This window comes from Ceratotherium simum, chromosome 29 (genome assembly GCF_057802395.1).
Source record: "Ceratotherium simum simum isolate JZ-2026a chromosome 29, ASM5780239v1, whole genome shotgun sequence".
In the NCBI taxonomy this organism is placed as follows: domain Eukaryota; kingdom Metazoa; phylum Chordata; class Mammalia; order Perissodactyla; family Rhinocerotidae; genus Ceratotherium; species Ceratotherium simum.
In genome coordinates, this window is record NC_141928.1 from 3,846,755 (window position 1) to 3,981,500 (window position 134,746).

General features: G+C 57.2%; 3 protein-coding genes across 5 annotated transcripts in view; 2 read left to right on the top strand and 1 right to left on the bottom strand.

Moving 5' to 3' along the window:
* The window catches only part of VAV2 (vav guanine nucleotide exchange factor 2), a 192,774-nt gene extending 186,381 nt beyond the window's left edge, over nucleotides 1-6,393 (top strand). For both annotated transcript variants that reach the window (XM_087418837.1, XM_014782305.2), the window contains 2 exons: nucleotides 668-822; nucleotides 4,868-6,393. In XM_087418837.1, the coding sequence (XP_087274963.1) occupies nucleotides 668-822; nucleotides 4,868-4,915 (203 nt within the window). In that variant the 3' untranslated portion in view covers nucleotides 4,916-6,393. The remainder of the gene's footprint in view (nucleotides 1-667; nucleotides 823-4,867) is intronic.
* A 14,079-nt stretch (nucleotides 6,394-20,472) lies between these two features.
* Nucleotides 20,473-90,699, top strand: SARDH (sarcosine dehydrogenase). 2 transcript variants are annotated; one of them, XM_087418838.1, is made up of 22 exons: nucleotides 20,473-20,554; nucleotides 21,148-21,201; nucleotides 23,439-23,799; nucleotides 24,969-25,147; nucleotides 26,627-26,806; nucleotides 27,552-27,675; nucleotides 27,874-27,974; nucleotides 36,338-36,442; nucleotides 37,657-37,786; nucleotides 42,238-42,324; nucleotides 42,579-42,669; nucleotides 46,206-46,347; nucleotides 49,174-49,257; nucleotides 52,503-52,616; nucleotides 58,575-58,713; nucleotides 60,284-60,397; nucleotides 64,048-64,195; nucleotides 68,322-68,415; nucleotides 83,312-83,474; nucleotides 83,976-84,144; nucleotides 86,684-86,819; nucleotides 89,409-90,699. In XM_087418838.1, exons 3-22 carry the CDS (start codon nucleotides 23,454-23,456, stop codon nucleotides 89,532-89,534), a joined length of 2,772 nt encoding a protein of 923 aa, XP_087274964.1. In that variant the 5' UTR covers nucleotides 20,473-20,554; nucleotides 21,148-21,201; nucleotides 23,439-23,453; the 3' UTR covers nucleotides 89,535-90,699. The 2 variants fall into 2 exon arrangements, with proteins under 2 accessions (XP_087274964.1, XP_014637789.2); XM_014782303.2 differs by having other exon boundaries at nucleotides 20,493-20,554; nucleotides 21,151-21,201.
* Nucleotides 90,700-97,650: 6,951 nt separating this feature from the next.
* On the bottom strand, nucleotides 97,651-118,338 carry DBH (dopamine beta-hydroxylase). Its single transcript, XM_004423630.3, has 12 exons — nucleotides 117,988-118,338; nucleotides 115,399-115,545; nucleotides 113,541-113,798; nucleotides 112,409-112,585; nucleotides 111,660-111,762; nucleotides 107,289-107,455; nucleotides 103,851-103,994; nucleotides 103,384-103,422; nucleotides 102,782-102,841; nucleotides 98,944-99,071; nucleotides 98,302-98,461; nucleotides 97,651-97,782 (listed from the first exon to the last, which is right to left on the bottom strand). Exons 1-12 carry the CDS (start codon nucleotides 118,336-118,338, stop codon nucleotides 97,651-97,653), a joined length of 1,866 nt encoding a protein of 621 aa, XP_004423687.2.
* Between the last annotated feature and the right edge of the window lie 16,408 nt (nucleotides 118,339-134,746).

A 134,746-nucleotide genomic window follows, 5' to 3' on the forward strand; every position in this document is an offset into this window, starting at 1 on the left:
TGGGACCTGGGCACAGGGTTCGGGGTCTCCGTCGGCCCCGTCCGCACGGCCCTCTGCTCCCAGTCAAAGCCCGCCCCAGCAGCTGTGCGTGTGACTCCACCGGTCGTTGTCACCTGTCCGTCAGGACTCCTGGGTTCCGGACCGAGCTGGTCCAGCTGGGTTTCCAGTTTGGTTTGGGGCTCTGGAACTGGGGACATGAGGGAAGTCAGGCACTGGTGCTCTAGCGTCCGGTCCGAGGTGCTCTATCAGAGTGAGGACTGGGAGTGGGGCAGTGGTCCCTCAGCTGTCCACTGGCCACGTGACACCTGTGCACTGGGCACACAGGGATAGGCCCTGCAGGAGCTGTGACGGGCAGGGTGTGGGCATCTGCTCTCATCCCCACAAGCGCGCTCATTGCGATGGCCCCCAGTGTGGGTGGTGGCCGCTCTGACCCCCTTGATGGGGGGACCTGGATAGGCCACGGGCCCACAGGTTTGGGCACCCGCAGGGAAGTGAGGGGCCCTGAGGTTGGAGCCCGGTCTGACCCTCCAGGGCCTTTCTGCTTGACGGCCCTCCTCTGTGTGCCTAGGGCCAGGCACTGGGGGAGAGACCAGCTCGGCCTGAGGGCCCGCAGCCCTGGCTGGGCCCTGGCCGGCGGCTGTGTGATGCTGCCCATCTCCCCCAACAGTGTTCACACCCCGCGTCATTGGCACAGCCGTGGCCAGGTACAACTTTGCCGCCCGGGACATGCGGGAGCTCTCACTGCGGGAAGGCGACGTTGTGAAGATCTACAGCCGCATTGGTGGGGACCAGGGCTGGTGGAAGGGCGAGACGAATGGACGGGTGAGTGCAGCCGGCCCCTGTCCCCAGGCCCCCATGCAGAGGGCGCCCAGCCTCACTGCAGTACTCAGGGAGGTGGGCCTTCCTGCTTGAACCTGGCTGGGCCTGGGCAGGCTGGCACCACGGCATGACCCTGCGCCAGCTCCCTCGGTGCCCAGGAGTCTGGGTGTCCTCAGGCTCCAGACACTGGCCATGACCCAAGGTCACACAGCAAGGGAGCAGCTTGCCAGGTCTGATCTGGATCCAGCCCTGCCCAACCCTGTATCTGTGCTTGGTCCTAGTCTGTGGTCCTTTGTGGTCACTGCAGGGAGACAAGTTTCTTGTACGGTCTTCAAGTCACTTGCATGTGCCCAAGGCCCCTTTGCAGGCAGGGAGGCCACAGGACTGAGTAGGGCCCGTGAGTCCTCGCTGGGCTCCTGCCACTTTGTAAGGCCCCCTCAGCACCCACCCAATGGTACTGGGGCTCCATGAGTGGATCAGGAAACATCAGCTTTCCTTGGGGCTGCAGCTGCCTGCAGGCAGGCACACTGGGCTGCAGAGGGTCAGCCAGCCTTGGCTGCCTTCGCTTGCCATTACATTGCCAGGTGGCGGGAACTGGTCTGCCTCCACCTAGCATGTTGTCTGCCCCTTTGAGGCCCTCAAGGCTGATCCATTTGCCACCCAACAGCCCTTCAGAAGTGTGAGGCCACTGAGTCCTAGACGGCCACCTAGAGGACTGGGACCACTAGCTCCCAGGTGCCTCTTGAGGCTGTGATTTAGTAAGCACATACCTGGGTGCTCGCCCTAGTTGGGAAGCCAACTGGTTTCCCAGGTGATTTCCATGTGGAGTTAAGTTTTAGAACCACTTGTTTAGAGTGTTACTAGATGTTTCTGTTGCCTTGACCCTGTTATGAAATGTCTCTTTTTATCTCTGGCAGTTTTTCTTGCTGTAAAGCCTACTTTATCTGCTGTTACAGAGACACCAGCTTTTTGCGGGGAGTAGTGTTTTACATGGCATACTTTTTTCTCTCTTGTATTACTTTCAGCTTTTCCGTGTTCTTATATTTAAGATAGGTATAAGGTAAAACTTATTATATTCAGATTTTTTAAAGCCACTCTGATCTGATAGTCTTTGCCTTTTAATAGGTATATGTAGTCCGTTTACATTTAATGTAATTACTGAGATATTTAGACTTAAATCCATTGTCTTTCTGTTTATTTTCTATTTGTCACATCTAGTCCTTCCTTTTTTCTCCTTTCTTTTCTACTTTTGGATTAATCGATATTTTTTCTATTTCACTTCCTGTCCCCTTGATTGCTTTGTTAGTTACGCATTCTTTTCCTATTACTAAAGTGGTTACTGTAGAGATCACGGTGTGCACTTTGACTTCTGAGAGATGCCATCTTAAATCAGTACTTTTACTGCTTCCCAGACAATGCAAGGACCCTACAACCTTTGACTATATTCATTTTCCTCCCAACTTTGGTGCAGGCCTTGTCATGATCTTAGTTCTACATATTTTTTAACCCTGTAAGATGTTATTTTTATTGTAAGCGGCTAGTGTTCATTTATATTTACTACCTATTCACCTTTCCCAGGGCTCCTCGTTTCTTCCTGCCTTGTTGTATTTCCACCCAAGACCATGTTCCTGCTGCCTGAAGTTCCTTCTTCTTAGTATGAGTTTTTAGTGTGAATCTGCTAATAAATTATCAGTTTTTGTTAGGTTTGAACACATCTTTATTTCACTTCCTTTTTTTCATGTTCTCATTGTAAAATGTTTGTAGTTTATTTTGATATAATTTCAAACTTAAAGAAAAGTTGCCATGGCACAAAGAACTCCCGTAGGCCCAGATTTGCCGGTGAAGAATGGTTTGTCCACTTGCTTTATCATTTGCGTTCCCTCTCTTTCTGTGAGTGTGTGTGCTTATTTTTCTCCAAACCATTTGACAGTCAGTTGCAGGAATCATATCCCTTTCGCCCTAAAGACTCCAGTGTGTGTCCCTTTGAGATAGTATGATTATCTGATCAACAGTCCATAGCGAATTCCACCAGTTGTCCCCAGAGTGTCTTCTCTGGCTGTTTTCCCCTGGCGTGGGTCCAATCCAGGACCATGAATTGCACTTACTTGCCGTGACCCTCAATTCCCTTTCATCTGGGACAATTCTTCTGCGTTTCTCTGTGTTACGTGACTTTGACATTTTTGAAGAGCATATGCCAGTTATTTTTGTAGACAATCCCTCAATTTAGGTTTGTTTGATATTTCTTCATGATTAAATAGAGGTTGTATATTTTCGGTGGGAACAACACCACAATGGGGATGTTGGATCTTTTTCAGTGCCATAATGTCCTATCAGGAGATATATGGTGTCAGTTTGTCCTTTATTGTGACATTAACCTCAATCACGAGGTTAAGGTGGTATCTGCCAGCTTTCTCCACTGTGAAGTTACTGTAATTAATAAGTAATTTGCAGGGTAATACTTTGAAATCAGATAAATATATCGTTTCTCCTTAAACTTTCACCTACTAGTTTTAGCATTCATTGAGGAGTTTTGCCTATTCAATTATTTCTATCATGGCTGTAAAAATAGTGATTTTCTAACTATCGTTTCTCCTACTGTTCCAAGTGGCCATTCTATGTAAGGAAAAGCTTTCTCTTCTCCCCTTGTTATTCTCCCCCAGGAACCAGTGATCTCTCCGTGAGACCTGCTTGCATTTTGTGAGCAGTTGTATTGAGTTCATTTTTGAAGTTATTTTCACTGGGTGTAGAATTCTGGGCTGGCAGGTATTTCATTTCAGTACTTTGATGATGCCACTCCATTGTCACCTGGCTTCCATCATTTCTGTAGAAAAGCCAGGCCGTGTTCTTTTTTTTTTTTTCTTTTTACTGAGGAAGACCGGCCCTGAGCTAACATCTATTGCCAGTCCTCCTCCTTTTTTTTTTTTTTCCCCAAAGCCCCAGTAGATAGTTGTATGTTATAGCTGCACATCCTTCTAGTTGCTGTATGTGGGACGCGGCCTCAGCATGGCCGGAGAAGCGGTGCGTCGGTGTGTGCCCGGATCCGAACCCGGGCCGCCAGCAGCAGAGCGCACACACTTAACCGCTAAGCCATGGGGCCGGCCCCAGGCTGTGTTCTTAATGTTGCTCCTTTGCAGGAAAGGTCTGCACTGCTCCCCTCTGGGCTAAAGGTAGAAAAATGCCTTTGTTTTTTGTCAGGGTTATTACAATGTGCCGAGGTATGGTTTTCCCTTATTCATTCTGAGATTCGTAGAGATTTTTGAATCTGTGGCTTGATGTCCTTCATCAGTTTTGGAAATTTCTTCAGGTAGAGTGTCTGCTCCATTTCCTTGCTTTTCTCTTTCCAGGGCTCTATTCACATGGATGTTAGATCTTTTCACCACAGCCCAGATATTATTTACACTGTGTTATGTGTTTTTCACCCATTCTCTGGTTTTCCATCTAGTTACTTGCCATTGACCCATCTTCCAGTTTATTAGTCTTCTCGTCTGCTTTGTCTAGTCTGCTGTTAAATCCTTCTTTTGGATTCTTAATTGCAGTCATTGCATATTTTTCAGTTCTAGGATTTCTATTTGATTTCCGATTTCAGTTTTCTGTGAAATTTTCTGCCCTTTTGTCAGTTTTCTGAAACATACAAATCAGAGTTATTTACATTTCCTGACGGGTGACTCTGATCTCTGGATGACCTGTAGGTTGGTCTCTGTTGTCTGCATTTTCTCTTAGTTTCTGTCACTGGGTGCTGATTGAATGCTGAGCTTGTGTATTCAACACTGTTGAGATTCTGGATGACGTTATTTTCCTCCGGAGAGGGTTTCATTTCTTCTGGCTGGCGGCTAGAGGGTGGGCAGGTCATCGTAAACTGCTCAGGGCTAGTGCCAGCACCAGGCTCTTAGCCTCTTTGCCAGGGCCTCTCTTGGGGCAGGTCTGGCTTAGAGCTCCAGCCTTTTGAAGGGTCCTCCATCTCCACAAACTCTACTCACCTTCATCCTCAACACGTGTGCACACAGGCATGCGCGCACACACACTTACGTGACCTTGCCATCTTTTTCAGATCGGCTGGTTTCCTTCAACGTATGTAGAAGAGGAGGGCATCCAGTGACAGCAAGAACGTGCACAGGACTCGCCAATTTTCTTGGAAGAGTCGCTCCAACTCTGAAGTCCATCTCTAGGTCTGCGACTCAGAGGGGAAATGCCCGCCAACCTTCCAGTCTTCAACAGCCCATAGGGATGGGGAGGGTGTTCAGAATCCTAAACGTGAACCGTCCTACCACCAGTCTGCCCTCGGTGGCCTGTCCTGGGTACACTACTTGTACATAGAGGAAATTGGGGCCAGCCCTGCTGTGGCCGCCACCATCGGAATGCTGAGGGGAGGGAGCGCCAGTGGCCTTCCGAGCCAGGCTCTGGGTGACAGCTGAGGCCAGAGCTCATCCTGCCCCTGTCTTGTTGAGAAGGCATTCAGGAACCTGGGTTTGAACAGCAGATGCTGTCCCAGGGAGGGCTGGGGACAGCAGAGGGGAACCTTCCCCCGCCCCTTCTGCTCAGCCCTGGACTCTTAGCTCGCCTGTTTCCTGCTACTCCCAGGGGGCGGCTTCCAGCCTTGAGAGGCAGACGGGACCAGAGCAGGCTGTTTGCTGCAGCCCCTGCTCAGCCCAGCTGTGCTTGGGTGTAAGAGAAGAGGGCATTGCAGGAGGGCCTGTGCAGTCCCCCTTGACTTCCTCGTGTCCCTCTGCACCAGGGGCATGCAGAGACCCCCCAGGGCAGGTCCCTCTCTTGGGAGGACCCTTAGGAACGATGAAGTGGCCAACCCTACTCCCAGTCAATGGTACTGTTCTTTGCCCCGAATCCTAGGTGTGTGTCTGTCCTGTCCTGCTGCCAGGTAGATGCATCTTCTGTAAACCCTGATATGGGTGGGAAGAAAGCAGGGTGTTCCCTCACTCGGTCCCTGCTGCTCACATTCCTCCCCAGGAGGAGGACCCCCTGCTTCTGTGCAGGTGGCCCCGTCTGGGTCTCCTGTGTTCTGTGGTCCTTGGGGTTCCTCCCAGCCTTTGCACAGGATGTTGGTTCCACGCCTTGGCAGGTCTTCCTTCCAAGGGCTCCTGCAGCCCATGAACTGGGGCTGTGACCAGCCCAAAAGAAGTGCTCTTGGGGGTGGCTCTAGCCCCTAATTCCCGCTCCTGACTCCTGGCCCTTGACCTCTGGCTGGTTTGGCCAGACCTTGTCTCCTCTGCCCGGTTGTTGCATGAGACCTGGTGACACTCTCCCTCTGACCTCCGTGCCAAAGCTACTGGGGAAACCTGGGCCACGTTGGCTACACAGCCCTGTGCAAGGAGCAGGGACCAGGCCAAGGCTGGGCTTGGGGAAGGCTGGCCCCTGCTGGGGTGGGTGCTTGTTGCCACGCTGCACCCGAGGTTCCTCTTGAGGTCAGCCTTGTAGCTTGCAGGCTCAGCTCACACACCCAGCATCCTGGCGTGGTGAGGAGGGGGAAAGGTCAGAGATGGTGAGTGGCAAGGAGAAAAGAGAAGGCAGCCTGCAAAGGCTTGAGAAGTGAGCGTGAACAGGATCACATCTGGGGGGCGGTGGGGCAGGTGGGCGGGGAGAAGAATTGGCCTCGGGGAGAGCGGACCCGAATCCCCATCATCGGGGTGCACCCAGCACTTTGCGCACGACCCCCAGCTCGGCTGGCCCAGCGCGAGCCCAGGCCGGGCGGGGAGAAAACCAGCTGGCCCCTTTCGTGTTTACTGTTGTCAGAAAGGTTTTGTTTTGTTTTGTTATGTGTCTGGTTTGGCTTGTTTGCTTTTTAAGGGGAAAAAAGTTTGTAATTATTTCATCCGAAGTTCCCGTTACATATCTGTGAATAATAAGGAAGAGATTTTATAATAATAAGCAAAGAAATGATGTATATTTGAGCTCCTCATGAAACAAGTCATCGTGATAACAGGACATCGAGAAAACATAACGTAGAACCTGGTTTTTGTGAATGTTTTGTTTTGTTTTCGTTTATTTTGAATCTTGTACCTGGTTTGGTCTGTCTTTGCACTGCACAGAGCAGGAGGGGGCGCAGGCTGGGATATGGGGGGTTCGGAGGAGACGGGACGCCCTGTGGGGGGCTTCCGACCTGGGGCCTGAGATTAGCTGTGAACACTTAGGAGCCCGGTGCATGCGGGTCAGGGGTCTGGGGGTCCCGCAGCTGGTGGCGACCCCAAATGGAACACAAGCTGTACATCTGCCAATAGGTTTTTTCAGACCACGGTTTTTACTGCAAATAAACCTAAGTTCTTTTCTGCAGGAGCAGCGGGCCTTTCCTGGCGGGGAGAAGGGAGTGGCTGGATTCTGCTGTCTGTGTCCAGCAGGGTCTGCCCCATTGGGATCGTGCTGGCCCAGGGGACAGTGGCCTGGGTCAGACACGGGCCTTGGGGGTGGCCCAGCCTCGGGCAGAGGCTGTGCGTCTGGAGGAAAAAATGATGCCAGGCCACCAACCCAGCATCTCCTCTGGGCTGGCACAGTGCTGGGTTCCCACACAGCCTCCTGCGGATTCCTCCAGCTGCTATCAGAGGCGGGCGCCACTGTCTTCCTATCTGGATGGGATTCAAACCCAGCCCTGCCACGTGGGCTTCACCCCATAAGCCCCTGCTTCTCTGTGTATACAAGTTGGAGATAAAAATAGTACTCTCTCTAGAGGGCAGGTCTATGACCTATGGTAGAGAAAATCAGAACAGTAAGGTAGAGATTTATTTCTCTCTTGTGGAGCAGTAGTCCAGAGGCAGCAGTCCAGAGGTAGTTTGCTGCCCTGCCCCCTGAACCCAGGCTCCTCTCATCCTCAGCATGTGCTTCTCTCCTCATGGTTGCCTCGTGGTCCAATGTGGCTGCTGGAGCTCCTGCCATCAAGACCATGGGCAGAGGCAGAGGTTGGCACGGTGCTTCTCCTTACCCTCCTTACTCAGAGCTCGGGCACATGGCCATTCGTGGCGTCAAGGAGGCTGAAAATACAGGACCTGAGCTGAGTGCATGGCCTGGAGAATGTTTGGGTCCTGTTACTGAGGAGATGGGAGCATGTCCGTTGTGGTGGGCAACCAGCCACAGGGCCCACCTCGGGGCTGTGAGGCTCAGGCGAGACTTGAAGCCTGGCGCACATCTGGCGCTCAGTAAATGTCCATTTTTGTTATAGACGAGGGAGGCGAGTTCAGGTGTTTGAGGCAGCACAGCTAGAGAGTGTGGGAGCCTCCCTGGCCCCGCTCTGCAGGACCCAGCGCCCCGGAGCCTGGCTCAAGCCGGTGCCCCCGAGAACCTGATGAGAGGCCCACCTGCTCTGGGGCAGCCCCCTCTCTGAGAGAATTTCAGAGGCCTGGTTGTCCCACCACCACCTCCACCGAGAGCCAGCCTGCAGGTCTGTGTTCTCACGTCCACACATGGGGGTCGGAAAGGCCCGGACCCTCACTCTCTGGCCCTGGGCTGGCCCCCGCCACTGCCCCGAGCGAGCTTGGGCAGTCCTGGAGAAAGTCCCCAGCTGGGACAGGGAGCTGTGGTGGCTCGAGGGGAAGCTGCTGGTGTCCACAGGAGCTGCGGGCGAACTTGGGGGGAATGGGGGGCTTTCGGGGAGGGCATGAACAGCATCTGCTGCGGGGTCCAGACAGAAAGGGTGGGAAGCCCCAGACCTGTGTGTGGACGGGGGTGGAGGCCCGGCAGGGAGGAGGGCCTGCTGAGGTTACCCCGGGACACTGGGCAGCAGATCGGAGCCGAGTGCTCCTGGTCCCTGAGGGCTGGCTGCCTGCGGGTCGCGCAAGGGACACCGAGGCATCACGGCCCTTAGTTCTGACAACTTCGGATGCCCCTCGGGCAGGCCAATATGGAGGTCACCGTGTGCTCCCTGGATGAAGGATGGAAACAACCCACTTTCTGTAGGTGGAAACTGAGGCGTAGACATGGCACATGACTTCTCCAAGGTCACACCTGAGCCTTGTCCAGCTTGGCCTGACCCCAAAGCCTCAGCAGGCTGCAGCCCGTCTTGGGTCACTCCTGGGTCTCCCACACTGCCCCCCACAGACTGGACCTTGACCTGGGCCTCTTCCGCATTCTGACTGCCAGGAGGGAGACCCGATGGGCCACGCCCCTCTTTCAGGAGCTTCCAGCCCTGGGCTCGCTCCCCAGGCTGAACTTCCAGGTCTTCCTGATGTCCAGGCTGGACTCCGCTGGCCTGCAAAGGTGGTCTCCCCTACATTGTGGGCACCACAACCCAGTCCGGGGAAGGGACCCCTTCACAAAGGCCGACACAGCCCTCCTCACTCAACCCTCCCTGCTCCACCCCGGCCTGTGCCCGTCCAAAAGTCAAAGCACACACGTGTCCCTCAGCCCCCAGAGAGGGTTGTAGGCGCAGGTGGAGGGCCGCCCTGGATAGCTGCCCAGCATCTCTGCACTGGCCCCAGGCTCCCTGCCCCTCTGCCTCCTCCGGGGTCACTTCTCTTCTGTGGCCTGGGTGGACGGTTGCCTGGACGACACTTGGTGTGAGCTGGTGGCCAGTGGGGATGGACGGCAGGTGTGGGGAAGCTCCTCCCTCGTCCCCTCCAGCGCATTCTAGGCCATTCCCTCACAGCCTGCATTGGCTTGCTTGTGCTGCCATAACATCATACCACACACCGGGTGGCTTAAACTACGGAAATCTATTTTCCCACGGTTCTGGAGGCCAGAAGTGCAAGATGCAGGTGTCTCCCAAGGCCTCTCCTGGCTTGCAGACGGCCGCCTTCTTGCCATGTCCTCACGTGGGTTTCCTCTGTGCACGCATCCCTGGTGTCCCTCTTTTCAAGAAGACACCAGTCCTATTGGATTGGGGCCCCCTGTGACCTCACCTAACCTCGCTCATCTCTGTAAAGGCCGTCTCCAAATACAGTCACATTCTGGAGATGAGGATGTGGACATCTGTGAGGGGCCATTGTTCTGCCTACAGCAGTAGGTTAGATACTCTGACCAGTCCTCCTGATAAAAATAACAAAGGCAGTGAAAAAATATTTCTAATTTCGTCAATGAGCTGGTAATCAAGAAGAAACCCATAGATTCCAGAAGATCAGTGAAGGCGGGAGTCCAGAGAGAGAGGCTGGTTCTCTCCTTAGGGGCATTTGCCCAACTGAGTGAGCTGGAGCGCCAGTCTGTACAGCCTGGCTGGCCATGGGGGATGAAGACAAGGCCCAGGCATCCCCGCCACCCCGCCAGAGTCTCACATCTAATAGGCAAGCCCCTCTTTAAGACTGGGACCCCAAAGGATCTCACCCTAAATGTCAGGATGACTAGAAACACACCCCACCTCCAGCCACCATAACCACCACGGAAGGTTCTTTTACTGGTACCTTGACAATGGGTGGAAATTAAATGAAAACCTTCCCTGAGAATGCGTGTTATGGACTGCATTGTGCCCCTTCCAAAAGATAGGCTGAAGTCCTGACCCCCGGTACCTGTGAATGTGACTTCATTTGGAAACAAGGTCTTTGCAGATGTGGTCACCTTAAGATGTGGTCATTAGGGTAGGCCCTAATCCAATATGACTGGTGTCCTTATGAAAGGGGAAATTTGACACAGAGACAGAGAGAGAGAACGCCATGTGAAGAGGGAGGCAGAGACCAAGGTGATGAGTCCACAAGCCAAGGACACCAAAGATGGCCAGCAGACCCCTAGAAGGTGGGGGAGAGTTGTGAACAGATTCTCCTCACAGCCCTTAGAAGGAACCAACCCTGCCGACACCTTGACCTTAGACTTCTGGCCTCCAGAGCTGTGAGAGAATAAATTCCTGTGGTTCGTGGTACTTTGTTACAGCGGCCCTGGGGAACTACTACCACGTGTAACTCTAATTTGGCACTTAAGAAGGTTGCAGCCGGAATTTACACTTCCTGTGGGTCTGAAAGACTGGGAGCTGAGAATTTAAAGTAAGATCCCGGGTTGTTGATACTCCTGGGTGCCCAGAAAAAGGAGATGCAAATCATCTCTGGGAGAATCCTCGTTCAATTTCAGCCTCAGATACTCCCCTGAGGGAGAGTTCCAAGAAATACACACTCACTGTCCAAAAGCACAGATCACACAGGCAACAAAATGCTTCTGCACAGAGGCGACAAAAACCACGGGCTGCAGAATCAGATCCACAAAAATAGTACAAAATAAGTACACTTAAAGATAGACTGAAAGGGATTAGAAATGTGTGTAATGAGAAAGAAACTATGAAGAATAACCGAGCCAGTTAGACACAGCATCAAACAGAAGTTTTGGAACTGCAAGACGTGAGTTGGAATGCCAGACAGCTGGGCTCAGGCTGGACGCCACAGCCTCACAGGGCGTGGGTCAAGGAGGAAGCACAGTAGGGGATGTTTGCAAGGCCAGCATGGAGGCCAGAGCTGCTGCAGGACACTCAGTGTGTTTGCATTCCAGAGAATGACACTGTCACCCACAGCCCACGACTCCACTTTCTCATAGTGTGAGCATGGGGAAACAGCCTTGTCAGGGGGAGGAGCACAAGATTACTTGGGCTCCAGTTCCTTATGGGAGTTGTCTGGGAATGCCTACCGCCCTGCCCTTGGAGGTCTCGTGGTGCAGGGGAAGCTGTAGCCCCTTCTGCTGAACAGAGTGGAGTTACCAGTCCCATGGAAAGCTGCATTTTGGTGCAATCTCTCTGTCTGAGAGAAAGGAGAAGCCCCCTGGTGTTTCATTGTCCGTGCAACCCACAGTGGGCTCTCTGGGCCATTTTCAAACAGTCCTTTTCACCAAAGAAATGTAAATCACAATGGGTGGGTTTAATGTCATATTAGACACCGTCAGAGAAAGAATTAGCGAACTGGGAAATAGTTCTGATAATATCACTGACAATGCAGAGATTAAATGAAGATGGAGAGGGAACAAGAAGGTCCAACATACATCTAATCCAGACAAATTCCAGAAGGAGAGGAAATAGCGAATGGAGGAGAGGCAGTATTTGAAGGGATACTGGCTGGCCATCTTCCAGAGCTGGTAAAAGTCACCAGTGCAGAGATTCAAGAACCCAAAGAATCCAAAGAAGGGTAAATAAAAGGGAACACAAGTCCGGAACCATCACAGTGAGGCTGCAGGACAAAACTGAAGACAGAAAGGTCTTAGAAACAGAAGAGAGAACAGAAAGGTTAGGTCTAATAAAACGGCAACTGTACAGTGACCTTACAGCAGCAGTGATGGGATCCAGAAGACAGTGGAATAACATCTTCTAAGTGTCAACCTAGAATTCCACCCCCCAAATGTATGTTTCAAAAACAAGGACAATATAAAGGCATTTTAAGGCAAAAACAAAAATAAACAAAATGGAAAGTTTAACTTCACAAACCCTCGCTGAAGGATTTTCTATAGGAAGTTCTAAAGGTACTTCAGACCAAGGGAAAATGGTAAACGTGTGGATGTATCAAAACAAACACTGACAGTAAAAAATAATAGTAGGATACTATCTGATTGAAAACAAGATGGGATTCATATACATGACAGCAATATCCTAAATGTCGGGGAAGGAGTGATCTGCATTGAAGTGTTCCAGGGCCCACACACTTAGTTGTTTGGAGGGAAGGGAAAGATATACCTTTGATAACTGTATTAGCTTTCTATGCTGGTAACAAGTCACCATTAAAACAACACACATTTATTACCTCACAGTTTCTATAGGTCAGAGCACAGCTTAGCCGGCTCCTCTGCTCAGGGTCTCCCAAGGCTGCAGTCAAGCTGTCAGTGGGCTGTGTTCTCATCTGGAGACTTAATGAGGGAAGGGTCCACTCCCACACTCATTTAGGGTGTTGGCAGGATTTATTTCCTTGCAGTTGTTTGACTGAGGGCCCTGGCTTCTTGAGAGCAAGGGCTGCTCTCAGCTCCCTTCCACCCACAGTTCCTTGGACATGGTCCTCACACAGTGTGGCAGCTCACTTCTTCATGGCCCACGGGAGAATCTCTCTCTTCAGTCCACTGGGATGAAGTCTTATATAACAAAACGTGATCCAGGGAGAGATGTCCATCACCTTTGTCATAGGTCTTGTCTGCCCTCCAGAGGAGGGGCTATACATGGCTCCATCCCCCATGGTAACTTAAGTATCCCTATTAAAATTCCTAGGGTAACATTAAAAGATTAGAAAAAGAATATATAACTAATAAACTAGTAGAAGAAAAAAGTGGAATGAGAATATGGAAGAAGGAAAGAAAAGAAAAAAGAAATAGAAAGGATAGGACAAATGGAGAATACAAAATAATATGGTATAAATAAATATAACTATATCAGTAATTTCAATAAATGTAAATAGACTGAATATGGCAATCAAAAGAAATAAATTTTTAAAAATAAAGCAATTAAAAGACGAGATTTTTAAAATCAAACTCTGTGTATATGTGTGTTTTACAAAAGATACCTCTAAAATATAAGGTATAAAAAAGTTGAAAGTGAAAGGATGGAAAATGATATTCCAAAAGAAAACTGATGAGGCTGTATTAATTTCACACCAAATGGTTTTTGAAGAAAAAAAAAAAAATCAAAGCATCACCAGTTAAAAAGACTTACTACATAATAAAGTTTTTATTTATTAGAAAGCCGTCACAGTTTTAAACTTGTATGCTCTTTATAACATAAACTCAAAATACATAAAGCAAAATTGATGGAAGTATAATAGCTAGACAGACCCACCATCACAGGTGAGAGGTTTTAACACAACTCTCTGTCTTATAATCAAAGGGTCAAGCAGACCAAAAAAATAAATAAAAAAATAAAGATAGAGAGTAGAGTAACATAAGTAGCAACTGTGTGTGCAGAACACTGTGACCTCTTGCGGGAATACACATCCTCTCCATGGAAATTTACCTCATGCTGGGCCACAAAGCCGGTCTCAATGAATTTCAAATCATTTAAATCATATAGACTAAGTTCTCTCATCACAATGAGTTAAGTTAGAAATAAATAATAAAAAATACACAAGAAACTTCCGTATGTTTGTACGTTAAGAAACATAGTTCTAGATAATTAATAATCAAAAAATAAATTATAATAGAATTGTAAAATATTTCAAATTTATTTTGAAATTGTAAATAGTAAAAATGCTCTGGGGATGGCCCCGTGGCCTACTGGTGAAGTTCGGTGTGCTGCGCTTTGGTGGCCCGGGTTCTCGGGTTCGGACCCCTGGCTCAGACCTACACCACTCGTCAGCCGTGCTGTGGTGGTGACCCACATACGACATAGAGGAAGATTGGCAACAGATGTTAGCTCAGGGCTAATCTTCCTCAACAGAGAAGGAAAAGAAATGCTTCATAACAAAACCTGTAGAATACTGCTAAAACTGAACTTGAGCCAAAATTGGCGACCTGGAGAGCTTGCATTACAAAAGCAAAGGACTGGAGGTGGGCTTGCCTTTCAGACTAGACCTCCTTTCCCGCGGGAACAAAACACCGATTCCTTGAACAAAAGTTTTATGTCTCTATTAAGCGTTTTCAAATTATCTACTTAAAATGTAAAGTTTCCAAGTAGAAATTAAAACTGTATTAAATGTGCACAAATTACAGGGTTTTTAAATTGCAGCGCCCATTCAGACGGCTCTGTCCTGCTGTGGCTCCTTCCCACCGCGGCGGGTGGCGGTGGGGAGCTCATTGACCCCAGTCTCCCTCTCACGATAAGACTTTACGTTTGTGGGTTAAACTCAGACTTTGTTCTTTAGTCCCGGGTTGATGTATTTATTTTCCTTAATGGTTTAGTTTTGATCCTTTCCTTTCCCTAGAGAAAGAAAGCCCGCACGTGCTCATGTGGGCCTGCATGTGATCTGTGTGGCAGCTTGCTTCATCTGGATTCCCTCTGGATGATTATTACACATCCTGACGCCTACGTGCTGTCAGGGCCATAATGCAGATGGATGTGCCAAGACCCCCGACCCTAGTTCTTGGAGGTCCACAAGAATGCCTGACAGGCAGCCTGTAAGGCAAGAGATGGTTATTTCTCACTCACCTAACAGTCTGGGGAGTGACCCAGGGCTAGGACTGGGCTCACAGTGTCAGGGACCTAGGTCTTCCTGGGTTTTGGGTCTCCTGTGTGTGGCTTCCCAAGTTCGCCTCATGGTCCAAGATGGGGCTTCAGCTCCAGCCCCTGAATCCACATTCCAGCCAACAGGAAGGTGAAGGCAGGGAAGGGGCATGACCCCTCTCTTTAAGGATACCTTCTGGAAGTTTCAGTCACCACCTCCATTGACCATAACTTGGTTATATGGCCACACCTGGCCGCAAAGGAGGCTGGGAAACGTAGTCTTTATTCTGGGTCGATTACCATAGCAGATGGAGGAAAGGATGCGGTGGGGGTGGGGAGGTGAATGGCACCCACTGCCACACAGACCAGATGGATTCAAGGGGTCTGCCGGCAAAGAGAGGCGGCCAGTCCCCCTCAAGGTGTGTCTCGGTGAGGGATAACCTCGATTCACGTGAGGAATGCGTGGAACAGTGAGCTTTCTAGAACTTCACGTCCCAGCCTGCTTCTAACCTGAAGAGCACTCTGCTTGGATAATCCCCAGTTCATTCACACGAGCAGGCTGCCCCTTCATCTGATTAGATCCCAGCTCACACGGGGGAACGTCCACGCTAGGGGAGGGAGCAGGTTTGTACTGCAACTCCCCAAGGACGTTTTGGTTATTTTATTTCTTAGAAGGAACAACCTCTCGCTGACACCACTTGTAAACCTGAGTCTTACCCACACACGCGCCTGCGTGCGTTTCCCTTCCCTCTTCAGCGGGTTCAGCACGTTCAGCAGGATGGAGACGGGCAGCCCAGCCGGTGAAAGGCTCTGGTTTGCTGAGCCCCGCTCTGCTCTGCAGCTCTGCTGAGAAGCTGTCATCGCCAGCTGTGAAAGGTCACAGCTCCGTGTCACACTCTTCACCAGGAATGTGCTGGACACGACTGAGACGCCATGTCACAAGGATATTGATAGCAGAGCGATGGAAAAAGATACGCCAGGGAAACTGTCAGAGAAAGCGCCTAGAAGCTTATCCAGACCAGACAGGACACATGGGAGGTGGAAAGCACTGTCACATGTGGAGACACTGGCGCACTCCGACCAGCTGGCGCCAGCTCACAAGAGCCAACTGTGTGCGCCTCTTCCCACCTCCGTGCTCTGTGACGTCCCTCACGCTGGGGCTTGAAATTGGCCCTGGTGGGAGTATTTACACCACAGAAATGGGCCAACACTCCGAACAAAGTATCCTCCCCACCTCTCAAGCTCCCCACTGGATAAAGAGGTTCGTTATTTCATGATAAAAAGGGACAAGTAAACAATAAGCTGTAACAATCCCAGAGCTTAATCCACTTCACAGCACAGCCTCAAATATATATAAAATAAAAACAGACAGAATTATGGGGAGAAATGGACACATTCCCAGTCTAGAGGGGGCGTCCCACACTCCTCTCTCAGAGACCAAGACAGAGCCGACAGCAGTCTCTAAGGAAGCTCCCTGCTGGGGGGTGTTCCGTGTGGTCTGTGGAACAGCGGGAGAGCCAGGCTGAACCCAGACTGTCAGTGCCCATGGGCGTCCACCTCCCTGCAAGTCCCCTCTGGGGACAGGCTCTGTTCCCCCAGGGTGTAGTGCTCATATGTGGCCACCAGGGGGCGATGTGTCCTGCAGAGGCCCAGGCTCCTGGGGGCCGACTGCCTGGGGGTGACCAGCCCGGCACCCACCATGGGCTGCTGCCCTCACCTAAGCATTCAGAGCCCGGGCCACAGACAGCCCTGCATAGTAGTAACCTGCGTTCACTGCAAGCCCCACAGCCCCCTGGCTGCCCGGTCACACTAGGGGTCTGGTTGGGGGGCAGCTCCTGCCCCTGGAGCCGAAGAGAGGGCAGCCCTGGGGGTCCCTGTCAGGGGTCAGAAAAGCAACCTCCCAGAGGCCAGCTGGGAATGTGAAGGGCAAAGTGGCGGGTTGAGGACTGTGACCAGCTGGACGCAACTGGCCCCTCTCAGTGCGTCTGGCAGGGGTGTGGGCCCAGAGGGCCAGCGTGCCCCGGCTTTTCAAGAGAAGCTTGGGAATCTGGGTTTTTAAGGAAACCTGTAGAGCACAGCCTGGATCACGTGGGGTGTCTCTCCCCCACCCCCCACCCCAGGCGGCCGGCGTGGGACCTGGAGGGTTTGGCTGACTGGGCCAGGGTCTGGCTGGTATTTGTGGGGTCTTAGCCCCAGGCCCAGCCCCAGCCACCAGCTTTTCTCCATGCTTCCTCCCGACACCGTCAATGAGGAGAGGGGACCTGAGCCTTGAGCTGCCTCCACGAGAGGAAGTTCTTCCGAAGCCCCGTCTGTCTCCCGGCTGGACGGTGGCGGAGCCTGCAGCTGTGGGCGAGGTGCCCAGGATGGCTGCACACGGCACCGGGCCGGCCCCGCACGGGCTCAGCCATGGGGAGCAGCCAGTTCCGTCCCCCACGTTTGTTTCACTTACAAATAATGTTGGGAACACCACGGAGTGAGGTGGGAGCTCCCGGACCTGGGTTTCTGCATTCTGGGCCTGAGGGGCCTGGCACGGATCTGCCCACACGCGCTGTGTGTGTGCCGGGGTGCAGGGCACTTCAGCTCCCTAATCCTGGGAACGCCTTGCCGGGGTGCCACAGCCCCCAGCCCTGTCCGCCTGCCCTTGCTGTGTGGGCTCAGGGGAGGGCGTGCCTACCCGCCTCTCGGGAAGAGCCACCACTTACCCAGGAGAAAACACTCTGTCTTCATGAAAGCATGGGGGTAGTTGATGTATTTTAGGGCTTTTTTTATGGGTCTTATTGGAAAAATAAAATCTTGGCAGTGTAAATCCTGCCTTCAAAAGTTATTCTGGAAACTTCCCCAGTCCGTGAATTGCTCAGGCCTGGCACCCCTTGGCTGTGTCCTGCCTCAGTTTTCTCATCTCTACAATGGACAGCAGTGTTTCTCTCTCCTCTGAGACGACTTACATGAGTGCTCAGCACACTGCCTGCCCCCCGCCCCACCCTGTAGGTGCTCCAGGCCCCGCTGAGAGGCGACTGGGGCCAGGTCCTGGGGGTGGCTGGGCCCACCTTCCTCTGGGTCAGGTGTCGGCAGGTGTTGTGTGTTACTTAGTGTCCCTCTTCCACGGGCCACAAGCAGAGCTCCATGGAGGGGCCTCGTCCCCCAGCCCCGTCACCCTGTTCCACCCTGGACTTCTGCCCAGTCGCAGGGCCCCCTGCCAAAGCCTCCCTCTGTCCTGGAAGCCTGGCCAGCAGGTGGGGGCGGAGGGCTGGCCGGGGCCTGTGGAGAGGGCCAGCCCAGGCAAGAAGGAGGCATCTCAGTGCTGGCCCGGGTGCATCCAGGCCATGCGGGCTGGGGACAAGTCTGGCAGTGGAGGCCTGGAGGCAGGGGGAGGGTTCCAGGCCTGGGGGCAGCCCCTCGCCCCAGTGAGTCGACTGTGACTTCCATTTGCACCGCGGTTTTCTTCAAAGTGCGCTAAAGGTAGACAGTAATGATACACAGGGAAATTTACAAACGTCCCTGGAACTGACACAGCAGGGGGTATAGTCCCTGCTTCCCAGATGGGGAAACCGAGGCTGGGCAGAGGAGACGAGCCCAAGATGGTACAGCAGGTCGGCAGCAGGACCCTGTCTCAGCATCCCTGGCTGTGCCGTCTGGCCCACGGGGGAGACAGGGTGGCCCATCCACCTCTCCTGGACCCAAGACGCTGACCCTCTGCCAGGCCCGGCCCTCCAGCCACCACCCCTTGTCCAAAGTCCAGGGTGACGGCACTGCCTGCTTGGCTTTAGTGCAGGGTCAGGAGGGGTCTGGGCTGCAGTGACGCTGTGCCCCTCGCCCGGGGCACTCCACGTCTAGGGCTCTCAGGAGGATGTGGCCATGCTCCTTCCTTGCCGTCTCTGACCCGTCCTTCACCCTGCCAAGCGAGTGCAGCCCTGCCTCAGGCTGCAGGGCCAGGCCCACCATCCACTGAGTGACCGGGCGGGTGTCCTCTCTGCCCTAGACTCCCACACTGCTCCAGGGAAACCTTGTACTGGCGGGGCCAGCCTTCCTCCAGGGGACCCCGGGGAGTGAGTGATGGTCTCTGTCCCCTGGTGGGAACTGAGAATGGAGGCAGCACATGGCAGGCCAGTGCCCAGGCCACCTCCTCTGAGAAGCCCTCCTGGATTCCTGCTGGAAGGAAGGCCAGCTTGGTCAGGAGCGCCCCATCACAGCCAGCCTTGTGGCCACCTCGCCCCTCCCTTCTTCCTGGACCCTGAGCCCCTCGAGGGCAGGGACTGGGTCTTAGTTGTCTCTGGGTCTCCCAGCAGTGCTTTGCATACAGTAGGTGCTCAGTCAATGTAAAGGACAGACAAACTGGCAGCAAGACAGTCGGACAGCCTCAGAGCAACAAGAACACAATTGTTTGATCAGTATTAATCACGTCAGTATTGCTGCTATGATTCCTCCATTTCAGCAGCATTGCTGTATTCTTGGCTAATTTATTTATTTATTTATTTTTGTGAGGAAGATCAGCCCTGAGCTAACATCCACACCAATCCTCCTCTTTTTGCTGAGGAAGACCGGCCCTGAGCTAACATCTATTGCCAATCCTCCTCCTTTTTTTCCTCTTTTTCTTCCCAAAGCCCCACTAGATAGTTCTATGTCATAGCTCCACATCCTTCTAGTTGCTGTATGTGGGACGCCGCCTCAGTGTGGCTGGACAAGTGGTGTCAGTGCGCACCCGGGATCCGAACCCGGGCCGCCAGTAGGGGAGCGCGCGTACGCAACCACTAAGCCACGGGGCCGGCCCTTCTTGGCTAATTTAAACGCACTTCCTTTGATCCCGCGGGACAAGGTCCTGTTCTATGTGAGCACCTATCCCGATTCTTTTTGCATCCAGAGGTATATGCACTTCTTTCCGGGTCTCCTCTGGACGTCTCCTCTGGGCCTCTTCTTCTGCCTGGCTGTGGACAAAATGCCCTAGACCCAGGGTCACACTCAGCCTTCCGGTCTGGCCCCCACACTGGCTTGCTGTGTGGCCCAAGGCAAGCTGGCTCCCCTCTCTGGGCCCGGTGCCCCCAACAGTCAAATCGAGGCAGGCATCCCTGCCCCGGGGAGCTGGATGGGGGCAGTGGGAAAGCCAGGAGGCTCAGGGGCGTCACGCCAGGTGACAGAGGGATCCGGGAGTTCTGGAGGGCCGGACGCAGACGGCTCGGGACCACGGACCCTGGGGGCCCACCCAGACGTTCTGACCTGCCTCCTAGGGGAGTGAGCACCCCTCCCCGGGGGTAAGCAAGCTGAGGCTGCTCAGGCAGGTCCGTGCTGAGGCCCTGGATCACCTCACCGGGCAGCGCAGAAGGCGGCGGGTCCTGGCACAACGCTGCTGCTTAGCCAGCACTTTCTGCCCGCCGGCCTGTGCCAAGCTGCTTTGGGCATGCAGAGCGCCCACGGGCACGGGCAGGCAGCCTATAACCTCTGTTTAGAGATAATGAAGGGAGGTCATTGCCCTGTCACCCAGGGTTAACGGGCTTCAGGGCTCACAGCCCGCTCTGCTGCCCTCAGAGCTGCCCGCTGGGCTGCTGCCTGGGCCTGGCGCCCAGAGGCCGGCGGCGGTGGGCGGTGCACCCTGCCCGGGTGGTGGGCGGCGACTGGGGCTGGCCCAGCGGCCAGGGGCGGGGGCAGGGGCGGCCCAGGTTCCAGCTCAGCCACTGCTGGGGAAGGAAGGAGGTGACGGCAGGGCCGCAGCCAGGGGCCCAGGCGCTGGCAGGCCTCTAGGGCCGAGGGGTGCTGTGGCCGCTGGAGGTACACCCCTGGGGAGGGGCAGGGCCCGGGCCCTCCCCTGGGGGCGGGGTTGGGACTGGCCGGAGCTGCAGCAACGGTTGGGCTGGGTGGGTGGGACTGCGGGTCCCTGTGTGGGTGGCGGGGGCCTGGGCACCCTCCCTGCCGTCCTCACCTGGTGAAGGCTCTGCCCAGAGCTTTCCTGGATCAACCCCCCTTCACCCTACAGCCTGTGGGGGGGCTCCTCTGGGCTCCCCGCTTTACAGCTCAGTGTCTGTTGCTGCTCCAGCCCCCACTTCTCTGTCGGACCCCAAGCCCTGGGCTGTCCTGCGCCCTCACCCCTGGCCACGAACGGGCCCCCTGCTGATTTGGGGGTGGGACAGGGCGGGAGGGGGCGGGAGAGCAGGTTAATGTTGAAGCAGCTGCTTCTGGCGGGCGGGCGGGAGGGGGCACGTGGCAGCTTCCCGAGCCAGCGGCGTTGGCGTTGGCGCAGCAGGAGGAGGAAGGAGGCCGGGCCAGAGGCGGAGCAGGTGTGCTGGGCAGCACAGCACAGGGCAAGGGGCAGATGCCCGGCCTTGACCGTGTCCGGCAACCACGTGATGCCGACTTTCCACCAGTAGGACGCCACTCTTGGGGGCTCCAGGAAGATTAAGGAACTTCAAGGACGGAAGGTAAGTACAGACACGAGCTGGGGGTGCGCCTCCCCGTGCCCAGGGCCAGCTCTGTGGGCAGAAGGCAGATGGGCTGTCAGCCCGCGGGGCAACGGGCGACGGAGGGGACTGAGACGCCCTGCCCCTACCTCCAGCCCCCCACTCCCGAAGCCTCTGAAGTCACGGCTCCCTGCTCCCTCTCTGCACCCACTCCCTAGGAGGGGCGCCGTGGTGGGCCGGGCAGCCCTGACCAGCCTGAGAGCGGGGGCCCTCACGCCACCCCCCGCAGGTATGGCAGTGGGTCCCCTGCCACCTCCTCTCCCCAAACCAGGCCCTGGGTCGTCTGCGGACCAACCCGAGTGGGCAGGAGGGGCAGGAGACCTGCAGGCTGCGGCTACGCACAGGCCTCGCCTTGAGCCCTAGCTCAGCCACGTAGTGGCCCTGTGGCCTTGGTCTCCTTAGCTGGGCTCTGCAGGCCTCAATCTCCTCCCTGTGAAGTGGGGACCGCAGTCACCCTGACTTCCATGCATTTCAAGATTGTGGAATGGGTGTGTGTGCCACGAGCTGGGTGTGTGGTGCACACTTGGACATGGAGGCTGACTTTCCTAATTAGTTAGTTAATTGATTATCAATCATGACTCTTAGTGTAGATGGCACTGCCCACCTCAGGTCACAGCCAGAGCCCTCTCACTCCCTGCTGATCCCAGGAGGGGGCCCAGGAGGGTCCCCTGAAGCGTCCTTTCCTTCTCATGTTCCTCCCACCCCCAGGGAGATGCCTCTCTGGCACCTTCTCTCCTTAAAAGGCTGGCTCCCCGTCACGTTCTGATTATAATTATGATTTTCTGCTGGGGAGGTCTGGGAGGGCTTCCTGAAGGAGGAGGGATGAGAGGTGAGCCCTGAAGGCCACTGGGAGGAGGCTAAGGAGGAGGAGGCAGAGGGAAGGGAGGTGGTTCTCCAGCCTCTAAGCCCCTACCCTGGATCCTGAGACGGCCGAGGGAGGGCGAGGCCTGGACCACACGGCACCGCTGTTCTCACCTGGTGCCTTGGGGCCAACGAGGCAGAAACAACTTCTGTCTGGGGTCCAGACAGGAGTTCCCCAGGGAGGGTTGGTGTCCCTGTCTCAGGGCTGCCTGCCAGCCGTCCTATGGCACCTGCTCTGCCTGCACACCACCTGCCCCTCCTCCCCTCCACTGTCTGTGTCCAGTGACTCCATCCCCTCACCACAGCCACCGCCCCCGTGCTGCCTGGGGGCTGCCGCCTCCCTCCGTCTCCCCTTCCCCCGGGTCCCATCACCACCCAGACCTGCAGGACACGGGGACCCCCACCCTCGGGAAGTGTCTTGAGCCCTGATGGGGCTCTCAAGGCCGCAGGACAGGCCCCTCCCTGTTCCAGCCTCCCCTCATCCTCTCAGGTCGTCTCTCTGGGTCCCGTATTCCCGTGAGACCCAAGCTCCTTCCTGTCCTCGGTTCTCAGGTCTCTCCCAGGGGCTCTCCCCCTCTCCCGCACTGGGTAACCCCGCTTTCCCCCGTCTCATTTCAGCCCCACCTCCCCTTGTGGCCCGACACCCCCCGTAGAGCTCCCGTGCTCTGTCACAGCCCCGTTCTCTGTCCGTGTTGGTTCACACACTGGGCCCCGTACACGGAGGGCAGGGAGAGACGGAAGAAAGAGGCAGAGCCCTCCAGATGGGTCCGTGCAGGTGTAATAAGCAAGGGAACTTACACAATGTGGCTGGTCTTGGGCGCTGCAAGACGAGTAGATCTCCACACTCGCCCGCCAGAACCTTAAAGTTTATACAGAGACCTTACCTGGGTTCAGCCACGTCCATCGTCCAGATGGTCTCAACAACACTTTACTCTCTTGAGCCTGCGTCCTTGGAACAGCTCCCACTGTGGGAACGGTGGGCAGAGCGTACATTCCATGGATGGGGAGGGGGTGAGGAGCCTCTGATTGCCGGGCTCCAACTCCTGGATCAGCTGGTGGTCTCGTCCTCCCGATGACCCCCTCCAACAGCCCGCTCCCTGGGCTGGCCCGACCTCCTGCCTCCCACATGGTCTCCCCGGGCCCAGCCAGGGCCTGACATGTGCGAGGCCCTCAGTGAGCATGCGCTGGACGAATGCATGGGCACACATGTGCCATGGGGAGACGGCAGGAGGTGGGCCTGGAGGGTAACAGCGTGGGGGGCAGTCTCTTGGGGTCTAACGTGGCACAGCCCCCATGTACCTGCTCTGCACCCCAGGCAGCCCTGACTCTCTCCCCAGCTCCCTGCCGTGCTGATGCCTGGAGTCCGCATGGCCTCGCTGAGCCAAGCCCTGCGTGTAGTGGCCACACACGCTCGCCGGAGCCCAGCCCAGGGCCTGGGGCCACGCCCCCTGACCAGCGGGGCTGGCCCCACGGCTGAGAAGAGCGTGCCATACCAGCGGACCCTGAAAGAGGCACAGGGCCCCTCGGCGGAGGCCCAAGGCCCCACCCGGCCTCTGCCCAGCACAGCCAACGTGGTGGTCATTGGTGGGGGCAGCTTGGGCTGCCAGACCCTGTACCACCTGGCCAAGCTGGGTGTGAGCGGGGCGGTGCTGCTGGAGCGGGCCCGACTGACCTCCGGGACCACCTGGCACACGGCAGGTAGGGGCGGGGTGCAGGTGGGGGCCAGGAGGGGCTGGACTCTGCAAGGGGTCAGTTCTGGGTGGACAACCACAGACCTGTTAGAGGCAGCTGAGCTGGAGGAGGAAGGACATGGAGAAAAGATGTGGGGTCAGTCTGAAGGTGGACAGATTGGGGGGCCCTGCTTGCCCCCCGAGTCTCTGAGGAGCTGTGGTGGGGAGGAGGCAGCAGATGCCGCCGGTGGGACCCCAGAGAGCAAAGCTGAGCCCAGAGCTGGGAGTCCAGGCAGCCGTCTGTCAAAGAGCAGAAGCCCCTTCCGGGGACAGAGCCACCAGGGATGAGGGCGGCCCCGGGCGTAGAGGGTGGACAGGGAAGGGGCCAGCTGGGGTGATGCCGAGGGCATCCTGTGTCTTCCATGGGCACCAGATGTGTCCACGATTCTCATCCTCCTAACTAACCAGTGGGCATGTATTAAGCACCTACTGTGTACAAGTCTCCAGGGCAGCCAACCTTCTGCCTTAACCCTGGGATACATTGGTCAGTTTCTGTGGGGTAAGCACTCCCACTGGCCAATATCCCGGTGCCAGCAAAAGGTTGCTGAGTGTGGAGCAGGGAAGGGGTCCAGGCATCACATGTGTTGAGAGCTGACACGGCCGGCCCCGCACACCACTGCCTCCGCCTTCCCACGGCCCATCGCAGCTGGGCCCGCACGGCCTTGCCCTCAACGTCACTCCAGCCTCACCCCTGGCCTCCTGCTCCGCAGATCTGTGCTGAGGGAGCGGCTATGTTGGTGAAGAGCCTGCATTTGGGCTTGTCGGTCCTGGGTCGGGCTCCCGGCCCTGTCACGACCTGCTCTGGGATCTTGGTCATGGAACCATTTGGCGCCACCTTAATTTCACTGTAAAACAATCATGCCCACCTCCTAGGGCTGCTCTGTCACCTTGAGACAGGCTCAGTCCAGGGCTTGGCGCACAGTAGGTGCTCAATAAATGGGAGCCTTTGATATGGTCACTCCCTGAGCTGCCCAAGGGCCTGGACGCCCTTCCTAAAACTCAGCTTTGACCCTGCCATGTCCTGCTCATCAACCTCCCGGGTCCCCACGGCCTCCAGAGAAAGACCCGGACCCACTGCCTGATATTCGGCGGCCCCGGCCTGCTGGGGACTGATAACGTCCCGCCCCTCCCCGCCAGGCCTGCTGTGGCAGCTGCGGCCCAGCGACGTGGAGCTGGAGCTTCTGGCCCACACGAGGCGCGTGGTGAGCCGTGACCTGGAGGAGGAGACCGGGCTGCACACGGGCTGGATCCAGAATGGGGGCCTGTTCATCGCGTCCAACCGGCAGCGTCTGGACGAGTACAAGAGGCTCATGTCGGTGGGTGTCCCCTGCCAGGGCAGGGGGGCTCAGGTCGTGGCTGTGCCCCTTGCCAGCGTGGGGGCTCATGTCAGTGGGTGCACTCCCTGCTGGTGGGGGAAGAGCAGCATGGTGCACGGAAGGAGCCCCGACAGATCTGGGTTCAGACCCTGGGGCTGCCCTTGCCGTCTCAGCCACCTGGGACAGGTGACTTTGCCCCTCTGAGCCTCGGCATTCTCACCTTTAAAATGGGACTGTATTGCCGAGCCCAGTGTGCGAGCCTCGGAGGCAGGAGAGTCCCACTAACCGGGAGTTACTATCATCATCATGCGTGCTGCTCACGGGACAGTGGGTGAGTAGTGAAATTCACTAACCAGGAGGCAATGACCACCCTTCTCCTGGCCCCACCGACAGGGCTTAGGGAACGGAGTTGTGGGTGACGAGGGAGAAAGCCTTACGCTGTGGAAGGCCCTGTACCAGGGTGGGGGTGTTGGTTCCTAATCCAGGGCAGCCAGGCCTGGACCCCAAATTCCAGGGCGTGGGTGAGACAGGCCCCTCCAGCAATTCATTTCTTATTGAGCACCGACTGAATACTCACTCAGGGCTCACGGAGCAGAGCCGGCTGTGTGGCTAGCACAGGCTCATTGTCGCTGAGTCCCCTGGGGGCCCAGGCCGGAAGCAGGGGCAGCCGGCTTCAGTAGAATGCCCTGGGTCTTTGGGGTTAGGAGATGGCCCCATTCCGCCTCGTCCTCTCCCTGCCCCCTTCTTCCTCCTCCCCCTTGGCTCACTCACCAGCTGGGTAAAGGCTCCATACGAAGCCTCTGGCCCCAACCTTTAGCTCAAGTTCCCCTGGGGCGTAAAGTCTCTGCCACTTTCCATTCACAGTTTGCAGACTGAGAATCTGATTGGCTCAGCTCATCTCCAGTTGGGCGGAGCCTGTCCTGAGGCGCATGCCTGGGGACGCTTGATTGGCTGCCCTTGGGCCTATCAAATGTGATGGGGGTGTGGTCTGGCACAGGAGCCTGGGACCTGGACCTGCCTGGTTTCTGGGGAGCTGGTCTGACCTCGGAACCTGATCCTCAAGCCCAAGATATTAGACCTGTGGGGGTTATTTTTATTTATTTTATATAGTAAGGCCTTGTGTGCCACAGACTGGTCCAAGCTCTTTAGGGGTATCAGGGCATAAGGTAATAGGTCATAAGCCATTATTACCCCCCTTCACGCAGGGTCCATAAGCAGCTTAACCCAGGTCACGTGGCTAGTGTCAGAGATGGATCAGGAAGGTGAGGGCCCCAGAGCCTGCTTCTGCCCCTTGCATCGAGCTCCTTATCCTTATGAGAAGCCTGCTCAAGGGACACAGGCTTCTGGGGCGTGGTGGCCAGCTAAGGCTTCCTGAGGAGGCAGAGTCTAAGCTGACCCTTGGAGGCCCAGTTGGGGAGGACAGTGGCCGGAGGAGGTCTGACCCCCGAGGACTCAGTTACTTTCTTCTGGGTCCCCTAGTTAGGCAAGGCCTACGGCGTGGAGTCCCATGTGCTGAGCCCGGCGGAGACCAAGGCACTGTACCCACTGATGAATGTGGACGACCTCTATGGGACCCTGTACGTGCCACAGGATGGGACCATGGACCCCGCCGGCACCTGCACCACCCTCACCAGGGCCGCCACTGCCCGGGGAGCACAGGTACCGCTGGCCGCCGGCCCTGGGTCCCCTGCTGCCAGCCCACCCCTCTTGCCTAAGAGCCCCAAGAGCAGAAGGTGAGAGGACAGGCGCCCTTCTCTCTGCTGTGTGACCTTGGGCCGGGCAGGACCTCTCTGAGCCTGCTGACAGGCTCCTGCAAAGGAGGCTGGGCCTTGGCTCCATCCACGGATGTTGGCTCTCCTTCCTTCCCTGAGATTCGGGCCTGCTGGACTAGCGCATCCTCCCAGAATCTCTTCTTGTAATTTTTGTCTTCTTTTGTCTCAAATGCACTCATAGCTGTAGAAAAAATTAAGAAAGACAAATAAGCAAAAAAGAAGAAATGAAAATCATCAGGAAGTAGGCAGTGATGACATTTTAGTTTTACTCCAAATATTTCTCGATGAAGGTGTGTATGGGGACACAACAGAGGGGAACTGCACTGTGTGACCTCTTTACCAAGGAGCTGACCGCAAGGATCTGTTAGTCACACGAGGCTCGCTTTGGTTTTTTTAAGTCACTTTGTGAAAAAGAGCCATCGTATCTGGGGACGGGTGGACAGGTTGTCCAAGTCGCGGAAGCTGCGGATTTAGTGTCCGGCGCTGTGGTCACCCCATTTCCCGGATGTGTCACGTGAAGGCTGCCCTAGCAGAGGCAGAGGTCCCAGGCCCCGCCCGGACCGGGGTGTGAGAGGGTGGGTGTCAGCGCCCTCAGAGCCTGCCCAGCTCTGTTCAGCTCCTCTCGCTCCCAGGTCATCGAAAACTGCCCGGTGACCGGCATCCGTGTGCGGACGGACGACTTTGGGGTGCGGCGGGTGGCAGCTGTGGAGACGGAGCACGGCTCCATCCAGACGCCCTGTGTGGTCAACTGTGCAGGTGAGAGTGGTGTTTCTCCTGGCTCCTGAGTGGCCACGCTGGCTGCTCCGTAAACCTGGCCTTTCTCTGGGGTGGGGGCCCGGGTGTGACCTGGGGGAGTCGCTGCCAGGGTGGACAGGCAGAGGCGCCCTGTGCCCACCTGGCTGGCAGCCCCCACTGGGTGCCCACAGAGCTGAGCTGTCCGTGCTCTGCCCGCAGGAGTATGGGCGGACGCTGTGGGCCGGATGGCAGGAGTCAAGGTCCCGCTGGTGGCCATGCACCATGCCTACGTCGTCACCGAGCGCATCGAGGGGATCCAGGTAAGCGGACGGCCCCAGACGCTGTGTCAGGCTGTGGGAGCCTGGCTGTGGGTGGCACAGGGACCTGGCTCTTACAGGTGGCATGACCCTCGTGGGTTCCCTCACCACCCTGAGCCTCAGTCACCTCATCTGTGAAATGGGCATCACACACTGGGTGTCTCAGGGGGTGTGAGGATTAAACGAGGTGGTGAGGTGTAACCCTGACGCCCTCGGCCTTCAGGGCACAGCTTCTCACTGACGCCCAGACCGCAGTCCAAGCCTGTCCTGCGTGGCGCAGCCAGTCCTGCTTTTTGCCATGTTCTGTGCCCCAGGCATTTCAGGGAACCCCCGAATGTTTGCATGTTCCCCAGTATGCCCTGGGTGCCAGTCTCGGAGGACACTGATTCTGGCCCTGAGAACCTCCTGGGAGTCTTGGAAACGCCTCTGCCAAGGGAGGCGGGGGGCCAGGCTGCACCTGCCGGCGCCCGGGCTGTGCGCCTCCTGCCCTCGCTCCTCTCCTCCCCTTATCTCCTCTCTCCTGTGGTGGCGGCTGGGAGCTCCCTGCCACCTTGTCATGGAGCACTCCTTTCTCCCTCCTTCCTTCTTCCCTCCCTCCGTCCATCATTCAACCATCCCTTCCTCACCCCTCCATCTATCCATCCTTTCCTTTTCCCATTTACCCTTTTTCCCTCCACCATCTGCCCCTTCCTCGATCTCTCCCCCGCCGTCTGTTCATCCCTCCATCTCTCCATCATACCCTCTACCATGTCATCTCTCCCTTCACCCGTTCCTCCATCCTCCATCCGTTTATTAATCCATCTATCCACCACCCCACCTAACCCTCCCTCCCCTACCCCTCTCTCCATCAAACATTGACTGGGTAAGCTCTGTGTCCGGGTCCTATTCTGGAAACTGGGCCTATAACAGAGAAAACGACCTGGTTCTTGTCTGGATGAGCTGGGGGAGGGTACTGACAAGTGAATATGCTTATTTATTCCAGAACAGGTTGACAAGGGCTCTGCAGGGCCAGCACAGGGGCTATAGGGACTCCTTGCCCATGGACCAGGGGAGGCTCCTGGTGGAGGCCATGTCGGAGGATCTTCTGAAGGATCAGAGGGGTGGCAGGGAAGGGATGACGTGGAGAAGGGGGGTGCACAGAGCCGGCAGCTGGAGACCTGCCAGCAGTTGAGAGGAGGTCAGAGGGGTGGAGGGGGGAGAGTGAGAGCAGACTGCCCTTGTCTAGGGTCAGGCCCCAGCAAAGAGGGTCCTGGGAGCCTCGTCCTTAATTGGCTTCCCTGTGGTCACTGGGGACGTTTGAGGCTGGCCTCTAGGTGGACCGCAGTGGTGGAGGGGGCGGGAAGCTGAGGCAGAGGCCGGGGTCCCCACCCGCTCCTGCCCCTCCCCCTTAACACAGGGCGTTCCCCATTCGTGGATGAGTTTAATGTGACCCAGCACACGCCTCCTGAGGGCTGCCATGTGCCCGTGCTGGGTGGGGTGCTGGGGAATGGAGAGAAATCACACTGCTGTTGGCGGGAGGAGTCGTGGCCCTGGTTCTGTGGGGAGAGCCCCGGCGTGGCCACCAGGGGTCGCCCTCAGGCCGCAGTGGGCTCAGCAGGGCTGGGAAAGCTGGGGACAGGCGGGGGGGCAGGGCAGGGGCTGCATCTTGGGGGTGGCTGCGGGGAGGCTGACTCCAGGGCGCCCACAGATTCTCCATGCTCTGATTCCCCCTCAGGCCTGACTGAGGCGTCTTTCAGGGAAGGAGCAGCTCAGGGTCGGCCAGGGCCCCCCTCCGTGAGTGCACGGTCAGAGCCAGGCTGGGGTCGTCCACGTTATTCACAAACACGCCCCCACCCAGGCACCCGCTGTGCCTTTGGGAGCTCGAGGCTGCTCTGGTGCCCCAGGAAAGGGCCAGCAGCCCCAGAGCTCTGAGACCCTTTGTAGGAGAAGAGAGGAGATCTGGGGCTGGGGGCAAAGTTCCACATGCTCCCCTGCACCCCCTTGGCCGTGTGGCGGGAGTCGGGGCACTGGCCCTTCCTGAGGCTGCACCTGCGCAGTCTGAGTCTGGGAGAGGAGCGGGCCTCTGACCCTGACCTGACCCCTTGGTGGGTCAGAGAGCAAGCTCCTTCATGCCACGGCAGGTCTCGTGGTCAGGGGCTCTGGGGCGTGCACTGGGAGGCCCCTGACGCCTGGGCCCATTCTGGGGGCACATGCTCCTGCCCGCCCTGTCCACGTCTGCTCAGGAAGGTCCCTGGGTTTGGCAGCCTTGCCCTGCAGGACACCATCTGCCCAGACCTGGGCCTCACAGCGTCAGGGGCCTGTGTAGCCAGCTGAACCAAGAGCTCTTCATCCTCCTGACCGTGGGCAGAGGGCTGTGCTGCCCCAGGGGCCCCCATTTCTGAGGAGCTGTCCCAGTCCAGGGTCCTAGCTGAGTGCTGCCCCCAGGTCCTCTGTGACCTCTGGGCCCGGCTCTGTGTCCTTCAAAAGCAGTGAGCCTGAGTGCTCTCTGATGCTCTGGCATTCCCACCAACCCCTGCTGACTTTTACAGAAGCTTCTCTGCCAGGTCACAGAGCATTGAGTAAGAGCCCAGCCTTGGGATCTGCATCCTGACTCCTCCATTACCCAGCCCAGGCCAGTCAGGGTGCCACTCTGAGCCTCAGTTTCCTTTTCTGCTGGGTAATAATTGTACCTACACATAGGGCTGTGCTGAGGGAGGCACCAAGTGATGGAGCTAAAGGGCTGAGCATGGTGCTGGTTAGGTGGTGGATGTGGTGAGGATGACCCTGATCAAGGGGCATGGGGTGGTCCAGCCAGCTGGTGCTTTGGAGGAAGAGACCAGGGAAGGCTGGAGCCACAGGAAGCCTTCCTGGAGTAAGTGGCCAACAGGATTTGGAGTGAGGGGAGGGCAGGAGAAGCTGATGGAAGGGAATGGGCTGAGGTTGGGAGGCAGGGGCATCAGTGGGACTGGGGTCATACCTGCAGCGTGGGCCCCTGCATGGAGAGGGCAGGCAGGGTCCCCCATGGACGCCTTGGGGCTGAGCTGAGCCCGTGCTGGGCACTCCGAGGCAGCCGGGGCCCTCCAAGGGCAGGGAGATGGGGACCCTGATCCTGCTGGAACAAGGGTCAGGGCTTCCCCGGCCACCAGGTGTCCCCACCGCCCCGCTCTATGGAGCTCCGGGGTCGGTTTGTTTTGTTTTTAGAGCAGCAGCGACGATGGAGGTAATGACGGCACTATTATTACTTCTGAAGGGCTCAGTTACTGAGAACTGACAGCAGCCCCTCAGCGCACACGTTCTCACTCCAGTTCTGCGGAGGAGCAGGACAACCAGGGGACGGGAGGAGGAGGGAGGGGCGTCCGCCGGAGCGTCCCTTTTGGTCTCTGCATGTCCTCAAAGATGGGGCCAAGGGGTCGCATCTGATGTATCTGTCTCCAGGATAGACGTGACGGGTAAACAAGAGAGGGTTGAGAGAGGCAGTTCCTCCAGGGCTGGGGAACCACAGAGGAGGTGAGCCCTCCCCACTCCGGCTTGCTTTCCAAAATGATTTTGTTTTGTTTATTTGTTTATTGGTTAAATCAGTAGTCAGCGTTTGCAATATAATGACTATGTAAATATTGTTCACTCCTGAGCAAATAGTGTCTAACTTTTTGTGTTTCCTGGAGTTATTAATAGTTTTTTTCCAGTTGCTCAGTTTTCTATGTAACTGTCACTAATCTACCTACCTATCCATCACCTATCACCTGTCTACTTATCTATCTGTCTATCTATCTATCTATCTATCATCTATCTAATATTATCTTCATCCCCAAAACCCCATACCCATTATCAGTCACTCTCCACTTCCCACCCCACCCCCAGCCTCAGACAATCACAAATCTGGATTTTTCTATTCTGAACACTTAATAAAATGGAAATAAAAAGACAAGAGGCCATTGTGACCTCTTGTGTCTGGCTTCTTTCACTCAACATGATGTTTTCAAAGTTCATCTATGTGGTACGTGTATCAGAATTTCATTCCTTTTTATGGCTGAATGATATTCTATTGTATACTACATTTTTTTTAATTCATTCATCTGTTGGTGGACATTTGAGCTTTCCCACTTTTTGGCTATAATACCACAGTGAACGTTCATGTACAAGTTTTTGCATGGACACGTTTTCGCTTCTCTTGGATAGATACCATAGAGTGGAATTGCTGGGTCACATGGTAAATCTGTGTTTAACTTTCTGAGGAACTGTCAGGCCGTTTTCCAAAGCAGCCGCGTCGTTTACCTTCCCACCAGCAGTGTGTGAGCGTTCTGACTTCTCCACATGCTCATCAGCACTCGTTATTGTCTGTCTCTTTGCTTCTAGCCATCCTAGTGGGTGTGCAGTGGTAGCTCGTAGTTTAGAGTTGCATTTACCTGATGACTAATGACATTGAGCTCTCTTCATGTGCTTATTGGCCATTTGTGTATCCTCTTTACAGAAATGTCTATTCAGAGACTTTACTCATTTTTAAATTGAGTTATTTGTCTTTTTTTTTTCGGTGAGGAAGATTGTCCCTGAGCTAACATCCGTGCCCATCTTCCTCTATTTTGTATGTGGGACGCCACCACAGCATGGCTTGACAAGCGGTGTGTAGGTCCACACCCGGGATCCGAACCTGTGAACCCCGGGCACTGAAGCCGAGTGCATGAGTTTAACCACTAGGTCACTGGGCTGGCCCTGGGTTGTTTGTCTTTTTGTTGAGTTATGAGTTCTTGATACATTCTCGATACAAGTCCCTTATCAGATATATGATTTGCAAATGTTTTCTCCCATTCTGTGGGTTGTTTTTTCACTTTTTTAATGATATTTTTGGTAGCACAAAAGTTCTTAATTTTGATGAAGTACAACTTACAGATTTTTTCTTTTGTCCCCTGTGTTTATGGTGTCATATTTAAGAAGGTGTTTCCTAACCCAGGGCCACAAAGATTTACTTCCATATTTTCTTCTAAGAATTTTTTTTTTTTTTGCGAGGAAGATCAGCCCTGAGCTAACATCCATGCTAATCCTCTTTTTTTTTTTTTGCTGAGGAAGACCGGCTCTGAGCTAACATCTATTGCCAATCCTCCTCCTTTTTTTTCCCCAAAGCCCCAGTAGATAGTTGTATGTCATAGTTGCACATCCTTCTAGTTGCTGTATGTGGGACACGGCCTCAGCATGGCTGGAGAAGCGGTGCATCGGTGCGCGCCTGGGAGCCGAACCTGGGCCGCCAGTAGTGGAGTGCGCGCACTTAACTGCTAAGCCATGGGGCCGGCCCCTCTTCTAAGAGTTTTATAGTTTCAGCTCTTATGCTTCAGTCTGTGATCCACTTTGATTAAGTTTTGTGTATGACGGGAGGAAGGGGTCCAGCTTCATTCTCTTGCACGTGGAGGTCCAGTTGCCCAGCACCATTTGTTGATTATTCTTTCCCCCATTGAGCACCCTTGTGGAAAATCAATTGACCACAAACATGAGGGTTTATTTCTGGAATCTCAGTTCTACTTTGTTGATCTGTATCTCTATCTTTACATTGTACCCCTGTCTTGATTACAGGAGCTTTGTAGTAAGTTTTGAAATCAGGAAATGTGAGTCCTCCATCTTTGTTCTTCTTTTTCAAGATTGTTTTGAATATTCTGGATCCCTTGCACTCTGTATGAATTTTAGGATCAGCTTGTCAATTTCTGCCAAGAAGCCAGCTGAGGTTTTGACGGAGATTGTGTTGAGTCTGTAGATCAGTTTGGGGGGTGTATTGCCACCTTAACAACAGTAAGTCTTCATTTCATAAACATGGAATGTTTTTCCATTAATTTCTTTCAAAAATATTTTCTAGTTTTTAGAGTACAAGTTTTGCACTTCTTTTGTTAAATTTATTCATAAGCATTTTATTATTTTTGATGATATTGTAAATGAAATTATTTTCTGAATTTCATTTTTCAATTGTTCATTGTTAGTGTATAGAAATACAATAAGCTTTTTGTATGTTTGTTGTATATTGACGTTGTATCCTGCAACCTTGTTGAACTATTTTATTAGTTCTAATAGTTTTTTAGGGGGTTCTTCAGGATTTTCTGTATGCAAGATCATGTCATCTGCAAATAGAGATGATTTTACTTATTCTTTGCCAATCTGGATGCTTTTTATTACTTTTTCTTGCCTAACTGCTGCTGTAGCCAGGACGTCTGGCACAATGGTGAGTAGATGTGGTAAGAGTGAACGTCATTTCCTTGTTCATGATCTTAGGGAGAAAGCCACCATTAAGTGTGCGTTAGCTGTGGGTTTTCCTTAGATGCCCTTTATCAGGAAGTTCCCTTCTGTTCCTAGATTGTTGAGTGTTTTTATCATGAAAGGTTTTGGATTCCATCTAATGCTTTTTCTGCTTCTATTGAAATTACTAGTGGTTTTCGTCTTCACTTTCTTGATATGGTGTATTACACAGACTGATTTTCAGATATTAAACCAACCTTGCATTCCTGGGATAAATCCCACTTGTTCATGGTATAGAATCCCTTTCATATGTTGTTTGATTCATTTTGCTAGTATTTTTTTGAGGATATTTGCGTCTATATTCATAACTGTCGCATTTTTTTCCCTGACCATTTCTACAGATCTGTCAAACACCCATCAATAATGTTTTCTGCATCCTTATACACAGCAGAGAAATCACATGAAATCTGTGAGTCTCATTCCCTCCCCTGGAGGATTCCTCTGCTGCCTTCTGATCTTCTACATTTTGGACTGATTGCCTCTTGGCTGTTACCCTGGGACCTCCTTCACCCCTCTTCTGTTTGGATCTGCTGCTCCCTGGATCCATGGCATGTTCTCTGTAGCTTACTGAGAAGAGGGACATGGGAAGTAGATGTTCTTGTGTCCATGAGTGTCTGAAAAACTCTTTATTATTTCCTTACACTTGCTTGATGGATTCACTGGGTCTAGAATTCTGCATCTAAAATCATTGTCCATCAGAACTTTGAAGAGTTTGCTCCAGGTCTTCCAGCCTCCAGGGCTGCTGCTCCTTCATTTGGGACCCACCTGTTCACCTGTTGTTCTGATGTTTCACCCCAACGTGGCCTCAGAGCAGGCCTGGTCCATTCACAGGGCTCGGCAGGCACTCGTGGGCCCTTCAATACAGAGATTCACAATCTTCAGTCTGAGAGATGGTCTTGGATTATGGCTCTGACATTCCTTCTGCTCTATTTTCTCTGTTTTCTCCTTCTGGAACCCTGTAAGGTGGGTGTTGGACCTTTAGGATTGCCCTCTGATTTTCCTATTTTTTCCTGTACTGATTTCCATTTCCTCGTCTTTTTTAGCCTAATATCTGGAAGATAGTCTTGGCCTTATCCGATCCTTCTGTTGCATTTTTAGTTTTGATGATCATATCTCATTTGAAGACGTCTTTCTCGGTCTGGAGTTGTTCCTTTTCCGTGGCACCTTGTTTTATGGACCCAATCTCCTCACGTCTCTGCAGTCCTCATGGAGGTGTCGTTTCTAAGAGGGAGTTTCCTGGAGGATTGAGCAGGGAGGACAGGAGAGCCTCTGGTAGGGGGTTGAGGGACGAGCCATCCTCTTTGGTGAGGGACCCTGGTATCAGTACCTGGAGCCTTCCATGGGCCACTCACTGTCCCCACAGAAGTCTCCAATCTGCTGTCGAGAGGGGTGGCAGCCCATTCCTCGCCTCCCCCGAGCCTGGAGCCTCTGGGGATGCACTTCTCCAGACAGAGCTCGGGGATCCTGCAGGGCAGGGCCGGGCCTGGGCTGCACGTGGTGGGGATGGTGGGGTTCTGGGGGCAACTGCTTTGAAGAGCCCCCAGCCCATCTTTCTGTTCACATACACTCTCTCACACTCACTCACACACATGTGCACACACACACATACACATGCATACACATTCACACCCCTCCCATCACCCCCTGCAGCAGGGCCTGGGGTTGCCACAGGCTCGACCTCTGCAGATTGGAGGGGACGGTGGGTGACAAACTAGCCTGCCTTGTTCAGTCTCCCTCCCTGAAACCTGAGCTAGGGCCCAGCCCTCCTCCAGCCCCTGCCCCCCAGTGTGGGTTGAGATCTCCCCTGTCCATGGCTGTCTCTCCCCTGTTCTCATATCTTTGTGGGTTATAGCTTTTCTTCTCTCCCTCCCTCTCTCCTCCGTTCCTCCTTCTCCTTCCACCTTTGCTGCTCTTGTATGGGGTTTGGGGAAGGAGAGACTTGAATGGGGGTGGTTCGTCCACTATGTGACCCGAGGCCCCAGGTCCACTCTGTCCTCAGGGTCCTACAATAAGGAGGAGGTGCCATGGGCCTCCAGCGGGCCTGGGACCACTGGTGGAGGCACTGGGCCCACCACCCAGCCTGGTTAATGCTGCGGCCTCTCTGCTTTGCCCTCTAGAACATGCCCAACGTCCGCGACCACGACGCCTCGGTCTACCTCCGCCTCCAAGGAGATGCCTTGTCTGTGGGCGGCTATGAGGCCAACCCCATCTTCTGGGAGGAGGTGAGTCACTGAGGGATCGAGGGAGGGGGTTTGGGGCTGCATCTCAGTGTGGGGAAACCTTCCAGAGGGCCCACCCCCCTGAAGCTCCTTGGGTGCACACCGAGAAATGGCAGGTGCCCCAGCCCCACAAGGGTCAAACCCACTTTCCTCTGACCCCTGAAGGACCTGGCACACAGGTCGATTCAGACCTGGGCATGTGGAGGGCTTGCCTCAAAACCTCAATTGTTAGAGGCTGCGAATGTGTAAAATAATGATCTTAGAAGATCATGAAATCTTTTAAGTCCTCTGTCCGTTAGCAGATGGTCCTCTGCCCTCCCGCAGCCCCTGCGGCTGCAGCAGCATCTTCCCCCCACTTGGGCTGCTCTTCTGGCAGCTTCTGGGGTCGAGCGTGTGTGTGGGCCACCCTTGCTCCTATATTCACGCGTTTAGTCCACAAATTGAAAGACTAAATGACTACTTGGGCCAGATACTATTTTATTTTCTGGGGAAAGAGAGAGACTAAGAGAAAAGTTCTTGTCCCAGGAGGCCTGTATTTTGGTGGGGAGACATAGAATAAACAAACAAAGATGTAAGTAAAGAAGTTTTGGTTGGTGATCTGTGCACTGAATGAAGTTAGCAGGTTAAGGTGAAGCCTGGGAAGACTGGAGTGGAAGGAGGCCTTTCCGACTGTGGTCAGACAGGGTTCCCTGAGGAGGGGACATCTGAGCAGAGCCCTGTAGAGAGCTAGGTGGGCGAGGAGCTGCCCCAGGTGGAGGTGGAGGCCGCGAGGTCAGATCAAGTTTTCCCTTCTCGAAGAACTGTAGGAAGATCAGCCGGCCTTGGGTCAGTGGTAGGCGTGGGCAGGACCGGCTCAGGTAGGGGTTTATGGGCCACAGAGAGTCATGGGGAGCCATGGGAGACTTGAGAGCAAAAGAGGGTGTGATCTGATTTGAGAGACCAGGTTGAAGGAGGATGGAGAAGCAGGGTGACCAGGTAGAGGCCGTTGCAACAGTCAAGGGCAGAGCAGGTGGGGCCCAGGCCTGGGCAGAGAAGGGAGACAGACAGGCCCCACTGATGGGTCGATGATGGGGAGACACACTGAGGCGACCTGAGGGGCACCAGCCTGGCCCCGTCACTCACCCAGCTCCGGGAGGCTGGCTAGGCCCCCGCTTGACCCAGCTCGGCTCCCGTTGGGCAGCTGTCATGGGACATGAGCCCCCGCCCTGCCTCCCCAGGTGTCGGACAAGTTTGCCTTCGGCCTCTTCGACCTCGACTGGGACGTGTTCAGCCAGCACATTGAAGGGGCCGTCAACCGGGTCCCTGTGCTGGAGAAGACGGGGGTCAAGTCCACAGTCTGTGGCCCGGGTGAGTGGGGAGGCCTGGAAGCTGGGGGTGGGTGTCCTTGGGTCCCTCTGCTGGACTCCTGAGGCTGGCCTGTGCCAGGCTGTCCCCACGCTCTCGTGACATCGTTCCCGCAGCCCTGGGTATCTGCGCTGCCTTTACTCATCTCTGCAGGCAGGAGACCTGAGCTTGGCGAGGGCAGAAATTTGCCCATGGGCACACGGCCGGGCTTTTTTCCACCCCAGAGTGAGCCCCTCCTGATGTCCCAGCCTGGGGCTCTTAATCCCCACTCGACCCCTCCCTGGGACTTGGTCTTGTTGTCTATAAAATGGGATGGTGAGCCCCACCCAGCGCTTGGGAGGCTGATCGAGGAGAGGACCTTTCCTGACACCATTCCCACAGGGCTGGAGCCCCCCAGTGCCAAGTCTGGCCTCAGCTCCCACTCTCCTGCTTTCCAGAGGGCTCTGTCCTGGCTGGGACCCCAGGCCATTGGCCTCACCCCCTGCTCTCTGGCCTCGGCATCCAGCAAAGGCAGGGCCAGACACCTGCTCAGCGTGGAAAAGCCCTGAACCCTGGCCCTCATCTCTGGCCTCTGGGAGAGCTGATCCGAAGGAGGCTGGGACAGAAGGGGAGGCTATGAACAAAGGTCTCAAGTGCCTGCCGTGGGGTCTGCATAGCACAGCCCCAACACCCACCCTGCTGGCTGGTGCTCACCCGAGCTGTGCCCCAGGCTGGGAGGCTCGGACCCACAGAGCTGAAGAGTTTGGCCGAGGCCAGCAGCTCATTCCCGCAGGACCCGCCAGCCGGCCGGGCTTTGGGAGCTCAAAGATGATGTGACAGATCCCCGCACGAGCAACTCACAGCTCAGCGGGTAGAGAAGGCCACTCAGTAACTCGATGCCTGGGACAGAGCCGTCCTGGGGGTGCCCAGGGAGCCAAGGGACCCCAGGGCACGTGAGGCTGATGCAGGCTGAGTGGGTTGTCTGAGCTGGGTCTCAAAGGCTGTGTGCACGTGGAGAAGATTCCAGAATAAGATTCCAGGCCAGGTGCAAGGCAGGCAGGCGCGTGGTGTGCAGGAGCCCGCACAGCGTCCACTCAGTTCCTCCGACTTGGCTGAGTGCCTGCCCGCTGTCCCGTGCCTGCCCCGGGCCGAGTGCGTGAGGAGCTGGGCAGGGCTGCTGTTAGAGGCTTGGCGGGGCTCACGGGCGGTACCCTGAGGCGGTGGGCTCCAGACCAGGGGAGGCAACCTGTTCCAGGTGAGGGCGCAGGTGGGTGGGGCTGCTGGCCCCGGGTCCTGGCCAAGGGTGGTCTCTGGGTGGTGGGAGGGCTCCCGATGGCGCCGGAGCCACATGTTTACAGCTGAGGGACTCGGAGTGAGGTTGGCCCAGAAGCTACCAGGTACCCAGCATCATCTGCCTTTCCCTCCACGCTAACCGGCACGTCCGCTGTGCAGAGGCAGACGCGCCGTCTGGCGGGCAGACCAGGGTGCTGAGTCTACTATAGCCCAGTGGGGCAGGTGCCCTGACGGGAAGGACAGGGGTGGTGGGTGCAGGGTGGGCCGCTCAGAGGAGGGACAGCCTCACCAAGCCCTTAAGGGTAAGTGGGCGCTGTGTAGGGCTGCAGGATGAGTGTCAGGGCAGGGGGAGCAGGCCGCCTCCCATCGCGGTTCCAGCAGAATCACACGGGATCCCCCTTCCTTCCTGGCACACACAGGATCTCTTTAATCCTCAACAAAGGAAGGAAGTGCGTAGGGGGAACCTTGCCTGTTTCAGGGCTGTGGAGGGAGGTTCAGGAGATACAGCCTTGCCCAAAGAGGAAACTTTGTATCTGAGGCTGAGTTGGAGCCCAGCTGGGCCTTGATTGGCCGCGTGGCCCAGGTTGGTGAGCCCCCTTGGGCCTGGATGTCTTCCTCTGTGAAATGGGCGCACTTGTCAGCAGAGCGGAGTGAGGGTGAGGAGCCGCAGGGGAGGTGCAGGGCATGGCCCGGCCAGCAAACAATGGTGAGCCTCGTGAGCAGAAGAGGACGGCCAGAGGCCAGTGGGTAAAGCAGGCTCCACAGGTCACGCAGGGAGCGAAGGCAGGCCAGGACAAGAGAGGGGAAGGATCCCGACGCGCAGGGGGCTGTGGCCTGCCGGGGCGTCCAGCCCTCTCTGTCCTGGCACACTTGGTGTCTACACAGCCGCCGGCCCGGGCTGCTTCAATCTGTTCGGCTCCTAGGGAAACCTTGGATGAGAGGCGCGGCTTCCCCAGAAGAGGTAGATGGGGACACTGGCCAGCCGCAGTGGGCAGGATGGGAGTGAGCGCACTCCAGCACAGGGCTCGGGTGTGGGGTGCGGGTGATGACTTACTGCCCCCCGCGGCTTCCCCGGGCCTGTGTGGACTGGCAGTGAGAAGCACAGGCCTGGAACGACCCCAGGGGCAGGAATAACCTGGGAGGGTTCTCATTTTAATTGGACTGGGGGGTCATCACTCCCAGGAAGCCCCATGGGAGGGGATGTGCGTGTGAGGACATCTTGTGCTGGTTTCCTGGCTGTGAGCGAGGTTTCGTGGGAAAATCAACATTTCTCTGTGCTGGGGAGGACAGGCCCGGCCAATGGCCTTTGGCCTCCAGAGCAGAGCAGGGAAGTCCCAGGCCCCCTTGACTTCGGGGCAGCTGGGGGTGAGCGGAGCTCTCATTCCAGGGTCGGGAGGGCCCTGTCCGCGCTGCCTGGAGGTCCCGTGCATCCTGCATCCTCGCGTTGCTCAGTCTTGAGTCATTTGTCAAACATCCAAGAGACCCTTGTCCCTCAGAACTCTCTTCCATCTGGCTCTCCCCTCAGATTCCCTGTGAGGCTGTTCAGAACGTCCCGCCCGCCTGCCCGGGGCCTGGAGACACTTCCTGAGCCCCCAAACTGTCATTGGGCCGTCCCCGCACATAACCGAAGCCTCCCCTCCCCTTTCCTGCCAGGGTGGCTCCACCTTCTCCGAGCCACCCTGGCCTCTCCCCCGGTCACCTTGATGCCCTCCCGGCCTCCTCCCTTGCCCCTTACAGCCCGGTCACTGCACACGGCCCCAGGGAAGCTCTGACACTTATCACACGGCGTCTCTCCCCTCTGAGGCCTCTGCAGGAGAATCACTGTGGCTTCCAAGGCCCTCACCGCAGGCCCTGCCCTCCTCTCTGACCTGCCTCCTCCAGCCTCCCCTGCAGCCATTTTTCTGCCTTCCGGGGTACCCGGCAGCTTGGAAACGTCCCCCAGATCCCCTGGGGCTGGCGGCCTCCTTCGGCTCAGATGCTGAGGGTCAGAGACCAGGGTCCGGCCCGGTACCGCAGGGAGCAGGACCCAGCTTGTTACCAGCCCACACGCAGGATAAGAGCTCGGGCGGGCAGCCAGGCAGCCCTGACCAGTGGTCCCGGGTCCGTGGGTCACTAGCAGGGTGACCAGGGATAAATGAAGCCCAAGGCCATGCAGCGTCCTCATCTGCCACCGGGTAACGATGGTGCCGGCCAGAAAGGGTTGTTAGGAGCAGCCAGCACCCCAGTCACTCGGGACCCCTTGTCACAGCGTAGTTTCTTCCCAGACCCTCTTTTTTGCTTGCTTGCCTCCTTACTCTCTGTCTCCTTCGCTCTCCCGTCAGCTCCCAGAGTGGGGACTCGTCTTATTCAGAGCTGCCTTCCCAGGCCAAGCTCTGGGCACAGACAGGTGGGCTGCAAATATCTGTAGACAGACTAACTCACAGCCCTGTGAAGTAAGAACCGTGATCCCAATTTTACAGATGAGGAAACTGAGGCTCAGAGAGGTGAACTGACTTGCCCAAGGTCACACAGCTAGGAAGGGGTAAAGCAGGGTTGGAACCCAGGACTGTGGCTACAAAGTCCAGCTATTTATAATTACGCCCAAGCGTCCCTCTCCCTTCGCGTCCTGACCTCTGCCCGTGGCATGCTTGCAGCAGACTGAAGTGGGAGGCTTAGTCCCCTCTTCCAAAGAACTATGATCATTTATTCATTCAACAAACATTGATGAAGCACGTACTGTTTGCTGGGCTGTGTACTAGGTCTCGGGACACAGCAGTGTGCAAAGCCCAGTTCCTGCTCTCAAGGTCCTCGTGTCTCAGGGAGTGAGAGTGAGGAGTCACGGCAATGACACAGCAGGAAGACAGTGCAGTGACGGGGGCCACATGCTGTGGTGGGGGCTCAGGGAAAGGCCCCTCATCGCAGGAGAGTGGCGATAGCCACGAGACAAACCAGGGCCCCACAAGGCAGAACCCCATTCAGGTTGGGTAGTTCTGGCAGTACATGCCAAGGAGCTCAGCGGAAAGTGGCAGGAGCAATCAGGGAGGCTCCCTGGAGGAAGTGGCCTTGGGCTGGGTCTTGAGGATGGAGAGGGTCTGGATGAAGGAGGCACCTGAAGACCCCTGCCTCAATTTCTGCCTCTCGGGAGACCCCGCCCCAGGTGCTTGTGGCGTGGAGGGAGCTTCAGGCCACCGCTTCCGTTTCAGAGTCATTCACACCAGACCACAAGCCCCTGATGGGGGAGGCGCCCGAACTCCGAGGATTCTTCCTGGGCTGTGGCTTCAACAGTGCAGGTGAGTGAGTGAGGTGGCCAGCTCAGCCTCTCCAGTTCTCCCTCGGACGGGGGCTGGCCCATGAGCACTGGGCCCCTGACCGGGGTGGAGACAGGACAGGCCTGCAGGGAGGGGCTGAGGTCCCCTTAGGTGGCACGCCCTCGTGTGAGATCCAGGGTTTGGGGAGTGAGGCTGCCTGTGGAGACAGGAGGGGCACAGAACTGAGGGGAGGGGCTCTGGGGGCGGCCTGCAGACTTGCGCCTCCACCCCTGCAGGAATGATGCTGGGCGGCGGCTGTGGGCAGGAGCTGGCCCACTGGATCGTCCACGGGCGCCCGGAGAAGGACATGTATGGCTACGACATCAGGCAAGCGCGCGCCGGAACCCATGGGAGGGAGCACTGCTCACCCGCTGCCCCAGGATCTGGCGGGTGGGGAAAATAGAGAGGGCTTTTAAGAAAGGAGCCTGCTCTGAAATCCAGAGGGCTTCTTGGAAGAGGCAGCAGCAAGGGAAGAAAGGGAGGAAGGCTGCCAGCTGGGGTGGGGCTGCAGGGTGCCTGGGTTTGGCAGATCCATGGCCCTTCACAGTTTCCACGATCTCTTGTCCTGGTGTCCTAGCTGACCTGCCAGACAACTCCAGGATCAGCAGTGGAGTCTCATCTTCCCACTTTGCAGATGGGGAGACTGAGGCCTGGGGAGCAAGAGGACCTGCACAGGCTGCCCGGGGCACAGGGCTGGGCCGGGATAATTAGCAGTATGTGTGCAGTGGCTGGGACCCAGCAGCCTTGAGTGGAGATGTCAGTCGCATCATTCAATTACGGGGTGGCGGGAATAAGTCAGACTCAGTGCCGGGCAGTTTCCCCACAATAACCCAGGGATGGTGACGTGTGTGCCGTGAATGTCGGCGGGGCAGTGACCACATCTGTGCAGGTGAGACGCTTGGCACCAGGCGTGCACACAGAAACGCCAAATAAACCTGAGCTGAGGGCGCCGACGTCAGAGCTTCGAGGCTTCCCAGTGCCCCTCAGCCTTCTGCGAATGGGGCCAGTGACAAAGGCAATCCCAGGCAGGGTCCGCAGGGTGGGTGTGGGTGGGGCCGGGGTCTTGTCCCCAGGCGGCAGTTCTGTGGCTGGGCCTCAGCCTGTGCACAGCGGGCGACACTGCCTCTGGGTGTTCAGCCCGCTCTGCGGTTACTGCCCCTGGCACAGGAGACCTCAGCTGCCCGGTATGGCTGGAGGTGGTGGGGGGTGGAGGGGGTGCTGGTTCAGCCCAGTGTGCCCCTGCAGTGTGCCCCCACTCCTCTGCAGACTCATCCCTTCCTGGCCTGATGAGGACGTTATTCCTACCGCAGGGATGACTGGCTCCCACAGAGACAGACAGACAGTGAGATCCCCCGACTGCCACCCCCTCTGTGGTGCCTGGCACAGTGTGGTCTGCTCTGTGGCTGCCTCAGAGCCCATCTGGGTCTGCGCCCACTCGCTCTCCCAAGAGAGGAATGTTCCAGAAATGATAAAGCTGCAAGGGGCCTCGGGGATGGACCAGTCCACACCCCTCCCGCTAGAAGCAGCAAAAAGGAGGTGTCGGAGTGGGCGGGGCTGTCTGCCATGCCCTGGCCTCCCTCGGGCTGAGGGCTTCAGCACTGGAATCAGACCAACCAACCGGGTCTCACACCTGGCCACACCCGGCGCCTCCCAGTGCCGCAGTGTCCACAACTGCAAACGGGGGCCGACACGCCTGCCCACCCCTGGGCTGTGGAAGGCTGCGTGGGGCGGGGCGGGGCGTCCTGCGCTCAGCAGCAGCCTTGGCTCTCCGGCTGGCGGAGCCCCTGCCCTGTTGGGATGGGTCTGGGCCTCCCTCTGTCGGCCGCCTTCTCTCGCACACTGAGACACAGCGGGAGCGCTTTGTGGGCTGGGCTGTGGCTGGGGGACAGAGCTCCCACCTCTGTCCCGGACTGGGCTGGGGCCCTGGGGTTGGGAGGCAGAGGGTACAGGGAGGGAAACTGTGAGATCCGGTCTGCCCGGCCTTCTGGCCCACGCAGTGCACCCAGGAGACGGCCGGATAATCGCATCCCAGGCCAGAGCGGTCCCTGACGTGGGACTTCCATATCCACCCAGCCGCCCCCCACCCCACCCCACCCCCGACTGGCCGACTGCCACCACCAGGACCAGCTGCTGGCACCCGGCACCCGGGGGCTGTCAGCACCCATGACATGTTCCGCCTGCCCGGGCCTGAGCCAGGGGATGGGGGCGAGACACAGACGCTGCAAGAGAGAGGCGGAGCGAGGAAATGAGGGGGCTGCGTCAGGGAGTCACCACAAGGCCGAGCAAGGAGAGGGGACAGAGAAAGAGCCAGCTCCAAAATGTAGCTTTCCTGTGTCCAGTTTCTCCTGACGTGTCATCCTGCCCATGAAGCTCAAGAGGTCAGAACAGGAAGGTGGCCGTGCTGTGCCATTGCCTCCTCTTACACGCGAGAGGGCGGCTCAGTGAGGGGGGCGCCTGCAGGGGGCAGTCGGGGCCCCGGGCCAGGTCCAGGACGCTTCTGAACCCTGGGCTCATGTGAGGCTCCCAGGCCGACCTGGCACCAGGTGGCCTCCAGGCCACGGCCGCTGCCTCCTGCATGGCATGGGTGGCGAAGCAGGCTTGGCCTCCCCTTGGAAACCCACAGGGGTTCCCAGTCACCCCAGCCCCACCACCTATTAGGTGTGTGGCCCTCGGCCAGTTCCTCCTCCTCTCTGAGCCTTGGTTGCTCCATCTGTGAAATGGGAACGGCGGTCTAACCTCTCCGCATGTGAAACACATTTGAGGCTCCTGTGTATCGACGTAGGCAGGGCTGGGAGTGTGGGCCGTTAGTTTTAGGAAAAGTCCCCGGAGTCCCGGTAAGTAGGGGAGGAGGACATAGCTGGTGGGGAGGCCGGCCCTGGAGGATAAGTGAGGGGCCAGCAGATGGAGAGTGAAGCTGGGGACAGACGGGGAGGCCGGGATGAGCTGGGGGTCTGAGAGGAGGGCTGTGCACAGGCGGGGCTGCAGGCCCGGCGGCTCACTGCCGTGCACAGTCGGGCCCCGCAGCTGAGGAGACCAGACGGAAATGCTGTTGGGCGGCTCCAGCTGCTCTGACCACACGAGGGCGGGAGGAGGGGCCCTGGGAGATGGGTGCTGGGGCCTCTTAGCTCAGCAAGAATAGTGGGTGGCCCGCCGGGTTGGAGCTGGATACCACAGGGGTTGAAGTGGCTCTACGCAGTGTCCCAGCTCCAAGGGGACAGCCCTGCAACTGTCCTGATCACACCGTCCCCCGGAGCAGGGCTCCCAGACACACCTGGGATTTCTCCCAGAGTCTCCGCACACCTGGGGTCCCGGGCCTGCCTCAGAGATGGGGCCCAGCTTCAGAATCACAGGCTTTGGGGGGCCTGACCTGAGAGGTGTCGCCGGCACCCCTTTGCCTCCCCACTGAGGGGGCACAGAGGAGAAAGGGGCATCCTGTCACATCTGCTGACCCTAAACTCTAAAGACCCTTCACATGAACTTCCACCGGATCACTGGGCTTCTGGACCCCTCCCGGGGGCCCGCTCAGGCCTGGGTGTGCGGAGGCACCTGGGATCCACATGTGGTGATGGGACAGAGGGCGATGAGGGGGACCTGAGCCCAGTGCCCTGGTCGGGATGAGAAGCACGCTCGCCCCTGAGCACCGTCCCAGCCCGAGGCCCTGTGCCCGCAGTGTTCGCTCACTGCCCCCGACAGCTGGGGCGGGGGTGCAGGGGCTCACCGAGGTCTGGGGGCTGCCCGAGCCCCACGGTAGGAGCCTGCAGAGCCAGGAGCCCCTCCTGATGCCCGTGCCCCGGGGATGAGGGTCTGGTTTTGCCCGGGGTCCCTGGCCGGCCCCTCCCTCACGGGCCCCTCCGTCTGCACAGGCGCTTCCACCACTCGCTCACGGCCCACCGCCGCTGGATTCGCGAGCGCAGCCACGAGTCCTACGCCAAGAATTACTCCGTGGTCTTCCCCCACGACGAGCCCCTGGCGGGGCGCAACATGAGGAGAGACCCCCTGCACGAGGTACCGTGACCTGACAGCGCCTGCGCTGTGCCAGCGGTGGTCACTCTCGGGTAGTCCAGGGTCTTGGGGCGACGAGAGTGCGTGTGGTACCCCAGCTGCAGGGCAGGTGAGGGGATGGGGCGGCTCATGCATTCCCAGCTGCTTACCAACAGAACGTGCTCAGAGCACACGCCTGGGAATCTTGCCTGACTGCTGAGAGCGGGGGCTCTGAGTGGCATGTACATGGGCAGGTGTGGGCAGCTGCATATCAGAGGGGGGCGCAGCAGACAGCGGCATGCGGGGGAGATGTGCTCCTGCTTGTGCAGCCTGCTTGGGATATCTTTGCTCCTTGGCGAGCTTCTACTTAAATGATGAAACCCACTGTCAGGTGCCCTTCCCTGAGGCCTGCCCCTCTGTACCCTCTCAGGCCCTGGACAATTCAGGCGCCTTACCTGTGCTCCCAGCCCATCTCCAGCCCCTCCCTGCACCCTCCACCTCATCTTGTGCTGCACGTTTTGCTTATCTGTCTGCGAGGACCCTGCAAACAGGAGCTGTGCCCTGGTCCCTCTGGTTCCTGAGCACTGAGCACAGAGCCTGACTCTTTTTTCTTTGTTTTTGTAAGGAGATCAGCCCTATGCTAACATATGCCAATCCTCCTCTTTTTGCTGAGGAAGACTGGCTCTGGGCTAATATCCGTGCCCACCTTCCTCCACTTTATATGGGACTCCCCCACAGCAGGGCTTGACAAGCAGTGCGTCGGTGCGCGCCCGGGATCCGAACCAGCGAACCCCAGGTCGCCCCAGTGGAGCACATGCACTTAACCGCTTGCGCCACCAGGCCGGCCCTCAGAGCCCGACTCTTAACAGATGCTCAGGGAATGTTTGTGGAATGGGTGGACGGGGGAGGGGGCAGGAGGGCAGGCTCAGGGAGGAGGGTGCATTTAAGCTGAAGAAGGAGGCTCCTTCACCTGGGCCACCAGTGCGTGGACCCCAGAGGGACCTGGTGTCCACTGCACCTCTCGAGGATGGAGGCTGGAAGACGTCAGTGGTTCCGGGGCTGCCCTGCCCCTCAGCCTGGCTTAGCGGGCCTGCTAGGACCTCAGGCCACACGTGAGCTCAGGCTCTCCACAGTGGTCCCGACACTGGTCCCGACACTGGTCCCAACAGCTCAGCAGCCTCCCCAACAAACGCAGGGCTTGCTGGACTGGCGAGTGGAAGTAGATGGGCTCAGACACGTTCCTCACAAGGGCACAGTTCCACCCGAGGGAGACACGGCAGGGCGGCGGCACCCCCTGCCCCCGAGGAGAAATCTGCACTCTCCCCCCACCACTTCTCTTCCTCTTAACACCCTTCTGGGGTCGCTCCCCAGCCACTGACGTGTGTTCTGTTAAATAGAGGAGCCTGCGCCCCGGTTTCCCTCCTTGGAAAGGTGACTCGTCCCCGGTCCATGTGTCTCCATCACTCACTGGGGGGGATGTATCCGGGTGTCACGGTTGGCAGTGTGACCTCGTCTGCTTCCCCTCCCCCTCGGGGTCCTAGTGGTCCACAGGAGGCGGCAGACACAGCCTGTCCCGGCCCGTGGGCACCCTTCCGTCCTGGCACTTGCCTGCCCTGTCACGCTCAGCCTGGGGCTCTGGGCCCGTTGCCGCTCGGAGGGGGTTGCCTGTGGACACAGGGCCCTTCCCAACCTGAGAGTGGAGATACTTTTTTCCTTTAAAACAAATTTATTTTCAAAGAAATCTGCCACTATATTACTTTATTGCATCCACTATACTTTTTTACTGTGGTAAAATACACAAAACGTAAAATTTGCCATTTTAAAAGCGTTTTAAATCATACAATTCAGGAGGATTAAGTACATTCTCTATGCTGTACAGCCATCACCACTATCTAGTTCCGGAACATTTTCATCATCCCAAAAGGAAAGCCTCTACCTGTTAAGCAATAGCTCCCCATTTTCCCTCCCCACAGCCTAGAAAAGCCACTGACCTACTTTCTCTCCCTATGGATTTGCCTATTCTGGACTTTTCACATCAGTGGAATCGGACACTATGGGACCTTTTGTGTCTGGCTTCTTCCCCTTAGTGTGTTGGTTTTGAGGTTTACCTGTGTTGTGGCAGGTGTCAGAATTCCATTCCTGTTTAGGGCTGGACAGTGTTCCCTTGTATGGACATCCACATTTATCGGTTCGTCAGTCGATGGGCACGTGGGCCGTTTCCACCCCTTGGCTGTTGGGAATCATGCTGCTGTGAACACGCGTGTACGTGGACTGTGCGAGTCCCCGTTTCCGTTTCTCTTGGGTACACACCTAGGAGCGGCATTGCTGGGTCATGTGGTGTACGGTCTGCTTGGGCCGACACAACAAAACACCACTAACTGGGGGGCCGAAACAACAGAAATTCATTCTCACAGTCTGGAGGCTGGGAGGTGCGGATCTCAGCGCCAGCTGACGGGTTCCTGGTGAGGAACCTGGCGTCCGGGCGGCCGCCTTCTTGCTGTGCCCCACGTGGCAGAGAGAGCCCCTCTCCATGTAGGGACTCGGGCCCCACCCTTACAACCTCATTTCACCCCAATCCCCTCCTCACAGGCCCCATCTCCAAGTACAGTCACACTGGGGAACAGGGCTTCAGTGTAGGAATGGGGGGATGCCATTCAGTCCAGAAGGTAATTGTACAGATGGGGATTCTGGGGGCTCTGGGGGGAATCTGAAGCCTGGGCTTGGGACCTGGTTCTGAGTGCGAGGACCTCTCTGCCCTCTGCCCCCTGGGGTATAGAGTGGGGGATTCGGTCATTCTCTGCTCTGCATGGGCGTGTGTGGCCCAGCATGAAGGGTGCTTGTCCCCCCCAGGAGCTCCTTGCTCAAGGCTGCGTGTTCCAGGAGCGGCATGGCTGGGAGCGACCGGGATGGTTTAACCCCCGAGGTGCAGCTCCGGTGAGTAGGCCCCCAGCGGCCATGCCACCCTCTGCCCCCACCCACTTCTCCCCGCTCCCCAAACCCAACACCAGAGGTGGCTGCCCATCCTGCTGTCATCAGCGCACGTCGAGGCTGACTGGGCCACGGGGCGGGTGAGTCATTTTGCTCTTGGGGAGGCTGAGCCCCCGGCGATCTGCCCGTGCATGTGGGTGGCCGCCTCTGCAGATGTCCCCATGGGAGTCACTCACCACCCACGGCAGCCAGGCCCTCCACGGCCCCAGTGAGCCCGGGGCCCCTGGGAAGCCGGTGTTCCACGGTGAGGGGGCTGTGCACAGACACCCCCAGTGTGCAGAAGAAATTAGAGCATCTTCTCATAATTGTGTTCATATATTTTTGGCAATTGCAACTGTTGTTTTGTGTTAGTAGAAGGATTTAGCACAAAATTATGCATCCCATGTGTTAGTTGGTGAGTGGGGATTTCACAGCCTCCTGGCCTCTGGGGGCCCTCCTGGGGGCTCCTCCCCACCCAGTGCCTCCCAGGCATTCAGGTTCTCAGAGAGAAGAATCAGCCCTCCTGCTGTGGCGCCCTCGGCTGGGGCCTCTGGAGCAGGAGATGCGATGCTTCAAGCCCACCAGGGCGGTAGTATTTGATCCAGACTTGGACACATTCCCCGTTGTATATTTCACTGGTCCACTTCCATCAACCCATCTCCATAGCAACCCGCTCCCAAGGCGAGTTCTGGGGCATCTTTAGGGGAGATGGGAGCCAAAGCTCTACGGGCCAGTGGCCTCTGCTCCTCTGGCGTCTGCAGGGAGGAGGGGCCTCGGCAGACGGTGTCCTGGAGCGGCTCCCCGCAGAGCCCCTGAGTTCCAGCCCGGTCAGCCCTGGAAGCCCCTCTCCCCGAGTCTGTGGGCCAGGAGAGGAGACTGGAGCGGGAATTGGGAACACACCCCGGGTCCCGGGATGGGGGGCTTTGCAGCCCCACCTGGGAGCCATCCTGATAGTCCAGAGCACGGGGTGACTAGAGGTCCCCAAATCTCTGACGCCTGGCCCGGCTGCAGCAGGCGGGGTGTCCCTGCTGGGGCCTCAGGGGCCGGTGGAGCTGTGCCTGCCCGGGCCAGGGAGCTGACTCTCTGCAGAGATGCCAGCAAAGGCCCCTCCCTGGTGCCAGGGCTTGAGCTGAGGCTCAGTGGAGCAGAGGCCCGACCCAGGCAGAACGTCATGCTCACTGGCCCGTCCCTGTGGACAGAGACTGGGTGGGGCTGGCCATGCTGGGAGGTGGGAGTTGACTGGCTTGCTCACAGCATTCCACGCTGCCAGCGGAGTTAGGAGGGAGGAGGGAAGGGGGTGCTGGGTTGTGAGGGTCTCAGAGAACAGCTGGCAGAGTGCAGGACAGGCCAAGGCGAGTGGAGGCTGAGGTCACCCCTCTGGGGCCCACTCGCACAGGTTCATGGCAAGCTCTGTCCGGAACTCGCCAGTGACCTGGGGCAAGATTTAATCTCTCTGTGCCTCAGTTTCTTATCTGTAGAAAGGATCTCCCTCCTTAGGGCCGTGAGGCTCTTTGTGCAGGACCTGGCCTAGTGCAGGACTTGGTCCCGGATCGCCATGGCAACAGCATCGGCAGCGGGTGCTGTGGCCATCCCACCCCCAGCTCTGTCACCGTCTTCCTCACCCAGCCTCCTTCCTCACCTCCGTCACCCTCCTCCTCAGGGAGCCTCCTTCCTCACCTCCGTCACCCTCTTCCTCACCCAGCATCCTTCCTCACCTCCGTCACCCTCTTCCTCAGGGAGCCTCCTTCCTCCCCTCCATCACCCTCTTCCTCACCCAGCCTCCTTCCTCACCTCCGCCACCCTCCTCCTCACCCAGCCTCCTTCCTCACCTCCGCCACCCTCTTCCTCACCCAGCCTCCTTCCTCACCTCCGCCACCCTCCTCCTCACCCAGCCTCCTTCCTCACCTCCGCCACCCCCCTCCTCACCCAGCCTCCTCCCTCACCTCCGCCACCCTCCTCCTCACCCAGCCTCCTTCCTCACCTCCGCCACCCTCCTCCTCACCCAGCCTCCTTCCTCACCTCCGCCACCCTCCTCCTCACCCAGCCTCCTTCCTCACCTCCGTCACCCTCCTCCTCACCCAGCCTCCTTCCTCACCTCCGCCACCCTCTTCCTCACCCAGCCTCCTTCCTCACCTCCTCCACCCTCCTCCTCACCCAGCCTCCTTCCTCACCTCTGTCACCCTCCTCCTCACCCAGCCTCCTTCCCTCACCTCCGTCACCCTCCTCCTCACCCAGCCTCCTTCCTCACCTCCGTCACCCTCCTCCTCACCCAGCCTCCTTCCTCACCTCCGTCACCCTCCTCCTCACCCAGCCTCCTTCCTCACCTCCTCCACCCTCCTCCTCACCCAGCCTCCTTCCTCACCTCCACCACCCCCCTCCTCACCCAGCCTCCTTCCTCACCTCCTCCACCCTCCTCCTCACCCAGCCTCCTTCCTCACCTCTGTCACCCTCCTCCTCACCCACCCTCCTTCCTCCCCTCCGTCACCCTCCTCCTCACCCAGCCTCCTTCCTCACCCCCGTCACCCTCCTCCTCACCCAGCCTCCTTCCTCACCTCCGTCACCCTCTTCCTCACCCAGCCTCCTTCCTCACCTCCATCACCCTCTTCCTCACTGAGCCTCCTTCCTCACCTCCGTCACCCTCTTCCTCACCAAGCCTCCTTCCTCACCTCTGTCACCCTCTTCCTCACCCAGCCTCCTTCTTCACCTCTGCCATCCTGTTCCTCATGGAGCCTCCTTCCTCACCTCCGTCACCCTCTTCCTCAGTAAGCCTGGTCCCTGGGCCTCATGCCACTGCCTTGCATTGACTTGGAAGCCCTGACGGTGGCCCCGAGTTCCCTGTGGACCCGCCCCTGCCTCCCCTTCAGCCCTGTGTCTCCCCACCTTGAGTTCACTCTAGTTCTTCCCCATCCTCCTGGGCCCCTGACCTGCTCGGCCCACCTCTCCACTGGCTCTCAGGCCCACCACCACCACGGGCATAAAGGTGTCATTTGTGCCACTGTGGATGGAATGTGTGACCCCCCACCCCACGCCCACCCTCGTGCACAGCACAGCCGCTGGAGGGAAGCTGGGTGCGGGCGGGGCCAGGTCTGTCTTGTCCTCCTTCCTCTTTGCGGGGCCCAGCTCAGTGTCTGCCAAGCAGCAGGCCCCATGCCGTGTTTGTGTAGAGAGGAGGGGAGGGAGGGCGGCTGGTGATGCCCACGCCTGCTTCCCAGGTCCTCCATTACGACTACTACGGGGCTTATGGGAACACGGCGCACGAGGACGACGCCTACAGCAGGCTGCTGGGCGATGAGTACACCTTCGACTTCCCGCCCCACCATGATGTGGTAAGGAGCCCAGTCCCCTGCTGGAAGAGAAAGTGGGGCTCCCTGGGGCTGGCCCTCGGGGCCCTGCAGAGGCCCTGCCCCGTCTCTGCCGGCTCCCTATTCACCTCTGTTTTTGGCTGACTCAGTTTTGAGGAGGAATCAGGTGATATTTTGCTCTCCTCCTCTTCTCCCTGGTCTGTGCCAAGACTTTGCCAGCAGTCGGGACTGACAGTACTATTATTGCTCGAGGCGGCGGGGCTGGGGGGCAGACAGGCTTGGGTCTGGCTGTGTGGCTTCAGGCCACAGCCTTCACCTCTCTGAGCTTCTGTTCCCTCCTGCCCTCGGAGCTGTTCTGGGGCCTGTGTGAGATTTTGTGAGGGACCAGTTCCTTCTTCAGGGGCCAGCATGGTGGGCTCCGGCCTGAGCTCTCACAGAGTAGGTCCAGGACAAGTAGATTCAAGACGGGCCCCTCTGGGTGACGAGCAGAGGAGACCCCAGCCGAGGGAGGGTCTGTGGTCCGGGGCCTGCTCGCTGCCCCTCTTGCTCCGGAAGTGGAGTGTCTGATGTGGGAGCAGAGCTGAGGCCTCAGCCTGGGGGTCCCCGGAGACCAGGGCAGCCTGCGGAGCATCCGTGACAGGGTCCTGGGCCTCTGGGGAAGGCACCGACCAGCTTCCTGGGCATGCCACCTGTGAGACACGCAGGCCCCGCACTCAGAAGCGCCCTGGCTGGGTTTAACACTCTGCTGTCACGCCTTGAAGCGCTTCACGCTCTTTGAACAAGGGCCCACAGTTTCATTTTGCACTGAGCCTCACAAATTCTGCAGCCGGTCCCAAAGGGAAGGAACCGTTAACTCCCACGATTTCCCCCAAAGCTGGCTCTAGCGGTATAGTGTCTGTTAAAGGCGCTGGAGGAGGGGGCTTCTGAGATGGAGGCAGGAGGCGTGCACATCCCAAAGCTGGGAGCGCAGGCCCATCCCAGCGCCCCAGTCCCTGGGGCCTGCCTCTCTCGGGGGCGTGAGTGGGGCCCCGTCTGGCACCTCCGCACGGCGGCTTCTAAGGCCTGTGGGATGTTCTGGCCCTCGAGGATGTGGGAACTCGCTGGGGATGCCAACTTGGCTTCGTGGCTTCCTCCAGCCTCCGAAAACGCGCCTGCATGGTCCCAAAGCATGAAACACACGCTTGTTCTCAGCCCTGGCAACTTCCCCAGCCTGGGGGATGACAGGCAGCCCAGGAAGCTGTTTGGGGTTTTGTCGGAAGCCCCAGCAGCCTGAGAGAAGGTGCTGCAGTGCCCGACTGTGGGGGGGTCGCGTAGGAGCTCCATAAGGGTGGTGGGGCGGGGAGCGCGGTGGGGCAGCCACAGCTGGGAGTTGCACAGACTCAGCGGGGTGCTGTTTAACAACCAGCTTTCGGTTGGGGGGGGCGCGGCTCTGATTCGTGGCACTGGCCAGTTTCCCCTGTGTAAATACTCTGACCACCTACCCACCTGACCCGCCCACCTGCCATCACTGAGTGCGGGGTTGGGAAGAGATGCACTGCCACCTCTCATGGTCGGTGCCCCGCGGGACAGACCTGGCTGAATGGATGGCTGTGCCATTTTGCACCTGTCTAACCCTGAGCAGATGGTTTACTCTCCCTGGGCTCAGGGGGCACTGGAGCACCAGGTTGCCAATAGCAGTCACCTCGTGCGGTGGTGGCATAGGGGCTGTGGGGTGGGAGGAGAGGGCACGGGCTCCTGACATGCGGTGAGTGCTCAGCAAGGGGTAGCTTTGCTGTTACAATTTTTTTCAGTAATAACAGTGGGGTTGGTACATGTGCTCAGCAGATGTGTTTAGAGCAAAGATGGACTGGCACTGGGAGAGAAGACCAAGCAGGAAAAACGAGTGGATAATAGAAGACCCTGAAAACCCGGTCGGGGAATTTGTACACCGTGGGGAGGGAAATGAGGAGAGATGGTGTGTTCTTTATTCTTAAAACAGCTTTATTGAGATGAGATGTGATTCCCTTACCAAACAATCCCTCCATTTAAAGTACACAACTCAGGGCCGGCTCCGTGGCTTAGCGGTTAAGTGTGCGCGCTCTGATGCTGGCGGCCCAGGTTCGGATCCCGGGAGCGCCCCGAGGCACCACTTCTCCGTCCAACGTGAGGCCGAGTCCCACGTACAGCAACTAGAAGGATGTGAACCTATGACATACAACTATCTACTGGGGCTTTGGGGGGAAAAAACTGAATAAATAAAATCTTAAAAAAAAAAAAAAATAAAAAATAAAGTACACAACTCAATGCTTTTTAGTAAGTTTGCGGGGTTGTCCAAGCATCACCACAATCTAGGACGTTTTCGTCTCCCCCAAAAGAAACCCCACACCCATTAGCAGTCACTCCCCATTCCCCGACCCCCACCCCAGCCCCACCCTCAGGCAACCACTAATCTTTTCTGTCTCTGTGGATTTACTCGGTGGATATTCCACATAAATGGAATCATAGAATGTGTGGTTCTTTGTGTCTGGCTTCTTTGACTTAGCGTAACGTTCTCAAGGTCCATCCGTGTTGTGGGATGTCAGTACTTCTTACTTTTTATTCTGAACAGTCGTCCCTTATATGGATATACCACATTCTATTTATCCCTTCATCCGTTGGTGGACATTTGAGTGGTTTGCACTTTTTGGCTGTTACGGATCATGCTGCTATGATCATGTGTGTACAGGTTTCTGTGTGGACGTGTTTTCATTTCTCACGGGCATACGTCTAGGAGTGCCGTTGCTGGGTCCCATGGTAACTCTCTGTTGACATTATGAGGAACGGCCAACTGTTTTCCAAAGTGGCTGCCCCACTTTACCTTCCACCAGCAGTGTCTCCACTCCTCCATTGAGGCTCCAATGTCTCCACACCCTCACCGACACTTGTTATTGTCTGCTCTGATTCTAGCCGTCCTAGTGGGTACGAGGTGGTATCTCACTGTAGTTTTCTGTTGCATTTCCCTAATGACGAATGATGTTGAGCATCTTTTCATGTGTTTATTGGCCATTTGTGTATCTTCTTTGGAGAAATGTCTCTTCAGATCCTTTGCTCATTTTTAAATTGGGTTATTTGTCTTTTTATTGAGTTATGAGTTCTTCATATATTCTGGATACAAGTCTTTTATCAGATCTATGATTTGCAAATGCTCCTCCAATTCTGTAGGTTGTCTTTTCACTTTTTTGATGGCGTTGTTGCCCATTCTACATCCTTTGGCCATTGTTGGCCATCATTTTTGGCCGTCCAAAAAAGATCCTAATTTTGATGAATTACAACTTACATATTTTTTCTTTTGTCCCCTGAGTTTGTGGTGTCACTTTTAAGAAGGTGTTTCCTAACCAAGACCACAAAGGTTTACTCTCATATTTTCTTCTAAGAATTTTATAGTTTCAGCTCTTATGCTTCAGTCTGTGATCCATTTTGATTAAGTTTTGTGTATGACGGGAGGAAGGGGTCCAGCTTCATTCTCTTGCACGTGGAGGTCCAGTTGCCTAGCACCACTTGTTGATTATTCTTTCCCCCATTGAGTTGTCTGGCACCCTTGTGGAAAATCAATTGACCACAAATGTGAGGGTTTATTTCTGGAATCTCAGTTCTACTTTGTTGATCTGTATCTCTATCTTTACGTTGTACCCCTGTCTTTATTACGGGAACTTTGTAGTAAGTTTTGAAATCAGGAAATGTGAGTCCTCCATCTTTGTTCTTCTTTTTCAAGATTGTTTTGAATATTCTGGGTCCCTTGCATCTCTGTAAGAATTTTAGGATCAGCTTGTCAATTTCTGCCAAGAAGCCAGCTGAGGTTTTGACGGAGATTGTGTTGAGTCTGTAGATCAGTTTGGGGGGGGTATTATTGCCTTAACAGCAGTAAGTCTTCATTTCATAAACGTGGAATGTCTTTCCATTAATTTGTTTCAAAAATATTTTCTAGGTTTTAGAGTACAGGTTTTGCACTTCGTTAAATTTATTCATAAGCACTTTTTAATTCGCTTTGATGGTGTAAGTGGAATAATTTTCTGAATTTCACTTTCGATTGTTCGTTGCTGGTGTATAGAAATACAGCATCTTTTTGTTTGTCTGTTGTATATTGACCTTGTATCCTGCAACCCTGTTGAACTATTTTATTAGTTCTAATAGTTTTTTAGGGGGGTTCCTCAGGATTTTCTATGTGCAAAGTCTTGTCATCTGCAAATAGAGACAGTTTTACTTCTCCTCCATCTGGATGCCTTTTGTTTCTCCTTCTTGCCTCACGGCTGCCCGGCCAGGACCTCCAGCGCCACGTTGAGTAGAAGCAGCCGAGCAGACAGCCCTGTCTTCTCCCTGAACTTAGGGGGCCACATTCAGTCTTTCTCCGTTAAGTGTACTGCCAGCTGTGGGACTTTTGCACCTGCCCTCTATCAGCTTGAGGGAGTGCCCTTTTATTCCTTGTTTACTTGGAGTTTTTACACGAACAGGTGTTGGATTTTGTCAGATACTTTTTCTGCGTCTATGAGATGACCCTGTGGGTTTGACCTTTCTCCTATTGATGGTGCATCACATCGATTGATTTGGGGCGTTACACCAGCCTCCCACTCCTGGGGTGAATCCCACTTGATCATGGTGGGTTATTCTTTCTATATGTTGTTGGTTTTGGTTTGCTAGTGTTTTGTTGAGGTTTTTGTATCTATATTCATGAGGGATATTGGTCGGCACTTTCTCATGAGGTTTTGTCTGGTTTTGGCGTCAGGGTCATGCTGGCCTCATGGAATGAGTTGGGAAGTGGTTCCTACTCATTTTTTTGGAAGAGTCCGTGTAGAATTGGTATTAATTCTTCTTTGAATGTTTCATAAAATTCACCAGTGAAGCCATCTGGGCCTGGGCTTTTCTTTGTGGGGAACGTTAAATTACTAATTCAATCCCTTTTTTGTTATCGATTTATTCAGATTTTCTATTCTTCTTCAGTAATTTGTGTCTTTCTAGAAATTTGCCCATTTCATGTCTAACTTGTTGGTGTAATTGTCCACAGCATTCCCTATCACTCTTTCTCTTTCCATGAGGGGGAGTGACGTCCCCACGTTCATTCCTGATTTTAGTACGTCCAGTCCTCTCTCTTTTCCCTTGCTGAGTCCGGCGAAAGGTTTGCCAATTCTGTTCATTTTTTCAAAGAACCAACTTTAATTTTGCCGAATTTTCTCAATCTTTCTATTCTCTATTTCATTTATTTCCATTCTAATCGTTTTTATTTCTTTCCTTCTGCTTGCTTTGGGTTTAATTTGCTCTTCTTTTCTAGTTTCTCAAAGTGGAAAGTTAGGTTATTGATTTGAGATCTCCTTTTCTGATAGTCACGCGTCTCTTAACGACGGGGACACATTCTGAGAAATGCATCATTGGGCGATTTCGTCACTGTGTGACAATCGTAGAGTGTACTACAGATACGTGGATGGTACAGCCTCCCACACACCTAGGCTACATGGTAGCAATCTTACGGGACCACCGTTGTATATGTGGTGCGTCATTGACCGAAATGTCTCAAGTGGGACACGACCGTCCGGGCATGTTCAGGCATCAAGCCTCCTGAGAGCGCTCTTCAGCCTCATCCCATCTTTTTTCCTACGTTGTGCCTTCATGGTCACTCATCTCAAAGTATTTCTTAATGCCCCTCGTGGTTTTTTCTTTGACCCCCTGGTAATTTAGGAGTGTGTTGTTTAATTTCACCCATTTGTGAATTTTCCAATTTTCCTTCTGCTATTGGTTTCTGATTTAGTTCCACTGTAGTTCAAGAACATACTTTGTATGATTTTAATTCTTTTGAATTTATTGAGTCTGGCTTTATGGCCTGTGATCTACCCTAGAGATTGTTACTTGTGCTCAAGAAGGCTGTCACGGTGGGGGCGCTCAGCAGGTGTGCCCAGAGAGCCCCAGAGCCCACATTCTAGGGGAGGAGCACATCTCAGAGCCCCCGTGGCATCGCACCTCCCTGGGTCCTTACAGATCAAGAAGGAGTGTCTGGCCTGCAGAGGGGCCGCTGCTGTGTTCAACATGTCCTACTTCGGGAAGTTCTACCTGGTGGGCTTGGACGCAAGGAAGGCTGCCGACTGGCTCTTCTCCGCTGATGTCAGCCGACCCCCAGGTACGGAGCCAGGGCGGGCCATGCTCCTCTCCCACTTCAGCACCAGGCAGGACTCCCTGGGCCCAGCCCAGGCCCTGAGATGAGGTGGCAGGACGACCTTGTCTCCTCCAGCACATGGGTCTTCCAGCACATGGCTCTGCCCCTCGGCCTGGCCCTGGGCCCCTGCCCTCATCGCCAAGCCCCAGGCACTAGGGCTGCACGACCATCCCTCATCCCTCCCTCCACGCTGCCTGTTCCTCCTCCCTCCTCCCTTTCCTCTTACTTTGTTCCAGAAAGGATTCAAGGCAGCAGGCCCTCAGAAAATGTCTCCTGGGCCTGGGGAACCCATCCACTCACCCCACAGGGATTTGCTCCCCAAATAGGGTTTCCAGAACTAAATAAAAATACAGGATGCTCAGTTAATTTGATTTCAGATGAGGAATGAACAATTTTTGGTATACGTATGTCTCATGCAATGTTTGGGATAGTCATCTTTTTTATTACCCACCCACCCACCATCTCACTTACCCGTCCACCCACCCGAAAACTCACCCATCCCCATCTGTATTCATTCCCTAGGGCTGCCCTAACAAAGTACCATGAACTAGGTGGATTTAAACAAACTCACTGTTCTGGAGGCTAGGAGTCTGAAATCAAGGTGTCAGCAGGGTGGCGCTCCCCCTGAGAGTCTGGGCAGACTACTCTCCCAGCAGCTGCTGGTGGCTCAGTCCTTGGTGTCTCTTGGCTCCAGCCGCACCATGCTAATCTCCGCCTCTGTTGTCACACAGCCTTCTCCCTGCATTTTCCTCTTCCTATAAAGACACCAGTCATACTGGATTAGGCCCACCCAACGACCTCATCTTCACATGATTATATCTTCAAAGACCCTATGTCCAAACAAGGTCATATTCACTGCAGGTTAGGACTTCAACATACCTTTTTTGGGGATACAATTCAACCCATAACACCATCTATCCAGCCAACCAACCACCTCGCCTACCCACTTACACATGCACCTCCTCCTCACCCTCGTTAACCCTCCCGTTCATCCACCCCCACCCGTTCATCCTTCCACCACGCATCTCCCCCCCCCCATCCCCTCCTCCTGCCCACCCATCTCCCCATCCGTCTGCTCCCCCTTTCATCCATTCCCCCTCTGCCCCCGCCCTCCCCTCCCCACTCCATCCATCTCCCATCCCCATATTCATTTATTCAACAGACATTCACGGAGCTTCTGCTGTGCCAGGCCTGTGGCTAGGCGCCCCAAAGTGAATGAGACGAGAGTCCTGCCCCTACAATCTTCTCGGGGTGCTGGTGGGGGCTGGGAGGAGTCAAGGTCGCGGCATTTCAAGAGGAAAGAAGCTTCCCTCCTGGTCTTTCCTTCTCCGAGGATGGCAGTGCTGGGTGACCTCCCATCTCTCTCTGGGTCACTCAGTCTGAGCTGAGGGCCTTTTGAAGTCACGCCCACTAGGGCGCCCTGCCAAGTGATTGTCCACACCTGTGTGTGTTACCCTGTGCTGAGGGGCCGTGCCCGCTGAGCGGCTCACAGACACTGGGGCCGGCACAGACCTGGGTCCTCCTCCTGCCCCAGGCTCGACAGTGTACACTTGCATGCTGAACCACCGTGGGGGCACTGAAAGCGACCTGACCGTCAGCCGCCTGGCCCCCGGCGCCCAGGCCTCCCCTCTGGCCCCCGCCTTTGAAGGTAAGAGAGGCCCCCAAGGGCACAGCGATGCCGGGTCTGCAGCCCTGCTCTGGGGCCCTGCAGCCGTGGACAGCAGGATGGCCCGGGAGGGGCTGCGAGTGCTGCTCTGTAATTACCTACTGTGCCCGCCGAGGTCGGGCCTGCGAGATTAGAGGTCTTGGTTCAGGCGGCGATGTGGGAGCTCTGAGTGCTCAGTGATTATGTCTCTGAACCTGTCCACACCGTGGCGTTGCCGAGCGGCCACAGCGTGGGCGGGCTCGGCTTGCCTGCCCGGAACTGAGTGAGCCGAGACTAAGGCCATACCTCCCTCTCGGAGGAGTCAGCTCCTTCCTGCCGCAGACATCTATGCTGAATTGGCGGTCTCAGTTCCCGTGTAACTCCCAGTCTCAGGCCGGGGCAGGTCCTCAGAAGGAATCAAGCTCAGTGCCCAAGCTGACACCTGGCTTGCCCTCTGCAGTCCCTCCGCCTGTGCTTGCATGCCCCCAGTGATGGGCAGCTCAGTACCCGTGTTCCTTGTTTGCACGGCCCTGACTGCTGCACTGAGCCGTATCTGCCTTCTGTCCCTTCAACTCCCCGATCCTACTCCTTGGTTCACACAGAGCAACCTAGTCTCCAGTCCTGTAACCCGTCTCTTTAGGGAGGAAAGATGGCTGAGCTGCACAGAGAGTGGGAAGCATTCTCTTTCTCCAGGAAGGGACCTCTGAGAGACCGGATTTGCAGAGGAGAAAGGTGTGCACTCTGCCGCTGTCTGTGCTGCCGAACTGCGCCATCCGGGGGGAAGGAGCAGTCAGCCGAAGTGCTCAGCCCATTCAGAAAACCTGGCAGCCCCCACTCGGGCCTGGCTCTGTGCTGCTGGAAATCTAGCTGCGTCCTCAGTGGGATGCATCAGGGTCCCCAGAGCTCCGGCCTGGGCACTGGGAGAGGGAGGTGGGGTGAGAAGGAGGGGCTCATTAGTTAATCAGACCACCCTCCAAGAATTCAGCAACAGCTCTGGAGCCCCCGCCGCGTGTCAGGCTCAGACTGTGGCATCGGGACACAGCAAGGAACCAAACAGAGAAGGTTCTGGCCCGTGCAGAGCTTCTGTCTCTTGGGGGGCGGGCAAGGGGGTGGGATAAGTTTGCTTCACTGCCCACAGGGTCCTTTGGGATTGCTTCAGGGACTGAGGGCTGGTGGGGACTCCTGGGCCTCTGGAATGGCTGCTGAAAACAGTGTCATGAGAGTAGCACTGGCCAGCGGGAGGCTGATGGTGGAGACAAGGCTGTGAGCGTGGGTGAGGGCCTTACTGGGGGCATGAAGAACTTGGGGTAGGTGGGCTTCCCGGAGGAGGTGATGTTTGAGCTGGTTCCTGGAAGGCGAGGAGGAGTGGCTCAGGTCCCGAGAGGCAGCAGCGAGTGTGAGGACCCGGATGAGGGTGTGCACAGGCCCCGGGGAAGAGCCATACTCATCAGAACCAAGTGTCCAGTGAGCGGGCAGGGGCTGTGGGGCAGGCTCCTGCAGGTCGTGAAAAGCTTCTGGACAATCCTGGGCGTTGTGAGGGCAAGGGCGTGAGGTGGTGGGACTGGGCATTCAGACGGTGACTGGAGGATGTGACTGGAGGCTGGGGGCAGGAAGGGGACAGGCCAGAGATGCTGTGGCCAGGCTGGGCTACGGCCATGGGCCTGGAGAGAAGGGGCAGAGAGGCCTTTGGGATTCGGGAGTGAGGGAGAGATGGGAGCTGTGGGTGACCCCGGGGTCTGGCCATTTGTCAAGAGGTGCTTCTAGCTCTGGTGGTCAAGGAGGGCTTCCTGGAGGCTGAGGCCTTTGAGTTGGGTCTGGAAGGACAGGCAGGACTTGGGGAGCAGAAGAGCAGAGCACATGGGGTGACAAGGTCAGAACGTCTCAGGGCTCACCTGGACGGGGCAGGAGGGAGACTGCAGCCCCTGCTGGGATCTCAACTGGGATGCCAGTGGGCGGCAAGGCCAGAGGCTCTTTCTGCCCTTTCCCAGCTGGTGCTGATGGAACCCTGGGTTTGCACGAGAGGAGGGTCCTTAGCTCTGAGCTTCCAGGCAGGGCTGCATGCCCACCCCAGCCCCAGGACCTCCCATCAGAGGGAGCGCTCCCAGGGAGGAGCAGAGGCCCTGTGCCCCCTCCATCCCCAGTTCTCTGCCACCAGCTGCTCCCTTTCTTGTCGTAGAAAGAAAGTGAGGTGCGTCTCTTTTTCAGTTAGTAGGTGGCTGCACCTATTATCACGATGACATGTTGTTCCACTGCTGTGGGGGAGCTTCTGGGGGGGGACCTGGGGGCGGGCACCTAGGCAGGGTTCTCCTGCCTCTGAAGCCGCCTCTCCTGCCTGTGCCCCCTGGCTCCGCACAGAGTGGGGCTGAGGGCTGGAGCTGGGCCTGCCCAGGCCGGTGCGCTGAGAGAAGCAGCCCTCAGGTGGGACCAGACCCTCTGGGAAGGGGGCTGAGCATCTGAGTGTGTAACCATCCCTGTGCCCGGTTCTCCATCCCTCCCTTGGGCTGGGCTCCTGTGCCCCGTAGTTCTTTAAATCTTCCCAGCAGCCCTGTGAGGGGTCCAGTCTCATTCCCATTGTACAGATGGAGAAACCGGGGCCGGCAGGTCAAGGGATTCCCTGGGTACCATGGCTCCTAGGCAGGAAGCCCTGCAGGAATTAGGAAGGAAGGAAGGAAGGAGGCAGGATGGGGAGGGCAGGAGCAGAGATAGCGGAGACGAAGGAAGCCCCCACCTCCTGCCTCCTCTGGCCCCTCCCAGGCAGCCCCACAAATCGCGGGGGGAGTGATCAGTGAGGGTCTGCCCACCCCAGGGCTGAATCCCACAGGGTCCCTGCAGATGAGGTACATCAGCCCCAAATTGCAGGTGAGATTGTGCAGGCTCCAGAGGCTGTGTGACAGGTCCAGGGCCACGCAGCTGTCCGAAGTCCCCATGGCAGTGGCTCTCCCAAGATGCTGGGCCAAGTGGGCTGCCCTCTGTTCCCTGGGGGCAGCATGACCCAGTGGGTCACCCAGTGGGTGCTCCACAGGCCTTGGACTTAGAGCTGGACAGAGTTCGATCTTCTCCCACCATGTGACCTCTCTGAACCTTAGTCTCCTTTTCTGAAACCTGGGGGTGGTGACAAGTGTCACCATCCTGGGGAGATCACGCTGGTATTGCCTGTAAATACCCGGTCCAGCGCCTGGTCCCAGCAAGTCCTGATATGGCCAAGGTGGGGAACCTGGAGGCCAGGGGCTGTGGGAATATGGAGTGAAATGGGAGCTGTGAGGACGCTGAGGCTCAGCGGGAGTTGACACTTGTCCAAGGTGGCCCAGCCCTGGCGGCTGAGGTGGGACGCAGAATCTCCCTGTGGTGTGGTGGCGCTGGGAGCTCTTCCCTTTCCTGGATCAGGAACATTTTGAAATGTGGGTGACAGCCTCAGAGTCTCCCAGGAGAGTGCCCCCTTGACACGTGCAGCCCTCGGGGGTCCACACCCCAGGACCCCTTTTTGTCTTGCACTGTGAGAATCCAGGGCCCCTCTGGATGTCACTATGCTCTGACTTTCACGGTTCATTTTCGAGGGAAGAGCCTTGTTTACTCAGCCCGGAGGCCTCGGGCCACCCCTCCTCCTCCCGCCCTCCTGCTGCAATCCCGCTCTAAGTCTGATGCTCCTCTTCCAGGGGACGGCTACTACCTGGCCGTGGGCGGGGCTGTGGCCCAGCACAACTGGTCACACATCACCACGGTGCTGCAGGACCAGAAGTTCCGGTGCCGGCTCCTCGACAGCTCCGAGGACCTGGGCATGATTAGCATCCAGGGCCCAGCCAGGTGAGGACGGGACAGGGAGCCAAGCCCCTGGGCACACCTGGGCACACCTGGGACCTGGAGCCTAATCCATCCAACTGGGATCCTGGGGGCAGAACCACTTACTGGTCCAGTGTGGGACGTTCTGGTGAACCCAGAGATGCCACGCTGGATAAGTCACTTTCAAAGCACTAGAATGCAGGAAAGCCCTTCCTATGAGAATCAGACCGAACCTTACCTGAATCAATATCTGAGGATTCAGGGCTCACGGAGGGGCCCATGGGGGGGTGTCTCTGGATCGTTGACACAATCTAGGAATTACGTACACCATCTCTAAGTGGGCAGAGCCAGGCCGGGGCTCTACCTGCTCCCTGGGCTGAGAATAATACCCCACAGAGAGGTCACCAGCTCCTCCCTAAATACCTCCAAGGACTAGGTCTGTGAGTGGATCATTCACTCGTTCATTCATCCTGTAAGTATTTACTGAGCTGTGTTCCCACCACGAGGAATCACAGCCTGGAAGTCCTCAGACGCTAGCTTGTGTGTGGAGCCACAGAAGGGTCTTAGGCAAAGGGGCACCTGAGCAGGCGTGTGCTTTGGAAAGATCCCTCTGGCTGGGCTTCGGAGAAGGACCTAGGGGTGGGGGACAAGGGAGGAAGAGAAATCGTGTGAGTAGCCACCGACCGGGCGCCTGTGATTGCCAAGCCCTGTGCCAACATCTCCTCCAATCCTGATCATAGCCCTTTGAGGTGGTTGTAATTGTTCTTGTTCTTATTGGGGAGGAAGCTGAGGCACAGAGAGGTAGAGATATTTGCCCGGGGTCACACAGCTAGCAAGTGCCAGGGCTGATGGGAATGGGCACCCCCCACAGCCCCGAGCCCTCGGAAAGCTGCACACCTTGAGCATCTATACGATGGTGCACCTGCTGTGGGCGCTCCGGCACTCACACATCAGGCGGCCTCCACAGTCCTCTGCCAGACTGGAGCGGCACGGGGAAGAGTCAGGGGAGGAGGGAGAACGTGTAGAAGGGAAGATGTATTCCCGAAAGACTATGGGATCGGCGGCCCTGAGGCAGCGGGAGGGAGAGAGAGTGGGCGGATGAGCCTCTAGTCAAGCTGCGTGCTTTGACGAAGCACGGCTCTGGCCCGGGGACACCCCTGTTAGCCTGGCGGTCTTGCTAGGATCCGAGGTCTCGCTGGGATCCCCAGTCAGTGTGCTCACACCCTACCACCCTCCATTTTCCCAGGTCCCTCAGAGTTGGCCAAGCCAGCGGCTCCCCAGCTGGGTCCTGGACTGGCCGACCTCGCTGCCCAGGCTGAGCTGTGGCCGTCTTTGTGGGGGCACCGCCTGGCTCAGGGGCGCGCGGCAGACGCGCAGTATGTGCTTGCTGAACAAGTGAATAGTTCGTTGGCTGAGTTGGTTCCGTGCTCTAACCATCAAGGGTGTGACTCCGGGCTGCCCACGAAAACCAACATCTATTAAGGGGACATTTGGGCAAAGCCCTGGAGGACATGAGGCTCAGGCCTTGGAGCTCTTCAAGGGACAGTGTTTCAGGCGGAGGAAGCAGCGGGTGCAGCGCCTGTGCGTCTGAGGAAGAGCAGGGAGGCCAGGGCGGGGGAGAGGTGCTCAGCGGGCAGCGGAGTGAGAGCCTGAGGGCCAGAGGCTGTGCCTCTGGTTGAGGGGACTGAGCAGAAGAGGGACACGCTTAGACCTGGGCTTTAACCGGGTCTCTGATGCTGGGCCGGGCGTAGGAGGCCGGCAGGTGTGTGAGGAGCCTCGGGGCTAAGCCAAGCAGGGACTTGGAGGAGGGAGTGGGAGCTGTCCGGGTGGTCAATGGGCCCAGCGGACGAGGACCGAGGACTGACCGTTGGGTTTGGCCACTCAGGGGCTCCTGTGGACTTGACGAGAGTCTCCCAAGGGAGGGCTGGTGAGACTGTGTTGGGGAAGGAGGGGAGGAGAGGAAGGAGATGTGTGGAGAGGAGCAGGGATGGTGGCTGGAGGGGAGGGGTGTTGGGGCTCCGCGAATAATGCATGGAACATGCCTGCCCCACGCCTGGCCCAGAGGAAGCCCCGATACCATGGGGGTGGTTTTCATTTCTCCCCTGGGTGAGCCCGACCTCCTCATCTCTTGGGTGAATGGGGGTGAGGGTCCTGGCTGTCCAAGCTCGAGGCCTGGCCTCGGAAGCCTAGGCTATATTGCCATGGCGACCTTGGACAGGGAGTGGGCTATTTTTAGTGTGGAGGAGGCAGATGGGGAGGGGAGCGAGGGGGCGCCAGACGGACTGATCAAGGCACAGCCCCGGGAGACAGGCCAGCCTCTTCCAGCCTCATTAGAAGCTGCTCCAGGTGGGAGGCGAGTGATGGCTGCCAGGAGAGGAAGAAGCTCTCCTCCTCCTGGTAATTTCTTAACTTTCTCCTCCAAAGTGCCCTCTCTCTTTCAAAAATAACCCTAAGTTTCTTGTATGAATAACAGTGTTACCAGCACCACCGATAAGGGCTAAACTTTCTGAGTTGTTACGTGGCAAGTGTTTAGCACAGCATCTGGACCACGGGAGATGCTCTATGACCTGCTGTCCAATAGAACTCTCTGGAAACAGTCCATAATTGGGTGGTCTGATACGGTAGCCGCTAAGCCGTATGTGGCCACTGAGCCCGTGAAATGTGGCTGGTGAGACTGAAGTTTGGATGTTAATTAACTTAAACTCGAGTGGCCGCATGTGGCTGGCAGGGACAGTGTTGTCAGTGCAGAAGTGAGTGATCACTGTGTTAATTATTAATGCCACGCAGCTTGGCGTGTGCTGTCTCACTGGTTCCTCACAAGGGCCCTGTGAGGTGGCATCTCTGTCCCTGAGTATGACGGGCCTGAGGCTAGATGGGGTGAGGGGGTGAGCAGAGGAGCTGGGACTTGATCTTGGGTCTCTGGCTGGGAGCTGTGCCCTCCAGCACCAGCTGCTGCCTCCCTCGGGGAGGGGTGGCCTCCCGCACCCCAGACATGGGCCGGAGCAAGAGGTTCCCTTGGCGCTGCTGAGCCCTCCAGGCTCCTTCCCCTGCTCTGGCCCAGCCGCCCCCAGGGCCGCAGAGAGGACGTGCTCCTTGAGGACGGGATATGGGTTCTCTGCGGGCTGGCACTGCGTGGGTGTGGGCAGGTGTTACATAAGTCTCTTGGCTGACTGCAGCACGCTAGGCACCTCGGGCCGGTGTGGGCTGGCAGCTCCAGGCCCCGTGGGGGTGGGGATTATAGTGGGCAGCATTTCCAGGTAGCGGCCACCCTGCAGCCCCAGCACCCACTGGGACCCCTGTGGGGCAGAAGTGGAGGGCCATCTCCTGCCAATGGGGAGCTCTCCCTGCAGTGCGAAGCCAGCCGTTCTCAATCAGTCCTCTTTACCCAGGGCCCTCTCTGTGCCAGGCATGTCAGGATAGGCGCCCTGTTGGCATGGACCTCTTGGTTTAGTGGGGGCACAACCAGTGTGGGGGCGCCCTGGCGGGGGACACCAAACCCAGACTGAGGGAGTCAGGGAGGGCTTCCTGGAGGATGTGACAGCAGATCCAAGACCGGAAGCATGACTCAGGGTTCAACAGGGACAGGGACCTGGGTGGGAATGTGGAGGGTGCAGGAGGTGTGAACCAAGCCGGAGGGAGGCAGAAGGGCAAGGTGCCCAGGAAGTGAAGGTTTCCGTGAACGCTGTGAGGTCTTGGGCAACCCCTCCAGCATGAGAGCCGACTGTGCTGGGCGTGCGGTGTGGGCAGGAGAGAAGCGCCTGCCACCCTTGGGGGCTCATACACCTGCCCACTGGCCTGGGGGATTGGGAGGCGTTAGGCAGTTAGATCACTGCCCGGGCCCTGTTGGCCCATCTGAGGAGGAGAGCACCGTGGGGCCGCTTCTGTGAGTCTGGTCTCCACCCGGGCTCGGCTGCTCCTGTCACCACTCCCCCTGAAGGTCGCTTTCTCATCTGACCGTGTTTTTGGCGTGTGTTTGTCTTGGTGCGCTTATATTAATACCATGTTCGCTGTCGGTCTGGCCCCTGAGGACAGGGACCTGTCCCGCTCACTGCTGCATCCCCAGTGCCTTCCCGGCCCAGGGCCTGCACCCAGGAGCGCTGGGCAAGTGTTTGTGGACTGACTGACAGACCGACTTTGTTCTTGCTTGCAGCCGGGCCATTCTCCAGGAGGTGCTCGACGCAGACCTGAGCAACGAGGCCTTCCCTTTCTCCACCCACAAGCTGGTGAGAGCCGCCGGGCACCTGGTAGGTACCAGCTGGCCACCGTCCCCTGGGCTGTGAGTGGCAGCAGTGTGCTGCAAGGTAACGCACCCGGGGCTGGGACTTGGGAGCCCGAGTGTTCTTGGGCAAGTCTGTTGGCCTCCCTGGGCCTTGGTCCCTCACTGTGAGGTGGGGCCAGATGGTCCTGCCCCCGGGCTGTTAGAACCGAGGAAGAGCAGCGGGTCCAAGTCGGGTACCACCCGTGCTCCGGCCGGAGCCTGGCATGCGCTGGGGCCACCCCGAGCTTCTGCAGGGGCCGGCCTCAGCCTCGGCCTGCACAGCTGCCCCGTGCTCCCCTCCTCAGAGGCACAGGGCACACCCTCCCAAGTCAGGGTAACACGTTGTTTCCTTTGCCTCCTTGGAAACAAGGCTGGGGACAGCCAAGCAATTCCGCTGCCCCGGCGGGTCTTCTGTCCTCTGAGGAGGCGCTTGTCCTCCGGATGTGTCCTCCCTGCCCCTCTTCGCTGACGTCACAGGTCGGGGGCGCTGCTTGAGGGGGGCTCTGGCAGTCCCCAGGGAGCATCCTCCCACCCCGACCCCAGCTCCAGAAAGTCCTGGTCCCGGGACCCGAAGCCCCCGAGACCACAGACCATGTCGGGGCTGCATCGACCAGCTTCCTCAGGGGCCTGGGGCCGGGGCCGGGGTCCAGCTCTGGTCTGCACGCCGCTTTCCTGGGCCCCAGGGTCCTTGCTGGAAAGAAGCATCACAATCTCCGCTCTGACCGCCCGGGGCCGCGGGGAAGCAGGAGGTAACGTAATTTCAGCCGCTGTTAGCTGAGGGCTCGCCAGTGCCGGGCCCTGTTCTCGTTTCCTCCTCACAACAGAGCGGAAGCTTCCACCACAGGGCGGCTCAGCCTTGGCATATGCACATTTCGGAACAGATGTTCTGTGTGGGGTCCGTCCTGGGCTGGGCAGGATGTTCAGCAGCATCCCTGGCCTCCACCCACTCGATGCCCGGAGCACTCTCAGTTGTGACATCCAAAAATGGGTCCCGGCATGACCCAGTGTCCCCAGGGGGCAGAATGGCTGTTAGCGGGGGTGGCAGTCATGCTGGCTGCAGTCACCGCCAGGCCCTTTGACAGCTGTGGTGTAGGAACTGTTACCTCGTAGGACATGTGTTCCCAGTTGAGCTCGGAGAGGTTGGTGGACTGCCCGAGCACCCAGCTAATGAAACAAAAAACGCACAAACACGGACGTGGCCGTGAGGGGGGTGAGGGCGGACGGACAGCCAGATCTGGGGACACCTGCCCCTTTTCTACATCCTACGTGTCCATCTGGGGTTTTGGTGGGGAGAGCGATCCTGGCCTCAGAGGGCCTGGAGGTCAGGAAGAATCTGGGTCCTGTTAGCAAATAAACAACGTTGCTCTGTCGTCAGTGGGAGCAGGCTGCCAGAGAAGCTGAGACAAAGGCAGCGTTGCAGAGCCCGGGAGCGCTGGCCGGGCTCTGCTCCCGCCTGTGATCTCTGGAGGCCGTGCTGGGGGGCAGGAAGCTGGGGGAATGTCTCCGTCTAGCTTGCTTCCTGCCTCCTGGGTGCAAAGCTGCCTGCCGAGACCAGAGAGGGTGCGTGCTTTGAGAGAGAGGCACAGCTCTACCCCAGGACACAGTGGGGCGGTATCCAGTCTGCCCCGACTGTGGCTCAGGCCCCCTCGGCCCCGCAGGGGTCCATGCAGCGTCCAGCCTTGTCTGGGGCTGGGTTCTAATTTGTGAAGGGAGAGGGAGAGCTGTGAGCTTGGCATCTGCTCAGCCGTGTGTGGTTCGCAGGGGAGAAGACCAGGTGGGAAGACTTCCCCTCCCAGCCCACGGCCGCTCCAAAGCCACCTGGGACTTGTTCTTGGACAGGGGGTTCCAGCTGTCTCCCCGCCCCTGGCTGCCTCCCCAGGCCTAGCCTGTGGCTCTCTGGCCGTACCTTGGCCTGCGGCGCCCGGGAGCCGGGCTGGGCCAGGTCTGGGGCTGGGGGAAGCAGAGGCCAGACTTCCAGGATGAATCCCTCCCTGGGGTAACAGGCGGGCCAGGCCAGGTGGGGGCGCCATGGATGCCGGGTTGGGAATGGGGTGTAGGACACTGCGGGCTGCCCCTCCTCTCTGTCTCCCCTGGAACTGGCTCACGGCTTGTGTCAAAAAGTATTTTATTGCTCTATAAACGCAGGCTCATGACTGTTTCCAGCCCTAACCGTGCAGCATGGGGGTAAGAGTGGGGGGCCGGGGTGCAGACCTCACTTCCAGCCTGACCCCTCAGGTGCCACCCTTGACCTCTCTGGGCCCTCCCTTTCGTGACCCCAGTGTGGGGATGGGAGGTCGCGAAGCAGATTCTGCTGGCTGGAAGCTCGCCCACGGCAGGGTCTGGCTGAAGAGGTGATGGGCTTCAGTAGTTCACTGTAAATATCGGGGACATTTGTAAAATAAGAACACGTAAGTGAAACCCCTCTAACTCCGCCCGAGAGGAAGCCAGGTTAACAGTCAGCATATTTCCTTCCAGCTTCTGTCCCTCACCTCTGTCTACAGATTTTACAAAAGAAGCAAGATTGTCCCACACGTGGTTTGCACACGTGGCGTTATTCTCTTACGACGTTGTGATAGTTTTCTTGTTCCTTTAAATAGCCTCTGAGAACCACTTGGAGCGTCTGTGTCGTCCTCTCATGGCTCCATGAGCAGTGTGGACATTGCGTTTGGGCCATTTCTTCCCCTTGTACGGCCCTGGGATGAGTTTCCTTTGATGATGCTCCTGTATGACTGATTATTGAGCTAAGACAGGTTCCTCAGAACCGGGACCCAGAGACAGCGGTGTCCCGGGTACACGGTCCCTGCCTTCCGGGTCATTCCGTGGTGTGTTCTTGCCCGTCATTGGTATTTTCTGCTCCTCCCCATGCCCAGTGCTGTTCTGGGCCTTTAGGAGAGCTTTCCAAGCCAGTCCCTGCCTGCGGGAACTTGACACCATCAGCTCATATCTGGCCAATTTGGATTCTCAGCTGAGTTCTCAGTTTAGCATTTTATCCTAACCTGAAGGATCTATTCCCAATGCTGAGCTTCTGCCCCCTCCCACCCTTCTCTCCACAGTCCCCCTTCCCCACTGCAAGCCTGGCTCTAGAATTAATCTCGGACATGTTGGCCTGGAGCCCGTCGGATGCTGGGCATTGAGACGGACGCAGGGGCTCTGGGATGGAAGATGCCGCCCCCACCTGCTAGGAGCCTATAGCCTAGTTGAGACGGGGTCAGGAAAGAACCTGCAGCCACAGCCCAGCCTGAGTCGGAGAGAGGCCTGGGCGCTGAGTGGCGGCCACTCCCCAAGACGCTGGCATGGAAGTGAGGAGGGTCCCATGAACGTGCTCGTTCGTTTGGCCCGTGCTGTGAGGGACCTCTGCCCTAGGACTGCCCCCAGGTGGACAGTGGTGAGCCAGGGGCTTAAAGCAGCTGGCCCTGAGCTCCCGCATCCCCTCCCTACCACCTCAGCCAGCATCCCACCCCTTTCCCCACGGGGGCCCCATCCCCCTGCCTCCTGGCCCCCTTGGCAGGACTAGAGGAACAGATGCCCTGGGGTGGCCAGCAGAGACTTCTTCCCACAGCCTCAGCCAGAAACTTATCCCGTGGGTCCCCCGAGGCCACAAAGGCAGCCAGCGCCAAGGGCCAGGGGGTCACTGGCTGACTCTTAGAGGGGCCAGCCAATCTCAGAACACACAGATTTAATGTCATCAGCTGGTGCTGCGGGGTCATTGACGGGCTTGTGTCCTTGGACACTGTGGGGCCCATCAGGCGCAGGTCCTTAACTGTCTTCATTTGGAAACTGACTCGACACCCGGCAGAGGGTAGCAGCATCAGGCCTCTCTCATCCCCACTGCTCCTCCCTGCCGCTCTTGGGGGCAGCCTGGCGGGGCCAGATGTCACGTCCATGCAGGTTACTGCTCTGTGGCCTGCTGGGGGGGCCCTGTCCTGCTCTCAGGGGGCTCAGAGTCCCCGGGTGGCCAGGTGGGCCCAGCTCCCGTGAGCTGTGGGAGATGAGCGCCAGAAAAGTCAAGAGACGAGGTTGTGGTGGGACGGTGCCCGGCCGGGGCCCCAGGCGCGCGGAATCCTGCTGCAGCCACCCGCCTTCTCCTGAGGACTGCGGAGGTGAGGGCAAAACAGCAAAGATTCTGGCTCCTTGGTGTTGATGTTCCGGGTTTTACTGACCTCACAGTGGCCCAGGCCACATGTTCCCAGACGGTCCAAGCCTGGGATACAATGACCTCCCTTTCACTGGCCAGCAAGAGGCGTGGGGGAGGCAGCCGCCAACAGGACTTCAGGCTGTGGGAGCAGGGCTGGCTGCAGCCCTGGGCCCCCGCCCGAGGTGGCCTCACAGACAGGTGGGGAGGTGGGAGCCGGCTCAGCACAGAACCCACGGGCTCTGGAGCAGAGTCACCCCAGTGCTCAACAGAGCTGGGAGCCCGTAGGCCTGGCTTCTAGTCCCGCCCAGCCTTTTGTGGGACCACCACTCCAGGCCTCAGTTTCCCATCCATAGCACAAAGACTAGACAATGTCTAAAATCCTTTCTGGGCAGCCCTGTCCGTCTGTCCAGACATCCTGAATTGTCTCCGAGTCCAGGGGGAATTCATATTCTCCTAAATAATATCTTGTGCTGGCTTCCACGTGTGTTGACGCCATGTCCCTCAGCGTGAAGAGATGCTGGGGCCGGAGAGCGGGCTGGGCCAAATATTTATGGGAGATCGCTGGAGTCCAGCCACCCTGTCCCAGATGCAGGACAGGAATGTGTGTGCCTGTGGGGTTGGCGAGGCCTCCTGGTCGCAGTGCACGGAGTGATGAGGGCCAGAGCCTGGAACTGCAGCCCGGGCCCAAGAGTGGGCGAGGACCCTGCTGCTGCCCTCGGTGACCCACGCTCACAGCAAACAGATGGGTGGGCAACCCCAGCTGAGCGGTGTCCCCAGCTGAGCGGTGTTGTTGTTTTGTAATAATTCTCTGAGATGCTTGGACCAGCCCCAGACTCCCGGGATCCTTGCATTCCTAGAGGAGGAACAGGGGGCGGGGAAGAGGTCCCCTTGGCGGCCAACTGACCAGATGTCTTTGCCTCCCACATGTTGGCCTCAGAGCCGGCGAGGTTCCTAGTGGGAAGTGCTCTCCTGGCCTGGTTACCGGGGGAGACACGGTGTTCCCGGCGCCTCGGCCGAGGATGGGGCCCCCTCTGGAAAGCAGCAGGCGCTGGGCTCAAAGCTCATTGTGAGGCACAGTGATAAAGTGATTTTCTTCTGAAAATTAATTTCAGGTCAAAAGGAAATTGAATTTCTTTTCCTGATGGTGTGGCGTTCTTGCCGTGGCACCGTCAGGACTGGATTAGTTCCGGAGGGAACGTTCTCCCACCTGCACGTGTGACACAGACAGTCAGGCTCCGGTCGCGGGAGGCCCAGAACTCACAGAGCCTGCGTTTGCCAATTGGGCTTCAGCCGCCGCCTGAAAAGTCGCTTTGCACAGCCTGTGCAAAACGCTGTGGCCCTAGAGAGCTGCGGGCCATGAGGGCTTCTGTGGATGTAGCTGAGACGGACGTGGTGACCATGGCCACTGTTCAAGGTGTCTCGTGGGGGACAGTGACGTCTTCTGGCTGTGACAGTGTAAGGACAGGTGTGGCTGGAGTGAGGTTGGGGGGCTCTGAAGGATCCCGGGGTGTGCGCTTCAGAGATCTGCAGGGAGTGCTGGGTGCTCTGACTCTGCAGCCCCCTGCCATGGTCTGGGGGTGCAGACAGGGTCTTTCTGGAGGATGATCCTTGGCTTTTATCAGTGGCTTGAAATCTGCAGCTTCAGGGGCGCCCGGCCGAGGATGTGTACATCCTCACAGGAGCGTCGGGGGTGGGGGTCTGTGGCTGACCCAGCACTCCCGTGGGCTGGAGGGGGAGCCCTGAGGATTGGGCAGTTTCTGCAGAGCTTGTTAGAGCCTCAGAGAGGGTCAAGTTTGTGAAGTGTGGTTTGAGCATCACACCTCTTATTTATTCTGATTCTTGGAAAATTGGTTTTCAGTCACTGTCACCAGAACCACCACCATCACCACACTCTAGCCTTCTGGGCCAGCCCGCTAGGAGAGGGGGGGCACTCCGTAGCAGAATGTTTTTAGAATCAAGGGTGTCTTGGGAGTGTCCAGAGGGTTTGAAAAATGAAGATTCTCCCAACCTCTCACCACCTTGCTTCTTCCCTCTCCAGTGGGTTCAGACTCTCCGCCAGGACCTGCCCTGGAGAAGTTCTGTGGGATGCTGCAGGTCCCCAAGGGTGAGAGGATTCTCCCCTCTGCCTGTCCCCTGTTTCATTCAGGCCGCTAGGGTGACCACTGAGTCAGTCAGCAGGGGAAGCTTCGGGAGGCCCCTCCCTGCCCTGGGCCCGGCACCATGTCCCCATCCTAGGCAGCCTCCAGTGCACCAGGCTCGGCCCTACCCGCCCAGCGAGGGCCCAGGCCCCTGCAGAGGGCTGCACATGCTCTGATCTCTGCCCTTCCTCTGCCACCGGGGCCCCTGGGATCCTCGTCTATTTGAGGGGTGACTGAGTTTGGAGGGTGCGCCTGGTGTCGGGAGTGCTGTTACACAACCCAACGCCCAGGAAACTTGTAAAACCTCCCTGAGCTAATATGATCTGAAAAGGTCGGATGTGCCGGCTGACGTCTTGGGTGCAGCCACTCGAGCCCTCTTGTGATATTTACCCAGAAAGGCGCACTCCGGGCTTGTTCTGATGATACATGTGCCCAGAGCATTCCACAGTAGCGACATGGCCTCCTGCCTGGGACGTCTGGGTGACCTTAGTGGCTGGGACTCAGCACCTCCCTGGATTCGAGTCGTCTCCAGGGAAAGCTGGTGGGAAGTTCAGCGATGCACCAAGCATGGAATCAAGCCCCCCATCCGCATTTTACTGACACCTGAGCATGTCCCCTCCCACCCAAGAATATTCGATGAGTCAGTCCGGGGCCGGGAGCGTGGTCCTATGGTGTTAGGACAGGAGACACGTGGCTGAGCCCTTGCTCTGCCACTTAGTAGTTGCACGGCCTCCTCTGAGTGTGCGGGACCACACTGTGTGTCACCTCTCGAGAGCTGACCACTGAATCTGTAGGAAAATGAGCCTGAAATCAGCCACGGTGGGAGTATTCACACCACAGAAAGTGGTAAATGCTACAGAACAACCCCCCCCCGCCCCCACGAACTGTCTGTCAATCATTTTCCAGGACATCCCTGGGCCTCTGGCAAGTGCCTTGACCTCCCTGAGTCCTAGTTTCCTTATCTGTAAAATGGGTGTGCTGGTAGCACCTACCTCTCTAACAGCAAGCACCCTGCCTGGGTCTTTACGGCGATGACTTTGCTGAGTGCTCCCATGAGCCCTGTGAGGGATGCGCTATTACCACCCAAGGTTTGCAGAAACAGACTCAGAGGGAGTCCAGTCGCCAGGGATGCAACATTGGGACTTAGATTTAAACCGAGTAGGTGAGGGGCCCGCCCTGTAGCTTAGCGGTTAGGTGCTCGCGCTCCGCTGCTGGCGGCCGGGGTTCGGGTCCCAGGTGCGCACCGACACACTGCTTCTCCAGCCATGCTGAGGCCGCGTCCCACATACAGCAACTAGAAGGAAGTGCAGCTATGACATACAACTATCTACTGGGGCTTTGGGGGAAAAAAATAAATAAAAAAAAATAAAAAATAAAAAATAAATAAACCGAGTAGGTGTGCGTCGTCCTAAGCCACACTCTAGGCCACTGTGGCGCCTGCTCCGGCGAGTGTCTGGCCCCTCGCCTGCCCTGCATCAGCTGTGAGTGCCAGCAGGGCTGGGCAGCATCCTTGGTATTGTGGAGGGTCCAGAGCCTGGGAGAGTGCCGGGGCCCCGTGGGATGTTTGAGCACGGGTGTTTGTGGAATGGGTGGCTAGAAGCTTCGTCTTGCCTGAGTTTGCCACTTCTGTCTGGGGCAAGCGACCTTGTGCAGAACGAGTGAACATTACTGACCACCTACTGTGCGCAGAGCCCTGGGCTGGGAGCTCGGAGGCATTAGCCATGTCTCGGGTTCCAGGTTCCAACCTTGCCCTCATAGGGCAGAGAAGGCTGAGTCCGCTGCGGTGGAGGCCGCCTAGGACGGGGACACGGTGCCAGGCCCAGGGCAGGGAGGGGCCTCCCGCAGCTTGCCCTGCTGACCGACTCGGTGGTCACCTTAGTGGCCTGAATGAAACAGGGGCCAGGCAGAGGGGAGAATCCTCTCACTCTTGAGAGTTGTCTGCAGCTCCCACAGAATCCCTCCAGGGCAGGTCCTGGTGGAGGGTCTGAAGCCCAGAACCTTCCAAAAGGAGAGGGTCCTTGGGCCAACTTGGGATGGAAAAGAACTGTGACAGTGGTGACAACATTCACCTACGTGTGGAGACCTGGTGGGTCTGTGCTCTCCGGGTGTGATGTCTTTTCACAGAGGGGTCCTCTAGGGTCCCCATTCTCTGGTCCAGGAGCCTGAGCCTCCAAGAGGGCCACAGCTGGCAGGTGGCTCCTGCTGGCTTCAGGAGTGATTCCTTCCTCTCTGGGACAAACTGGCCAGAACAGCACTGGCCACTGGAAAGATGGGCACTGGCCAAGCCCTGTTGATTCCTGAGTCGTCACCCTGGCTGGGCCAAGCAGAAGAGGCCGTCAGCCCCCAGCAGCACACCGGGCCAGCGGGCTGCCTCACAAAAGGCCCAGCGCCAGCCGTTCATCTGCGGAGCTAAATCTGTCTGCTGATAACAGGATGCTTATGGCCAGGGAGCCACGTGACCAGATTTAGCCGTCCTCCTTAGTTCCACTCTCGGTGGGCTTGGTCGCCAAGCACCCATTTCCAGACTGGACGCAGAGTCGGCCCTGCCTCGGTCAGCCTCACTCCCAGGGTGACCTCCACCTGGCCGAGGCTCTGCTCAGGGTTCACCCTGGATCTGCAGGTCGAAGTGGCGGTCCATTCTCAGGGTGCTGGGTGCTCTGTCTACCTCTTTGCTGGAGTACGTCCTCGAAAAGTTTTTCACCAAGAACTGTGAGTGATAAGCTCTGTTTTTCTGAAAAATCGTCATTTCTCCCTCCCTCTCGAAGGGTATGGATTTTTAGGCTGACAGACATGTTCAAGGCTCTGCTTCAAAGATACTGTTCTAAGTCGAGCAGCATCTGTTGTTGCCAGTAAGTCACCTGGAGTCAGCTGAGTGGCTTTTGCCGATCATCTCCCTCTCTCTCTGTCTCCTCCCTGTCTCTCAGTCTCTCTGTCTCTGTCTGTCTCTCTCGCTCCCTGCTCACCTCTCTCTCTCTCTGATGTCTGCTCTTACCTCCACGTTTTCTCAGCAGGAATTTGCTTTTATCTATCCTGCTCGGTGCTCCTTGTGCTTCTGCAGTCTGAGGGCTCATGACTGGCCCCCTTCAATTCTGGAAAATTCACTGCCATTATCTTTTCAGAGATTGTCCTTTCCGTAGCCTCTCTAGAATCTCCTTAAACTTCTGTTGGACACAGGTGGGGCTTCCCACCTAGGCTCCTTGTCTCGGATCTGCTTCCCTGGACTTTCCCTCCCTGTGTTGGGGTCCTGGGTTTGGGTCTCCTGCCTCTCTCCCTCACTCCTGGCGCCCAGAGCATCAGGAAAGTGCAAATCACTCAGGCCCTCTGGGCTTTGGTGCCCATCTAGGGAGAAAAGAATGTTTTGTTTTTACCATCTTAACCATTTTTTTGTGTGTATGAGGAAGATCAGCCCTGAGCTAACATCCGTGCTAATCCTCCTCTTTTTGCTGAGGAAGACCGGCTCTGAGCTAACATCTATTGCCAATCCTCCTCCTTTTTTTTCCCCAAAGCCCCAGTAGAGAGTTGTATGTCATAGTTGCACATCCTTCTCATTGCTGAATGTGGGATGCGGCCTCAGCATGGCCAGAGAAGTGGTGTGTCAGTGCGTGCCCAGGATCCGAACCCGGGCCGCCAATAGCAGAGTGTGCGCACTTAACCGCTAAGCCACGGGGCCAGCCCCCCATCTTAACCATTTTTAAGCATATAGTTCAGTAGTGTTAACTACATTCACATTGTGGTGCAACAGATCTCCAGAAAATTTTCATCTTGCAAAATTGAAACTCAATATTCATTAAATACCTCCCATCCCCCCTCCTCCCCCAGCTCCTGGCAACCCCGTCTACTTTCTGTTTCTATGGATTTGACTACTTTACATATGGAAGTGGAATCATCTGGGATTTGTCTTTTTGGGACTGGCTTGTTTTGCTAAGCGTATTGTCCTCAAGGTTCCTCCCTGTTGTAGCATGTGACAGAATTTCCTTCCTTTTTAAGGCCGAATAATATTTCATTGTATAGATAGACCACATTTTGTTTATCTGTTCATCTGTCGATGGACACTCGGGTTGCTTCCACCTCTTGTCTATTGTGAATAGTGCTGCTGTGAAGATGGCTGTGCAAATATCTATCTGAGATCTTTAATTCTTTTGGATATATTCCCAAAAGTGGGACTGCTGGTCATATGGTAATTCTATTTTTAATTTTTCGAGGAACCATCATACTGTTTTCCTTAACAGTTGCACCATTTTACATTTCCACCAGCTGTGCCCGAGAGTTCCAATTTCTCCACCTCCTCACCAACACCGGCTATTTTCTGTTTTGCTTTTTTTTTTTTTTAATTCGTATCAGTATATTATGGATAAGATGGCGACATCTGAGGTTTCCTTGTTTTTTTTTTTCTTTTTTTCCCACTGAAAAACAATATAAATTTACTAGTCATTTAGGAGCTTTGTTTTTCATAGTAGCCATCCCAATGTGTGTGTGAAGTCATATCTCATTGTGGTTTTGATTTGCATTTCTCTAATGATTAGTGATATTGCCCACCTTTTCACGTTTGTTAGCCATTTGTATCTCGTCTTTGGAGAAATGTGTATTCAAGTTCTTTATTGATTTCTTAATCAGGTTATTTGTTTTGTTGTTGTTGAGTTGTAGGAGTTCTTTATATATGTGGATATTAACTGCTTATCAGATATACACTTTGTAAATATCTTCTCCCATTCTGTAGGTCACCTTTTTACTGCTGATTGTGTCCTTCAAGGCCCAGAAGTTTCTGTGTTGGCTCTAGTCCCATTTGACCATCTTTCATTTTTGTTGCCTGTGCCTTTGCTGTCATATCCGAGAAATCATTGCCAAGTCCAATGTCATGAAGCTTTTCCTCTATGTTTTCTTCCAGGAGTTTTACAGTTTTAGGTCTTACACTTAGGTCTCTATTCCACTTTGAGTTAACGTTTGTATATGGTGTAAGATAAGGGTCCAACTTCATTCTTTGCCTGTGGACATTCAGTTTGTCCAATTTGTTGTTATTTGTTGAAGAGACTGTCCTTTCCCCGTTGAATGGTCTTGGCGGCCTAGTTGAAGGTCACTTGACCACACACATGAGGGTTTATTTCTGGGCTCTCTTTTCTATTCCATTGGTTTATTTGTCTGACTTTATGCCACTGCCACACTGTTTTGATTATTGTAGCTTTGTAGTAAGTTTTGAAATCAGGAAGTGTGAGTCTTCTGGCCTTGTTCTTCTTTTTCAAGATTGTTTTGGCTATTCGGGGTCTCTTGAGATTCCATACGTACATGAGGGTGGGTTTTTCTATTTCTGCAAAAAATGTGATCGGGATTTTGATGGGGCTTGCATTGAATCTGTAGGTCACTTTGGGTAGTATTGGGGTCTTAAGGATTTTAAGTCTTCCAATCCATAAACACGGGATGTTTTCCCACTTATTTGTACCTTCTTTCGTTTCTTTCTGCAATGTTTTATAGTCTTCAATGTATAAGTCTTTCACCTCCGTGGCTGGGTTTATCCTTAAGTATTTCCTTCTTTTTGATGCCATTGTACACAGAATTTTTTTAAAGATTTCCTTTTTAGATTGTTTGTTGTTTGGCTATAGAAATGCAGTGATTTTTGTGTGTTGATTTTGCGTCCTGCAGTGTTGCTGAATTTGTTTATTAGTTCCAACAGTATTTTAGGGAGTCTTTAGGGGGAGGGAAAGGTTGAAGCCAAACCTGGCTAAGGCCCTTTCTGACGACCTTCCACGATTCTGTGACTCTGTCCACAGCCAGTGCTTCCCGCAGGAGTGCAGAGCTCTGCTTTGTGGGGGGTTTGCCTCAGTTTGGGGCCTGCACTTAAAGTCCATCCCAGCCAACACTGACCGGCAGGTGACTGGATACCAGGCACTGTGCTTTTCACGAACTTGGTGCTCACAAGCACTGGCTCAGCCCATTTATCAGGTGGAAGCACTGAGGGTGGGAGAGGCAGGGAGTTGCTGGGAAGTGCTGGTGCTGCCCACCCCACCCGAGTCTGGCTGACCCAGAGCCCATGTCCCAGTCCTCCCCACTCTTAGTTCTTCTCCTACATTACGTGTCCCCGCTCAGAAGGAATGAGGGCTCTCCCAACTCCACTGCCTCAGTGCAGAAAAATGCAAGATGTCTAGAGAACTAGTGGTTCTGTAAACTTAGAAAGACACCTGGAACTCCCCAAACTCTTGCCCTCGTTTTGCTAGAAACCAGAGGCCCGTCCGCCCCTGTTTCTCTCCTTCATCCTGGATGTGTTGATTCAGCCCTGCTGTGGGCCGGGCCTGTGCACAGCGGTACAGTGAGGGCCCGACTCAGCCAGCCCCCGGCCTTGCTGGGCTCCTGGGACCTGGGGACGGGGCTGGGATAGCTCCATTCCACCCTGGAATTCAAGTGGAGCCTGCGGTCAACCCTTGCACTCAGCTGGGGGCATGTGTGTCTGACTCGGACCCTCAATCCTGGACTATTAATGGATGAGCTTTAAAAATGATTTTTCCTGGTTCAGAATGAGCTTGGCTTTGAGCCCCAAGCTCCTCCATAGGCTGTCTAAAATTAGAACCCTGTTGACAAGGCAGTCTTTGTCAGGGGCCTACAGCTTGCACCAGGGAAACAGGGAAATGTCAGCAGTACATTTTCTGTGTCAATTTTGAGTTTTTTGAGAGGCCCGAGCAAACGGCAACTCAGAGCAAATTTGCATCGTTTCAAAAGCTTTTGGAATCCAGCCCCTCGGCGCGGGGCGATTAGAATGTCAGAGTTATAAGGAGCTGGTTCCGTGGTGGGGAGAACACCCTCCTGCTCTTTCTGCTCAGACATTATCCCTGTGAGAGCTGCACCGGGCAGACCTTTGAGCTCAGAGCAGTAATGGGACGGGCTCCTTAATCCCTGAGCTCTGTGACTTGACGCGCTGTTGATGTCCCTTTTGTGATCTGGACAGTCCCAGGGCCAAGCACTCAGGCTTTGCGCATGGCGACGCTATGGTTTCAAGGGTTTGCCTGGAGGCCAGGGAGCAGGCGCCAGTTGCTGGGTGTGTAAATCACATGCAACCAAGCCTCTGCAGGAAGAGGCGCATTCTACCAGGCCGGGCGGCACTCCGTGCCTGTGGTGGCCTCCATGCAGCTGCTGGCCTGGTACACAGAGGTGCAGCGCACCCAGGGACCCGCTGAACCCGTCAGAGCTGCGTGTGCTCCAGCCAGGCAGGGCGCCTCTGCAGCTCATTTCTGCATCCTCGCCTGGTCCCACCACCGCGTGGGGCCATGAAGGAGTTCGAGGACGTAATGTACGTGAAGAGCTAAGCCCACGGACACTCCGTAAACAGCACTGTCATTTCCATGGGGTTTGGGGGCCCACAGTCCCTTTCCTGGACTCTGGGACCCAGCTCTCACGCAAGTGGCTTTCATAATCAGCTGCCCGCAGCCGGGGCATAAGGCCTTTCTCTCCCGTCCCCCCGGCACGCGGGCTCTGTCCCTGCACCTTTGCTCCTGCTCCTCCATTCGCCGTGGCAGACTCCTCTCAACCTGCCAGCCGGTCCGTCCCTCCCAGGCAGGGTCCTTCCTTCCAGGCACTGTGCCCACCCGGAGTGTGGTTGCCGCAGGACTGGCTTATGCTGAGTCCTTCTAAGACTCGAGTCCTGGGTGGGCAGAGGCTGTCTGTCTTCAGATCCCAGCACCTGGCCGAGGCTGAGCAGGTGGGGAGCGATCGGAACGCTCACTCAGGGCCCAGCTGCTTCCCCTCTCGACGCCCCGACTCCGCCAGGTGCAGCCGTGGCGACTGTGAGTTGTGCTGCTGGCTTCCCGTCAACTCCCCACTGACTCACCCAGAGCGTCTTAAAACTGACAAGGCCCGGCTCCTCACCCCATTTGCAGATGAGGAAGCAAGGTCAGTGGGAGGCTAAGAGGCTTGCCCAAGTTCACTGCAGTGACTGAATGGTGGACCCCCAAAGAGACATCTGTGTCCTAACCCCAGAACCTGTGAGTGGGACCTTGGAAACAGAGTCTTTGCAGATGAAATTAAGGTAGGGTCTTGAGATGAGATCGTCCTGGATTAGGGTGGGCTCTACATCCGAGGCCAAGTGTCCTGATAAGAAAGGAGAGAAGGGAAGGCAGCCGCAGAGGCCGTGTGACGGAGCAGAGACTGGAGTGGTGTGGCCACCAGCCCAGGACTGCCTGGGGCCCCCAAAAGCCGGAAGAGGCAGGAAGGCTCCTCCCCAGAGCCCTCAGAGGAAGCGGCTGCCTGACACCTTGATTCTGGACTTCGGGCCTCCAGAACTGGGAGAGAATTCACTTCTGCTGTTTTAATGCACCTGGTTTGTGGTACTTTGTGATGGCGGCCCCAGGACACTCCTATAGTCACTGAAAAGAAGAGCTGAGGCCTGGGAACCGCGTGTCTACCTTCTCTCTCTCCCAACTTTGACACCCCTTCCTTTTAAAGATTTCCAGAGTGTTCCTGAGGACTTGCCTTGGGAGACCCCATTTCTTGGTGGCCAGCCGGCCCGGGCCCAGGGCCAGCTGATAATAATGATGACGGTAGGAACTGTCCACCAATAGGGGGCCATTGGGCCTTGACCTCAGTCGTCTAGGCTCAGCTGGTGTCTGAGCTGTGCCCTGTCCCCCCAGGTCCGGGCCATGAGGCTGTCCTTCGTGGGGGAGCTGGGCTGGGAGCTGCACATCCCAGGGCCGTCCTGCATGCCCGTGTACCAGGCCGTGATGGCAGCGGGGACCAAGCATGGCCTTGTCAACGCGGGGTACCGGGCCATCGACTCTCTGAGCATCGAGAAAGGTGTGTGCAGGGTCTGGAGGGCGCTGGTGGGCAGAGAAGCTGTGGCCCCCATGTCCATCACCTGTGCTTCTCCTGTCCCAGTACACTTCTGCTTCCCCCACATTGTCCGGTCCCCAGACCCCTCACTGCCCACGCAGGCCAGGGACGGTGCTGGCATCCGACACTCGGAGGGAGAAGTGGGGGCTTGCCCAGCATTGTGGAGCTGGGGCTAGAGCGGAATTTAGACCAGTGCCTAAGTTTCCCTGAAAAGTTGAAGAACATCAGAGTGGAAGGGGCCTATCGTGCTGCCTGGCCCCTTCACAAGCCCCCTCCCCAACACCCCCGCCTGATGGTGCAGAGGAGGGAATGCAGATGGGATGGTTGGGCTCGGGGGCTCACCCAGAGGAAGATGCCCTGCAGTCGAGGATGCCCCTCCCCGCAACTGGCCCAGGCAAGAAGCAACGCTGAGGGTGGGGTAGTCCCCCGCTGCTGGGCACTGACTCTGTGGTCTCCCCTCCCCAGGCTACCGGCACTGGCACTCTGACCTGCGGCCGGATGACAGCCCCCTGGAGGCGGGCTTGGCCTTCACCTGCAAGCTCAAGTCCGCCGTCCCCTTCCTGGGCCGTGAGGCCCTGGAGAAGCAGCGGGCCGAGGGCCTCCGCCGGCGCCTGGTCTGCTTCACCGTGGACGAGTGAGTGTCCCATGCTCCTGGGCCCATTGGAGGTGACTGTCCGCAGCTGAAGCAGGCAGCGCCTCCTGGTTCCTCTCGTCAGCCGCTGGGCACTGACTCTTCCCATGGCCAGGCCCCTGTCCCAGAACTCACGCCACAGCCCCGTTACAGATGTGGAGACCGAGGCCCGGGAGAGGCGGAGCTGGGCTCCAGGCCAGGCCTGAGCCCGAAGCTGAGGCTGCAGACTTAAACCCCTCCAGGGCCGGGCGGGGGGCAAACCCAGGTCAGCAGGGCCCGTGGGGACGTGGAGAGGGCACACCATCCTCAAACGCAGATTTTCAAAGAGAAGCACAGCCCAACCAAGCCCCTTCTCTGTGGGTGGATCCAGGCCAAGGGCCTTAGGTGGGGGAGCCCTTCCTATGAGCTGGTTTCCAGTCACTGCGACCTTCCCGTGTGTTCCGGATACATCCCCCCACCGCCGGGCTGGGATATGGTCTGGGGAAGGGCCAGGCTGGGGCCATCATCCCTGCTTAGAAATGGAGACCACGGGTGCCCAGGGATGGGGGCCTCATGCCCAGTCACATGGCCGAGGTGGAAGGAGAGCCCTGTCGGGGATCCGACTCCTTCTGTTCCTCCAAGGGGCGGCTTTGAGCACGTCGCTGTCATGTCCCTGGAGCCAGGCCCGCCTTGTCCCTGGATTCCAGGCACCTGGATTCCGCTGGGCCGAGTCACTGTCAGATGACGCTGCAGGCGTGAGCGCGGCCGTGGCTTCCACAGGAACCCGAGTAGCAACGGTCTCCAGGGCTGCCGGTGGCTCTGGGCTTTGTTGATTCGGAGCTGACAGTCAGCCACAAATGGTGCCACTTCTCCCAGATTTCTGGAGCCATCAGACGAAGAGTCAAGAGTGACGGGATGGGAGGGGAGAGTGAGCAGAGCTGGGGCTTGCCGTCATCCTGCGGCCTCTGTCTGGGCTCCTGTCAGGCTGCCTCTCCACATGACTGCTGGGCCATCTCCCGGGAGCGGCTCAGCTCTAGTTTCGGGCGCAGGGGCTGGGAGGGCTGACAGGGCCCCTGGCAGACAGAGTGGGTGTCCGCAGCCCCTCTGCCGCCCGGCCTCCAGGAAGCGCCTGTGGTCTGGCTCTAAGAGCAGCCTCGGACGGCGCCAGGCCCAGCCCAGCCCACCCTGCTCAGGTGATCTCTGCAAAGCCCACCAGTGTCGCAGCCTGGGCGTCCCAGTCCTGAGAGACACGGCCAGGGTGCCGGCTGTGTTGTCACAGAGAACTGCTGCTGATTTGCTCTGGGGCCCTGGGGGAGGCGGGCGGCCTCCCTGAGCGTGTTTTGTCACATGGAGATGGCACTGCCTCTGTAGGACTAGGGTAAGACCAGAGGACACAGGACATGTTTACAAAACCTCCCTCCATCCCTCCCGCATCCACGGGACAGGTGGGGCCCAGACCATTTCACTCCAGGCCACGGAACCCCACACGCCGTCCAGGCTCTTTCACACTGTAGGATTCACACGATTCCAGTTACCAGACCAGCCCCCACCACGCCCGGCTGCCCCCAGCACAGCCTTGTCACCCACCCCTCAGGGGCCCTGAGGCCAGGGAGGCGCTTGCTGCCCTGTTTTGTGCAGCGTCCCCAGCACCCAGCACAGTACTTTGTGCCCAACAGGCCCTTGATAAACACCACCAATGAAGTGTCAAGAGAGACAGGTTTGCAAAGATTTGCACCAAAACATTCCCAGTGTGGCCGGCCCGGTGGCTTAGTGGTTAAGTGCGCGAGCTCCGCTACTGGCGGCCCGGGTTCGGATCCTGGGCGCGCACTGACGCACCGCTTCTCCGGCCATGCTGAGGCCGCGTCCCACGTACAGCAACTAGAAGGATGTGCAACTATGACGTACAACTCTCTACTGGGGCTTTGGGGAAAAAAAAGGAGGAGGATTGGCAATAGATGTTAGCTCAGAGCCGGTCTTCCTCAGCAAAAAGAGGAGGATTAGCATGGATGTTAGCTCAGGGCTGATCTTCCTCACAAAAAAAAAAAAACATTACCGGTCACCTCTGGTGCTGGCACCTCTGTGATTGAAGTTCAATCTTTTCTTTGTTTTCTGTTTTGAATTTTCAAAAATTCAGTCTTACAGTGAGCATTTGTACCTAACGTGTAACAAAGAAAAGTGCTTTTAATAAATTACACATATACTGTAAAAAAAGAAGAATCAACAGAGCAGAACAAGCCGCATGGTGTAATGTTGTAAACCGTTCAGAAGTCAAGTGGAAAAGAAATCTGAAGACAGGCCTTTTCCAAACATACATACGGGCCTGTCTGTACAGACATAGACGTCAGATCCTGGGTGGGGTGTTCTCTGTACTTTCATTTATTTGCTCAGACCTGTGCCCCGGCGTCCCCGGGCGGGCCGGGCTCTGGGAGTCAGCGAGGGCTCAGGGATGGAGCCTGGGGTCTGGTGGGCACGCTCCAGCTTCCCTTTCTCTCCGCCAGGCCAGAGCGCAGGTGTCCCCCTCTGGGGACTCTGGGGTCCCAGCTGTCTCTATTGCTTCTTACAGAAAAGTGCCCATGTTCGGCCTGGAGGCCATCTGGAGAAATGGCCAAGTGGTGGGCCACGTCCGGAGGGCCGACTTCGGGTTCACCATCGATAAGACCCTCGCCTACGGCTACATCCGGGACCCCAGCGGCGGGCCGGTGAGTCCGTTCCCCAGCACTGCCCGGGGGAGCCCCAGTTCCTCTCCAGGCTCTGCACCAGTACCCGTCACCGCCCCCCGAGTGTGCTGGGCGTGGGGACAGGAACACAATGAGGCGACTGACAAATGGGCCGTGTCTCCGGGCAGAGTCGGCAGCTGTTTCTATGTTTTCCTTCTGAAAGGATCTGACTTTGGAAGCTCCGGGCTTCTATTGATCAGAAACAGGCTCTGGGCCGGGGCTGACACCCTCTGCTCCCTGGAGCCAAAGACCAAACCTCCAGCTGCTGCCCATCCTGTGCCCGGGGCTGGACTCCAGGGTGGGCAGAGGCCGGACTCGAATCCTCCCAAGACCCACATTCCTCCTCTCCCTGCCTCCTCTCCTTCCTCACCCCAGACACGCCCCAGGCGGCGCCCATGTGCATGCACACGGTTGTGTGCACACGTGAGAGTACGCATGTCTAGCACACACGTGCATGCACACACATGCATACAGGCACGCAGACACACATGCACACACACAGGCACATTTCGGGAGCTTGGGAATGAGACAGAAGGGACAGCGTGTTCTGAGTGGAGAAAATCTAAACATTTTACCCAAACAACCATTTATAAACTCAAATCATCTCCCACCGACCACAAATGCCTTCCTCCATATTGGCGGGGGAGGGGGCGCAGAGAAAGGGGCTGCAGGGGCTCTCAACACAGTGAGGGGTCTCCACGCTTGTGCAGTGATGGGCTGGTCACAGAGGGTGGCGTGTGGTGTGGATGGGTGGTGAGAGGTGAATGAAGAAGAGGGGCTCATGGTCGCTCCCAGCACCTTTGTGGCTTCGCCTGCTTATTTCCCTGGAGTCCTGCACCAGCCTGGAGTCAGCTGAGAGGCTGAGGCCCCAAGAGGCTCTGACCGTGGGGGCTGGGATGCCCCTTCAGCTGGGCCTGGCTCCAGAGCTTTCCGGCTGACAGTCTTGGAGGACCCTGGGCTGCCTCTCCCCATCTCCCCACACTGAGTCTCCACTGGAAGAGTACTTGGGAGGAGCAGCCAGGAGGAGGCGGGAGGGAGTGCGTCAGACCAGCCCAGGCAGGGGTGCAGGGGACATGCTGGACCTGGTGTGTAGGCCCCAGGGGGAAAGAGCGCAGTGGCTGCCACCCTCGGCCTACAGCAAGTCCTGGGGAGTGGGGGTCTGCACCCTGCGGTGGACTGGGAGGCTCAGGACACAGGCTTGGCACCAACAGCCTCAGGGCTCTGCTCTTGACTGGCTCCATGACCCTGCCCTTGTGCAGGGACAGACTTCCACCTGCCTCACATGGCCGTCATACAAATCACCCCTCAGAGTGGGGACCTAATATGCAGCAATTGTGATGATGAGGCTGCCACGCTGGTGGTGACATTGGGCAGTGACAAAGGACCTTCTGTGACACCCCCAGACACGGAGCCCTGGGTCCTGGCTGAAGCCCCGTGTTCACCTGCGCTGGGTGAGGGTGGTGCAGGCCCAGCGACCTCTTCTTTCGGAGAATGGTACTCTCCTCCATCGGGGACGGGTTTGTAACTAAGGTCACCGAGGAAGGAGAGCTTACCACTGCCCGACAGGTAGCCCGGGATACTCAGGGATGACCAGTGGAGGGTGGAGGGTGGGGCCGGCTCAGGCTCGCTTGTGACTGTGTCCACCTCTTCCCAGCTCCTCCGTCAGGGATGTCCAGAGTATTTACACCACGGGAAGGGGCAGGCGCTACACATCAGGACTGCCCCATCCCAGCCCCCCGGAGAGCTGGCTGTTAAACATTTACCAGCACGCCAGTGGGATAGCCCAGATTCCTTTATAAGATTAAGAACCTGCCCCTTGAAAGGAAAGGCTGTGGAGGTAGGAGCAGAATTTGGGGTCTCCTGGGGGTTTCTTAGCAAGGACCACGAGTTGGCTCTGAGTTATCCACTCCTTCAGACCTCTGAAGGCACCAGCAGCCTGTGCCACCTGCCCGTGGGCTGGTGGGGGCGGCTCAGAGCTTTAAGCCCCATGGTGCCACCATGGCTCAGAAGCCTGGTCTAGAAGCTGATCACTCCCAATGCTGCAGTCACACAGAAGCCTTATTTTTCATTTTTTTCATCCAGTCCTGAGTTGCCAGGAGAGAGGGGTCCTCTGACTCCCAGAGCCGAGCCCTGAGACACCTTCCTCGTGGGCCAGCCCTGGGCATAATCCCTGTACGGGGAGAACAGGGTGCCCCAGCGGGGCCACCCGGCTCTACTCTGCTTGCAGCTGCTGTGCATACCCAGGGTCAGGCCGTGTTTCTGTTCCTGCTGTTTCCCAGGGACCTGGAGTTACTGGGGCGGGAGGCGTGCCATCCTGTGGGAGAGGTCTCACTGGCTGCCAGACCTTGGCTCTGCTGGACCCCAGTGCTCAAGTCCGACTCAGGGGCACAGGGGTCACGGCATCTGCCTGCTTGGGCAGCTCCTCGGTTCAGAGAAGGCCCTCGGCACGTGACGGGTTTGCCCACAGGGGAGGAAGCGAGGCCAAGACCCCGCTTCTGAGAAGCAGGTAGGTGTGGGCCCAGCACCCACCGATAATGAGCGAGCCGTGTCCCCTTCCTCTTCTGCTCCCAGGTCTCGCTGGACTTCGTGAAGAGCGGGGACTATGCCCTGGAGAGGATGGGGGTGACCTACCCTGCCCGCGCTCACCTGAAGTCTCCCTTCGACCCTGACAACAAGAGGGTGAAGGGAATCTACTGACGGGGCCTGCAGGGTGGGGCCTCAGCTGCTCAGGAGCCGCCCCACGCCCTGGATTCCCGCGGGGCTGCTCCGCCCTGGGCCCCAGGACCTGGGCCCCGACCTTGGGTCCTCCCTGCCCTCAGGCCAGGCCTCCCAGCCCCCAAACGGATGCGGACAGGGAGAGTGGAAAGAGGACCCAGTGGCCCGGCACTGACTGACCAAAGGGTGGTCTCTAGTCCACCCCCAACCCCAAAACACAAACCTGTAATGTCCTGGGCTCAGGGACCCCGGCTTGCGGCCCTGAGAAGGTGCTTGGTAAACACTTGGTTGGCCCAGAGTAAAAGCCGGGAGGCAAGAGCTTCACCCAGTGTTCCCAGCCGCCTGGCTGGTGGGCTGCCAGGACCCTGCTGGAGAGTGCTGTAATCCAGTCCCGATTAGTGCTGTCTGCCCCACCTCTCGGTTCTTCACGGGAAAGCCTTCTGAGATGGGGAGCAGAGCGGGGTGCCCTCCCTCACCCATGCAGATGCCCTATCTCCTGCCTCAGTTTCCCCTAGAGCCCCTCGCTCACTAGGTCTGGAGAAGAAGGGCGTGAGGCGATTAAGAACCTGATGGAATCCTCCTGCCTGGGTGGCCTTTGACCTCGCCATTTGCTTGGCACACAGCTCCTGCCCTTGTCTCCCTCCTCTTCCGGCCCCCAGGGGAGGGACCGTGTACAGGGCCTTGAAAGGGGGTGACTCCCCTGCGCCCCTCCCTTCGCTGGCTCTTCAGAACTCTCTAACGGCCCCAGGTGACCCTGCCTCCCTGCCCGGCTTGGGTGTCTGTCCACCCTGCCCACGTGCCCCGGTCCCTCCCTCTTCGCTTCGCCCCCCACCCCAGCTCACGCCAGCAGGATTTCTTTGCCCACTGCGCAGCCCAGGGGGGCCAGGCAGCCCCCCCAAAACTGCACCTCGTGGTCGTGCCCAGACAGGCCCGCCCTCTGGGGAGCAGAAGGTGGTAGGCGCTGGGGGCACAGGGTTCCCGCAGACGCTCGCAAGAAGCAGTGGGGTGATTGGAGTGCAGGCAATCCTTGGGGGGCCCTGGCTGCTTCCAGAGGCTCACACCCTGCGGCCCGGCTGTGGACCGAGCTGGAACAGGTCAGGCTAATAAAGTTGAAGCCGTGGGAGGATGTTCAGGTTTCAGATGACCTATGGAGAGCTGTTTGGCCCCCTGGCCAGACCACAGGCCGGGGAGTGGGGCCTCTGGCTTTCACACGCCTCGTGCCCAAGGAACACCTGCGGCCCCCCTGCTGGGGGGGACTGGCTCCTGCAGAAGAGGCCTAGGGGAAGCCCAGGGGGCCCTGGGGGGCCTGACGAGGAGAGAGGAGGGGAGCGTCTTCCCCGATGGCCTGGCTCGCTTCCCCCGGCTCTGTGGTTTGGCCACAGATCCCTGGATGGGGCCCCTGGATGTGTTGATTCCACAGCCTGTCCTTGTCGGGGGGCTAAGGATGAGGGGAGGTTGGACCCGGGTCCCAGTCTGACTCCTTCCTCTGGGGCTGAGCTCAGAAACAGAAACTGTCACATGCGTCCTTCCCGTTCGTGCGTCTGGAGAGGGCACCGGGTCACGACGTGAGAGAGGCCGTTGGGAGCCGCCTCCCGAGCTGACCTGCTTGATCCTGCTGGCTGCAGTAAGGTCCAAGCAGAGCCCTGGCCCCGAGAATGTGGCTTGGGCCACTTAGGGATGACATCACCCTCCCCTGGGAACACGTCCCATGCCAGTGACCCTGGGCAGTCGTACCCTACCCTAATCTAGAGATACCTGTTGCTGCATCCACTTTTGAAGGTTTTCTTGGACAAAATGAGCACCAGGGCCCTCACGGTGGCTCTGAATATGGCCTGTCAGGAATTCTGGGCAGCGCTTGGCTGGACGTCCCAGCCTTAGCAGTCCCTAGAGCTCAGAGGCCCCTGGAAGGGCGCGGTGGTGCCCCTGCCGAGGGCAGATGGCAGGACCCTTCTTACCCAACTCTCCTGCTAGCTCCTGTCCATCAGCCTGAGCAGGCGGCCGAGGCTGCCTGCACCTGGGCCGGTAGAGGCCGCACGGGTCCCAGATCCCTGCACCCAGCAAGGGCGTTTGCATCAGAGCGGCCAGCACTCTGGCAGACAGAGGGTCTCCTCTCCGTGTGGTAAGCGGGGAGGAACCAGCTGGCAGGGATGAGGTGCCCATCTCCCAGGGAGGACCAAGGGCCTGACAGTGGAATGCCCAGGTGCCTCCCAGCTCCCTCACCTCCCAGACGCCTCCCCTGCGTGGAGCCGACACAAGGCCCACCTCCCTCCAACATAGTTGATGTAAGTGGCAATGATAGCATTTATCAAAGCAGAGGTGCTAGGGGCAGACTTAAGTGATTGTGGACAACCCACCCATCACGTGCTAAGGTCCTGGGGTGGCCCTGACCTGTCACATGACCTGGGCAGTGTCTCCTGGGCTTCAGCTACCCCATCTGCAAAAGGGGTTCGGGGGCACAGCCCTCATGCACCCTCACTCTGCCTCAGCTTGGGGATGCCTCCACTGGAGCTCCTGCCTGCCGAAGACCCTCTGCGCTCCCACGGAGGTGCCTTCCAGCCTGGGTGGGGCCCGAGTGCTCATCTCATCTTTACCCCATGGGGCGAGGCCAGAGGCCTTGCCAGAGGACAGCCAGCGGGGTCCTGCCCGTGTCTCTATTGGAGAGGTGAGCAGCTGAGCCCTCTGGCTCCGGGTCCCTCAGAAGTGAGTATGGAGAGGGCCCACCAGGCGGGAGCCCTGGGACCCTGGCAAGGCCCTCGCTCCTCCAAGGGTCCTCACCCAGCTGCATGAGCCGGGAGCGTGGGGCCTCCTGTGGGCCGCGGGGAGGAGCAGACGCTGGTGGCCGTGAAGGGCTTAGCAGAGCACGGCCTCTGTGAGCCCGGTGCATTCACCGGGGCACTGTCATGTCCAGACACGCAGCGGCCTGCATCTTCCAGCCCCTGGGGAAGGGAGGCTGCCAGGCCGCCTGCCTCATTTCCTCCCTGCACAGCCCGGCTGCTGGCCTGACAGCCGTTCCTGGGGGCTCGCGGCCGTGCTGGGAGGCCTCAGAACATGAGCAGGATCCCCTCTCGGCTTTATCCTTCGGCCTCCCCAGATCAATGGCTTAAAGCCCGAGGCCCGGCATGTGAATATGCTACCCTCCAAATGCTGGGCTAACTCAGGACCCCACGCCCACCTCGGGCTCCGCAGGCCACGCCATGAGACGGGTGATGGCCCCTCTGGCTGTCCCCACGGGCCTGGGCTCAGCAGGGACTGGCTCCTCCTGCGGTGAGCGCTCCAGGCATCTCCTAGCAACTGCCACCGCCGGCAGTATTGAACCGCATCCTCCCATCCCCCTGACCCCCCCACCCCCACCCCGTCTCCTTCCCTCCTCTCCCTTCCTCCTCCTCCTCCCGCCTCCAGAAGAGCAGGTGCCTTTCAGATGAGGAAGGGGCCCAGGGCAAAGCTTTGATTTCCGCCTGGGGAGAGGGACAGAAGGCGAAGGCCCCACACAGAGGCAAGCACTTGGGTGCAGGACAAGGGGTGGGAAGACGGAATGCGCCCACCGCTGGACGTCGGGGTCACAAAGTCAGGCCTCTGGCCCACTGGCTGAGTTCTGCAGGATGAGTCCTGGTGTGGAAGGCTGTGTGAGGATGTCCCTCATCCTCTCTCACGTTCTAGAATTTGCCAGCAAGTCTCATTGGCTCTCCCTTCCAGGTGTGTCCCGAGTCTGACCCGGTCTCTGCACCCCCATTGCTGCTTCTCTGGTCCATGTCACCACACTTGCCCCTGGTTACTGCACTGCCTCCGTTGGCCTCTGCCTCCCCATCGCAAACTCTCTCACCTCCCACGTCTCCTCCCGCTGCCCCCACCCCCACTCTGCTCAGCCACGCCCACCTCCTCACCATTCCTGGAACACATCAGGCTCACCCCTACCTCAGGGCCTTTGCACAGCTGGTCTCTCTGCCAGAAGGTCCTCCCCCAGATACCCATGGGACTCAGTTCCTCATCTCCTTCAGGATTTTAACTAATGTCACTTCCTCAGCCAGGCTGTCCCTGACAGCCACTCCGCACACCCCATGCCCCCCTTCTGATTTACTTAGCCCTCTCCATATTGCGTGTTCTCCTCCTTGTCTGCTGTCTGTCTGTCTCCCTCACTGGAATGTAGCCCCATGAGGTGGCACATTTTGCTCACAGTTCTGTCCCCAGGGCCTGCAATAGGGCCTGGTCCATGGCTGGCACTGGATGAGTATTTCAGACCGGACGAAGGAATGGGGCTTGGGGGAAGTGCGACCCGGGAGCAGAGGGACTGGGGGACAGTGGGGCCAACTTGGGGGCAGTTGTGATGGTTCTAGGTCCATCCTGGGTCCAGACCTCCTCTGTTTACGAGCAACTGTGTTTGAGGGCAGCTTCTAGACCCCACTTAAATCGGGTTCTCGAGGGGGCCCATGATCCAGCCCCTCTGAAGCTCAGAAGCACGGCGTGAGGGCCTCCTGGTGCTAGTCTAGAATCTTCCACTGAAGGCTCCCCAAGTCCCTGTTAGGAATCTTCCACAAAAACAGAAGTTTATGGCCTGGCATTCACGGGGCTCAGCGGGCTGCCTTCCGTCCAAGAAGCTCCTGAAACCTCAGGGGAGTGTGGAGCATGCACACGAGGGTGGGCGGGCGTGTGGGAGGGAAGCTAGAGAGACAGCAGAAAACAGATCAGTGCGTGTCCCTGGGAGACTGCTGGCGGTTTCCAGTGCATTTTAGAAGGGCCGGAGGGGACTAACTAGGGCGCTTGGAGATAATGAGAAGAATGTTTTGAGCCGCAGTGGAGCAGAGAAGGTGGGAGCACCCAGGGACGCCTGGGGCTCAGTTTCCCCATCTGCACAGCAGGATGGGGGTGGGGGCTGGGGACTGAGACATCCTATGACAATCGGGAGAATCCAAGCCGTTCCCCCTGGGCACTGGGAGGCCTGTGGGGTATTTCTGGTGGTCACAATGGGGGGCGCTGCTGATGATTTGTGCTGGGGCCCGGGAGTCTTCTGAAGCAGGAGGGACGATGCTTAGCCACAAAGATGTCCTGCCAAATGACCCCCGTGGAAAACCCCCGCACCCCTGCCATGGTCCAGCTGCTCTCTCCAGAGCTGGCCAGAGCCAGGGCCGCGGCAGCCCGGCGGGGAGAGGCACAGAGCTCTGAGGATGTGTGCCCCCCACCCCTTTGCAGCTCGGCTAAGCTGGCGCTGTCTGGGACCATGGCCCCCAGGGCAACACGGCCCCGTAGAACTGTCTGCGATGATGGACATGCTCTCTATTTGCGCTGTCCCGTACAGTAGCCAAGGGCCACTGTCCATAGTGAGCATTTGAAATGTGGCAGGTGTGACCGAGACCCCAAATGTTTCATTTTATATCATTTTAATTCATTTAAAATTAAGCTTAAATAGCCAGATGAGGCTAAAGGCTACTGGACAGCACAGCCCCAGAGCATCCTGGGATCGGCTCAGGCAGACCCGTCTGCTCCAGCTGGAGCCTGCAGCCTGGGATCACCCCCACTCCTCCACCCCCGGCCCTCTCAACACTGGTCCTGCGTGAGCACACCTCGGCCTGGGACTCTGGGCACCTCACAGCTGACGGGTCGTGTCACCCTAGCAGCCCCCACCCCAGAGAGGGTGGGGAACCTTCTCCTCAGGGGGCAGATGGGGAGATGGAGACCCAGAGAGGGAAAGCAAGTTGCCCAGGGCCACACAGCAGAGGGAGGAATGGGAACCCAGGCTGCTAGACCCTCGCCTCGCTCTTCCCACCACTCCAGTCCTTCAGAAGATGAGTGAGCCTCGACAGTCGCTAGAAGGGCTTGGCCAAGGTAGCCCCTCGCCCTGGCGGGCTGTCTTCAGGTAATAAAGCCCTTCCCACAAGGGTCCTTGCTTCGTCCTCACAGGGGCCTGGGACTCTGCCTGTGTCCTAAATAAGGAAACGGAGGTTGAGAGCCCCGACAGCCGTCAGACCGGGGCCACCGCTGGGCTCCACGGCTCTCTGGGTGACCTTGGCACCCAACTTGAGATCTCTAAGCCTCAGTTTCCCCATCTGTCAATGGGAGCAGAAACAGCCCGTGTGTCGTAGGTGTGCTGGAAGTGTTAGCACGGAACCAGTGTGCACACTGTGGCAACTATTATCAATGACACTGGACTCAGTCATCCGGGTGGGGTTCTGTGGGAGCCAGGCGCCAGGGCGGGGCGGGGAACAGGCTGTGGTCTTGTAGGAGAGCCCATCAGGCTGCCCCCAGGAGGAAGAGGATGACCAGCCTGAGAGCAGGAGAGTGAGTGATGTGTGTGGGGGGGGCTGTCACTGTGGGTGGTAGAAGGTTCGGGAACTGGCTGTGATTTCCCACTAATCCTCCGGAGGGGGACCCAGGGCAAAGCATTTCTCCTCTGTGAACCTCTGTTCCCTCGTCGGAGAGACTGGAATGCCACAGGTGCCTCCCGGGTGTTTGGGGAACAAGGCGAGGGCAGTGGCCAGCAAGGAAGGGCTCGGCGGGTGTGGGGCAGGCTTGCCCGAGGCCTGCGGGTCTATCTCACGTCCCCTCCCAGAGCTCGGAGCTGACCAGGACCCCTGTCCGGGCTGGCAGTCGGGCAGGATCAGAGGGACCGGGTCCTCTTGGGCCATACGATCAAGGCCAGAGGCTGGGCATGCTTCAGGCCTGCCCCTTGAGGGGAGGGGCCTCTTCTCCACCTGTCACCTGAGGCCATAAAGATGATGAAGGGCCTGTCCGCGCTCCAGCCTCTGTCGGGCCCTGGCATTTCACAGCCATCACGCCCTGAGACTTACGGCGCGGGAAGCCGTGATTTATACGCCGCAGTGCAGAGCGTCCGGGCCTGTTTATTCCCGTCTGTAATGAAGTGGCTCACAAACTGAGAAGCAGCCGCTTAGCTGACGTCTGCTGGAGGGTAAGGGGGACTCGGAGGCCCATCCATCACCCTCTCTCCCCTAGAGGCTGCGCAGCGTTTTGCTGAATTGGCTGAACGCAGCCTCATCTGTTACTCCCTGCAGAACCATCAGAGAGCTGCACTTGCCTTACATGGGAGGCAGCTTGGAGGGGAGGATGGTGGAGACCGGCTGGGGAAGCGTGGGGCACGTCGCCGTTGCACCATGGGGCAGAGCACTGGCTCGGGGAGGAGGTTCAGACAAGGCTGTCTCTTGGGGGAGCAACACCACCCTGCATTAGCTTTCCCTGTGCGCCGGCCCACGTGTGGGCTTCATCATCTCATCAACCTGCGCGGCACTGGCCCCATTCTACAGATGAGAAAACCGAGGGTGAGGGAGGTGAAACGGTCTGCCCAAGTCACACCCTGACCGAGAGGTGGAACTGGGCTTCTAACGGGTCTGATTCCAGAGCCAGGATGGTCTACTGACCACTCGTTCCACCGTGGAGAGAAGCAATCTGGGCTAATATTTCCACTTCCCCAAGGAGCTGGCACCCAATTCCTGTCTGGATCTTTGCCGTCTCGTCTCTGGTAGTGGTGAGAGTTGTTGTTAGGTTTCCCCTTCGGTGGGCGAAAATATCTATTTACCCTGCAGTGGAGCAATTTCCCCAGGCACGTCTCTAACTAGCTAAGTGGCTTGTCCTGCCTCCGTCGCAGGGAAGACGCCCACCGTGACAAACGAGCCGCCCTGCTGGGAAATGTTTAAGTAGCACTCGCACCCGCCACACACCAACACAAACCGCCATCAACAGGGGCTGGGGACGTGGGCTGTCTCGGGTGAGTCTGCCCCGCAGCCAGGCGTGGCTCATTCCCAGGAGGACCGGCCCCTCCCAGCGAGACGGACAGGGCTTTCTGGGCACTGGACTCTAGACCACCGAGGCGGGTTATCCTCACTCTGCATCAAAAGGGTGTGGAGAGGGTCTTGGTCTGCCCAGTCCTGGGTGGGTCAACGGGGAGCTCGCACGGGATCCTCTTAGCCATGCAAGGGGTCCCTGAGGCGAGGATACTGGAATGGACCATGGTCCCAGGCAGGGGTTTGGCCAGCCCCTTCTTCCTGGGCACACAGAGCTGTTGCATGGGGGTCTTCACAAAGTGAGGGTGCACAGAGCTGGCGTGAGTCCACAGGGATGGCATGGAGGGGGCAGCGAGGAAATGGCCCCCCACTCAACCTTTGCCTCCACCAATGCTGACGACGGTGGGGCCGGTGGGGCTCTGACCCCGGCTAGCTGGGCACTGAGGGGTGGGCTCTTCCAGCTTGGAGATGATCTCGGGCAGGGGCTGTAGATTCCATTCACCCTGCAAGGAAGGAACCAGGAGGTGAACTGAGGCTGGAGGCGTGAGGTGGGACACCACCTCCCCAGCCACTTTTCCCAACAAGCTGTTGGGTTCTTGCCTTCAAACTCACCTTGTCTCAAACCAAACTTACCCTTCCGCCCCAGGTGGCTACTTGGGGTCCTCACCTGAGAGTTCCTGGGCCCCCACCTCCCTGCTCACCCTCACTTCAATCACCACCCAAACGAAGCAACCAGTGCTCCCGGCGCAGGCTGAGTTTTTAGCCATTTCTCCCCGGCAAGGCTGCATCAAAGGCCACGTTTTCAACCACTTCAGATGTCCACCCCACACCACCCTCAGACGGGCCGGTGTCAGCCCTGCCCTGGGTGTGGGGAATGTTTGATTTAGCAATGAACCCAGCTCCCAGATGCTTCCAGGAACTCTGCCTCCCAGATCTGGGGCACAGAGGGGGGCAGCTGCAGGACTCGCTGCCAGGCGTCGGAGAGGGGTGAGGGGACACACCCGGTGGGTGGGAGGGCGCACCTGGAAGCGCACGGCCGAGGACTTGTTGCAGTGCATGGAGATGGGGGCGAAGCTGTACAGGGCCCCCAGCACCTGGCGGCTGAAGGAGTTCCAGGGAACAGCCGCAAACTGCTCAGGGACGGAGGCCTGAGGGCAGGTGCAGACTTCCTCAGCGTTGAACCTGGTGGAGAAGGGACAGCCCATCCGGGGTGGGCAGGGAACTGATGCTTCCCTGCAGACGTGGTGGGGTCCCCAGAGTGGCCTTCAGGTCGCCTCCTCCCCAGCCCTGCTGCCCCCAACGACATCCTAACATGCTATGTTGGCCCTGCCTCCACGCCAGCGATGGCTAATGGGCTTCATCTCTCGTGCCACCTTGGGTGGGTTGGGAATGGCTCCTCCAGGGCTGGCCTGAGGGGGCTTCTCAGACCAAGTCCAGCTCAGCATGAAATGAGTGCGGGGATTGATTAGTGATGCCTGCCACAGGCACCTTAAGGGGCAATGGAGGTACAGTCGCCACACCCATGCTCACCCTGCTCTGAGAACTTAGCCTGGCTTCCTCATTTCCCCCGGCTGCCTACCAGGGCATGGGGGTCTCTGTGTTGGGGTTCCCCTGCCATGCCTAGGGTCAGAGAGCACAGTAGGCACCCTCTGAGGCACCATCACCTGTTCACAAGGTGGAAATACTTCTGCAGGAAGCCGGGGTCCACAGCGCTCTTGCAGAGCTCGAGCTGCGTCTGGGGGTAGTAGTGCACGTAGTTGACACACATCTCCTCCAGGATGCCGAAGCCGCCCTGCAAGACGGAGGAGATGCCATCAGCATCGCGCTGCCCTCTCCAGTGCTGTTGTCGGCTCACTGCGCTTCTGTGTGGTCACTGCATTCATGCATTCATTCATTCATTCATTGAGCGGTGCTAGGCAGTGTCCTGAAGGAGCCCAGTCCCTGCCCTCTTGGATCTCTCCCCCTTGACAGGAGGGAGATGACAGATGAGTCAGGCAAACGGGGCTCAGGTGGCGACGAGTGTGAGGAAGAGAAGAACCAGAGGGAAGCAGACCGGGCGTTAGTGGGCCCACTTCATGGATACAGAAACTGAGTCCCAGATTGCGTAGTGGCAAGGCCTGAGGGGACACGGCCTCCAGACCTGGGCCGGGAGCTACCCTCTCGGCCTCCAGGGAGGGCCTGGAGAGGGAGGGCTGCAGACCCCGCACCATCCACCAGTCATTTCTGGAACTTGGCTCTGAGAGGACCAGGGGCTCCAGAAGGGGAGACGGTGACCAGAGGTGACCAGAGGCCGTTATGAAGTCTCCCAGGGCAACCCTGTGGCTCTGTTGTTGTGTGGGAGTGGGCAGAGCAGGGTTCTCCGAGTCCTCGTCCACTGTCAGCTTTAAGCCCCTGGAGGGGTCCCTGCTGTCTGAGCTGGTGAGGGTGGAGCCCAGCCTGGGGGTGGGGAGGGGGAGGAGGAGGAGGAGGGAGAGGAGGGGGAGGAGGAGGAGGGGGATGCACGCGAGCGCGCAAGTGTGTGTGTGTGTGTGGAGGAGCCGGGCTGGAGAGAGCAGAGCTGGGGAGTGAACAGCCGTCTCAGAGCCCAGCAGGGCCGGTGGGGTGGGGTGCGGCCCCAGGCCCACCTCTGTCTGGCCTCCAGCTCTCAGCTCTTTGTGATGTGGGTCTGGGGGTTTTAGCTGGCAGTGGGAACGTCTGAGAGAAGAAAGGCATTTGCTACTTTGTGGCAGAACAGAAGGACTGTGAAAAGCCCAGCTGGGGCTCACCTCAGTGCCCCTGTCCCAATGTAGGTAGAAAAAGGAAATTCCCTGTAAGCAGATCTGTCTGGCTCCCCGGAGCGGCACCTTCTGGGCAGGGCTTTACCTGTGTTGTTCCCTCACTTCCCAAGGCCCCAGGGGACCAACCTCAGCTTTTGTCACCTGTCCCGTCCTGGCCTCAGAATGAATTCCCATGCCTCCTACTGCTCTGCCTCTTAGACATCAAAAGGGAATGCTGACCTGTGCCGGCTCTGCTCTCAGAAGCCCTCCCTTTGTCCCCACCTGGGGATGGGAGTCGCATTTCAAAGGCCGCTGTCTCGGATCAGCCGGTACGGGGTTGTCAGAGCATGGGAAGCCCCTTCTGCTGTTGGGAGCTGCCCAGCTGCCCTCTTCCTTGATCCTGCCTGGCGCAGTGATGTAGCCACCAAGACCGACCGGAGGGCGCAGGTCGGCCTGGGCGCCTACACAGGGTGGGGGTCTGAGATGTCAGGGGTGCTTACCAGGCCTGGCCTTCACAGAGGTAGCACTGGGTGGGGGTCAGCCTGGGGGGCTCCCCTTCACTATTTGCTGATGGGATGTCCGGTAAGTCTCTCCCCCTCCTGCGGCCCCAGTGGCCTCACCTGGAGAATGGGGAGATGCTGTGGTCCTGCCTGGAGCCTTACTCACGCATAAGGAGCTCTCTGCCAAGAGGCGGCACGTGTGGGGTTGGCCTCTGGACCAGCCCCGCTCCCTGCTAGCCGGGTGCCCTTGGCTGTCTCACCTCACTGTTTCCTGGTGACACCTGCCTCACAGCGTCCTGGAGAGGCTTGGAGTGCGGACAGGATGAGTTATTAGCTCAGTGCCAAGGCCTCCATGTGGGGGAAGCATTCCACGTTAGCGGCTGTTGTAATTATAGCCCAAGCCTCTCCTCGAGATACCATAAGGGGGGGGTTGTGTGCCTGGAAAGCTCTCCTGCCCCCCGATTTTGTGACCATGGACCCAGAGCAGTTGTCACCCCAAATCCAGAGGGAGGGAGGAAGCGAGTGGAAAGAGCTTTGCAGGCACACAGCCCTGGGTTAAATCCCAGCTCAGCCCACTAGTGATCAGCTCTGTGACCTCCAGCAAGTTTCTTCCCTCTCTGAGCCTCTGTTGCTCACCTGTGAAAATACAAAGATTCCTACCTTGGAGACTGGTGTGAAAGCTAAATGAGAGGTGGAAACAACTCAAAGGTCCATCAACAGGTGATGGATAAACAAGTGTGGTCCATCCGTACACTGGAATGTTATCAGCCATAAAAAGGAATGAAGCACCGACGTGCACCAACATGGATGAACCTCGAAAACATGATGCTGAGGGAAAGAAGCGGGTCACAAAAAGTCACAGGTTACGTAATTCCATTTATCTGAAAGTCCAGAAGAGGTAGTCCACAGGGACGGAAGGTAGATCAGGGGTTGCTTAGGGCTGTGAGGAGGGAGGAAGTGGAGGGGGGATGGCTAAAGGATCCGGGGCTTGTTTTGGAGTGCTGAAATGTTCTGGAAGTGACTGGGGATGGGGGCACAGATCTGTGCATATATTAAAAGTCATCGAATTGCACACTTTAAATGGGTGAATTGTGTGCTATGTGAATTATCTCACAATAAAGCTGTTGGAAAAAAACTAAATGAGACTGAGAGCAGGAATTTGATAAACTTCAGTTGAATGAAAACGCAGAGCTGAGCAGTGCTACAGACCAGAGTCTCAGGGGGCGGGGGGCAGCCTGGGTCCACTCAGAACCACGTGATTCACAGGCTGTTTACTGGGAGCCACAGTGATCAAGGGGACAACCAGCAGGATCTAGGAGCAGGGAGTCAGTTGCCCGGGACAGGTGTGGTTTGAGCCTGTTGACTGGGCACAGTTATTAATAGCATCGCCTGTCACTCGCAGAAGAGCCCCAGCTGGATGGTACCTTGTGTGGCCGCCCATCTGTTGGTGCCTGCACAACTAGCCTGGAAAACAGTCTTTCCCGGACAGATCCTCCTCCCCGGCTGTCCACAGTCCAGCCCAATGAATCCGTGTGGCGTCCCTGCAGAGCAGGGTCAACCGTGCATTACACAGGACTGTCGGCAATAAAGCCCAGAGGGAAACAGCGTAAAGATGAGGGTTTCTGTAGCCCCTTTCTTTTTGCTGATTAACAGTTTGTTAGGCCACTGCAAGTGTGGCACCTAAAGTCCGGGGATGTTCTCTGTCCTCTGGGCTGTCCTGCACGCCAGCCCCCTGCCTGGAGCCCTCACTTACCTTCCTCCACCGCCAGCTCCACCTGGTTTTTGGCTTTTATCATGACTTTGCTTGCTGCCTGCACAGGTGTTGCAGGCCGTCTCCCGGGCTGACTGAGCTCCAGGGGACGGGGTCAACCTCAGGCCCTTCTCCCAGCGTCGGCACACGGGTGCCGACACGGGTTTATCCGAGTGGCTCTCCGACTCAGGCAGGGGAGCTTGTTAACCACAGACGGCTGGGTGGCGCCACCCGCATTCCAGCTCAGGGGTCGGGGTGGAGCCCTGAGTCTGTGTTTCTATCAAGTTCCCAGGGGATGCTGACGCTGCTGGTCCGGGGACCCCACCTGAGACCGCTGGCCTGTGGAGTGAATGAGGGAGGACACCCCGCCCTCCAGCAACCTATGCTCTAGGGGAGGAGTGAAGACTTGTCCTCGAGAAAGTGCAGAGAGTCCCCAGAGGGATGCCCAGGCCGCGCCTGCTCGACGGCAGGCAGCAGGGAGCGGTCAGGTACTCACCACGGTGGGCAGCTTCCTGTCCTCTGTGTTGTATGTGCAGGAGGTGATGAGCACGTCCCCCTGGGGAGCCAAGCCACGGACACCCATCAGCGTCTGCCCACCTGGGGAGAACAGGTGCACTGGGCCCGTCCCCACGTGTGACGGAGCCACAGCGCCCGCCAGGCACTAAGTCATCAACCGGCTCCCGAGGACCCAGCAGTGGCCCCTGGGTGAAGGTGCTTGTGCGGGCTGGTTGGTCATGTCCCAGCCTGAGGGTGAACTTGGGCAAGCCCCTACCAGGCCTGGGATTCCCCTTCTGCATGGTCAGTGGGCCCACCGGCGACATTCGTGCCCTCATCTCTCCCTAAAGCTCTGGGGGTATGTGGTAGGCTGATAAGGTGGGTGGACGCACGTCACCCTGAGAGCTGTCTAGTCCTGTCCTCCGAGGCCTCTCTGTGACGTCCTGGAGAGTCTCACCAGGGGACGGCCCTGGCCCCTGCCCTGCGTGGACGTGGTTTCGGAAGACCCTCACATGGCCTCTGCTCTCCCCCATCGCTGTCTCTCTCCCCTCTGGGGATGGTACTCCCAGCCTCCCGGCCTCCCGGCCCCGACTGGGCACTCACCGGGTGCACAGACACAACCTTCTTCAACATGCGGATCTCCTGGGGGGGGTAGAGCGGAGGGAAGGGGGAGACATGAGAGAGCACCCAACCCCCAGCCACCTTCCCTGAAACCCCCTGGGGGTGTCCACTGGTCCCAGCCCCTCTGGGGGAGCCAAGACTGGCTAAGTTAGGCCTCTGGCCAGGAAGGGATTAGAACAAGAAGGTGGTTAACCAAGACGGATGTTACCATCAGACTGCCCGGGTCCCTAAATCCCGCCATTGGCCACATGCCAGAATCTACCACCAGCATCCCTCCCTTAGATCAAGAGAGAAAGGGCTGGATGCTGTGCGCTCCTCAGGGGTCTGGGCCTGGCCCAGGAGAAGAAACCCAGATCAGGGGTGTTTCTATGGTCATCAGGAGAGAGGAGATCAAACAGGCCCACAGCCGTGCCCTGGGCAGGCCCTGGCGGGGCGGGGCGGGTCCCTACCTGGAAGTGAGGGCTGTAGTGGTCATCCCTGTTCACAATCTCTCTCTCCCGGCCGTCCCGGGCCAGCACGGTGACCACCTTCCTCCCTGTCAGGTGCGTGTGGAGCTGGGAGGCGAAGATGTGGATCCCCGAGGGAGGCAGGGCCTGTGGGGCAGGGGCACCAGGGTCAGGGCTGCCCAGGTGGGGGATCCTGACGACTGCCCTTTGGCTGGTTCCCAGCACTGACCACGGGCCACAGCACAGCGATGCTGAGTTTGCTTCCCGAGAACGTTTGTGTTGCCAGGGCCTCGTCTTTCTCACTGATCAGTCAAATCCCCCATCAGAAAACTTAGCGGGGAATGGGCTGCCCTAAGAGAGATGTCACTGTAAGAGCCCAGGTCTTCCCGAGCAGCAGCCCGGGCCTGGAGCCCCAGAGGCTCACTCGGGTGTGGACTGCTTCCCTCTGGTCCTTTCTCGAGCCCCCTCAGGCGGATCAGTTCATTCTGCCTTCGTTCAACAGACTTTAAGGCAAGCCCCCCGTGTGCCATGGTGAGTGCAACGTGGCCTCCTTGCTCTGCAGGCCCACGTCTGGTGGACCACAAATGATGGCCGTCCTGTCCAGCCCCTGCCACCCTCATGCACCGGCAGGCCCTTTGGCTGCCCTGCGGCTGCCGTCGCCTCACCTGCACGGCCCCAGGCAGCCTTCACCCTGGAATACAGGCTGTCACCGTCACCCTGTATTCCAGCCACAGCACTGCCCATCGGAGCTGTCGGCCAGCAACATGGAGAGATGGGCCAGCCCTCCCTTTACCATCAGAGCATGAGGGAATTTTCCAGAGAATGGACATTTTCCCCAACCTGATGTTAACTCTGTTTGGATAGAACATTTCCTAAAATGGATTACACCTGTCAAGTGTCTTCTTCACAAAATGGATTACACCTGTCAAATGTCTTCTTCACAACTCATCGTCTCCCTGACCACACACCACCTGCTCTGCTCCATTTCATCCACACTGCCGGCAGCTCACTGCCGGCCAGGGAGTCCCTGGCCCATCGCCCCGTCGCTGAGTGACCCCAGACCACTGTGCTCTCTGCAAGTCTCTGACTTCCGCCTTTTCTCCACCAGCTGCTGCCCCTGCCCTTGTCGTTATCGATACCTTTTGGCCCCCTTGAGGACTGGGAAACCTTATGGCCACATTTGTGATGACTGGGGCTGGGCCTGCTAACACACGGGGTCCTGGGTCTCGCCCCTCCAGCCCCCAGAGGCTGACCACTGGCCCAGAGATGCTGGTGTCTGATGGGGGAGGGGTATGCGCCATCCTGGGGCCTACGGTCCAAGACACTACACTTTTTCTTGGCTTGTCTGTTTGGACAAGATGTGCAGACCACGCCAAACCTCTGACTGCAGAATTCATGCCCTTCGGTGATCTGCTTACAGAGATGCAAGACCGAACACCATGGGAGTCCCTTCAGTGAGTATTCCACATACATGGGATTTTCAAAGAGTGCACGGTTTGAAGGAGAGGAAGAGCAAATTGAGTTCTTTTCATTTCATCGCTCTGAAGCGTTTGGAGACTGCCGGACAAGGCAGGTCTGACCTCCAGGCGGGCGAGAGGCGTTCTCAAGTTCAGCAGGTCAGAGTGACCTGGGTCCCGGCAACCGGCAGCACATGCTGCTTGGTCCGGGGCCACTCTTCCCGGTGAGCCCCGAGGAGGTGACTCCCAGCCCCAGCCCGAGGGCACGGAGCCTTTCACACGGCTTTGCCAGCTTTGGGGACACGGGGGACAATGCCAGCTGCTGGGTGTGGTGACAATTTCTTGGCCCTGGCCTCAGACCCAGGGAGTTGATCTTCTGCAGGAGCAAGCGTGCCCTGCACAGGCCGACAGCTCTGTCTCTCTGCAGCCCCAGGAAGACTTTGCTTGCCTAACGGTCAGAAGACTGGGGAGCTCGGGGAGCCCGCATGAGGAACAAACCCTGGCGAATCCACTCGCTGGAGAAGGAAATGCACCGTAACTGCATCACGAAGCGAGCTTCAGCGTTAGAAGTCAGTCAGGCCCATATGGGACCCCTCACTCCGAAGCTGCTGGCACCGAGACCCCGGCAGCCTCTGTCTCCTCATCCGGGAAGTGGGGGTGTTAACTGCACCTTGCGGGTCACTGCGAGAAGCAAAGGTGTGGACAGGAGGAAGTGCTCACAACATTCACAACCGGCTGTGCGATGATGTCCGTAAGATAAAAGGAACTCCCAGAAACCCACAGTGGGACCAACAACCAGCCCACTGGAAAAACCGACAGAGGTTGTGAGCAGACTTTCACAGAAAAGAACAAATGGCCCAGAGACAGTGAAAAGATCCTCGAGCTTGGGCCGGCCCCATGGCCTACTGTTTAAGTTCGAGCCCTCTGCTTTGGGGGCCCAGATTTGTGGGTTGGTATCCCGGGGGCAGACATACACCACTCATCAGCCATGCTGTGTTGGCGTCCCATGTACAAAATAGAGGAAGGTGGGCACAGATGTCAGCTCAGGGCTAGTCTTCCTCAAGCAAAAAGAGGAGGATTGGCAACAGATGTTAGCTCAGAGCGAATCTTCCTCAGCACACACAAAAAAAGATCTTGGAGCTCTGCAAATCGTCAGGGAAATTCAAACTGACCACAGTGAAATATTTTCCTCCCAAGTGATTGAGAAAATACTGATAATATGGTGGGTCGGGAAGTCAGGGGAAGTGGGCAGCCTCGGGTCTGTGTGTGGGAGGAAGGACGGGAATGGGCTTTCTGGAGGCATTTTTCGAGATTCCTTCAAATTAAAGGTCAGGTGCTCTGTGCACAGCAATTTCACTTCTAGACATCTACCTTCCCATAAGTGAGAAGTTAACAGCAGCCTGGACACTGGTGACAAGGGGACAGTTCAACACAGGCCCGACTGGGTAAGGCAAGTGGGCACCGAGGGCGCAGAATGTGGGGGTCACTTCTGCTCCTCTGGAAGCTGGGTCCCCACTGTTTGCTCCAAATCTAAGGCTGACCCGTGCTCCACCCGCCCTGGCACAGCCCGGAGAACCCGTGCTCACTTGCATTTTGCGCCCTGGGTCCCTCGCTGGCCTCACCTGGTCCCGCCCGGGAGAAGCCCCCAGTGAAAATCACGCTGCGTGAGGCTGGGCAGCAGTTAAAAGGGAAGTCACGGGACAAATGTTTACCATTCGGTTTGTTTTCAAACACAAAACAAAACTCTGTCTTTCCATCCCATACGAGGGCACGTAGAAGTATATAGGAGAGAAAGTGAAAGTGTATTTGAAAATGCGGCATGTGGAGGTGCTGGCACGCACTGTGACTAAGTGGGAGCCACGGTTACAAGCTCTGCAGGGTGGGGGGACTAAAGCCACTCATGCCCTCCCTCGTTGACTGCCACCCACAGGACCTTGGTGGGGGAACCGGACAGCGCCGGCCCAGCCCAGGCCCAGCCACTCACCAGCTGGGTGCACTTGTCCGTGCAGTAGCCGGTGAGGACGAAGGCCTTCTCCTGTGGGGGGATGGCCATCACGGGCGTGTACACCAGGCCCAGCTCCATGATGCCCGCGTCGAAGCGCCGCAGCGTGGCCGTGTAGTAGAGTCGGATGCCCGAGGAGTCACGGCGGCCTGGGAGAGGGCAGGACGGAGGTGAGCGGCAGCCCCACAGCTCCCCCGCCGTCCCCTCAGACTGACACCCAGCGGCCCTCAGCCGGGGGGCGGTGCCCGTCACCCTACACTGCTCCCACTTGCGGTGTGTTCCAAGGGCTTTTGTCCCCACACCTGTTTACGCCGGGCAGGTCTATTGCAAGGATCAATTATCTCGCACCATGTAATACCTCCATGGAAAGAAAGAGCCATTGTTTCTATGAAAACCGAGTTGCACGCTGCGGGACGACCTGATAAAGGCAGGTAACGAAAACCCGAAAACCCGCTGTGGAATCACGTGGGGTGAGATGCCTGGAGCAGATCTGGGAAGCTGGCAAACACCTCGGGTGGCTTTGCAAGTGCTCTGATGATCTTCCTCCACGTTCAAAGGGATCTAAGCTGGAATCAGCCCACAGGACGACCTGTAGGCATGGTTTGGGCAGAGAGGAGGGCATGGAACTCCAGCCGCCAACCCGTCCGGCAGAGGAGCCTCGGGCCCATGTCAGAGATGGGCAAGTGAGAGCGCACCTGTGTGTGGACGTTGACAAGAAGCGTTGACGGTACCTCCTTCTGACGGCTTCCCTCTTTGCTCCTTTGACTATTGCCCTGCAGGATCGAGGCAGACCCAGGACACGCGTCTACTGAGTAGACATCTCAGGGAAAACCGGAGCAGGAGGTGGACCCCTGGAGCAGGGCCGGCATTAAGGGTTTAGCCCCCTGGCTCACGCCCGGCCCCAGGCCACACTTGGTCAACACTGTGCTGTGTGCTCTCAGACAAGTCACTGTCCCTCTCTGGGCCTCTCTGGGTGCACAGGCAAGGGCTTCTTCCAAAGGAGAATTCGGTGCTTCTGCCTGCCGCCGTCCAGCCACGCCTGCTGCCTCTTCTTGCGGCTGGCCGATTGGAGAGTCCCGAAGCTCCCTGGGCAGGCGTCCCAGCGGTCATACAATGGTCAGCAGTCCGGGGGTGCCGGCACCCACAGGCTAAGCCACACAACCGTGTGATCTTCGGTAGCCCCAACCCTGCCCCACCCCTGCATGGAATCAGTCAGTGACGAGGCCTTGAGCACCTCGGGGCGGAGGACTGGGCTGGTCCCACTGGAGAGACGAGGGGCTGGACATGGCCCAACCCCTCGGAATCTCGGAATGTACCGTAGAGCTGGGAGACGGGCAGGGGAGCCTGTGTCACTGAAGAGTCATCCTCCCAAATTTACAGAAGAGGAAACTGAGGCCTGAGCTGAAGATCCCGCCCAAGATCGCAGGTCTGGGAAGCAGCAGAGCTGGGATGGGAGCCCAGGGCGCTGTCCGGGAACTTGGCTGTCTCCCTGCTCATTTGGTCCCAGGTGGAGCCAAGGGCGCCCCCTCTCGCCTCTGCCTCCCTCCCTCCTCCTCCATGCTCCCCCTGCACTGTCCAAACCCAGCTCTATGTCTCCGGGCTGATTATATCAGAGGATAATAATAAAAAGGGAGACGTGGTTGGTTAAAACTCAGTTGGGGATGAAATAATGAAATAATTGTGGAATTTTGATATTTATGGAAAAGCGGCCCATCTCCAGATTTGTGAAGTGACAGGAGCATCCTTATATTTGGCAAAGGATCCATAAATACAACCAGATAATCAGGAAGAGACAGACTTCCCGGATGCTTAAGGAGTTTTCAAAAATCCATTTGCTTTCAGGTTTTAAACGAGCAATAAATCCTGTATCATGCTAAGGCCCTGGCTGACTTATGCCCTTCTCTGTGCACACTGTAGATAATTTCAACGGTGGCAGAAAGTATTAGTTATGCCGCCAGGAAGAAAGTCGCTGGCAGCCCACATTCGGATGGGAGCGTTACGTCGGGGAGCTTTCCCAGCCTCGGAACAGCTGTGGGAGGTGAGCAAACACAGCAGGGGGCATGGTCACCCACCTAGGGTCACCCAGCTGGGAAGGGACAGGCTGACACCCAGCCTGGAGCTGGTGTTCTTATCTCAGGCTGTTTCCGCCCCTCACTTACACAAGTAAAAATATGTCTTTTTCTTTTTTTGTGTGAGGAGGACTAGCCCTGAGCTAACATCCAATGCCAATCCTCCCCTTTTCTCTTGAGGAAGATTGGCCCTGGGCTAACATCCGTGCCCAGCCTCCTCTACTTTATACGGGACGCCGCCACAGCATGGCTTAGCAAGCGGTGCGTCAGTGCACGCCCGGGATCCAAACCCGCGAACCCCGGGCCGCCACAGCGGAGCGCGTGCATTTAACCACTGTGCCACCGGGCCGGCCCTCTTTTTTTTTAAGAGAGAATGAGAAGAAGACAAATACGTGGCTATATAGTGGAAGATGCTGGTGCAACAGACAGAGGGAAATATTTTCAGTTCCTGATACAACATCAACTGGCATTGCCATCCTAAAGACCGACTCTGGCTGTGCACCTTCAGGCACAGGGTGATCCAGCAGACCCCACTATCTGCCCCCAGCTGGCTTTCCCATCCCCTACGCTGCAGCCAGACGGGACCGCCCACGTTCCCGGGACATGGTCTCCATTCACCACCTCCTCATCTGTGCACAGACGATTCCCTCGATCTGGAATGCGACACCTGGCAGCTTACGCTGTGAGAATTCTCCTCGTCCTCCAAGGCCCAGGTCAAATGCCGCCAGGAAGCCACCCAGGCCACATGGATCCTCCTCTTATACTTTCTTGCACTTTGCTTGTGTCTCCCTCCTAAAGGCCTGGCTGCTTCCTGCCAGTATGTGTGTGTGTGTATGCGTGCGCGCAGGTGTGAGTGCGGGTCTTCTCTGCCTTCCAGAATTCTCTGAGGGCATGGATGGGTCGTGCTCATCTCAAGTCTCCCCTCCGAGCCTGGAACAACGTCGCCTGAGAGTCCTTCAGTACATACTGACGAGTGAAGAGCCTGCGTCTGCATTTCTTAGGCCGTGGGTACCGCGCAGGGAAAACAGGAGGTCAACCGGAGGGGTCCTCGCCCCTGCCCAGCCCTTCTGAGCTGACCGGACGCTCAAACGCATGCCCAGATCCTTTCCCTGGGCACTCCGCGCCTCTCCTGGGGGTTGGTTAGAGAGGCCCTATGAGCAAGCCGCGTGTGCTGTCCCCGACACAGAACACGTGGATAGGAAACCCCGTCGCACACTCACACTCACCGCAGGAACGTAGTCTGTTGTGAAGTGTCTGGAGAAGCAGGTGGGAAGCTCAGAGCCGGAAAAGCCGCCAACTGAGCCAGGGCTCTTCCCTTGCTGAGGACAGTCCCGGGGGCAGTGCCTGCCCGTGGTCAGGCCACCGGAGCATGGGTTCTGGGCAGGGACCACACTGGCTCCGCAATGCCCTGCCTCCTGCCACCTGCCAGGTGCCCTGTCCCGGCCCCACCTGTTCTGGGGAGGGCAGAGGCACTGCGCGGTGGTGCTGGCGGGTTACCCTGTCGGGGATGGGCAGGCGGGATGAGGGGCAGCTACTGGTCTGAGCAGCCTCAGAGAAGTCAGACTTCCCAGGAAACGGCACATGGGACACTGCTCTGGCCAGAGGCCTCTCCCTGCTGCCCTTGAACCCACTGGTTAGCATGCCCTAACACTAGCTTTCTGCTCTGGCTGGTGCTGCAAAGCGAGGGAGGAGTGTGAGAGGGGGGCTGCATTTACTCAGAGGGGTCCACCACCTCTGTGATTCTTCATAGCTTTGGAGTCAGACCAGCCTTGCCTGGTTCCAGTGTGGGCTCAGCCATCGCAGGGCTGCGAGACCCGGGCCCTGAAGATGGCCCGGGCCCAGACCCCTGGCCCCGCCTGCCCACTTCACGGCCCCGGTGGGGTCCCTTCACCACTGGACCTTAATTTCCTCATCTGCCAAATGGGCGTGCAAGGCACCTCCACCTGCCTTTCCCGGGGGTGGCGCCTGGGACAGTGCCACGTTGACGGCAGTGGGTGTTTACAAGGAAGACGGGAGAAGGTGGTGAGCCCCCGCTGTCCGGGGTGCAGCGAGGAGCCAGCCCGGGGCACCCACCGCAGTGGTGGGAGACGGAGAGTGAAGGAGAGACACGAGAGGGACACGCTCCGCGAGGCGTCGTAGAACAAGGAGGCGAGACTTTGGAGAGGGGGGTCCAGTGCTGAACAGACCCCCAGTTATCTTCCTGGCTCGACATGGCCGAGGCCAAGGGTTTCGGAGGAGAGGACGGAGGCAGGGACGGAAAAGCCACACGCTCAGAGCTCCCTACCTTTTATCTTCAGCGGGTTGTGGTAGTGAACTTCCAGGCGGAGGAATCTGGAGGAGCCAGCGCCCCCGAAAGCAAGGCCAGCTTCCTCCGGGTAGTAGAAGGCCTGAGGGGCGGGGGAAGGAGGGATGTCAGGCGTTTAGGTGCCGCACCCCAGGCAGACAGACTGGTGTGTCACCAGGGGCGTCCCAGACGGGGTCGGAGCGAGCCCACCCAACTGTTGGGGCCTGAGTTGCCGTGGGTGGTGTTGGTGGGGCAGCCAAATTAGAATGATGCTCTCTGGCTGACGGGCAGCTCATTACCAGCCCCCACGGATGTCAGGGCGTGAGGGGAGCTGGTGTCCCCAGGCGAGCCCACCGCCCAAGCCCCTCGCACAGCCCCGCCCGGCCCTCCTCTGGGTGGGTGGAGGAAGCCCACGAAAACCCCCCGGCTGCAGCCCATGGAGGCCACATCAACCAGCCCTGCCACCAGCCGGCCCCAGGACCACCCTGTGCACAAAGCCCCCAAGTCCAGGGGGGAAACGAGGTCGATACCCACGGGGAACATAAGCTCGTGGGGCTTCTGCATTTTTATAGAACTGACAAAGGCTGGACGAAGCCTTCGTGGCTCAGAAGAGGTGGAGTTTAGACAACGCACAGGCAAGGGGGCTGCTCGGGGCACGGGCCTCTCTGGCGGCCTCGTGAGCACCCTCTGGACCCCTGGGGCCTCTCAGAGAGGCGGGGGACGGGGGAGAGGGGCGGCGGGGCACGCACCTGGGCGCCCAGGGCCCAGGCGGCCAGCACGTGACGGCAGTAGTTGAGGCGGTCTGGCTTCATCTTGGAGTCGCAGGGCCCGCTGAACCGGGGGAAGCTCTCGAACTGGGCGGCGCACTGGAAGACCTCCATGTGGTGCACCAGCGCCTCGTTGCCCTTGGTGACAACAGGCTCGTACTGCGGGGCGGGAGACAGGCGCTGAGCCCGGGCCGGGGACACCCACCCACCAGCCTGCTCACACCCATGGGGGGCTCTGGCCCAGCGGCCCCCTTCCATGGGCCTCTGCTTGCCCATCTGTAAAATGGGAGGGTGGAGCGAGGCCATTTCCAGGGGCGCTTCTGGGGCTCGGGGCTCTGAGGGCGGAGCCACCAACCTGGAACCAGGCAGAATCTGCCAGAAGCCCATGACGAGCTCCAGAGCGAAGGAACAGGGGACCCAGGCAAGTCATTTCCTGATAAGGTGGGGACAGGAAGGCAGCTGTCCTCATGCGGTCATGGTAGTGGATGGACAAGGACACAGAGGCTGTCCGAGGCTGAGCCTGATCCCAGGGGCCCAGGCGCAGCCATGAGTCAGGCTGGCCACTTCCTGCTGTGTGACCCCAGGGCTCTCACACAATCTCTGGGCTGCACTTCCTTGCCGGAAACAGATGATGATACCTAGCACTGTGTGCAGACTATTGTGGTGACGGAGTGGGTGATCCACCTCGCCTTCCCACAGGGCCAGGCAAATACTGGACATTCAACAGCTATTGTCATTTCTGTTGTGTCTCCCCGTGGGCGTTTAGAGCTACTGAGTTCTGAGTTGAGTTGTTTTTTGTGAAGGGGGAGGTGGCCTGACAGAGAGACAGACAGCCGATCCAGGCCAGGGGAAGACACAGAAATCAAGACATCAGTTGCCTTTGGCCCAGGCTGGGCAGCGGGGGCACAGAGGCCCTGGGAGGGTGGGGAGCGAGCAGGGCGATGGGGGTCAGAGCGTGTGTGTGGCCCAGCTGGAGTTCAGGCAGTAAGAGGACACCTGGTTCAAGCAGGACCATGGACAGCTCTTGACGACAGGGACAGCTCTCCGCAGGCCTCTGAGGCACTGGGTGGAAAGCAGAGCTGGACGAGGACCTGGGTCCCGGACCCCTACGTACCATGACGATGTGGTGCCGGGGGAAGCCCTCCGGAAGCTCCGTGATGTAGCACCAGTACGTGGTCTCCTGGCCGGGGATCAGCACATCGGGGGCGCGGACCTCCATGGTGCGCATGTCCGAGGGCAGGGCCGGGATGGAGATGTTGGGCTTCAGCAGCTGTACCCTCTGCAGCCCTGTCTGCACGCCCGAGGTGTTGATGGCCTCCAGCGACCAGAACGGCTCCTCCAGGATCCCGTACACCAGGTGGACGGTGCCGTCCTGCAGCCGAGACAGGGCCCGGTCTCTCACCCACTCAGACCCCCAGAGTTGGGCTCCTTGATAACTGGGGCCTGCCAGGTCCCTGCCCACCCTTGCCTGGCAGGTGACAAGCCTGGTTCTCATCTCTGTGAAGGAAGGGATCTTTGCGGCTACACATGGACCCAGCTGGGATTAAATCCCAGGCCCACTGCACCCAGAGCCCGCCATTTGCGACAGGCATCAAATACACTTTGTCTTTCTAAATACGTTCTATTTCCTTTCATTTCGCGTCCATTCAACTAGGGAATACTGGGCCCCCGCTGTGAGCCAGGGCCAGCTGGTCTATCTGTGACATTTGTTCCCTCTACCACCCCCAAGGGCACTGGGGACAAAGTGTGGGTCATCTCCTCTGGTCCAGTCAATAGCTCAGCCTGAGGAGTCAACACCTCTATGAAGTGAAAAAAATCAAACTGAGGTTTCTCGACAGTCACAATGAACTCGTAGAGCTGTGCTGTCTGATACAGCCGCCACCAGCCCTGCGGGGGTTGGACAATGCAGATGTAGAAAGTTCTAGCCAGTGCTGAGCTAGAGGTTGCAGACAGACTCAAGGGGGCAGGGGGCTGGGGCTGGCTCTCGCACGTGCGGCGGTGAATGTAAACTCGCATCCATGTGTGGGATGTGGCACTGTCAATGCCTTCCGTGGTTCCTGTGTGTTCATATTTGTGGTGGGCGGCTAATTTGTGCTCTGAGTTTCTGGCCACATAAACCTGAGGACCCCGCGAGCTATTGTCCGCAGAGGGCGTCTCAGAGCCCCTGCTCTTGCCTCACCCTCGGGGAGGTGGGCCAGGACGGCAAGGACTCAGATGGCCTGCTGGAAGGACACCTCTTGCGGCGCCAGCTCTGCCCCCACGTGCCATGAGCCTCTGGACAAGTCCTTCCCCTCTTGGGCCTCAGTTTCTTCCTCTGGCACACTGCCAGCCGTGTCACTGCCATGCCGTAAAGATTACACAAGAGGACTGATGTCAAAGTGCGCGAGAAAGTTAAAAGGATTTTGTCTTCAAGGGCAAGGTGGGTTGTTTCTCTCTATCTGGAGGTTTGGAGCACGTGACAAGGCTAAGGATTTTTTGGATCTGTTGTGGCCATGAACTCCTAGACAGAGCTGGGCGGCCCTTACAGATCATCTAGTTCCCTTCCTCACTTTACAGATGGGTAAACTGAGGCCCAGAGGAGGAAGGGACTTGCCCGGAGCTTCACAGCAAGTTGGCAACAGGGCCAGGTTGGGAAGCCAGGTCTCCTGGGCTCTTTCCAGAATTCCACCTGAAGATGATCACCAGGAGGAGAGAGACACTCAGGAGCAAGATCCCCCAATCCCAGTGTGAGAGGCTTCAGGGCAAGACCTGCGTCTAGAAACCTGTCGGCTTCGTGCCCACCGAGAGGACTTCCTGGAGGGAGCAGAGGCTGACAGCAGAGTCAGTCTCTCCCCGACAGCCGTGTCCCCACCTGCCACCTCTGGGATCCCTCCTCGGCTTTATCTGTGCATGACTGGCCCAGGGACACAGCCCCAGCATGGGCAGTGGTCCACGCACCCCGCGATCTCCCGGGTACTCGGGCTACTACCCACCTCGATGAGGTAATCCTTGGGGTCACAGGTGCTGAAGGGCCTCTTGAAGAGGAGGGATAGGCCTTCCGGGGTCCTCTGTGCCCGCAGCAGCTGGTAATCCTGCTGGGAATCCAGGTGGATCTGCCCCTTCTGGTCACTCCAGGCATCCTGCAGAGACACGTGTGGGCTCTGAGCACAAGGGCCAAGCCGGATGGCCAGAGGTCAAGGTTGGCATCCCACAGTGGGCTCATGGGACACACCTGGGGAGCTGGGGGCTGCTGGGCCTCCCTCCCTGTGGATCCCAGGGGTTCTGCCCAGGGCTGGGGGTTCACTCCCCATTTCCGTGTCTGCCTGGAGACAGTATAAGTCCACTCGCTTCCTCTGCAGCCTTGAACCAGGGCTCGCCAGTGCCCACCAGGACTCACGGGTACTGACTGGCCGTGCAGATTCCCAGACCTCTGAGTGTGACCCAGGGGTCTGTATTGCTAAGAAGCTGCCGCGATTGGCAACGGGGGCCTTTACAAATACTGTTCCCATTGGTCTGTGGAGGGAGGGGTCGTGACAGCCCACGGAGCCTTGGAGAGGGGAGACACGGAGACAGGGCTGCAGTGGGGTAGGTGAGCGAGAAACCCAGTGCCCGCCCTGCACTTGCACATCCCCGAGAGTGAGCACTGCCTTGAACACCGGGCATTCTGCTTGCCTCCTCCTCGTCCCAGCTTTGCTTGGAGAGGGTAAACTGAGGCCCGGGAGGAGACGGACCTGCTGCATTTTCCCAGGATGTTAGTGGGTGGCAGATGTGGCCCGATCCCTGCCCTCCCCTACCCCAGCTGCTTTCCCCCGCTGGCTCTGAGGCTCAGTGACCTGGGGGCTCCAGGCTAGTGCAGGGAAAGGAGTCCACCCGGGGAGGCGGCTGGGAGGGAAGGGCCCCCGCAGGCAGGCCTGAGGTCCCACTCGGGAGCACCACGCATCCCTGGCCTTAGAATTTTTTTAACCCTGCACGCAGGGCTAAAGCATGTTTTCTTAATTTTCTTGAGAAAAAGGAAACCTGCAAAAGATTTTGCAAAGTTTTCCCTAGAGAAAAACACAACACTGAGCTCCTGCTGGGGGACACTGTGATCTGCAGAGGGACTAATTTTAAACAGCAGCAGAAAGTTAGCTTGTGATCCTTCAGCTGGAAATCTAGAATGTATTTGTTGAACATATTGCTAAAGGGGGAAAAAGAAATCTGACATTTGTTTGCACAGGAATTTGTTGTGCAAATTAATCTCGCAGCCCGCGGGAGGGTGAGCTAATCCCCCTGATTCAGGGGCTCAGCTGCTCCCCCGGAACAGCTCACCACCGGGGCTGCCCCAGGTCCTTCTCGGCCGTGACCCCCTGAGCCACTGACCGTCCTTGTGTGCAGGAGGCAGGCAGCCCAGGGGCCAGAGCTGGGCCCCAACCAGGAGGCTCCACACGTCCTACGGGGTGGCCCCGCAAATGGCTCCAGCCTGCAGCCTCCAGCCTCCCCTGTGAAATGGGCACAGCGCCTGCCCTCAGAGCTGTGGGGGGATTGGATGGAGGACAGTCAGGATCCAGAAATATCAGCCATCAGCAGCTCATGTGAACTCACACAACCCGAAAAGGGGGAGCGGGATCATTCTCCCCACTCCTCAGATGAGGACGCCGAGGCCAGGAGCGGGGAGCTGGCTGCACCAGTCAGACTCTCCTCTCCTGACTTCTGGCTCGGAACTCCTGCCGCGCTCCCCACTTAACCGGAGTAAAAGCCCCTCCACGCACAGATCAGGAAAGCACCTCCTGACTGAAGACAACTGTTTTAACCTCCTGCGTCTGTTTTCGTGGAAAGAGTTGAGTTTTGTCCCCAGAGAGGCCCTGGTGGCCAGGCCCATCTGGGGAGGGGGCGGGAGGGCGGGGCAGCTGGGCTCCCCCCGGGAACCTCCCTTCAGCGTGTCGAGGGCCCCAAAGCCTCTGTAGTTGGAAGGGAAACTTCCCGCTTTCTCCGCCCTTTACGGCAAGAACAGGGGTACACGCTGAAGGCAGGAGTCAAGAGCACGCCTTCAGTGTCGCGCTTAGCTCTGTGGGTTTGTTCTCCCCACCGCGGTTTGGGGAGGGGGGTGGTCGGCACCTGCTCAATCCCCGTGTGTGCAAGCACTAGGTCTGTGCGTCCTGGGCAGTGGGTGTGCACGCCAGGTGCTCGTGGGTGTGCACACCAGATGCTGGGCTTGGGCACGTGCAACCAGTAGGCTCACGTGGAGGGTGTGGGTGCACTGTCTGTGCGAGTTGGGGACGTGGGGTCTGCCCTCACGGGGGTGGGGCGGGTGGAGCAGCGTGTGTCTACGTGGTGTGTCTGTCCTTCTGATGTGGTTACACTCTGGGCACACTGGGTTCTGGGGCGTGCAGTCGAGGACCATGGAAGGCATCTATTTCCCATTTTACCCTCAAATTGGCGTCCCTGAGACGTCTGAGCTTGGGACACAAGCTAAGATCAGAGTAAACGCAGAGAGGAGAGAGAAAGACTTCTTTGCTGGGTGAAGGAGGGTCAGTGTAGGATGAAGCCAGCGGGGGGCTGGGGCAGGGCCAGGTCAGGAGCGCTGGGGCGGGGGAAAGACTTACCCCAAAATAGGCGCTGTCTCCGTCGGTCCAGAGCACGACCAGGTCAGCGTTCTCCAGCTCACCACGGTCAGACATCCCAAACAGGACCCCGGCCTTGAGGTCCCGCACCAGGAGCTGGAAGTGGACGGTCTCCTGCACGTAGCTGACGTTCCAGGAGAGCTCCAGGGTGCCCTCGGGGTCCAGGGGGATGTGGTAGGGGAAGGGGCTCTCGGGGGGTGCTGAGCCCTGCAGGGCGGCCACCAGGATGACCAGGAAGACGGCCACCGCTGTGCCGTACATGGAGGCCGCCTCGCGCACGCTGGGGCTGGGGACCTGCATGGCTGGGTGAGACTGGCCGCCCCACCTGGCCATTTATGTCCGGGCCCTCCAGGGGGTGGGTCCAGGCCACCCCGGTAATCATATTTGTCTGGTGGGGAATTCAATTGTCCCGCTGACCCTCCCACCAGCCCCTGCCCCGGGCAAACGCTTTGCCTCCCTGCTCTCGTAATTGGCACTAATGACACATGGACATCATCAGTGGGAATTGGAGCAGACTGGCTGACCGCGTTCCCTCTGAATTGTCTCAGAAGAGCTGTCCGGAAAGCGGCTTCTCCCTGTAGCCAAAAGGCCTTTCAGATGCCCTCAGCCAGGCACCGGGCTGACCACCAGGCGGGCTGTCTGGTCCTGTCTCCGCACTGCTGACGGATAAGCCCTGTGCCACCCCATCCACGGATGGGCAGACTGAGGCCCCGAGGTCATTTCTGGGGTGACCAGTGAGTAATGAGACCTCGCTGTTGTGGGCCTGGCCCAGGGAGCCGTTCCTCCAATGCTGGAGGGCGGACCAGTTCCAAACTAAGAACAAAAGACGAGCCCCAAATAGCCCTGTGTTTAGACACTCTCTCCGCGGCCTGCTGTTCCCACTCTGTCTCCTCCATTTCTCCACAGGCTCCAGCTGGCACAGCGGCTGCTGCAGAAAGAGTGGGTGCTCTGCTGGGGGGCGGGGGCAGACAGCACTGCGTGTGCTGCTGGGGGGGCAGGCTGTGGGTGCGTCTCTGGGGAGCAGACTTCACGATACCTTGCTGAGGGGTAGACTGCAGGGCACGCCGCTGGGGGTACAGAGTTTGTGGAAAGGGGTTTGAGTGACAGGCCTGCTTTTCTGTCTCCAAACCAACGACGTCCTCCAGCCTAGAGCGGACCCAGCCTGAATTTCAACACTCCCAGGGCAGTCGGCCTATTGCACTGATTCTCCCACACCCACCACAAGGCCTTTGCACAGACCCGTTTCTCCCACACCCACCACATGGCCTTTGCATAAGCCCTGCGAGCCTTGTGTGTCAGTCTCACTGCACCCCAGCTCACTGCCGTCCTCTGTGCAGAGTGGACTCGTGCTGCCACCTCCAGGAAGTTCTCCCTGATCACCCTCTCTACTCTGAACTTGGGCCCCTACCCCCCAGGCACTTGACTTCCTTCCTTCCTACCTTCTTCCTCCTTCTGTTCCTCCTCTCTTTGGAGAAACCAAGAAGCCAACCATAGGAACACGTTGATGTCACCAGCTGGCCCCCGACTTTAAGTCCTCAAATATCTGCACGGGCCAGCCCTGAGCAGGCCATGCCGGGCTCTGGTTTTGCTCTGAACTCTGCTCCTTAGGAAGGAACGACTGTGTCTTTGCATGAAGATAAAGTCTGGAGAGAGTTCCAGCCCTCCCAGGCCCTGGCGGGAGGTGCTCTCTGCCTCACAGCGGCCAGGCCGTCCTGCAAAGCCAAACTGGGCAGAAGAAAGAAAGATGTAACAAAAGGCCCGGGGACCCCCCAACTGTGCACAGAGGGGCACCTTCACCCCAACTCACAGGCCCAGGCCAACGAGAGCCAAGTGCAGAAACCATTGGGTTATGGGGAACGCCACAGTCATGGAACTGACTCCAAAACCGCTGTTCTCTATGGGGCGGGGCTTTCTGCCCAGTCCACCACTGGGTCTGGGGAGTGGGAGGCGGTGAGGCCTGGGAGCCAGGGCCCAGGACTGGGGTCCGGAGCCCTGGGACGGAGCGTCAGCCCTGACTGTGACCTCGGGCAGCTCAGCAAACCTCCGGCCTCCCTCCCTCCCCGGATGCGGTGGATCCGCAGTGGCTCGGAGCGCCCAGGAGCGAAGGCCTGTGCGGCTCTTAGCAAACAGCAGAGTGCTGTGTGCGCGTGTTTGTTTCTAACAGGATTCAGAAGACATTCTCTTTCTCCAGCTCAGAACTGGGCTGGAAGGCCAGCCTTCCTCTCGCATCTGACAAAACCGATCCAGCTGATTTCAGAAATAATAATTACCAAGTACTAGTAATTAACAGCAGTTGGGAGGTGTGTCCACACCCCACCCTTCACCTGCTTTGTTTCATTTCACTCCCACCAGCCTTGGGGGTCGGGTCTGTGACCGTCCTCAGCCTCAGAGAGGGTAAACAACGTGCTTGAGGTCAAGGACCCCAAAGCACACTCTTAGCCAGGGGGGCTGTGCTCAGAGGCAGCCAAGGTCAGGGAGATTCCACTGGAGACAGGAGGAAGGGACGGATGCACCGATGAGAAAAGCAACCAGCGAGAAAAGCTGGGAGGCTCCGGGCTCAGGCCGGGGGTGGGAGGGAGCTGGTCCAATCAGACGGCCTCTGCCGCGATGTGCCATTCCTTGCATTAATGGATTTTTAAAAACGAGCAATCTGACCCGGAGGTAAGGAAGCAGTGCTCAGCTGTCCGGCCCTGACCCGGGGCGGGGCGGGGGGGGGGCAGGAGGATGGAACATGGACACCTGCCTGCCCCAGGCGCCCTCTGGACGCAAGCCTGGGCTGGCCAGGCCTCCTTCGTGTGCCCTGGGGGTGGGGGTAGGGGGGCGCTCTGCCCCCTGCTCTCACCCTCCCCAGCTCCAGTGTTTCGGGTGCCATTTGCCCTCCAAAGGTGGGGGTGGGCTGGGGGTGGCACCCGGGGCGTCACCGCCGCCCTGTCAGGACGTAAACGCTGTTCGCTGCTCAGCGCCCAGCTCTCCTCCTAGGCGCTGATCTCCTTTGGAACCAGTTTCAGTGTTTCAACAAGCCCCTTGCTTTTCCGCGTCGCTCTGACGCTGTCACTGTGCCTGCTGTAATCCCCCATTGCCTCTGCCACGTGAGGCCGGCTCCCGCTGGCTCTCTGATGCCTGCGTTGGAGCAAGTGGGGGCACTGAAGCTGGATCAGGGCCCTGAGCCAGACAGGCCAGGCCACTCCCCAGGGACAACAGGGCGGCTGCAGCCAGTGTCCCTCGGCCTAGGGAGCTCCTCACGGCAGGAAAAATCCAGCAATCTAGCTGGTAGAACCACGGAAACCGGGCTGAGGGGGGCTGCCTGGGGCTGCTGGGAGACCGAGGCCCACCTCCAGGTGACACATCTCCCTGGGGCAGCTCCCTCCCGTGTCCCTCTGTCATTCTGAGCATGATTGGTTGTGATGTGAGGTTTAAGAAGTACGCCCTTCTTAAGTAACGCGCCTCCGCCCAGCGGGTTCTCCCAGAGCACGAGGCCGCACCCTCTTTCCCATGTCTGCTGGTAAACGCAGGCAGCCCTGAGGTGAGGAACACACACCAAGGCTTGAGATGCCCAGGGCCCAGGGCACTGAGTGGGGCGGCCACAGCATGAGGGCTGGAGGCACACAGCTGCCCAGAACACCCCGGACCATCTCAGCTCCTCCCTGCCCCCCCACTCCCTTCCTGGCTGCTGGGCCAGAGCCCCCACTGGCCCCCGAGCTCTGTGCCAAGGATGAGAGGATGCTGACTCCAGGAGGGGCTGGTCATGTGGGCCTGGGGGTGACGCTCCTATGGGAACCTGCTTAGCAGACTCAGGGCCCGTGGCAGGACCCAGGAGCACCCCTGCACGACCCGGAGAAGCCTGGCTGCCAGGCCGCCACTGTCATTGACCACAGGGGCCTGGGCATGGCACGTGCCTTCTCTGGCCTCAGTCTCTTTTGTAGGATGTGTCAGTGACAGGGGGATGAAGGAGGGGGGGCCCGGGAATTCACCAGGCCTGCCCCTAGCCACACGCTCACTCCACACAGACCCCTCTAACAAGTGGGTGTGGAGGTGGCTACACACACTCGGGGCTGAGGCCTGCAGGGCCCTTGAGGAATTTCACCGGGAAAACATCCTCCAGGTCCTGATCTCTGTTTCCTCTGTAAAGATGAGGAAACATCCTCTTTCCTGGGTTTGGGGAGCCTGGGAGGAGGTGTGAGTGCCCCATTTGTGTGTCTTTAGCTTTTTCCAGGGGACCACTGCCAGAAGAGTGGCCAGTACTCAGGCGGTAGCCCCAGACCACACCGCAGCCCAGAAGGGCCCAGAGCCCTGATGCTTCCAGGCTGGATGACCAGGACGGACTGCTCTGAACCTCGCTTTCCTCATCTGTAGGATAGGAACAGCGCCCAGCGGGTGAGCGCTTGGTGACCGGTGCTGAGACTCAGCCATGACATTGGCAGGGGGCCTGGGCCCGGCGTGGCCAGCTCTGACTGCTGCTTCCAGGACGTGAGGCTACCCCTCCCGCCTCCATTGGCCTGTGCCCACCCCTGCATGAAGCCATGACTCATCCATGTCGACAAGCTCAGTCACCTCAGACGAGAGCCAACACAACACATCGCCGGAAATGCGGCCACCCACTGTTGGCCCAGAGTTGGCCAGTCGGGTCAGGTGACAGCTGTCACACTGCTGTGGTCTGGGTCCCGAGTCCCGCGATGCCCCTCTGCTCGGGCCCAGCCCACCTGGCTCCGACAGTGATGCCTGTGCTGGATGTTCTCGAACCTTGAGCCCCGCTCAGAGTCCCCACGGAGACCCTGACCACCACCATCTCACGGATGATGACCCCGAGACCAGAGACACTTAGCAAGAGGCAAGGCCACAGGCAGAGGGTGGTCAGCCTGGAAGAGAGAGATTGCTGGAATCCAGGGACCCTGGAGGAGAGGGACAGGAAGGGCTGGGCCTTCCTGAGCCTCTGTGGCAGCCCCATGCGGGCCCTGCCCACCCACATGATGGCCTCGGCAAGCCAGCCAGCAAGCAGGGGCCGCCTTGGCTGCCTGGCCAAGCGGTGGGCGCTTCTTGGATGACTGGCCCTCAGACTCCAGCTCAGAGCTCACGGGCTGCACCGCCCCACATCCCTCAAGCTCGGGGCTGCCACACCCCACGTGACACCAACGATCCCTGCCAGCTGCTCAGAGCACCATGGATCAGGCTGGTGCCCGCCTCTGACTTGCCCCCACTCCTTAAGTCTCAGCCAAGAAAAAGTGCCCTGGCCCCAAGGTCATAGTAGCCCCCAGCCCAACCCCACCCCCCATGCCCACTTTGGTGCCGGGCAGATTTGGAGATCAGATCTGAGAGACGCTGCGGGGCGGTGCCTGGCAGGCTCTGTGCAGGTCCCACCGGCCTCAGCGGAGAACAACATCTGAGGCCCCTCTCGGGGCGCAGACTACTCAGAGCAGCTGCACCGCATCCCAGGGTGCTGGGGGCACGGCCGGGGGAGCCTGTGCCTTGACGTTTAGATCATCGTCACCTGCAGGGACGTGGTCCCTGCGCCTGTGGGAGTGACAGAGGTGGGAAGAGGCAGGGGCCCACGCCTTAACCTCTTGGTACCTCATTTCCTCGTCTTGTGGGGGGACGGTGGTGGAAGCACCCTCATAGGCAGGCTGGGGGGCGGGGACAGCACTTGAGTCAGTGCTGCTCTCTGTTGTTATTAAAGTGCAAACGCGCGAAATATGTGACACGGAGGGTAAAGTCCCCAGAATCCTGCCCTCAAAAAATAACCACTATTAACAGCTCAGTGCATAGTCTTTCAAGACTTCTTTTCACTATTTAAAACATTTTTCTACATTTTGTCCATTATTTAATATTTATTTGTTTATTGTCTTTATTACATAACATAAAGTTGACCATCTTACCCATTTTCAAGTGCACAGTTCAGTGGCATTAAGCACATTCTCATTGTTGTACCATCATCCCCACCATCCATGCACAGAACTCTCTCATCATCCCAAACTGAAACTCTGTCCCCATGAAACGCTCACCCCCATCCTCTCCCCCAGCCCCTGGCACCACCATCCACTTCCTGTCTCCATGGGTTTGACTCCTCTAGGGCCCCCACATGAGTGGGATCACTTTGTTCCTCTGGGTCTGGCTTATTTCACTGAGCATCGTGTCTAGGTTCATCCATGTGGTAGCAGGTGTCAGGATTTCTTCCTTTTTAAGGCTGCATAATATTCCATTGTGTGGCTGGACCACCTCTTATTTATCCACCATCTGTCGATGGCCATTCGGCTCTTGTGCATATGTTACTATGAACATTGATGTACAAATATCTGCTCAAGTCTCTGTTTTCAGTTCGTCTTTCAGTCTATAGCCAGGAGTGGAATTGCTGGATCATATGATAGTTCTATGTTTATTTCTCAAGGAACCATCACTATTTTCTTAAATGGCCTAGTGCAGCCTGTTCCCCCACAGGCCTTTCCCCTTCCATGCCCAGCACTACTGCGCTCCTTGGGATAACTCTCAATATCCCATCATATGACTCTGTTCTAATTTACTTAACCAGCTCCCTGTTGGTAAATATTTGCATTGTTTGCTTTTTAATTTAAACTAGTAGCAGCAGTGGTGCAACTACGTTCATGCATGTACATGTATGTTCATGCGTGTACATATCCTTGTGTACCTATGCCTGTGGTTCCTTAGGATAAATCCCTAGAAGTGGAACGGTGGGGCCAAAGGCAGGTGGGCTTCCTTATTGAAGTTACTCCCAAGCTTCAACAGGCCTTCGGCAAGGAGAACCTTCAGCCACTGGCTCCTCTGCCACCCACTAAAGGCAAAACCGCCTCCCTGGAACAAATCGTTTCTTACAGGTAAGTAGGTTTCCACCTTGTTGATGGGCCAAATGCGCTATTGGACCGGGCAGCCGCCCTCCAGCTACAATCAGATGCATCACAGACATGAACGCAAATTCAATAAAGCCCAGGGCTCGCCTTCTGCTTTTCAAAGATGAGACTTTGGAAACGAGCAGGTCTGCGTGCCCGGGGGCCTCTGACATTCACGCGGTAGGAAGGGGGCAGTGATCTGCACACCCTGATCCAATTGTCCAACCGCTGATCAAGTTATGGAGAGACTTGCCCAACGATGCACTGGGGAAAAGGCGAATTAAAACGACCAGGGCAGAGACGAGCCGCCGCACGTAGGAGGCGAGGAGGTGGCGTGAGCCACAGCAGGTGCCGATGAGTACGTGTTTCTGAGTGGCACTTGGTCCATATCTAGAGGGACAGGATGTCTTGGTAGGGCTGGCTTTGGGCTGAGTGTCACTGCCAAAGGGCTGTGTCATCCCTGGACAACAGGTCTGCATCTGAAATCCCCTGGCATGGTGGGACCCCTGAGGTCATTGTGTGCTCCACTCAATGGGCCTGTCAAGGAGCACAGCTCCTGAGTCCCTGGTGCCAATCTCCTTGTCTGGTCTGCTTGATCTTATCATCCCCGAGGCTGAGCTCCTGTGTTGCCTTTGACACTATCACAGCACAGAGGTGAGTCTTCTAAACCAAAACAGCAACCACCTTCCCCACACTTGGACAAAGAGAAGCTTCAGGATGCACCTTGGGGGGCAAAGGGGAACCCCAGGTAAGCTGGCCTCTCCGTTGGGGAGTAGATGTCACCATCCTGGGCTCAGAGAAAAGCCCTGGAAGTCATCAATTACTTTTGTGTTTTTGGCATTTTGATTATTTCAGTTGCGTGGTCTCAGATCCAAATTTTAGTCTCAATTCAAAAGCATCATCCAACATGAAGGGATACTGCAGCCTCTCGGCCGCCGGTGCTCCCTGCACAGGGCGTGCCGGTGCCCCACCCGCCCTGGAGAGGGGGCTATCGGGTGTCCAGGGCAAACTGCTCCTCCCGGTGTGTTTACTAACACTCTGAGGCTTCAGTCAAATGGGAAACTAAGCATCTTCCCCCCAAAAAACCTACCAAGTGTCAGAAAGACAATTTTAAAAGAAAAAAAATCATAGCAGAATTGGTTCAAAACGATGAAAAAAGAGTCTTTGGGGAATCAGAATTCTGTAGGAATCACAGAAAGACACAAAGAAACAAAACTGGAGGAAACCACATCCCAAAAGCTGCTCAGAGAGGACTGTCACAGAAGCCACTGGAGGCCCCACATCCAGAGCCATGGAGCTAAGGGGTGAGACAACGATCAGGGTGGTTCCTTGAGATTCAAGCCGGGAGTGGTCACCACAGCAGGACAGTGCCAGGGAACCACCGACCTCAATGAAAGATAGGGACCCCCAATCCAAGGGAGCAATTTCCCCCGCCCCTCGCCGGGATGCACGGACCTCCCTGACCTCTGCCAGAAGCTTGGAAGCAGACGCAGCAGCAGCGGACAGATGAACAGGGAATCTAATGCAGACATAGGCTCACTGCCCACATGACCAAGCTTGGGAGGAAGAGAGACCCGGGAAAAGAGAGCCATCATCTCAGGAACAGAAACTCCATCACCCAGGGAAGCAGCGTTGACTGAGTCAACAGAAGGAGACTTTAAAAGAAGTATAATTACTATCTTCAGAGAGATAAGAGGGGTTATCGTATTCATGAAGCAAGAATGGGCTTTTATACAAAGGAACTAATTAGAGATCTTAGAAATTTAAAATAAACAGACTGAAACATCTGCAGAGCAAATCAGCGAGCTGGAAGATCAGGCCAGGCACTACTCGAGGAATTCACCTTAAAGGGCAAAGTGATGGAAAAGACAGGCAAAGTGGGGGAGCTGGGGGTGGCCAGGTGCCCACAGCACCTAATGGATGCTCCCAAAGTGGAGTAGCCAGGACCGAGGGAAGAAAATGACCAAATGACCCAGAGCCACAGAAAGACATCCCTCTTATTCTCAAAGAACTCACCAGGTGCCGAGAAGAGCAAGTGACCACACACAATTCTAGACACGTGGTGGCACGTCTCCAGATCTCCAGAAACAGTGAAGATGATGCTCCCAGAGAGAGAGCAAGAGAGAATGAGAGAGCAAGCACTTGAGAGCAAAAGCGAGAATGGGGGGGGGGGCAGGGGGGGAGAGAGAGAGAGAGGGAGAGGGAGAGAGAGAGAGAACTACCTGTGGAGGAATATGATCCGCGTCAGTCTTCTTAACAGCAACACAAAATGACAGGAGACATCTCTCCTGCAAAGTTGTGAAAGATGTTATTAAATCTATCATTCCAAACCCAGCATTTTGGTTTGAGGGCAAAATAAAAACATTCAAACATGCAAGAGATTTTTACCACCACTCCCCTTTCTGAAAGAATTACCCAAAGGTATATTCTAACAAGACAAAAATCTTAACCCAAGAAAGAGGAAGACAAGGGACGAAAGAAAGTATGGGGAGATACAACCTAGTGGACCGTAGAGTGAAGTCTGGGTAATTTTGTTGCTATGAGGAATGGGATCTATTGTCGTCTTTGTGTTATGAAATATTTCAAACATAAGAAAAATATAGAGAATGATACTACAAATATTCATGTGCTCACCACCCAGATCTTCCATATGTTTATTAGGTCATATTTGCTTTATTTTTAAAAAATAAATAGATATCACAGGTTCAATTAAGCCCCCTTTGTACCTCTCCTCAAAATAAATCCATTTTTCATCATATATCTAATTGGGTTATGGTAATGAGGACAAAAACATTGATTTTTTAAAATGTTTATTTTGTATCTGGCCAACTTGCTAAACTCGTAATTGTCCTAATAAATCTTCGTTGAGTTCGCTTGAATTTACCGAGTGGAATTTCCCCAGCGTCAGCGAGCAGTCACAGTCAGCCTCTTCTCGTTCAACATCTGTGTCTTTACGCCCGTTTCTGTCGTGCGGATGTGCCGGGCCTCCCTGGCCACGGGGGACACGGTGGTGCGGGGTGCACAGCTCGGCTCGTCCCTGAGCACTTCCTGTGTCCCCGCACGCAGGAGGCCTGCTGTAGACTGTCGCTAAATACACTCTAATAGGCCAGCAAGCGTCTCTCCATCTCTTTTCAGTCAGCAATAGGTGCTGACGGGTTAGCTGCTATTTCAGCATCTATTAAGATGATCCTACGGTTTCCCTGTCTTTCTGATAATGCAGAGCCACGGTTCTCAAACATTTTGGCTTAGGACCACTTTCACCTCCTAAAAACTACTGAAGACCCTAAAGAGCTTATGTAAGAACACTATAAAGTTTTCCTGAGTGATAAAAAAAGAAAGCCTAAACAAAGATAAAAACCAGGTTCGTTGATGGGAAGATACTGTAACATTGTAAAGACAACACTCTCTCGTATTGATTCTAATAAACGCGCATTTCACATTTGAACATCGCTGAGACGAGATATACTTTACAATCAAGGGCATATCACAGCTTAACTGGTAGTGTTTTTTTTTTTCCCTTTCTAGTAGTAAAAGCGATAATGATTTTTCTTTTTTTTGTGTGAGGAAGAATAGACCTGAGCTAACATCCAATGCCAATCCTCCTCTTTTTGCTGAGGAAAATTGGCCCTGAGCTAACATTCGTGCCCATCTTCCTCCACTTTATATGGGACGCCGCCACAGCATGGCTTGACAAGCAGTGCGTCAGCGCGCGCCTGGGATCTGAACTTGCGAACCCTCGGGCTGCTGCAGCGGAGAACGCACACTTAACCGCTGCACCACTAGGCCGGTCCCTGATTTTTCTTAGAAGAGATGATGTCTGATTTAACGTGTGCTTTACCTACCTCAGCTCATTTATTTTTTACAGCAACCCTACGAGCAGTATTGGTGTTATTATTGTCCCATTTACAGGTGAAGAAGCGGAGGCACAGAGAAGTCAGGCAACTGGTCCAAGGGCACACAGCCAAGGGAGGGGCAGAGCTGGGACTTGAACCCATGCCACCTGGTCCTGGAGTCTCTGCCACTCTGCTCTTCGTCTCCAGATGTCGAGCTTCTTCAAATTAGTCTGTGATTCAATCCAATCTTAATGGAAACCCCCAATGGATTCCCAACCTCGCAAGTGAATGATACAGATCATTCAGAAGAGAAATGAGAACATTTTGACAGCAAGATAAAAGAACATGGACAGGCATCTGGCCTGTCTAGATAACAATGGTTCCGCAGAGCAGTAAAAGTCGTGTCTGTCACATGTTGGTGAAGGGACAGGCACGTAGATCGACAGGACAGCCAAAGATCTGGAACCAGACCCCCGCATATATGAGATGTGATTTGTGATTGAATGCAATTTTCACTTCAACAGGGAACAGGTGACTACTGGCTCTTCACATGTCAAAACAAAATAAAAACAACAATAGGTAAACCTCCAGCTCCTATCCACAAAAATCCTAGATGGGTTAAAAACTAAACATAAAAATCAAAATTACATAAACAGTAAGGAAAATATTGTCTACCTTTATCAGCCTCCCAGAAGCCCTGAAGGAAAAGCCCATCAGATCTACCCCATGAAAACTGTCAGCTCCAGCAGGGGGACAGACCCGAAACCAAGGTGAAGAGAGACACCAGCCTGGGAGGAAATATTTGCAACCCATAACACAGAGGAAGGATTCATATCCTGCATATATAAAGAGCATCTACAGATCAATATGAAGACACAAAGACAGGAATGGAAAAAAATGGGAAAAAGATATGAGCAGATGTATGAAAGGATTCTTGACCTCACCAGCAGGCAGGCAAAGGCAAAGTCAGCCAATGAGGTATATACAGCCATTTGTTCCATGAACAAATCAGAAGAAACTGTACAGATTAATGACATCCAGTATTGGTGAGGATGTGGGAAGACGGTCCTTGTCCAGCCTGGCTGGGAGGAGGGCACATCAGGCTGGGTCCCAGAGGGGAAACAACAGGTCATTCAGATTAGAATGCTCTAGGAGGGTTTAATAAAGGGGCTTTCACGAAGAAGTGGGCAAGGTGAGGAAAGCCACAAGGTGAAAGGCAGTACCCAGGTGTTGTTCCCACTGGAAGGCCTGAAGTGGGGAGGCCCCAGAAGGAGAGAGCTGGGTCAGAGGAGCTGGGACGTGACATGGAGAGATACAACCCCACTGACGTGGCCCTGCAGAGAGAGGGCCAGGCGTATAAACGCCTTGCCTGACCTCTCTCCCCTCTGGCCTCCACGTCCGCCGCTGTGGGAGCCGCCATTGGCCATGCCTGGGAGGCACAGCAGCCTGTCACTGACGTTCACATGGGAAGCAGCCACCGTTCTCTTTCTCACCCACTCTCATGGCTCACATGTAAAGGGGGCCTGGGCGGGGGGTCCTCAGTGCCAGCTTTCAGGGGAGGGAACAGACATTCAGCCCAAGCAAGGCTCACTCTAGCCAGAGCCCCAACACCTGGCCCACGGGGTGGGAGCCCCCGGAGAGGGTCCCCAATTGAGGGACAGGCTTGGTGGCAGCAGATTGCATGTCTCAGCTCCTTCGAGGGGGAAACGGAGGTCTCACAAATGTGACAGGGTCTCAGAGCATGCGAAGCCGCCGTGTGAAACACAAGCCACTGTTCTATGTGTCTTGTGGCGATGGAACTACCCCAAACTCTCATCAAAGCAGAACAGAGCAAAATCCAATGGGTTGTGCAGTGGAGGGGGCGCAGGCATCGGGAGGGCTACGGTGCCGGGTGTAATTATAGTTCCATGACAGGGACAGTGGCCCAGGGGTCCCTTCCTGCACGCGGGAGCCACAGCGCACCCCAGGCTTTGAGAAGGGGGACGTGGAGGGTGCGGTGGAGGCAGGAACTGCCAACAGACAGAACTCACTCCCCCAGACAAGATTGTCCCGCCTGTAATGTGCGTCCCTCATTTCGGGGTGACCATGAGTCAGTGAGGAGACCCAGGCTGGTGATGGAGGGCACGAGGAGGGCAGGCTCCATGGCTGGCCCTTCCCCTCCCTGTCGCGTTTGCTGCTGCAATTCTGAGAGCAGATCCATGGCGTAGAGACTGGCCTGGGCCGGGAGCTGGCGCATCGATTGGCCCTGGTTTGGAGGTGCAGGGCCGCCCCGGTTCAGCGCCGCATGCTAATGAGTCTCCAGATGTTCTCCCCAAAGCCTCAGGCACCCGCTGCTCCCCGCCCCCAGCCTCAGGGAGCCAGAGCGTTGCCAAGGGAAAGGTGGAGAATGCAAACGCCTTTCCATAGCCCAGCGGAGGAGGGGAAGCCTGCAGGCAGGGCTGTGAAGGGTATACCCAAGTCCACGGAGTGGTCAGTGGGCGAGGCCGTAGTCAGGGGGCTAAGGATGGAATGCCAGCCCCTCTCCAGGCTCCATCAGAGGCAGAGAGGCCGTCTGGCCAAAGCTCCCCTGCTCACCCACCCAGGTTGGGTGAAGCCAGCAGTACTGGGGCTCCTGAGATCAGCACCCAGGCCCCAGGCCGGAACCCCGGGAGGAAGGGGTGGGAGGTGGTGCCCTTGCTGCCAGGATGGCCACAGCCTTTTCCTCCAGCTCCTGCTCACAGAGCGTCGGTGCTGGGTCGGGCCTAGCCTAGCCTGGGCAAGCCGAGGATCACCTCACCCTCACCCTGCGTGGCTCAGAACCGCACATGGGGAAACTGAGGCTTGAGAAGGTGAGTGAGGGGCCTGCGTTCACCCACCTAGTAAGCAGGGGGCCAGGATCCAGCCCCGTTCTGTCCACCTCCAAGCGCTTGTCTTCCCACCACGCTGCCCCAGGGCAGTGGGGGGCTTTGCTGTGTGGCCACCACCCTATCTACATACCCAGGGCCAAATTCTGGAGCAGCCCAGACCTCGAATCGGACCCTGGGGTCAGCACAGAGGAGGCTGCAGCCAATCCCTGTGATCACCAACTCTGAGAGGGTGAAGGAGGCTGGGCCTGTCCTGTTTACCTCTGTATCCCAGGACCCACCACCGTGCCTGCACACAGTAGGTGCTCCATAAATGAGTCAGTCTGACTCAGCCCCAAGGCTTAAGGCACTCATGCTCAAATAGAGTCAAACAATTGCAAAAAAAGGTGATGTTAGAATTTTGATCAAAGTGTTATGTGAGCACAGAAGGGTTGAGGAGGTCCACCCTCTTGGTGTCCTGGAGGCTGTAGCATTCAAGCTGGGCCTTGTAGGGTGCATAGGAGTTCATCAGATGGTCATGGGTAGAAAGAGCATCTCTGGCAGAGGGACCAGCACAGGCAAAGGCAGTGAGACTCGAGAGTAAACAGTGCTCTGTGAATGGCCAGTCGTGGCGTGTGGCCGGGCTGAAGGCCTGGAGAGGGATGGAGGGGCTGATCTGCACTGACAGCTGAAGTTGGCCTCCAGCCGGGAGGCGAAGGGGAGCAGACAGGGGGTTCCTGCAGGGAAGGGGCTCCCTGGTGTCTGAGCTGTGAGAGAGCTCCGGACGAGTATGGGATGGACTTGGGGGTAGGATCTGCTTAGGGGTCTTGCAGTGGCCCCAGTGTCCCCAGGGCAGATGGGTTGAGACGGGCTCTGCCTTTCCTCTCTAGGGAGCCTGGTGGGTGGAGGGCCTCTGGGCCAGGAGTCACCCCGAGCTCATTAAGTCTGTACCCTGGCCAGTCACTTGCTCCTCACTGCCTCGTTTCCTCATCAGCCCGACAGGAAGAATCATGCTGGCCAGTGTCTCAGGGTGGGGCATCGGGAGCAGAAGGAAGCTGTGCTCTGGCCACCCCTAATCTGGGTGGCTGAAAATCTAGGGCCAGCACAGAGCCTCAGGCAAATGCTTTCTCGTGCAAAGGTCTTTCATTCATTCAACAAACAGCTGCTGTGGCTGGTGGAAGATGGCAGAGAACAAGAGCGACAAAGCTCTGCCCTCATAAATCTCCCATCCCAGTGCAGAGAGTGAACAAGCCAACAGTGAGATAGTGCCCAGGAATCAGGGCCATGAAGAAAGTGAACAGGCGCTGGACAGAGAGGGACGGGGCAGGGGAGGCTGAGGATGAAATTCGTCCTCTAGGCTTCTTCAGTGGGTTACAAAAGTGCCGTGCGTATCTCCCCATTTTACCGTGTGGAGACTGACTGGGACAGCAGGGGTGATTTACTTGAGCACACACTCATAGGTGACGCTCTTTAGGCCGCACCAGGCCACCCAGATGGGTGGGGGAGGAAGCGGCAGGGCTAGGGCAGGAGGGAGCCTGGGCATCCCCCAGATGCCCACACCTCACCCCTGCACCTCCCAGGCCGAGCACTGGCCTCGTCTTTGGTCTGCCATCCTCGTCTCTGCTTCCCCACGTCTATCCCTGCTGCTCCCCCCTTTCTCTCTTCCCGCACCCTCCCTCTTCCTCGCCCCGATCCAAATCCGCCATCATCAGCCAGGGCACCGGGGGCTGGTGGCGGTGATGGATTCTGACAGGAGAGCAGGGCCGAGTCCATGTGCTCAGTCTCTGTGCCCAGAGAAGGTCACCCTCTGGAGGGCCTTGGGCAGCAGAATGGCACACAGCATCTTCTCAAAGACTGTCCCGAGGGAAGGCACTGCTCTCTCTCTGTTCCAACCTCACACAGCATCTTGCCATTGGGTCACGATGTTTGCAAGTGTCAGTCACAGTGGGCATTCCGTCTTGATCCTTTTGTTAAAACCAACAGCATGCAGCATCCTCCGCCAGCCTGTGCTAACAGGAGCAGACAGGTTATGGGCAGCTCACTTTAGTTTTAGGTTCGCACAGCCCAGACAGGCACACTCTTATTTTGATCTCCTGTTTTCGAGCAGGCTAGGCTGAGGGCAGCAGAGGCCAGGCTCATTGAGGACTTCGGAGTCAGATGGGTCCTGGCCACAGCGCGGCCTCAGGTAGGCCATCCACTTTCTCCAAATCTCAGGTTCTTCACTGTAAAATGGGTAAAAGAAGAGAACAGTTCCTGTCTCACAGGGCTGTCAGGAGCACCAGAGGGTAATAAGGCCTCCGTGAATGGTAGGGACCACAGTACAGTGCTGGGTCCAGCTCCACCCCACTCAGGGGCTCTGTCTCGTCAACATCGGCAACCTCTCCCGCCTCTGAGCTCCCAGATGACAGGGGCTTTCGCCTCTGTCTCTGTACCCAGAGTGGGTGGCACGTGAATGAGTGAATGAATGAATGAATGAATGCACTACCTGGATTAGCTCAAGCTGGGGGAAGTGGTTAGACAGGGGAAGTGGTTTGCCCGGGAAAGTGAAGATCAGATCACGAGAGCTCTGGTGAACGCGTCTCTGGAGTAACAAATCCCTGAGATGGAGGTAACCATGAATCACCCCTCCACCCCCAGCCTTGGCAGGACTTGTCAGGATGAACTGTGATTCACACAAGGAGCCCTGAGGGACCCTTGACTGATTCCGAGCACCTCACTCAGCTCTGTCTCCTCCTCATCCGTCATCCTTGAAGATTCCTAAAGAATGCACATATCAAGCTTGCTGTCACAACGTTTTAAAATGTTGCAGTAATTAAAAACCATCAGTAATTTCTGTTCAAACACACGAGGCTGTCTTTTCAAGCTGGGGCAATGGAAACACTGCACATGCCAAGTGTGTGCCGGAATGCTCACGTGCACACCCACACGCCCGCCCACTCCAGGCCCCGTGCACGCTTGGTTGTCTAACCCTGTCACTCTTGCTCTCTCTTGCACACTTTGATGCCTTGTTATTCTCCTGGTCACGTCTAAATGACGCCCAATCCCAGGCCCTTGATCTAGGACGTGAGCACACTCTGCCTAGCCAACATCACAAAATAATCGCCGTGTCATGGCGTTGCCCATCTCTCAAGATTTAAAAACAATTCACCCATTCTCCAAATGGTCCTGACCTGGACAGATGATTTGGAATTCGGTAGACCCAGGTTTAGTGACATAGATGGACCCACCACGGGACCCATTCAATCCATGG

Excerpts from the sequence above, each read along its gene's own strand:
- SARDH (XM_087418838.1), top strand. The coding sequence starts at position 23,454 with ATGCCTGGAGTCCGCATGGCCTCGCTGAGCCAAGCCCTGCGTGTAGTG. Across the intron at positions 25,148-26,626 it reads AGTACAAGAGGCTCATGTCG|TTAGGCAAGGCCTACGGCGT; the intron begins GTGGGTGTCCCC and ends TGGGTCCCCTAG. Across the intron at positions 86,820-89,408 it reads GGGACCCCAGCGGCGGGCCG|GTCTCGCTGGACTTCGTGAA; the intron begins GTGAGTCCGTTC and ends TTCTGCTCCCAG.
- DBH (XM_004423630.3), bottom strand. The coding sequence starts at position 118,338 with ATGGCCAGGTGGGGCGGCCAGTCTCACCCAGCCATGCAGGTCCCCAGC. Across the intron at positions 107,456-111,659 it reads CAACCCGCTGAAGATAAAAG|GCCGCCGTGACTCCTCGGGC; the intron begins GTAGGGAGCTCT and ends GCCCTCTCCCAG. Across the intron at positions 103,995-107,288 it reads CGGACAAGTGCACCCAGCTG|GCCCTGCCTCCCTCGGGGAT; the intron begins GTGAGTGGCTGG and ends CCTGCCCCACAG.